Below are 144,179 nucleotides of genomic sequence, written 5' to 3'. Positions count from 1 at the left end.
ACTGAGCTAGCTCCAGAATTGAGTCACAAGATGGAGTCTTTGTGGTTCACTCAATTCCCACTACCATTTGCTGTCCTAATCCCCTCAATTCTTGAGCAGCCCTGACCTAGACAGTCCATTGCAGTTTGTTGGAAGGAAATACAGAATGGCAACCTGAAATTAATAGGGATTAAGCAGAATTTATTAACTTTAAGCTAGAGTCTTTGGAAAATGATGAAGCTCCAGCTAGCAGTAGGAAAGAAGTTCAAAGATAGCCTAAATGCTGATAGCTCTAATAGTGGCTTTTAGGGTACCAGAAGAGTTTTGCCCTCCAGACCTCAGGCTCCAGGGGCTGACTGACCTCCCTTTTCTTATGCAGAAAAAGACACTTACTCCTAATCCTATGCTTGGGTATGTGATGACTCTGTTTTTCTAAAAGAGCTGAAGCTTAGACTCTGGCCTCTAAACTAAAAAAAGATGGCATAGTCCACCATGGAGAAGAGCACATCAGCTGGGGATTCTAGCTGAAGCCCAGTAGGTAGCAGCAAAGAGAAAGGAGCAGTGGAAATTACCCATTTAGAAAGGACCCAGAGATAAGTAGAACAAGATCCAACAGAGAAGACATATCACATCCAGTGGAAAGACCAGTGAAAACAGCACAATAATGGACCTTAAAACAACTCTGAGGTACCAACTCATACCTATCAGATTGGCTAACATGAGAGGAAAGGATGATGACAAATGCTGGAGAGGATGTGGGAAAATGGGTACATTAATCACTGTTGGCACAGTTGTGAACTTGTCCAACCACTCTGGAGAACAATTTGAAACCCCAAAGGGCTATAAAACCATTCATACCCTTTGACCTAGCAATACCACTGCTAGGTCTGCACCCCAAAGAGATAAAGGAAAAGGAAAAGGACCAATATGAACAAAAATATTTAAAACAGATCTTTTTGTGGTGGCAAAGAATTGGAAATGGTAGAAATCCCCCTTAATTAGGGATTGGCTGAACAAGTTTCAATATATGATTGTGATGGGACTATTACTGTGCTGTAAGAAATTACAAAGGAGATGACTTCAGAAAAACCTGGGAAGACACATATGAACTCATACAAAGTGAAATGAGCAGAATCAAGAGAACATTATACACAGTAACAACACTATTTTAATGATAATCAACTGTGAAAGACTTAGCTACTAGAATCATTACAATGATCCATGACTCAAGATGAAAGGACTCATGATGAAAAATGCTATCCACCTCCAGAGAGAGAACTAATGAATTCTGAGCACAGATTGAGGCATATTTTTACCTTTCTTTATTTTTCTGGCTTGTTTTGCAATATAGGTAACATGGAAATATGTCTTGCATGACTTCACATGCAAAATGGGTATCCTATTGTTTGCCTTCTCCATGGACGAGGGAAGGGGCTAGAAATAGGGAGAGAATTCAGAACTGAAATTTTTTTTTAAATAATGTTAAAAAAAGAAAATTGCATAATAACAACACTAAAAAGTGTTACAGACTTGCAACATGAGAGACACGAGTCATATCCCAACATGGGTGCCCTAGTCACATGTGTTTGCTATATGTATGCCCTTGCCCATATATGTCCTAAGTGTATGCCCCTTATACATGATCCTTATGTATGTCCATTTGGATGGTAGAAGTATTTGTGAAAGAGCACGCCCCAGTCTTATCGGGGGTGTATCCTACTGCTCCTTTTCATATTGTGCTATTTCATTAAATTGTCTTTGTTTTGAACTAATTATATCCCTGGATGACTAATAAAAGTAAATACATCAGTAAGGGCTCATGAACAATGGTTTTGAGTAGATGCACAGCCGCAGAATAACTTGTACCTGCCATATCTTTTTCCAGTGGGCCACAACTGTAAGGGGGAGGGGGGAGTACCTGAGGTGCTATATACATATTTCTGCAAAGGCTGCAGGCCCCTTGATCCTTTTTCTACTGTCTCAGTATCCTGATTTGTCCAGCCTGCTTAGTGGAGACTGTGCAATCTTGATTTCATCATAAATTCATTCCCCAAAGACATTTCTTTGGGGACAGAGAATAGTACTAGAGCAGGAGTCAGGAGAGGAGGCTTGTGTTGCAAACCGGACTCTCTCACCGTGTGACCTTGGGCTAGATCTTTAACCTTCAGTCTAAGCCTTAGTTTTCTCACGTGTAAAATGAGGGGGTTGGACTAAATGATCTCTGAGGTCCTTTCCGCTCTAAATCATGCCCCTCCGATCCAAACGTCCTCGGTCTTGTTTGCTTCTAGCTCAGTTCTTTTGCTATTTTTGTCCACTCTTAGGTCTCCTGCCACAAGACTTAATGTGCTTTGTCACATCATCTGCTTGGTGCGTAGCTGGCTTTTCCCAGTGTGACTCTAAAATGCTGTATGTGAATATTATACCCTTGAGGGGCGAAGGGCTATAAAAAGAATGCAGGTTAACAGAAAATAATGAGTATAACCTCCATATTGCCTTTCTCTTTTGAATACTGAAGGAAAGAAAGAGGTCGTGGGGAGGAGAAGCAGGAAGGAGTGAAAGGCTTAGAATCCCCAGCAGCGCTCTTTACTCGTCTTCCTCCTTGCCTAGGCCGTTCCCGTAGCTATCTTCCTCTCTCAAAGGAGATTTTTCAAACAAGCCTTAGGGTTTTCGTTGTCTCCATCCTTCCCCCACCCTGGGCAAGTTGGCCGATTAAAAGAAATACTGGGATCTGGAGCTTGGCAATTGTCGCCTTTAAAGAAAAAAAAAGGAAAGGAAAAGAAAGGAGAGAAGAGGCGTGCCCCGCCCCCTGCTTTCACAGCACCCAGAGGATGGCAAAATAAACCCTGGCGATGCTAGGCGGAGAGAGCACTTGTGCAGAAGGCTGGCGTCGGTCCATTCTCTCCACCAACACCACCCCCAGCTGAATGCTGCTCTGGGGAGGAAGATAAAGCAGCGGGGGAGGAAGGAGGGGAGGAGGCGAGGAAAGGAGGAGGAGGAGAGGAGAGGAGGAAGGGAAAGTAGGGGGGAGAAGGAGGGGGCGGAGGAGAAAGAAGAGAAGGGACAGAAGGCGTGAGCTCGCACCAGCTAGGTCTGTGCTGCTGCAGCATTTGGGTGCCATTCAGCCGCAGCCGCGCTATGGTCACCTGGGTGCGGGCAGGTCTCCACTGCAGCCCGACGCCAGGCTCTGGCTGGCCTGGCTTATCACGTCCAGACTGCTGAAACGTGGCTACCCTTGCTAGCTACTACTGCAGGCCATGAAGCGTGGGGCATCTTCTGAATGGGTCGGAGGCAGGGGCGGGAGGCTGTTGTGGGGTCCAAGGAAAGTTATTTCCTCAGTTTAAAAGGACCCCGCAGTCACAGTAAGGCCACAACAGGGCTGTTCCCTTTTTGGGGGGATGGGGAGGAGGGAGTGGAGGGAGCTTCACTGATGGATCTTGTTGGATTGAGGAGTGATTCTGCATCACTGAGAGAAGGAACTCTTCCTCCCTACAGTGGGGAAAATCAGAGCACTCACTCAAGGCCCACTTTGAGCACTATTTTCCTTTACTCACCAGACTGGGGTGAGGGGGGAGGAGAGAAGAATGTGAAGGAGATGGCTGCCCTAACTTAAGGTTTTTTTAAAAAAAAGCAGAGGTTCATACAGACGTATGTTTTTACATGTATATGTGTTTGTCTATATGGATATTTGACTAGTAAATATTTACATCCCCCACCCGCAGGCAAAAGCCTCTCCTACTACACCTTGCCTTTTTCTGTCTTATTTTACACACATTTCAATTGGATTTTGCTTATATGAAAATGTTGGACTTGGGGGACACAGGGAAAAGTATCCAGAAGGGTTTGCCATTGGCTCTAGTAGAAACAAAGGTGTAGTCATCACCTGCAGAAGTTGTCAGTCAGTAACCCTGACATTGTAATAGGTTTTCCCTGGGCTGGTCTGGAATCCCACTTCTTTGATTCTACCATCCTTCTGACACTAGGGTTGATAATAAGCACCTCTCCTGCAGGCCCAAAGTGCTGCCTTAGCTTTGCTCAGTCTTACTGGTGGGCTCTTCCCATAGAAAGGAAGAGGCCACTGAGTGGGAGCCTTCTACTTCTTCCACTTGGAAAACCTCTAACCTACAAAAGGGAAATGATTGTTCTAAGTGTGCTGCGCAAGACATAACTATGTAAATAACTTAGAATAGCCTCTGGCCTGATGAAGTTCCCACAGCATTATGGGAACTCTGTACCAGGAAAAATTATTCCCAGCCACTTTTTTCTTTTCCAAGGAGAGATAACATCAGATAGGGTTGAAACTTTCTTTCTTTATCCTGGATAAATAATCCTGATGAATTATTTAGCTCTTTGGCTCAAATTTAGTCTCAAGATTCACAGAATCATAGAATTTCATAGATGGAAAGTGGCCAGGAAGAGGAATGAGCATTTATATAGTGCCTACTATGCACTGACACTTTACAAATATTATCTCGTTTGATCTTCACAACAACCCAGTGAAGTAGTTGCTATTATTATCCTCTTCTTACTGATGAGGAAATTGGTGCAAATAGAGGTTAAGTGACTTGCCCAAGATCACACATATCTGACCTGGATTTGAACTCAGGTCTTCCTGACTCCAGGCACAGTTCTCTATCCACTGAATGATATAGTTCCTTATGGCTTTGTATGTAGGCAGAATTAATGTCTACATCTATATTGTGATTTGTTGGGCAATTATAAGAGGCTTCCTCATCCTAATCTAAAAATATCTAAGATTCCTTAAAATTTCATTAGAGATTTGTTCTTTTGTCTTGCAATATGTTGGCTCAATGAGCCTTTGGAGTTGAACCATCATTATCTATTACCCTCTTTGCTGGAAAAGTATGACAATCACACAGTGAGGAAAAGGGATGACTCCAGCAGCCAGATCACATTCTCTATTGTTATCCGTGTAATATCAAAAGAGGAAGGCTCCAACATGCTAAATGGGCCTCTGTGGCAGAATTCTAGAAAGTTAGTAACAAGAGTCACATAGATGAATAGGCAGAAATGTGTTGAGAAAAAGCCCAATTAGGTAAGAACGTAGCTCCCCTGGAGTAGTAAACTAACTTCTTTAATCTTTCAAGTATTAATCATTTCATTGGTATGGGCCTTCACTCTACACACATAAATTGCAACCACTTTACAATTAGTAGCTGGTTCTCCTTAGTTGCTGTGCCTGAAAGTTTTTATTACTTTGCAGCCAAAATGGTGATCATGAGCCTCTTTGAACTTATCTAGGCTGGCCTTTAGATGACACACATAATTCCATCACTAAGCCCATACACAAAACCTCTCCAGCTTGATGGGATCTGTCAGAGTGCACCCTGCTGGTCGAGTCTTTGCCAATCCAGGGACACCTTCACTCTACAACAAAGCACTGAAGACATATGTTAACCTGAGCCGGTAGCAGATACTCATTTATTATAGAATGAGCTGTTACCTTGGGATACAGGAAAAGTCAATTTTGTTGTAGATAGGGGACAATCTGAAGCATGATCTCTGCTGAAAGGGCAGATTCAGTTAGTCATACGGGTTACAGTTTAGGGCACTGGGGTTCTGGGGCAAAAGTATGGCAAAAGGAATAAAAGGGGAAGTAGGAGGGTATCAATGATAAACCTGTACTACTTCACAATTATCCAAGGGTTGGCCTTGATGATGGCAACATATATATGAGAGTCTTAGCACCTTATTCCTAGTTAAAAACAATTTTTTTAAAAAAACACTTAAGGCAAAAATAAAGAGGGCCTATGCCAGGTCTGTGGACTAGATTTTAACCTTGTTTGACATGGCTTATTCATATTCAGCTTAGCAATAGTACCAGAGGCTATCAGGTCTACACAATCAAAGAAAATCAGAATTGATGGATTAAGGTTGCACAGACAATTCATCTGGGTCTTTTAGATGAGGCAACCTTACTTAACCTGGAGAGGCAGCCTCTGTCCTAGATTTGTAGAAAGGAAAGAATCATAGAATTTTAAAGCTTTCAAGGCACTTAAAGATAATCTAGTCTAGCTGTTTAATTTTACAGATGAAGAGACTGAAGCTAATGACTTTTGGCTGGATGATTCTACAGCTGGCTAGAGGCACAGCCAGGCCTAGAATTTAACTTTCCTGGCTTCTAGACCATTGCTTTTCCCTCTACAACACAGTACCTCCCAATGCACCATACTATATCTCCAATGGTGGTTCATATGACAAATTATAGGATTGGTTTGCTTTGGTCAGCTAGTTCCAATTGAAAGTATGCACAATATTTATATTATTACTGGAGAATAAATACCCACCTAAACTCAGCAGTGATACTATATATTATTTCTCAAGTAACCAATGGTACAAATAGTTATTGTTTATGAGCAAATTCAATGAAAATTGCTTTGTAAAAAAAAATGGTCATGCTCTCCAAACCAGAAATCCCATTGCTAGGCCTATATAATGAGGAAGTCAGTGTCAGAAGGGAAAGTCCCATATACACCAAAATATTCAGAGTAGCACATTTATAGTAGCAAAGAACAGGAAATAAAATGTATGTGTATCAATTAGGGGTTTACTAAATAAAATGTGTTACATGAATGCAATGGCATTTTACTATGCTTTATGGAATGATGAATATGAAGGGTTCAGAGAAGCATGAGAAGATGTATATGAATAGATGCAGAATAAGAACCACAAAAGCAATATAGACAATTATTACAAGAATTTAAACTGAAAGAGCAACAAGAAAACTGACCTCTGTGTGATGATGATGTCCAAATTTACTTCCAAGAAGAAACTGGAAAATGCATCTTCCTCCTTTTTCATTTTCTTTTAATTTTTTTACAGAGGTGGGGGACTATGAATTTGGAATATTAAATAAACTGTGAGCCTCAGTTGATATGTTAGCTAGTTTTGCTAAATAGTTTCTTTTTCCCTCCTCTTTCTTTTTTTTTTCATTCTTTGTTATAATTTAATGCTTCACTGAGTAGGAGATAGGATAGGGATACGTTCAGAAGTTATGATAATGTGGAAAATTTGAACAGCAAAAAAATTTTAAGCTAATTTATAGATCTTTACCGAGGTCTTTCCAAATCACCTTCAATATCTTTCAGGGCCTCAGGATTATCATTGTGAACATTAAGAATGTGCTGGATAGTGGAGAGAATTTGTGTTGACCCAAGTCACACCAGAAGACTGGGAGTTGGTTTGGAGTGAGTTGAGAGGCTTTTAAAATAAATCACTGATGTTTGCTTGCCACTTTTCTCTTTTTCCTAAAAGTAGAGTTCTTCCTTCCAATTAAACTAATTGGGGTTTCCAGTTTGGTGGATTTCACTGAATTAAGATTGCTCCATAGAATGTCAAAAAATCTAAACTTCAGGGGTAGCTAGGTGGCACAGGGGATAGAGCACCGGCCCTGGAGTCAGGAGGACTTGAATTCAATTATGGTCTCAGACCAGACATTTGACACTTACTAGCTGTGTGAACCTGGGCAAGTCACTTAACCCCAATTGCTTCACAAAGGGGGAAAAAATGTAAACTTAAGAATCAGTGCCCATTTTCTATGAGATTTCTTCCTTTAAGCAGTAGTCTCTCCCAGGAGAGAAAAATTAACTTGAATGACAAGAAAGGTGAATTTTAGTCTCATCCCTAACTCTTACTTCCTTGTGGCTGGTCACATCCCTACAAGGATAGGCAAGCTGGACTAGCTGAAACAGGAAGTCACCCTGCAGGAGAGGTAGGAGGCAGCAGCATGTACCAAGCAAGTCAAACCAACCACCACCACCACAAGCACCTTGACCCTCTTCTCTCCTCAGACCCTAACAAGGACAGACCTGGACCCTGAACCCAAGCCTTAGGGATGATGATGCTTCCAGCCCAGTGCCCTCAGGTATCATCATCATCCTGAGAAACCACCTTTGTGGAGGTACAGCCAGGCAATTGTTAATATAGGTGCAATAGCCTACCAATGACCCAGAAAAGTAAGTTCTTGCCATCAAAATCCTTGGCACTGTCAAATGGTTCACCATCAGAAAATCATATGATTTTATTAGTGCAAATGATGTTAAAGAACAGGCTTTATCATCTGCTTTGCTGTTGTACCCTAAGGAACATGGGATCTTTCCATATGACTTGCAACTGAAACCTTCTCTATGTGTTCTTCCCCCCATTAGAAGAGCTCCTTGAAAGCAGGGTCTGTCTCATTTTTCTACTTGTATACCCAATGCTTAGCATATTGGTTTGTACATAATAAGTATTTAATAAATATTTCATTCTTTCTTTCATTCTTAGCGCTCCCTGTTTCTTGATATGTTCTCTGGGAAAATGATAGTACTTCCAGGTTGGTAATAAAAAACAACTTTGAAGGTTTGGGGCTTGCCCAAACTGTACTCTTTTGGGTGCTAAATTAACTTAAAGATTTAAAATTAAATCCTTAATACTTGTTTGTACAACAGAACCAACAATTTGATTAATAACAATGAAGTGCTATAGCACAATGGATAGAGGTGCAGCCTTGGAGTTAGGGAACCAAAGGTTCAACCCCTGGCTCAAATAATTACTAGTTATGTGACCATAAGGAAATCACTTAACCTCTCAGTTATCCCAGGCAACTAACGTTATAAGTTTCAAACAATGATATGCTGCAAAACATCTAACAATGTTTAAACAAAGTTTAACAATGGCTATACAGAAAAATCCATGCATGGTATATTTTTTAAGTTTAATTTGCATGATTAATATTTTCTCCATTATTTATTTGTCTATCAATTAATCAAACAATCAACAAAACAATAAATCAGGCCTTTACTTGTGGTATTTGTAGATTTCTGAATGTAAATTCTCACATCGAAAATTCAACAATCAGCTTTCCCAGCCCATTAGAGCTGACTCCAGAACACCACTAGACTACTTGTATATTTGTAGGGTTGGATAGAGTTCCCATACTGGAAGTTCCTTAAATGGATAAAATCACAAGTCTGATGAGGACAAAAATGTTGAGGACTGCTGATAATAGCTTTGTCTGTTGAGTGCTTTACAAGCACTATGTCATTTGAGCCTTCTAATAACAGCCTTGTAAGATGGGTAGTGAAAGCATCATTCATTACCACCATTTTACAGATGAAGGAAGTGAGACTCATGGAAATTGTGGCTTGTTCATGATTCAACAGCTTCTTCAGAGGCAGAGCCAGGATTCAAAGCTACATCTGATTACCACTCCAGTGCTCTTTACTTTGCAGCAAATGAGACCTGACAGAAAAACAAAAAACACGCAATGTTTCTGTTGAACAACAAAGAAAGAATTAGGTGGACTGGAGATGGGGAACTTAAAGGCCAGATCTTGTCCTTTGTCTAATTGTCTCTAGCCTACAGCAAGAGTGTCTATAAACAGGCATGCATGACAGTAGCTTTTTTCAAAAGTATTTTTAGTACAAGCATCCTATCATCATTGTTATTTATTTAAATATGTTGATGGTAAAGTGGGTGGTAGGTAATGTTTGCATTGGCATAGCAACTAGAGGCTATTTTTTTTAGCTTTATCTTTAACTTTTATTGTCACTTTTTCCTTATGAGTGGCCCATGACTGTTTTCTAATGAGGAGGAGGAAAAGGAGGAGAGGAAGAGGAAGAGGAAGAGGAAGAGGAAGAGGAAGAGGAAGAAGAAGGAAGGAAAGAAAAAGAAAGAAAGAAAGAAAGAAAGAAAGAAAGAAAGAAAGAAAGAAAGAAAGAAAGAAAGAAAGAAAGAAAGGGAGGGAAGGGGAAGGGGAAGAAGGAGGAGAAGATGCAGTTGTTGTTACATGTTCATGTAACACGAGAGCCAGCAGGGGACCTTTAGAGATCCCCTATGAGCCTACTCATTTCACAGATGAAACAAGAGAGAGCCAGGGAGCGGAAATGACTAACATTGAATCATAGTAAATGGGATCAAACTAGATCTTCAGACTCCAGCTCCAGTGCATTCCACTATCCATGCTGCCTTTCTGATAAGGACAAAACTGCTAGTTTGCTGTTTTTGTTTCTGTTTTCTTCTTCAATGAGTGATATTTTAAAGTTGTAGGCCAAATGGCTTCTGTGGGGCTTTGTTTTCCTTTTGTCACATAATTTCATCAGTGTGTAGACCTCCTGGTATCTAAAAAGCCCTAGTTCTGACCCTCATCACTTCTTGCCTGGACTACTAAGAACCTTTCGAATCTATTTTCCATTCACTGCCAAGGTGATTTTTCTAAAGTCCGACCATATCACCCTCCCCCATTTCCCATTCCTCAAGATCCTCCTGTGGCTCACTATTACCCCAGGAACAAATATAAACACATTTGTTTGTCACTTAAAGCTTTTCATAATCTGGCCCCTTCCTACCTTTCTAGTCTTATACTTTCCTCTCCTCTACACATTCTACCTTCAGAAACATTGGGTGATTTGCAGTTCCAGAACCATCCTTCCTGTCTCTGTGTCTGATACTAGTTGTCATCTATCTCTGGAATGCCCTGCCCCCTCACTTCTGCCTCTCAGTTTCTCATCTTTCAACACTCAGCTCAAATCCCAGACTTTTCCTGGTCCTACTAAGACCTTTTCCTCTCAAGCATCCCTCTCATCAGTACTCTGTATATATCCTGTAGTTGTTTACATGCTATCTCTCCTATCAGGACTTAAGCTCCTTGAGGTCAGGCACTGTCTTTTTGTCTTTCTTTGTAGCCCCAGTGCTTAACACAGTGCCTAAAACATACTAAATGCTTAATAAATGCTTCTTGACTAACTTGTTGACTTAAACTCCTAATGCAGACTGGCAACTCCAAACTGTAACTTAGAGCCTTAGACAGTTGCCATGGGCACTGAAAGGCTAAGTGATTTAGTGACAGAATTAGGATTTAAACCCAGACCTCCAAGACAATGCTTCCATATACCACACTATCCTGCTGAGAGGCAGTAGGTAGCTGAGTGGACAGAGTGGTATAGTAGAATATCACCAGTCAGAACAGCAGTGGAAGAGTAATTGAATCAACAAGGGCTTCATTTGGCTCTATTTAGCTCCATGTGAACCAACAAGCAATGTAGACCATTGTTCACAAGGAAGAAAAAGAAAAGATGACTGTATTTAAAGAGATGAGCCCTATGATAAGCCAAGGGAGCACAGTACTCTGCTTGAACCAGCTATTCACTCTTAAACCTTGTAAAGAATCAAGAGGTCAATTTCCAAATGACATTCTGGTGCCAACCAGAGCCTTGTCTTTCTTCTACTGTCTTATTAGAAAGAAGATTCTCTTCTGTCATTTATCTATTATCATTAACATTATCAAGGAGTATACAATGAACCATTTGTTGCATGCCAACAATGTGCCCAAATCTAGACATCCTTTTCCTCTTTGATCTTTACTTCCTAGAATTTCCAAGAGCATCATTTCATTGAAAAAGAGCACAGCTGTCAGCCTGGAGTCTCATCTGATTTCCAGTCTGAATCTCAAGAGATTTGCTAGTTAAATTCATGACTGATCCACAAAGGGCCTCTATTATGGTAACCTTCTTACTTAGCAACCGTGAAACTCCAGAGGTGGGTCTTCATTTGAAAATCATCAGGAAGAATCAGAATAGATATCATATTTTCATGTATGTGAAAAACCCAGTGATCCATTTGGGAATAAAGTTGGTCTATTTCTGCATTTTTAACACCTGTATGAGTTGTCTACAGCTAGATCCAGGTCATTTATTTCCCACCAGCTGCTCTGCCCGGTTTTGACCCCAAGAACACCATGCTTCCCCCAGAAATCTCATCCTCATAAGGACTGCTTTAGCTTTGGTACTTAAAATATCCTCAGTACTCTCAGTTACCAATCCCTTCTAATTGAAGGAACAGGAAAAAAAAACTCCTATCATGGCTTCTCTTTATAGAGGACTCAGAATGTGCAATCAACTCTTCATGTCCTACCAGCTGCTCCACTTGGTTTAGATTCCTACACCTCCTTTTCAGCTTCTATTACATACTACCTTCCCTCATTAGATTGTAAACTTCTTGAGGGCAGGATTGTGTTGCTTTTTCTTACTTGTATCCCTGTCACTTAGTACAGTGCCTGGCACGTAGAAGGTACTTAACAAATGTTTATTGACTATTGTCTATTCATTCATTCTCTGGAGGAGATCTTGGGGTCTGGGATCGAGAGCCCCACAAGACCTCCAGAGCCACATTAATTTTACAGATGAGGAAATTGAGGTCCAGCTAAATTAAGTGACATGGCTAAGGTAACATAGGTAGTGAGGAGAGGAGAAGGAGTTTGAAGGTGAAATTAGAAGGGCTAACCTTCAAGACTAGTAAAGATATTCTTTTGTGACCAAAGGGAAAAAAGAAAGAGTGGATGATGAAGCTAAGAAATTCAAAGGAATGGAGGAGTAGGGCTAATGGAGTTCATGTCAGATGGCCTCTTATTTTTTCAAAGATGTAAAAGTGTGGGTTATGTGATAGGGAAGGGAGTAAAAGAGGGAGGAAAATTTTGGGAAAAGTGCCATGAGGGATGAGCTTGGGAGATGATGAGGGTAAAGAAGGAGGATTGTCAAGTATAGTACCAGCATGGGCCCAGCTGAGGTTAAATTCCATGAATTTGTAGAGGGTGAAATTAGTTTCATCAGTACTTTAGGGTCAGAGTAGAGAAATCAGTTGGTGGTCCAATGAAATCAGATGACTAGAGAGAATTTTCCTCTTCATCCCAGGTGATGGTGTTGAGTAAAAATCAGGTGACATAGCTATTTGATACCATAATTAACCAGGTTAGTATTTAGCTGATTTCATGTAATAAAAACTAGCCAATAATTAAGAAAATCATGGCACCTATCATTGTTACTTTGGGAAAGAATCACAATGGCCACAGGAAAAACTGAATATATGGATTTTCTTGCAATTAAATAGAAAGGTTTCAGGGCACTATTTACAGATAAGATGTGAGCTTGCCATTTAGGCCTCTATTCAACTTAATTCAGCAAGCACTGATTTTAAGCACCTATTAAGTGCCAGGTGATGGGGATATTAAGACAAAAATACAAAAAGTTGCTGCCTGCAGGAAGCTTACATTCTATATTCCGTAAATGTTCTACTCTTTCTTTCTGTCTCTTTTTTTTTTTTATTCATTCCTAACAGGACTTCTTAATGGGAGAGGCAAGGATGCTGCCTTTTAAACTGAGCTGTGCCAGAATTGTGTACGATGAGTTGGCACATTTAACACTGCCATGTCACCAAGAACTGCTTTGATGGAGGTAGGAGTAGAGATAGAGATATGGGATAAATCAAGATTCTCTAGAAATGTCCAGAACCAAAAGCACCAAAGGCTGCAGAGACTGCAAGTTATATAAGTCACAAGACAGAAGTGATTAAAATGAGTTTCTGTCTCCCTGGAACGTCCCCCGAGCCAGATTTAGTGTGAGGCCAGCAGGCAGTCATGATTTAGGATCATTTCATGTCTCTGCTCTCCTCCAAGCCCAGACTGAGGGTATCCCATACCTTGCAGGCTTGGCCAGCCATTCTGGTCAGGACTGGTCGGGGGTGAATATAGGCCTAGGAAAAAGCAAAGGAAGGAGGATGATTGACACAGGAGGATAGAGGTTCTGTAAGAAAAGCTTTGTGGCCTGTAACAACTAAAGCTCTAAGTTAGCTCTATTTAGCAGCTGCTTAACACCAGCCTATTTGCAGATCTCTTCCAACACTTACACAGTAGATGTTCTTAAATTAGAAGAACCCAAAAGGTTAGTTGATCTCTATCACCAAGGGCAAATCCCCACACCCCCAGGCCACTGTGCCAAGTTTCTAGGGGATCTGAATTTATTGTGGCTTCCTCCATTCCATCCTTTTTGAAAAGTGGAAACCTACATGAGTGTCCAGTTGCCATCTGGGATAAACCAAACCCGTGTTTTTCCCAAGTGCTATTCAGACTCCCCGGGGACTGCAATTTAGGCAACAGTGGATAGCTGCTTTGTAATTTTATTGTTGTTATTGACTCGTTTCAGTGGTGTCCAGCTCTTGGTGACCCCATTTGGGGTTTTCTTTGCAAAGATACTGGAGTGGTTTGCCATTTCCTTCTCTAGCTCATTTTACAGATGAGGAACTGAAGCAAACAGGGTGAAGTGACTTGCCCAGGGTCACACAGCTAGTACTTGTCTGAGGCTGGATTTGAACTCAGGAAAACAAGCCTTCCTGATTCTAAGCCCAGTGCTCTAGGCACTGGGCCACCTAGTTTGGTAACTTGCAGAGAGTTTAGTGTCAGTAGAATATTGAACAGCAAGGAATGGTAGAAAGCACATCGGTCCAGAAATAGGAAACATGGTTTCTAATTTTTGTTCTGCTATCAACTTGGTGCGTATCCTTGGGAAAACCATTTAAACTCTTTTGATTTGGTCCTTTATTACAAACTAGAATAATAATTAATACCTGCACATTTTCTAGGGTTGGAGTAAGTATTTAAATGAGATGGTGAAGATGAAATAACTTTGGAAAAGTATAAAGCAACATGCAAACATAATAAATATCTGAACCTCCACAGAACACATATTTGAAACTTTGATCCATACAAATATAGACATAAGAAAAGTAATCATTCACTGCCTGGTGAATGTCTCACTTTTACCTTTGTGTTCCCGGGACAAAGTGGCACATAATAATCCTTTAATAAGTGCTTGTCGGTTGACTGCCATCCCTTCTACTGTTAGTTATCATTTCATATGTTTTTGTCTTGTCTTCTCAACTAGATTGTCAGATCCATGGAGGTAAGGCCTATATATTAACCTTCTTTGTGGCCCTTCCTTTAGCAGTGTCTCACACATGGGATGTGATTAATATGTATTCGATTAGTCAATTCTAAACTGTAAACTAAGAAACTAAATGTATCAGACATAATAAGTATTGGTCTAAATTTGGAAATTTTATCTTACAACCCTAAAAATATGTTCTATCTAGGCCAAAAGGGTTGGGGGAAAAATATTGCCCAGCATCTTTCTTTTGATGTGTATAATTTGTAAGTGATAAACAAATGACACACCCAGAAAAAATTATTAAACATTAAACTTAAAGCATCATTCATTTTTAAAAATGGAAAAAGATTGCTTTTTTAAATTCTCTCTCTCCTCCTTCCTTTCTTTCTTTCTCTCCCTCTCTCCAGCATGTCTTTCCACTACTTTTTCATAATTCCTTGTGGATTTGTTCTTGCCTCTGTCTGCTCAGCAGGAAATGCTTACTGACACAGAATTCTTGATAGGTAGACATCTCAAGAAGTAACTAAGGGATGAGGCTTACATTCGTTGTTTCTCATGTCAAAGCACTGCTCTGATTTTCCCTATACTTTTTCTCGTACATACACACACGGACAGTGACTTTGTGAGCAATAGCTTTAAACTGCAATGACACTTTTGGGACACCCACCCTTGTCCTCTCCCAAGTTATCAAGGTGACAGTCAGCAGATCTCTGGCTAGCATTTTCCAAGTAGCTGGGGCAAACACAATCACGAGTAGAGGTTGGGATGGGGGGAGAGACCTCAGACTTTGAGACACAAGACACCATACAAGAAGAAACCGTGGGACTCTGTTACATAATGGGGAGACAGAGACCCTAAGAAAACCTGGGACACGTGAGACTACTGCTACTGCAGAAGAAGCTGCTGCTTGGGAAGGAGGTAAGGCAGGCCAGGACCTGGCTGGAGAGTGCATCTGGTAGCTTCCTGTTTTAAATAACTCTTCATTGCTAAGCTCAGTTGTTTCTACCTATTGAATGAATACAGATGTGGTCAGTGCTCTCAAACTTTTTGCCCTTCCTGGGACAAATTTCCAGCTGTTCTTGTCCTAGTTATAGCTCTGGCAGAGAGACACGGGTTAATAGTCAGAATCAGTAACTAGCCCTCAGGAGCAGCTGACCACCACACGGGAGAAAGAGCTGAGACTCAAAATCATGAGCAAAGAGGAGAATCAGTATAAAGTCATAGTAAAATCCAGAGGATTAGAGAGAATGAATAATCAACAAAGTGGAGACCAGCAGATGTGGACAATAAACAGGCAAAAAGGAATTGGGTCACAAGGAGCATGAAGATGTGACAACAAGCTGTAGTCAGAAAAAGGGACAAAGATGGCGGATCAAACCAGGGATTTTGAACTACCATCCAAATCACTTGTCCTGCTTGATCCCAAAGAACAGTTCGTCAAGCAACAAGTAGAAATTTCACAAAAGCAGATTACAGTTTGGTATCAGAAAAAATTTCCTGTCAATTAGATCTATCCAAGAGGGAGTGGGGGTGGGAGGGAGGGAGGGTTGGGGAGCTAGATGACTTGTTGGAAATGTTGCAAATGGAATTCCAATTCAAATATGGCTTAGACTGACTGGTTCTTTGAGAGTCAACTCACTAAAGGCCAGCTCTAGAATAATCCTTTAAAAGGGGGGGAGTGTGGTTTGATCACGCCATCTTTTGTTTCTTAAAGGTCTAGGCCCTACTAGAAACCATGATTCACAAATTTGTGCTTTGTTTGCTTTTTTTAAACTTCCTTGATGCCTCATTCTTTCATTACACTAAAACAATGACTTTTGTCTCGTACTCTCATGTGAGTCAACTCAGTCCTAAATGATTGCCAACTTCTTTCTATACATTCACATAGCCCAAGAGGCTGATAAAAAGTCAGAGGTTTGGGTTCAAATGAAAATGACTTCCTTACCTTCTTGATAGTGGTGACTAAGTCATGATGGACCAAAAATTGATCAAAGGTAGGGATTAAGTCTGTACCAGTGTTATCTAAGTTGTGACCTGGGTACTTTGAGTGACCCAGGAAAGAAGAATGAGTATGAATTCCCTTCCCAAGGCAAAGGGACTCTGGGAGAACTGGAAAAAATGGGGAAGAGCATCATATGGCATCATTGGAGCTCTGGGTCCATGAGAATGAGGCAATCTGAAACTCATAACTCTATTTAGTCTGTAATCAATTAAGAAACAAGCAATTATTAAATGCCTACGGTGTGCCAGGTACTGGATAATGATACTCATTTGTAGGCTGTGTGGCAGGTTCAAATTCCTCCTCTGATGCTAAGCACTTGTGTGACCAGAGCAAGTCACTAAATCCCTATGAGCCTCAATTTCCTAATTTATAAAATGGGGCTAATAATACCTGTACTGTTTACCTCACTGAGTTGTAATAAGGATCGAGTGAGTTAATATGTAAAACATTTTGCAAACTTTAAAGTACTATAGATAAACAGATAGGTAGATGGATAGACAAAGAGACGTATATAGACATGAAATATCACATTTTTGTAAAGATGGGAAATTTTCATTTTTTTCCTCTTCTTTTAGGCATGTAATCCATGGTCCAGGGCCCCAGTCTCTGTATTCACATGGACTGGAATCATCTTAGAAATTTCACCCAAACCATCAATACTCTTTGGTTTCAATATTTCAGATGGATTTCTGACCTTGGAATTAACTGGAGGGGTGGATACTGAAATGACGGAAATTATTGCTGGGACAATTGGTAGAATAGGGCCTAAATTATAAGATATAAAAAGAGAATGATGATGAAAAACACAGTGAAATAATCTCAAGAAGATATTTACAGACTTTTGGAAAGATGCACAGAAAGAGCCTGTTCTATACCACTGAGTTCAACAAAATCCATAAAACTGTCACAGGGCAATGAAAATCATGAATGGCACAATGGACCTAAATCTGTTTAATCTGGGAAAATTAGTCTTCAGATCTCTCAAGTGGATCTGACAAGTCCAGCAGATACTACCCTTACATGACTAGGTCATGAGAGACTGAAAGTTGCTCAAAAGTAGGGATTAAGCTGGCATCAGTGTTTTCTAAACTATGACCCAGGGACTTTAGGTGGCCCAAGAAAGAAGAATATTGACGTCTTCCCAAGACTCTATATCCTATCTTCAAATTCAGTCCCTAAAAGGATCAGGTTCCTACCTTAGCTTTGTTCCTGGGCCACAGACTCCTCACATGGGGACAAGGGAGGGAACGAGGAGGAGGTGTGTGGGATGGGACCCATTGGGTTGGTCACAACAGGAACTGGCTGAGAGCATATGGATGTCCCAGTGCAAATACCTCTCCACTACTGGGGAAATAATTCAGGCCACATGCCTAAATAGTTGGTCAGTAAGATCCTCTCTGCATGTTAAATATACAACACACACACACACACACACACACACACACACACACACACACATAGAGGACATTTTTTTCTAGTGTAGGGAATCTGAGCCAATAATAGTGGATGAGTGAGAACAAATAAAGAAGAGAAAAAGCAAGAAATTGTCATCTTAAGGGGAGCAATAAAAAACAAAAATTAAACCTGAAAACTATCTGAGGAAAGTCAACACAATCTTGAGCAATTTTTGAACCCTTAGAAAAATCTTAACAGAGGTCACTGGCCTAAGCTATGGCCCCTGTGATGACTCCTACAGTGCTTTAAACACATTGCCTACTCAATAAATGTCAGTGGTGGAGATCAGAGATATCTATGGTGATTGGCAGACACAGCAGCAGCTGCAAATGTCTTTCTCCAACTCCTATTGAATTTTAATTCAGTTTTCTAATCGTATTATTTGTACCCTTATTGTCACCAAATGACTTTCTTATTTTCCTAAATGTCTCCTACCTGAGCACTCAAAATCATCAAAATTCATTCTTTGGTCTGACTTATTTTGAGGACTAAGCAAATAAATGAGAGATATGCTTCAGCAGCTAGAATCTAATTTTATGTCCACCGTATTTTTTTCCAAAGTAAAACGAATGAAATTTTAAGTCACTCTGAAGTGGGAAAATCTGCTGAAGATTTTGAATTATTTAAACCCAGCATGGTGACTATGCCCCAACCTGACCTTCAAACTCCAGAAATGATAGATTCCTCTGTGGAAAGATGTACAATCACAGGCAATCATACCTACCTTTTCCTACAAGAAAGCTACTCTCCCTCCCACCCCCCACAACTGCTATTGCTCCCCCTCCTTAATCACATTTCATTTAACTATATTGTATTGATATTTATTTATTCTTTATATGCTTACCCATGTATGCGTTATCTCTCTCCTAATAGAGTGTAAGCTCCTAGAGAGTACAGATTGCCTCATTCTTTGCGTGTGTGCCTGCCTTTCTCATTGTGGGCACTTAATAAATGCATATTGATTACTTGATTCATCCGTTGGTTTCGGGGGGGGGTTTGTCTTTTGTAAAGCTGGATATAAGGAGAAAGGGCTCCTTTTCAGCCTCTCAATAAGAAATCTAACTGGACCTGGTTCTATAAGTAGTACTAAATAGGTGAGGGCCAGATCAGCCACGAGTTACAGAAAGACTTGGCTAGCCATCAGCATTGAATGCCAGGTACAGGTTATGCTGCTGGATGTTATAAGGAAGATTTAAGGAGCAACACAGAAAGGAAATATTATTGTGCTATAAGAAATGATGAACAGGATGCTTTCAGAAAAATCTGGAAAAACTTATATGAACTGATACAAGGTGAGGTGAGCAAAATCGAGAGAACATTGTACACAGTAACAGCAATATTATACAATGATCAACTGTGAATTACTTAGCTATTCTCAGCAATGCAAAGATCCAAGACAATTCTGAAGGACTCATGATGAAAAATGCCATCCATCTCCAGGGAAAGAACTGATGGAGTCTGAATATAGATTGAAGCATACTATTTTTCTTTTCTTTTTTTGTCTATATTTTCTTTCACAACATGACTAATATGGAAATATGTTTTGCATGACTTTACACCGTATAAAATTGCTTGCCTTCTTAATGATGGAGGAGGGAGGGACAGAGAATTTGGAACTCAAAATTTAAAGAAAAAATGTTAAACATTTTTGCGTGTAATTAAAAAATATAAAATATTGTAAATATCAAAAGAGAAGCATCACATGATGAAGATGGGATAGAAAATGGGAGTTCAATTTTTATACAAAAGTATTTATCACAGCTCTTTTTGTGGTAACTAAGAATTGGAGTTGAGGGGATGCGCATCAATTAGGGAATGGGTAAACAAGCTGTGATATATAATTGTAATGGAATGTTATTGTGCTATAAGAAATGACAAGCAGAACAATTTCAGAAATACCTAGAAAGATGTACATGAACTGATACAAAGCGAAGTAAGCAGAACCAGAAGACCACTGTACACAGTAACAGCAATATTGTACAATGAAGAATTGTGAATGACTTAGCTATTCTCAACAACAAGATGATCCAAGACAATCCCAAAGGGCTTATAATGAAAAATGCTATCTGCCTCCAGAGAAAGAACTGATGTTGTCTGAAGCATACTATTTTATCTCCTTCCTTCCTTTCTCTTTCTTCCTTCCTTCTTTTCTCTTTCCTTCTTCCTTTCTTTTTCTTTCTGTCTTCTTGTACAAAATGACTAATATGAAAATATTATATATGATTGCACATGTATGGCCTATATCAGATTATTTAACATCTTAGGGAAGGGGGAGAGGTGGGAGGAAGGGATAGAATTTGGAGCTAAAAAGCTTTTTTTTAAATGAATATTAAAAATTATTTTTACATGTAATTGGGAAGGAACAAAATATTATTTAAAAAAAAAAGAAAAAGAAAATGGGAGGTCAACTTTTATTTCTTTTCTCCCCACCATAAATACCTCCGGTTATAGGGTATCCTATGACAGATTTTGAGAATGTGATAAGTTCAGCTTAGCCTCTTTGGAAGTGAAAACATTCAATCACACATCTATATAGTCAAATCACTGTTTATTGACTGATTATTTTGACATCATATAGTAGGAATTTGAATTCTAGATTTGCTCTTGGACTTGTGTTTCAATTCAGTTCAATGCAATAATCAAGAGCCTATTAAGTTCCAGCCAGTATGCTAAGTGTGTGAGGGATACAAGTTCAAAATAAATATAGTCACTGCTCTCAAGGAGCTTACCATCTACTTTTATGTCAGTCCCATGCTTCTCCACACAGTTGTGTCATCTTTTTGCTTTTTAAGGGATGAACATTTTCCTTAGCCCAATGCTCTTAACAATGCTAAGCAGAAAGGATGCACTTTATTTTCTCATATGTAAGAATTAGTATTCAGTTTCTGGTGCCACAAGCACAGACAATATCAAAGCAGTCCATTGAATGCTAAGGGAAACTTTGGTGTCTGGGAGATCAAGGAAGGACTGTCTGCCACTGAATCAGCTCTATGTTGGTAATATTATGTGATCCAATGTAGCACAATGAATAGTAGCTGACATTTATGTGACACATTAAAGTTTTCAAGGTATTTTGCATACATTTTCTCATTTGAGGTTCACAAAACCTTGTGAGGTAGGTACTATGTGTACTAATAGTCTCATTTTGGAGATGGGGAAAATGAGGCATAGAGAAGTTAAAAAACTTGCTCATATGACACAGCTTGTAAGTGTATTAGGCAAGATTCAAACCTAAGTCTTCCTGGTTCCAGCTCTTAGTATCCTAGACACTATGCCTTGCTGTCATCATAAAAGAGGATATAATAAATACATTGAGGGATTTATTTCTAGATCAAATAACTTTCAGTGTTTATTGGCTATGTACCCTGAGAGAATATAAATCCTATTCATTTCATTGTTTTCTATTAGGTATCCTTTTACTGTTTCAAATGCTTGGAAATTGTTATCATGACCCCATTAAGTCACTGTTCATGGAAAACATACATATTTTGCTCCTTTAATCTTTCCTTATAAATCAATTCCACCATTTCTTTAGTCTACTGTTTTTCTCTATGCTGTCTACAATTAGATGACAGCTTTGGGAAATCAAAAAGCTGATTGCTTTTTGTTCATTGCTTTGTGTTTGTTTGTTGAGAGAGATGTCAATTGATTAATAAGTATTTTTTAAAATAATGTTTGATTTATTTCTATTATCTTAAGGGTAGTGCAGATCTGGAGCTACCCTCTCCCAACCCAGATTCAGACTAGCAGGTCAGATTCCCAGAGGTTAGCAACAAAAAATCAGGCAAAATCCATTGGCAGTGACTGAATTTGAGAGTTTGTGAAAATTCCAAATCCATAGTTCCTACTTTTCTAATGAAGGTAGGGAAATTAATTTTCTCATCTCTTTTTCAGGGTTAACATAACTCTGTACAATTTCCAAACCTTTGGTTTTCTTTAATTGTCCTTTTTGTTTATATTATAATTATTGTGTACAATCATTGTTTGGTTCTTTCAACAAATACTTGCAGGGTATCTGCTATATGCATAATACTAACATATGCACTATATTTAACACTAACAAAACATATAAGATACAGTTCCTGACCTCAAATAGTTTATAGAACAGGTGGGAATACAAGATATAAACTGTGTATATGTATGTATGTATGTACATATATATATATACACATACATACATACATGTGTGCTAAAGTACCATATGAATGCTGGAGAAAATTGATGCTATTATACATCATTCCCTTGTAGAAATGTGTTGTAATGCCACACTTTTTCTATAGAGGGGCAGTAATCTCCTCCATCATATGGTCTCTGGCTAAGCTGAGGTAATACTCATTATTAATAAATATGTTTATGACTTCACCTCACATGACCCAGGCAGACTTAAGTTACACCTCTTCCTAACTGGATTAACTGAGCTGGACTTCTCTCCTTCAGAATCTGGTTCAGCTTTTCAAATGGCTCTGCTCATACACCTGGTGGCTTCTCAATTTGTGTCTCTGTTCTTTCTCAAGCAAATGTGGGTTAATTTAGAGATAAAATATCACAGGCCCTGCCTAAGGAGAAACTTTAGATTTTCTGCTGGATTCTCTTCAATTCCTACTTTTGTCTGCCTGTGGGAAGGTCAAATACACACACACACACACACACACACACACACACACACACAATATTTCTGGTTAGATCTGGGGGTTGATTACTTCAATCCTTTGTACTGCCTGTGAGTTCTGACCTTTGTCTACAATTTATACTCCTGATATTTATTTCATTACTTGGAGAGAGAAGAAAAAACAAAGATCGGTTCTAACAAACCCATTTCCAAAATTTTTACTTTTCCTAGAACCATACTGAGGGGCTAGAGGAATTTTAGTCATCTGATATCTCTCTCCCTTGGCTCCCCTGGATTGTTTCAAGCCCATTTTAAATGTTATAATCAGTGCATTAGCCAATTCTCTTAAAGCTGCATTTCCTTTTTGACCTGCCAATTTGTCCTCATTCCAGTTTTCCAAATTCGTCCCTATCTGATTTGGCCTTTTCTATTCCTTCAAGGCCTTCTTTTCTTTCTAAATGCTCCAGTTTCTTTTCTTTAGTAGTCTTATTCAAAAGATGCCTTTCTACTCTTTGTTAGCTTTCATTTAGAACAAAATCCAATTTCCCCAGGGTCTGACTTTTCCTTTGTTGCATGCCAAAAAAATAATACACATCAATACAGGGAATAGAAACACTTGTACATTTAAGGGTTCATTCATATCAAGGAGGAAGGCAAAGGGAATACATTAACCAAACATGTAAAATCAATATTTTGCAAGCTAGCATATTTTGTTTATTTTAAAGGAGTAGCTATTTGTTATTACTCCCAAGTCTTGGATTCTCAACTACAGGCCTTGGATATATAAAAAGAAAATTTAATTAATAAATACTATACCATATATAACTAGCATATACATATATATATAATAACATATATAACTATTTAGTATATATATAAAACTAATTAGTAACTAATATATGATTACTATATTGCTAATATGTTTAATATAAAATACATATAACATATTTTTTAATGTGTAGGAATTTACCCAGTCTAAACCAAAACTGTCAAGTTTTCACATCTAGAGTGTTTTTCTAACTAATTCGCAACTAATATATGATTAATGTATAGCTAATATATTTAATACAATATATATAACTAATATATAACTAATTCATAACTAATATATGATTAATATATAGCTAATATATTTAATAAAAACATATATGACATATTTTTTTAATGTGTAGAAATTTGTCCAGTCTAAACCAAAACTGTCAAGTTTTCATGTCTAGGGTGTTTTTCCTCTTGAAAGGGATATCACTGGGGCAACCAGGTGGCAAGTTCAGAGGGGTGTTAGGAAATTCTTTACTTCAAAACAAAATACAATTGTAATTTACCAGAATTTTAAAAGTATCAAAATCAGACAAAAATTATAAAATTTAATAAATCCCAAACAGTATCACTGAACTACAGGATGTGTTCTCAGAAGATTCGAGTTCCAGTGCCATTGAAAAATGGTGACACTGGGAAAATAAGTTGATTCCTCAGTTGCTCATTGTGATTTGTGGCATCATCATTAATGGCAAATACTCTGCGGATCCTTCCTGGACTGAAACTTGCCATGGCTATAGTTTTACACCCCCTACCCTATTATAAAAGTGCTTTACTCAAAAGACAAGGTAGGTAGTTCTAGTATCATCATCCCCATCTTATAGATGAGGAAACTGATGCTTACAAAGGAGTAAATGACCTGTCCAAGATCCCAATAACAGATTGTGAATTTCAGAGTTGAAGAAAAGCTTAGTGCCATCTAATTCAAGCCATACACAAAAGGAATCCCCAGTATAAGATACCTGATAAATGTTGTCTAGACTCTTCTTGAAGACCTCCAAGAAGACACAAGGCAGCCCATTCCACTTTGGGGCAGTTCTAATTATTAGGGACTTTTCCTGATATTTGAACCTGAATTTCCCTTTGACATTTCCATCCATTGCTCCTACCTCTGCCTTAAGGGCCCAAATAGAGCAAGTCTCATTCCTTTTCCACATGACAATCCTTCAAATACTTGAAGATAACTATCCTATCCTCCTGAGCCTTCTCTTCTCCAGGCTCAATATGCTCAGTTCCTTCAATATAGCCTCATGTGACATGGACTCAAGGCTCTTCTCCATCTTGGTTGCCCTCCAGCTTACCAATTCTCTTCTTAACCAATGGTGTCCAGGAATGAAAACATCTTCACAAGTCACCTTCCAGATGAGATCTGATAGGGGCAGAGCAGAGTGAGACCACATCACCTCCCTATTCTTGAAAATCATGCCTCCCTTCATGCAGCCCAAGAATATGTTAGCTTCTTTGGTGGCCAAATCACTACAATGGCTCTTATTGAGCTTGTAGTCCAGTAACACCCTCTATTCTTTTCTATAATAACTGATGTCTAACCATGCTTCCCCCACCTTGTAACTGTGAAATTGAGTTTTAGTACTCAAGTATAAGAATTCGCATTTATCCCAATTGAACCTCATCTGATTCAATTCAGCTGAATGTTCAAGTCTTTCAAGATCAATTTTGTGTAACCCTGGCATCCAGAGCATTAGCTAACTCTCCCAACTTTGTGTCATCTGCAAATCTAATGAGCACACAATCTATCCCTTTACCCAAGTAATTGATAAAAAAAATGTTAAATACAGGAATAAGCACAGATCTCTGGGGTACCCCCTGGAGACCTCCTGCCATGTTGATATTATAATATAAAATATATTTAGATTATAGTCATTCAATAAATTCTGAATCCATCTGATATTATAGTCTAGTTGACATTTCAACTTTTTGAAAGGATTATTATTAGGTACTTTTTATTGAGAGCTTTGCTAAACTCTAGGTAAACTATATTCTCAGCATTCCCCTAGTTTAGGACGACTGTCAAAAAGGAAAAGGAGATTAATCTGGCATAATCTCTTCTTCAATCAACAAACAATCAAGAAGCATTTAATAATTACTTACTATGTGCCAGGCACTGTGCTAAGCCTCAGGGATATAGAGAAAGGCAAAACCAGTCCCCTTTTCTCAAGAAGCTTATATTCTAATGAAGGAGACACATAAATATATAAACACAAAGTAGATGGAACTGAAACCTAACTTACTGGCCTACGGTTTACAGACTGTTTTCTTTCCTTTTTGGAAAATCTGGACACTTGCCTTTTTTCAATTTATAGCACTTCTCCTCCTTTCTCCAAGATCACTGACAGTGATTCAGTAGTCACAGTTCCCAGCTCTTTTGGTACCCTGGGATGTAATTCATCTGGGCCAGGTAGAATTTATCAAGGACAACTTAGCTGCTCTGTTTTTTCCTTACTTATATTTGGTATCAACTCTTATTTAATCATTTTCATTCCGTCATTTCCAGTGAAAAAGTCATTCTCTTTGGCAGAGAAAAGAGAAGCAAAATCAGAAATGAGCAGGTCTACCTCATCTTTGACAGCAATTATCATCATCCCATCCACTCTAGGTCTTATCCCTAATTTGATCCTTTTTGTTCCACTTTAATTTTTTTTTAAATTGTCCTTAACTTCCCCTGCCATATTCAGCTTATTCTGAGCTTTAATATCCCTGACACTATTTTATTAGGGCTGTGTCAAGCTCCTATGTTCATCCTATTTTACCTGGTCTTGCTTCCATCTTTTGTACATTTCTTTTTTTTTTTTTTCATTTAAATTGGTTGATGCGCTCGTTAGGCATCCACATCAGTCTCTTCAGACAATTCCCATTTTCCCCCTCACATTGGAACAGTCCTTCTTTGTGTCTTTAGAATTTCATTCTTGAGCATCTCCTATCCCTCCTGAGCTTACTTTTTCTATAGCATTTTATTCCATGGGACTAGCTATCTTCCCTCTGAATCCTTTGAAATAATTTTACTCAAAAAGCAGTTCCTCCCATTAGTGAGAATTAGATCCTGAAGAAAAACTACCCTTGATTGCCCTTCCTTTTGAAGGATGAGATTATCACTAAAATAAGTCAAGAAGTTATAAGTTGCTTTATTTTTGGCAAAAAGAGAGAAGGAAAACTCCAGGAGATACCTAACTCTCATCCCAAAACTAAAGTTCTCCCTTGAAAAAAAAAGTGTAGTCAAGCAAAACAAATCCCCACTTTGGTAGTGACTGAAAATGTATGTCTCATTCCAGCAAATATATTCTTAACAGCCTTTGTTAGGTGTACTCTTGCTGTGACTGGGAATCTATCATCTCTGTGTTTCAAACTATGGTCCAGAAGTCTGAATCCCATTCTCCCATCTTCTTAGCCAACTATTTACTTCTCAAATTATTTTTCTCTTTTGCATCCCTTGCCATCAGGGATCAACAGAGAGTAAAACAACCTGTCCCCCAGTGGTCTTGAGTCTCTTGCCCAAGACTTCATAACCATTAGCAGTGCTTTTTAGCATGCTTCTTGCAGTATTTTTACCCATAGGAATCACCAGAAGTGGATGGTAGTTATCTGTTTTGATAAGTCTTAGGATATTCTCTCTTGTGTCTTAGATACAATCCCTGAGAAGATACAGACACTTCTATCATTGTCATCAGGCTGACAAATAGGTATCTTAGCTCCCTTGAGCAAGGAATCACCAATTACTACTTTCAGTACTACTCTCTTTCACTACTACTGTGACTTATTCTTTCCATTTTACAATATCACTTCTCTATATAATATTTAACAGCAGAAGACTTCCAAGAACTAATGTATCATCAAAGAGAAAAAAATCCTCAAATTCCTTGTTTGGTATCCTTTTCATTGTCAATCTTTTTACTGTAGTCTAACTATAAATGTGGAATTTAACCTACTTGAAGGCAAACTATCTCACTTTTGTATTTGAGCATAGCACCTTGGACATAAGTGCTTAATATATGTTCTTTGATCAGTTATGTAAAGATGGAGGTCTATTGAGTCAATCAATAAATCCATCCACCTCACATTAACTAATAAGGCTCTGTACCCTGGTACCTTTATCATGTGAGGACACATCTCAATAAAATCAGTCAACCAGAGATGTGAACTTGAACACCTATGTTGAATTTATCAGTCAAAGGCATTTCAAATAGATGTAGTAGGAAATCTGATTGGATTGGCTGAGGGACTTTGTTGTGCCTTCATATAAAATTAGTAAGCTAGTCTGAAATCAAGGATTTCAAGTATCTACCAGCAGAGTTGGCATCTTCCTAGCCAAGTCCCTGAGAAGAGATTGCTTAGGAGTAGGGAAAAGAAGAGCACTGACTTTGACCTCGGTATCAGCCTTGTCCTTGCCTCCCTTGGTCCTAAGGCAACCTTGTGAACTTTGAAGATTTAGAGGATTTTTGGACTTTCCATTGACATCTTAGTCCTAGCAATTTCCCCAGAACAGCTGAGTCAATGTATGCATGGTGAGCCAAAAACAAACTAGACTCACTCAGGAAAGGCAACTTCAAGGCTCTGCAAGGAGCACAGCGGAAAACTACACCTTTTCTAAGGAGAATATTTTGGGGATTGCTGCAAAAACACTTTCTGGAGTTGTGAGTTAAATCTTTTGCCACATATGTTCTCTATAATTGATCCCACTTTCCCCTAGACTCTGCATGTACTTGTAGAGGACATGTTACATACCTTGAGGGAAAAGTTTTATACTAACTGTTCTTACTATACCACTTTCGTAAAATATCCCTTCCTAAGCTACTTAATACTGGCTGATTGATATCAACTATAATCATGGGGGGAGGATAACGATGGGGGGTCATTCTCTATAGCTTTAGAAAATGCCCCCCAACCTCTCAAGGCTACCCCTAGACTCTGGGGTGATAAATAGTGGTAGTCCTTTGGAGACCTGACTTACCAGTGTGAGCAGGGACTAGAAGTGTAGCTCTGGGGTCACAGTTGCCACAATGGATTGAATAATGCAGCCTTGAATTTGTAATTAGGGGACTTCGATTAAAATCTTAGCTCTGCAGTTTGCTACCTTCTCCCCCAGACTTTCTCTTTTACCTCCTCAGGTATTGGGAATTCAGAATATTTATCTGTCAGAGCTTCATTAACATTGTACACAATTCTGCCACTCAGGAACAGCACCAGACCCAAAGCTATTGGTCATTCCAGTCGCTCAACAGGCAGAGCTCACCGACCTCCAAAAAGGCCTCGATCCACACTTGTCACATTCCTTGAGAGTCAGCTTACATGTTCAATTTGGGGAGGGGGCTCCCATATTTCTGAACTCTGCACCAGATACAGGCTCAAAAGTTTGTCCCTGTGTCCGTTCACATGCATAGCTTTATCACTAGGGCACCCAGAAGGTAAATGATCCCTCATGCTTACCCAGAGGCCTGCACCTGGGCACATTCATATAGTCAGGTACACTAGCCCACAGCTTATCCTGACAAGTACATTCAACCAGGTGGACTACATTGCAAATGTACCTATTCACAGATCATACCAAAAAGCCCATTCACAATAAGTAAGCTTCCAGTAATAACAACTGAGATATATAAATTATTTTAAGGCTTGCAAAGTTGACTCCATACATTATCCTATTTAATTTTTACAACAAGCCTATGAATCTGGCACTATGTCAACAATCAAGCAATAAGCATTTATAAAGTATCTACTACATGGTGGTTGTGCAGCTACATGGTGTGGTGAATAGACTGCAGGGCCTGAAGTCAGGAAGCCTCATCTTCCTGAGTTCAAATCTGGCCTCAAGATACTCACTAGCTGTGTGACCCTGAGCAAACCATTTAACCCTATTTGCCTTAGTTCCTCATCTGTAAAATGATCTCGAGAAGGAAATGGCAAACCACTCTAGTATCTTTGTCAAGAAAACCCCAACTGGCACCACAAAGAGTCAGGAACGACTAAAACAAATGAACAACTTTGTGGTGAGCACACAATACTTATTAACCACTGGTGATGAAAAGGTAAAAAAAACAAACAAACAAACAAACAAACAAACAAAAATCCAGCTCTCACGAAGCTTACATTCTATTGTAGAAAAAAGCAAGTCACTGCCCTTCTCTGGAGCCTCAGTTTCCTCTTCTGTAAAGTGAAAGAACTGGACCAAGTGATCTCTCATCTTTTGTGAAGGGAGGGGGCTGACTTTAATCACCCTCTCAAACTTCCTCCTCAAAAGTCTATCTTTTAGCTGTAAGGATTACTGTTCTACTCCCACCCATAGTAACCAACCCCTCTGATTCTGTCCCACTGTCCATAGAAATTGGTTGCTTCAAACCTTCTCTTTCCTCAAACCTCCTATACCATCCCTCCCTTCCCCTCTCAACTGAGGACCTCAACTAATACCTTAGTGAGAAAATAGGGACCATTTGTTCTTCTCTTCTCTTCTCAAAATCCTTGACATCATCTCCAGTCTCCCTTCCTTTATTCTAGCAATGCCAGAGAGGTGACCATCCACATGTATCTTTAATCCTTTTGTCTCCCATCTTCTTCAGCAGATTGCTCTATCAAATATTTTGCAAGGTTCTGGTAATAAAAGACTTCCCCCAAAATAGTCCTTGCTCTGAGAAGCTTTCACTATACAGGAGAAATGTTTGTACTTGTCTTCCCCATTAGAATGTAAGCTTCTAGGGGGGAAAATAGTTTCATTCATTATATTTGTACTTCCAGCACATAGCAGTTCTTAGCATATAGCAGACAGACACTTAATAGATGCCTGCTGATTGGTTGGATATTAGAGGTAAATGAGGGGGAGTAGTTGAATATAATGCCAAGGTTTCAAATTAAGACTTTATCAGATAATTAAAAGTTGACTAAATCCGGACTTCATTAAAGTATATATGTATTCCCCAAATTATTCTAGTCCATAATCCCTCAAGCTTCTTAGTAGTTCCCCCATAAGTCCCAGTAAATGTAATGTTTTTTTTTCTTTTACAAATCTAAATTTGGTAATTATTTGCATAGAAAAAGTATTACCTTACTATCAGAATGTTTAACTTCTATGGTCTAGGACTATTCAAGATGAGTTCCAAGCATACATCACCAACCGCCTATTAGACTGTCTTAAACTATATATCCCATAGGGTTTTCAAATGTAACATGTCTGTCTTAGTACAAACTCAAGAAGTTTCAGGAAATAACCAAAAACCAGTACAAAGAAACATGGAGCTTACAACAAGAAAATGAAACAAGTCATTTTTATTGATAAATACAGTCAAAAATGCAGGGCAGAGTGAATGATTAAAAACAGGGCTGCTGGGGCCCTGGAAGGAATGGGGCAACCTCTCCTTTTAAACCATTGAGTCTGGCAAGTTTTCATAGGATTTTTGTCTATGTTGGTCATCACAACTCTACTCAGCTATGACCTGGCTTAACTGCTCCCACAAACACCAACATTAGAATAAGGTCTTATTGCTTCTCTTGTACTTCCAAAAGATAGGGCAGAGGCTGGGTGTTGGCGGCAGAGGGGAATAACTCATGCCACAGGCAGTTGTAGGCCCACTTCAACTTGACTCAACATTTCTGATCCCCCAACTCCAGTTCTTCCTTAAGATTTATAAAAAATAAACAAAAGCCACAGTCAGCTGAGACTAAAATACATGTTGGTTCAACACAATAGAAGTGTAACTAGAATTCCCTGTAGAACATGTGATGATATAGGCCACCCCTTTCTCCTGGATATGGTGGAGCAGTAATGGCACTGAATCTAAAACTAAAGGATTTCGGCTCAAGTCCCATCTTTTCTGTAAGTAAGACAAATAACAACAACAATGATAAGTAACATATAGTGCTTACTATATGCCAGGCACTGTGCTAAGCACTTTAAAATTTTTATCTTACGTTATCCTCACAACAAGCCTGGGAGGTAGGTTTTATTATTATCCCCATTATACAGATGAGGAAACTGAGATAAATAGAGGTTAACTGATTTGCCCTGCATAATACAGCTAGAAAGTATCTGAGGTCAGACTTGAAGTCATGTTTTCCTGACCAGGCCTAGTACTTTTTCCACTGTACCATCCAGTTGCCTCTTTATACTAATGAGACCTGCATCTAAGCTCTCTCTCTCTCTCTCTCTCTCTCTCTCTCTCTCTCTCTCTCTCTCTCTCTCTCTCTCTCTCACACACACACACACACACACACACACACATACACACACACTCACATCCACACACACCCTCAGTTTCCTCATCTGTAAAATGATGAAGTTGGACTAGAGGACCTTCTAAAATACTTTCCAGTTCTAAAAGATACTCTGCTCCCTTGTGTGAAGATCCTATGATTCCCCCCGCCCTGCCCCCATCTTGGACTGTTCTTTCTATCTCCTTTGCTGACTTCCTCCTCCTCACCACCCCTCTTAAATGTGTCTTCCAAGTTTCAGGACTTAGTCTTCGTCTCTTCTCGTTTTATAGTCTCTCCCATGGTAATCTCATCTACTTGTTTAGCTTCAATTAACATCTTTATGCCAATGACTCCTAAACACTATCTCTACTGATAACCTCTCCTCAGAATTTTAGTCTCACATTTCCACCTGCCATTGGCTTTTTCCACCTGGTTGGCCTATCAGCCTTTCAAACTCATCAAATCAAATTATATCTAAATCTGAATTCATTATCATGTCTTTTCCTCCCAGAGCTTCCCAATTTTTGTGGATCTTCCCAGTCTCCCAGGCTCCTAAGTTTAGAGTTATCTTTGCCTCTTCCTTCTTCCTTGCTCCCATCAGTTGCTCAGTCCTATCCATTGAACTTTCATGGTATCTTTCACATATCCCCTCCTCTCCACTTCCACTGAGCAGTTAGGTGGCGCAGTGGATAGAGCACTGGACCTAGAGTCAGGAAGACCTGAGTTCAAATCTGGATTTGAACACTTACTAGCTGTGTGACCCTGGGCAAGCCACTTAACCCTGTTTGCCTCAGTTTGCTCATCTGGAAAATGAGCTGGAAAAGGAAATGGCAAACCACTACAGTATCTTTGCCAGGAAAGCTCCAATTGGGGTCAAGAAGGGTCATACGTGACTGAACAACAATTCCATTTCCATTATAATAATTCTTATTTTGGTCCTGATCTCTTTTGGACTAGACTATTGCAACAGCTTTTCAACTAATCTTCCTTACATCAATCTATCCCAACTCTAAGCTACTTTTGAATGTGGTACTTTTATTCATTTCCTTTGGATATGGATAACACCAATTCCCACACTAGTGGATACTTAATAGGGATACTTAATAAATGTCTTTTGAATTGAACTGAGTTGAGCATTTGTCCCCAATTAAATTGTAAATAGTCAGGGGTAATGAGGTTGTTTGACTTTGTAGTCACCTTGATATCTAGCAAAGTGCAAGTTACAAGGCATGATTTTGTTTTTGTTTTGGTTCAGATCTGCGCTTTCAGTGATATATGGGATTCCTCACATAGAACCTTCCCCAACCAAAGCAGATAGCCAACAGGCAGAGATGAGGAGGAAAGAAATTCCAGGCATGGGCTACAGCCAGTGAAAATACATGAGTCAGGAGATGAAGTCTTATGTGCACAGAATAGCAAAGAGAGCGGTGTCGCTGGATCACAGAGTATATGGAAAACAGAGAGGTGTAAGAAGACTGGAAAGTAGAAAAGGACAAGGTTATGAAAGGCTTTAAAACTCAAACAAAGGATTTTATATTTGATCCTGAATATAACAGGGAGCATTAGGATTTAATTGTGGTTGGGCTGGGGAGGGAAGGATATATATGACATGGTCAGACCTACACTTTAAGAAGATCAATTTGGCAGCTGAATAGAGGATCAACTGGGTGAGACTTAAGGCAGGGAGACCAACCAGAAAGCTATTAAAATATTACAGGCATGAGGCGATGAGGGCCTTCACTGGAATAGTGGCAGTATTAGAGAAGGCAGCATATGTAAGAGATACTGCAAAGGGAAAATCAATAGGATATGGTAACAGATTGGATGCAGGGTGGGAGGAAGGAGAGAGAGAAAGAGAGAGTAAGTAGTTAAGGATGACACCTATATTGGCTTTCTCTATCTGTTCTCAGGCTATTTAGCACATTAAGGTTCAACAAATATATTGAATATGAACTAGATGAGAGGCAGGCTTTGGCATCACTGCTGCAGCTCTCAGGCTAACTTTTGCAGCAGAAAACCAAGGGAAAGCAGTTCATTTAAGGTCTCCCAGTTTGTCAGTAGACAAATAGGGTTATTGATCCTAAATCCCAGGCCTTGCTGCTTTATAAGCCAATAACAATAACTATGTAATTTGGGAAGTTGTGAAAAGCTAAAGTCATCAACCAAGTCAAAAGAGTATTGGCTTTTTTACCCTCGGCTATGATTCTAACACTTTGCCCTTTCCAGGAAAGATGTAAGGAACTTCCTGTTGTTAGAGTGGCGTTGGGATTTAAAAAGAAGACCCTTAAATTCAGAAATCACCTTGAAGTGTCTGAGGCCCTGTTGGAGGGAAAAGCAGTGAAGCTCTTGGCTTAAGTGAGATCTACTTAAATGCTGGGGCAAGTCAAGTTCCCAATCTAATAGAGTAATGAGATGCTTTCTTGAGAATCAACTTGATAGACATTTAATTACCTCATTCTGTCAGTCACAAACACAGAATCCTTTGCTGGCCAATAAAGAGGTCAAGGAAACCTCAGCAAATATTCTTTAATCATTCAAATGTCCTACATCATTCTTGACGCTCTTCCAATCCCCACTCCAACTTTCTCCTAGAATATGTCACCAATGTAATAGGAGAGAAACTAAGAGTTCCAACATTGCTATTATTGAATCACTCAGTTGGGTCACATTCTGCTTTCCAGACATGTTGATAAATCATGTTCTCAGTGACAAAAGAATTTCAGCCTCTTCATTCTTGACAAAGCCTAGGGCCATAGCACACACCACAGTCCACTAAATCCTAGCTATCCAATAAAATTTCAATCTGAACATGTCCCAGTGTTAAAATAAGGAGGTTATATTAGATAATCTCAAAAGTCTCTTCCAGCTCTAAAATTCTAGGCTTTTATGTTTTAAGATCAGAACATTATCTGGACTACTTTCTAAACAATGTGAATTTGGCAAAATCAAAAGAGATTTTGGCTAAGTTCCTGTTTTCCCTTCCTTTGAAAGATGATTTGCATTTTCCATAAAATTCATTTTCGATGTGTTTCTGATTCTCTGACACTCATTTCAATGCTGCTGAAAGTTATTGGCTAAGGAACCACTTGGACTCCTTTCACAATGTTCTTTATCTAAACTCTGAAGTTACTTTTTGCTTGGAGGAAATTTAATTTCCTATTCAGAAAGCCCTTGTTGGGTTCAAACCACAGAATTTATGCAAATGGTTGTTATTATGGGTGTGTCTATACCTCATTTAGATGCAAAGAATTGCTCTGTGCCATATGGCTCTCCTTTCCTATTTTGAAGTCCTAGGCATCACTACAGTGAGTATATAATTCATTGTTTTGTGAGCAAAATACTCAAAATGATTAGTAATAAACAATAAAACAATAGCACTTTAAAGTTTACAAAGCACTTTACATATATTTTCTAATTCATACACATTTTGGATGGCAGTATTGGATGGAGCATTCTCGGGAATGTTTACGCACTTCCCTGCAGTAGAGGCAACTGACAAAGAAGCATGATTGCCCCAGGGATCCGGGTTTGGGTAACTTTTTACTGCTGACCTTAGGAAGTATTTAGATAGACAGTTTCTAGGGCATAAGAATGACTCTCCCAATTTATCCTAAGAAAGATCTGAGATGCATATGTATACAACTAGTGAACACATTTCCTAACATGACCAAAGCATATCATCAAATAGAACTGTCTCTCCCTAATTTTCTCCTTCCAGATGACCCTTGATGTTCACTTTTATTAGATTTCTTCCAAATTCATGTTTGAAGTATGAATTCCTTCCACAATATGCCTAACAAATAGTCACTCATCCTCCATTCGAAAATCTTTAGTGTCAAGGAGTGATGAATGAAACCAATTTTACCTTTGGTCAGCTCTAATTGTTAGAAAGCGTCCCTTACACAAGGCTAAAATTGGCCTCTCTATAAATTCCAAGCATTCACCCTAGTTTTACCATCTGGACCCAGAGAGAATAAATCTAATAACTCTTGAACATGACAGCCCTTCAGATTCTTGAATTCAGTTATCATATCACTCAAAGTCTTTTGTCTCCTGACTACTTCCTAGTTCTTTTGATGGTTCTTCTTAAGGCATGGCCTTAGACCAGTGGTGTCAGTCAAATAGAAATGGGGGCTACTATTCCATACATAAGGATTCCTACAGGCCATGTATTGATTTAGTTTTAAAATGCAATGTTATATTGTACTTTTATTCACTTTGTTTACTATTTCCCAATTACATTTTAATCTGATTCAAAAAATACTGGAGAATGATATGGCTGCTGATCTCAGACCATTTTATCCATGCCAGTCACTTTACCTTGCCAATGTCTACTTAAAAATGTGTCACCAAAACTGAATACATAGCTCCAGATATGATCTGACAGTGAGATCATCACTTTCCTTTAAAACTGTATTTCTTTTAATGCATTTGGGGTCTTCTGGGGATGAGGGGATGGGGGGAATAAAGTATCATACTGCTTATCAACATTTAGCTTGCTATCCACTACAAAGCCCTAGAATGTTTTCACAAAAAACCATTGTCTTACCATATTTCCCAAGATCTTTATACAATTGATTTTTTAACCCAAGTACTTGACTTTACATTTAGCCCTATTAAATTTCTTCTTGCCATTGTTTCAACCTATTGAGATCTTTTTGGACCTTGACTTGTCATCCAATGCATTATCTTAGTTTGTGGATTCAGAAAATTTGTTATGATTTCCATCTATGCTTTTATACTAGTCATTGATTAAAAAAAATGGTTTAACATAATTTCTGCTGAATAATAGAATGAAATTTAGATAGAGCATACAGTAGGCAAATACTATGTGCCATGTACTGTGCTAAGTCCTGGGAATACAAACATTAGCAACCAAGACAGTCCTTGTCCTCGAGAAGGTTATATTCTAATGAAGGAAGACAACATATAAAAGGGAGCTAGTTTGAGGGAGAAGAGAGGATTCACATATGGTGACATGGTGTGGTGGCAGCAGGACACTTGTGCCAGGCAGGATGAAATCAAAGCTATATCAGATCCTGGCACGCCAGAGGCAGAGTTCAAGATTTCAATCAATGGGAGGAAGATGAGAATGATGGCCAGGAGTACAGGCAGCACAATGTAAAATGGTTGGAAATATTTACCCTGAGTTCCTAAAATTAGCAGAATGGAGAATAGCAGAGTTATTATGAAATTCTACTCCTGATTCAACTCCCTTCACCCATTGGCTTTGCATATGGTATTGAAAGTCCCTAAGAGTTTCAGGTCCTAGAATCTTCACCCATGATGAGACTATGCTTGGGCTGCTGTGGTTAGAATCTCCTATCCAGCCTATAGCATGAGAGGTGCTCTATGATCATGGTAGGAAGAAGAGAACTAATAAATAAGTTTTGTTAATTTGAAACACCTCCACTCAGATTATTTAAATGTATTTTACATTTCTGATGGATCAGGCCTATTTAAAACTAAAAGTCACATACTTAATATTTTAAAAGGTCTTATGGCAGGAGCTTGAATATCGTTATGGATTAAAAATGAAATTAGCTAATGCTTCCTTACATCCCTATAAAAAAGTAAGAAGACAAGTATAAGATTAACTCCATTTCCTGTTGAAAAAGGAAGTGTGAAATAATTCAGGAAGAACTTTGCCTACTGCTAAGGTCTTTACTCACCCAGTTTGACTGTCTGTCTGTCTATCTACCTGTCTGTCTATCTTCTAGCTCTACCTATTTCTGTCACCTCTATCTACATATCTATCTATCCATCTGTCTATCTATCTACATATCTATATCTATCTCTACCCACCTACTGTCATGATATAAATCTGAGGGACAAAGGTTAAAGTTTCTGAGCAAATCAATTTATTAGCAAGGCTAGCACTTGCCAATAAATGGGTCCAAGTCCTTCTCAGCAGGTATGAGGCCATACATCATTGGCAGTTTACACAGTATTCTTACAGTCAATAAAAAGGAACAAATCAAATGATACAATATTGAGTTCCTTTATTCTAACTGGCTAGTGATTGATACAATTCTTTCAGTTAGAACAAAAAAGTAAAATAGACAAGTTAAACAGAGAAGATGAGCTTAGAAGATTTGGAGACAGGAATTTGTATTTGGAACAAGGAATATTATGGGTGGAACATCCTGGTTTGTATGGAACATTCTGCCCACAAGCCCCCTGTCTCAACCTTGTGATGGGCACATCTGGGGAATAAGGAGCTCTGTGATTTGTGCCTCCTAGTTTATCAGAGTACACATGATTTACAAGAAACTTAGCACAAAATGGAGGACAATAATTGATTTGGTTCACAACATGGAGTCCAATTATAATTACACCTTCACACTATATATACATATACATATGAATCTATCTATACCTACCTATATATGTATATATGCATCTATCTGTCTATCTATATTTCTCTACCTGTCTTCATCCATGTATCTTTCTATCTTGACGGTAATATTTTAATTTCATTTTCTAAGGGCTTAAGATCCTTATCCTTACTCCAGTGAACTAATTAGCCAATACTCATATCACGGTCTTACAAGGGAGGAAATTATAGCATTCAAAGGATAAGTGACTTGTGCAAGGCCATATATTCCTTCAATGGCTCAACACAGACTACTATCTTTTCATTCTCATTTGGCAATGTCTGGTAGCCAAAGAAATCTTCCAGATTCATGGAAATGATGGGTTTCTTGAGTGCCTTGTTTTTCAGATGACTAGTAGAGAATCTATAGATACTCAGATTAAGAATTAGATAGACATGAATAGAGAGGCAGACTTGTCAGTGTCATCAAATTACAAGAAGTCCATAGGAGCTCTTGTGGACCTGGTCTCCCACCTGATCTCCTTGGCACTAGCCAAGGTAGGAAAAGTCCATGGCGTAGGGATGTTCACAATAACAAGAGACAGAGAGCTGTTTTGGCTGTACTGAGAAAAAGATCTATTTAGACTAAGCTGTAAATTGTCTCCTTTTTCTGACAGGTTGGATCAAAAATACAGTAAAGAGCTATATCTATATAAGCTTCCTTTTCTATAGCAGCCTTTCCATTCTCCCTCAATATTTTATACTTTTGTTGCTAAAATAAATTAATTTTCTTGAGAAAAATGTACCAAAATCAGCATTCAGCTTGCTGAGTCACTAGTCTTCCACCTGCATTTTAACTGCAGGGATCAGAAATCAGCGCTTGCTAGTGAAGCTCAGAGATTTTGGAGAAAAAGAAAAATATCTTTGCAAGTCCCCAAACACTAGGGTAAGGGATAGCTTTTCTTTATTTATGTATTTCACTGCCACGGAAGCAATCAGTACTTTAGATGGAAATTGTGATATAATTTTGTTTCTCCAATTATTACCAATCCTCTTCCCCAATCCCCTATAGCTCCCATTCATAGTCTCTCTTTATCCTTAAAAGATTTGGAATGCTCATTCTGACTTAAAGGAAAGTATTAGAAAGAAAATTAAATATCATTATATCAAGAGAGAAGAGTTTGGGGAAAACAAAAGGTTCAGAGGATCTGGATCATAGAATCTGGCCAAGTCACCTCATTCTGTCAGGTGAGGAAACAGAAGCTGAGGGAAATTGATTGACTTACCCAAGGTCACACAGTTATCAGAGACAGGACTTGGCTCCAGGCCTTCTTAATCCCACTAATGTGTTTTCCCAGCATAAACATATGCCACTCCTCTCCCACTACCACGAAACAATAACTAATTCCTGTTTCCTCTGACCACAAGACAAGAAAGAGGGGACAGAGTACAGTATCTTTTTATGTAAACATTCACCTAAGCCAGCTCATTGAGCTTCCCCTGATAAACAGGCCAGGATTCCTCCCATACCAATGTTCAACATCTTTTAAGAAGTGAGACAAGTAGTACAAAAAGCCCATGTAGCTAGTTAAGGCTGGGTCCCTCACCATCTGGTCACTGACAGAGGCAGCTGAAACTCTGATCTTCTAGAAGCAGTTAGAGGGGACACTTCCCAACTGGAAAACAAATAAACAAATAAACAATACCTCCCCCCCAATCCTAAATGCCACCAAATGAAATTAAATAAGAGGAGGGCTTTTCTGCCTTAGTTAAATGCAATCAAGCTAGGGAATTCACTGCCACTGAAAATTATTGAGGTTGATACTTTAGCAAGATTCAAAAAGGAATCACACCACCAGAATAGCATCTGCATCTGCATTATTCACATTAGGTCAGAAAGCTAACCCTTCAAATCCCAGTGTCTGGCTCAGCCTCAAATATCCCTGAGAGCATGCTCATGGATGCTCTTCTAAACTCCTCTCTGCTACAAACGTCTGTAGTTCCTTCTACTTTCTCAAATGGCCCCAGGTCTCCCATGATGTCCTCAATCCACTGTCTCCCTGGGAAAGCAGCAAAGTTTCACCTACCCTCCTATAACACTTAGCTACTTACAGTAGATGGGGAATCAAGAACTGTTGGGGTCAAGTACTGCCCCCAAAAAAATCATTTTTAGCCACCCTGAGTTTCAACATTTATTGAGAGTTCCATAGACTAAATCAGAGACCCAAACAAAAATGAAAAAGAAGATACTAATAGCGCCAAGCTACAAGATTAATTGTGAGGACCAAATGGCTTGGTATATACAAAGTACTCTTAAAGTTCAGAAAGTTGAGGTTTACATCTTCCCTCAGATATCTACTGTGTGACCCATTTTCTGGGTCTCAGTTTTCTCATCTGTAAAATGAAGAGATTGGAGTGACTGATTTCTAATTCCCTTCCACCTCTAGCTCTATGATCTTATGAAATCATTTTGCCACCCTCTTTATCCCTTCATTGATATTAACCTTCCCACTTGTCCATGGACTCTATAATCATAGGACCATGGATTCAGATCTAGAAAGGACTTCAGAGGTTGGTCACTGAATCCAATCCTCTCATTTTACAGATGAGGAAAATGAGGCCCCATAGCACTGAAGGTGACTTGCCTAAGGTCACACAGTTCATAAGACATGGAATCAGGATCTTTGAATATCAACTTAATAAGGACTGGGCCTTGACAAAATTGTCAAATATTTGAATTGTCCTTGGTGTGTTTACAGAAACAGGTTCATTAGCTGATGAATAGATAGGACCTGAGTACAGAGAGAAACAATTCTTGACTTTAAAAAAAAAAGTTGATTTAAAACACATATACTTTTATTGAGCTAAAATACAAATTAGTTTCAAAAAAAACTTAGACTAACACAATGTTAGTGTCCAAAGAGACCACAGAAGTCACCTAATATAATCCCCTCATTTTACAGATGAGGAAATTGAGGCTGAGAGGTTAAGGGACTTTATCAAGGTCTTGTAATTACTGGAAGGGTAGGAATTTTTCTGAAAGTATCCAGCTCATCATTTCTTATAGCACAGTAGTATTCTATCACAATCACATACTACAACTTGCTCAGCCATTGGGAATTGATTTTTTTTTCAATTATGGGAACTATAGGGAAATTAATAACATGGGGTGATAGTTATTGCAAACAGTTATCATAAATGCATATTTAGACATGAAGCAGAGTCCAAGGGGAATTTGCGACCTCTTTTCCCATCAGTGTAAAAGTTGTCATAGAAGATTTAATGATTTCAGGAACTGATGAATAAAAAAACAATATAATAATTCACAAGTTGGATTTGGCACAGAGCCTGTATTAGGAAGTAGTATAGTAGGTGACTACACAATTGATATAAATTGAAGGGGTGGTAGGAAGACCCTTTCTCCCCAGTCCTATGTCACATAGCCTGGAGTTAATAAGTCATTCCACTAAGTTAAAAACTGCCCTTGTTATGCACTGTTACTTGAGAGGTAAAAAAATTAAATTAACACCTTAGTATAAATTATCTTATCTTTTCCCCCCTTTGACCCTAAAGGTTTGGGGAAAAAGATAAGTAAAACATTTAACAAAGTCTCACATAATATTTTTGTAAAAAATAAGGAAAGATATAGGTAAGATGAATTCAAATCCTGCCTCAAACACTTACTAGCTGTGTGACCCTGGGCAAATCACATACCCCTGTTTGCCTCAGTTTCCTCATTGGAAAATGAACTAGAGAAGGAAATGGCAACCCACTCCAGTATCTTTGCCAAGAAAACCCCAAATGGGGTCATGAAGAATGGGACATAAGTGAAAAAGAACAACTAGATAGCTTTGGAACTGATAATTCAATAACTGTATCTAAAGAGTAAGTCTAATTGTTCAGTGTTAACTTGCAAGGCGTTCTCTAATGGATTACCTAGGGATCTTTGTTTGGTTCATTTTTTAAAATATATTTTTAGCAATAACTTATATAAAGTCATATGTGGCATGCTTATAAACTGCATACACAACACCATCCTGGGTGGTGGGAGAAAGCTAACATAGTGCATAAAAATCAGTATCCAGAAAGTTCTCTGCAGATTAAACTATCAGGCTAAAACTAATCTGATGAGTTTCAGCAGGGATGGATATAAAGTCTTCCACTTGGGTTCAAATAATCAACTCTTCAATATAAGAGGCAAGTATGTCTGAGTGGCAATTTATTTGAAAAAAGGTATTGGACTTTTAGTGAGCTAGAAGCTCAATATGAGTCAGCAGTGTGATGCTGAAGTCCAAAAGGTTAATTTAAACTTAGAATGTGCTAAGAAAGTGCGTCCAGGGCTGCAGAGGTGACCGATCTACTGTAGTCTCTTCTGATCAGATAATGCCTGGAGCGTTGCATATTCTGGAGAATTTTTGACATCCCACTGAGGTATCAAAAGAAGAGGGGGAGGAAAGGGAAGAATTTGATGGCAGACTAAATGTGAGAAAAGAAAAAACAATGAAGAGTCAAAGATGACCTCCAAATTTTATGTTAAGATGACAGGGAAGGATAGATAAGTATTATTTTAAAAATGTAATATTGTGCAATAGTTATCTTATGATTAAAACTGGTTTTCACAGTCCTTACTTCCCAGATGTCAAATCTCACATCTCACCTTTCACTTTGAATTTCATTCTTTCTTACCTCTATCCCCCCCAAAAAAAATCTAAAAAATAAATTATAGAAAACTTTTTCCCCATCAAAGTTTGATGCAGTTTACCATTCCAGAAGACTAAATAAACAGAATTTCAGAAATGGCAAAATAGCTAGATTTAAAAAGTGGCAATCTACCCAAGCAAGCAGTTCCCATTGGTAACTACATGAAACTAGGCTAATTCTTCTCTTACTTTAAAAGGTTTGGGAATTACTGTAAACAGTCAATTGTACTACACGAGAAAATTCCATCATGTTATCAAGGTAGTTTTAGGTATTAATCAGACTATTTAAAAATAGCTGTCTCGAGACTCTTCACACTAAGTTAACAATTCCTACGAGACACTATGTATAGAATTTCATTTGTGACCAGCAAGATGATACAAATGGCCTTTTGTGGAAGGGAGGAGGGAAAGGGAGGGAGGAGAGAAAAGGGAAGGGAAAGGAAAATGGAAGTGAGAAAAGGAAGGGAAAGGGAAAGGAGAAAGAGAAGGGGAAGGAAAGGGGAAGGGAAAGATTGGACTTCAGAATGGAATTAAAGATAGAGGAAGTTAAGATTTAAAAGGTAGGGGTACCAAGTATAGGGAGGTGATATTACCATTATAATCTACCATGGTCAGACTGTATCTGAAATACTGTGTTCAATTCTTGGTTTTACATTTTAGGAGAAACTGCAGAGAACCCATAAGATGGCAAACAACATGGTGACATTCTCAACTTTATGCCATATGAGAAGTTAAAAGAACTAGCCATGTTCAGCCTATAAAAGAGATGGGGGCAGGGATGATAGCTGCCTTCAAGAATTTGAAAGGTTGTTGCAAGGAAGAAGGAATAAATTTGCTCTATTTTACCTTAGAGGTCAGAATTTAGAGGAATGGTAGAAAGTTACAAAGAGGCAAGTCTATATTTGATGTATAAGAAAATTCTTAAACATTAGAGTTATCCAACACTGGAATGGATAGCCTGGAGATCTGGAAGTTTCTATGATATTGACCATCTTACAACAAAAGATGAAACATCTTTTATCAAGAGAAGAGACTCTGGTTCAAGCACAGATTGGATTAGAGAGGTAGCATGATGTTCTAGGAGTGTGTAGGTAACAGATCACAGTGATTATCTCTCAATCTTTAAAAAAATCCTTTTTATTATTAATTTAACAATCAGCAAACACCAGCATTTCAATATACAAATAATAATAAGTCCCTTGGACTTGGTACTCAACTAGTCTACTACCTTTTTTAGGCATTCATTTCTTTGATGTCTTCTATTTTGCTTACCTGGTAGAATTCTTTGGATTATAGTATTTTGTATTTGGAAACCATATAAGATCCCTACAGGAATACTGATGTAAAAAATGTGAATGAGTGTAGTTATAGTTGTTGTCGTTCAGTCATTTCAGTTGCGTCCTACTCTTCTTGACCCCATTTGGGAGTTTTCTCAGCAAAGATACTGGAGTGGTCTGCCATTTCCTTCTCTAGCTCATTTTATAGATGTGAAACTGAGATAAACAGGGTTAAGTGATTTTCCTAGGGTCACACATCTAGTCAATGTCTGAGGCCAGATTTAAACTCACAAAGTTTTTCTGACTCCAGACCCAACACTCTATCCACTGCACTACCCTTAGGCCATCTGCAAAGGAAGAAAAGCCAACAAAGGAGAAGGGAGTGATGGTCAGAGATGAAGGAAGATCACCATGCGCTTATAGTCCAGTGGGGTTAATGTATGTTCCCATCTAGCTGAAGCTTTGCGCGTTCTTTTTTCAGATGTGCACTTAGCTGATAACAAAATGCATACCTAGGTGTCATGGAGAGTGAAGTTTTCTGGCACTATAAAATCATGTATACCACAAAAGTTAATAATGAAAAGTATCCCTCATGATCATCATCCACTAAAGGGACTATTCCTTTCTAGCAATTAGGATATTTGTGCCCTCCATATAAGGCATGCTACCTTGGTGTGTTAGGTACACATTGACAAATTATTTCTTATCGTTTCTGTTTTGCCCAAAACACTGGATGTGTTATTTGTTAATTTCCAGTTCTGTTAGTACCTATGTTATTTTTAATTAAAGGCAGTTCTTTCTTCTATTACCTTTATCTCATTCCTACAGTTGTGGATGCCTTTCTTAGGTTGGGCATGTAAAGGCTGTTGTCCATTTCCTAAAAGTGCCAGCTATAAAATAGAGAGGGAAAACCATATCATTATGGATTTTCCTCTTCAGTCTAGCTGTACAAATCAAAGTCTGGGCTAAAAGTCCCATCAGATCTATCCTCGTTGACATGGCTTATGGTTGAGACTTTAGCTGACAATTTCAGAAGAGTATAGATGAAAAAGATCTCATTTTATGTAGAAAGAATTTTGTCAACAATAAAGGGATATTTAATTTAAAGCTAATAAAAACAAGTGTCACAGAGCCTTGTTGTTGCTGCTCTTAATAATGAGTATTGGACTTGAAGTCCAACTAGGTTTTGATATCTTCTCAGATACTTACTAGTTTTATGACTACAGATAAGTCACATAACTCCTCCAAACCCCAGTTTCCTAATTTGTAAAATGGGGATAATAACACATGTAGTATCTGCCTCACAAACTTTTGTAAGAACTATATAAATGTGATCTATTATAGTTATTTCATTCTTTTCATCTTCTTTGATGAGGTTTAGATAGAATTAATCTGAAGACAAGCCATTAATCTATTATTCTCACTGATTTATTGATTGACTATACTCAATGTTCTATGCACTATCTGTAGGTAGACTAAACAACTGTTTTTTACAGTTGAATAAGGACATTGGGATGTAAGCTCATCTTCAGGCTCATTGAAAGCATTTTGGGGACAATAGTTCCAGCAGTAGACAGGTCAATAGGGATGGCATGTCCTTTATCCTGTTCCCATGTGGTTTAAATTTCTTCTTTTGTCTCTATATTTTGAAAGCTTTTTCTTCCACTTAATTTGTAAACTCTATTTGCTGTGGTAGCATCTATCATAACCACTGTTCAAAAATATTTGTAGTTCAATACTACATCCTGGAGGTTGTGGGAAACAGTTTGGTCTATAGTGATGAGTAAAGTAAGGATTTTTGGTTATCTGCATTTATAACATGAGGATTTGTTATCTCTTAGTTTATAAAAGACAGTAAGTTTCTGATGTGTAATCATAACCTCATAATTATGTCTTTGGAGATACCTAGTAGATGCTAAATTATTGGAACCTGAAGTTATACATTGCCTATTTTGCCACCACTTCATTAAGTATAACCTTTCTGTAATTTCTCATGATTGTGAACATACAGTCAGTCACTTGACCCATACTTAAAGCCTTCTCAGATTGGTAGGATTTTTCATCATGTTCTGTCATTTCAGTCATGTCTGACTCTTCATGGCCTCATTTGAGGTTTTCTTGGCAAAGTGGTTTGTCATGCTCCTGGTCATTTTACAGATGGGGGAATTTAAAGCAAACAGGCTTAAGTGACTTGCCTAGGGTCACACAGCTGGTAAGTGTCAGAGGCTGAATTTGAACTCAGGAAGATTCATCTTCTTGACTCTAGGTCCAATGTTCTAGTCACTATACCACCTAGTTGCCCTATTGGTAGAATCATTTAATAATGATAGGCAAAGTGGTTCAAGTACTAGATTTGGAATCAAGAAGGCTTGAGTTCAAATTCTGCCTCAGATACTTAAGAGCTGTATGATCCTAGGTAAATCACTTCACCTCTGTCTGCTTGAGTTACCTCATCTGCAAAATGAGGATGATAAAGGTACCTACTTCCCAGGATTGTTGTGAAGATAAAATGAGATAATATTTGTAAAGTGATAAAATTTATAAAATATTTGTAAATATTTGTAAAACATTTGCAACCCTTTAAGTGCTCTATACTGCTAGTTATTATTAACATTATTATAAAAATATAGATTTCTAAAGAGTCTAGAAAGATCCAAAGATTTTGACTGCCATAGAGTCTTAGAACTGAGAAACTGTATACATTATCAAGTCTAGCCCTTTCATTAAACAAAATGAAGAAACTGAGGCCAAAGCTTAAGGAAACCAGAGATTAAGAAACTTGCCTAAGTTCAAGCAATTGGTCATTACCAGAGCTGAGACCAGAACCTAGGTTTCTCAGCTCTCTGTACAATTCAGTTTTGCAGTGGACCATGCTGCTTCTGGTGAGTATACTGCTCAAGAGCCCGTATGTGCATACACACAAACACACATCATACACATAAACACACACACACACACTGATATCTCCATAAATCATATTTATTGTTAGTAAAAAAAATGCTCATTGTATCAAATTTTTTACCATTAGGAAACCATTCAGGGCTATGTAATTTATTCAATTGTTTTCTAATATCCCCCCATGCAGAATTTATTTCTTCTCATCAAGAGACATGGGGATCATGTCTCTTAGCTCCATGTTTAAGATGATGATGTCAGAGAAGAAATTAATGATGTTGTACCCATTATACAGATTATACAGAAACTGAGAAACAGGTTGTGTTTAAGTGCATGGCATCTAAATCTTTTTAGAACTATTTCTACTATACCTTTTAATTAAATAAACCAGCCAGAATCTCTTTAGAAGTAAGGTTGTTATAGACCTAGATGAATTGTCCATGCCACCATAAAGATGAGCTATAGCTGACTGATTTGACTGTCACAGCCAGACTTGCAATAACCCAGACACTGAATACTTAAATACAATCAGGCAATTTGTGTGATTTGCTCAAAACCATAGAATGATTCATTAGTCTAGTTCTCTGCTTGGTCACTACATCTCCCTCTAGCTTATTATGCTTCTCTGATACATTATGCTCTCACATCCATAGTGCCTTTTCCTCAACAAGTTTCTACACATCAGATAAGAAAGATCAGGGAAAGAAATTAGGTTTGTGACAACACAAATTGTTTCTAATGATGGCTTTGATGGCTGGCTGTCTATTGTCAAAGAATCACTTCAGAAAAACTTTCAGTTCACTGTCAAGTAACCAATTTGGTAAACTATTAGTCAGCCTAGCTAGCGGAAACAGCCTCCTTAAGCAGAAACAGCTAAAGACTGCGTTTAAACAAATACAAAGACCTGTCTCCTCCTCTATGCCTGTACCCTACTCTGGTTTCCTTTTATACCTACAAGTGCTGACACAGAATCCCATTGCTGCTCCCAAGGGAATGACTATTAAGTGGCAAAGTGAGATATGATATTCTAGTAGTAAGATCAAAATCACTCTAGTTTAATTTTTGAAATGCCTAACAGACAATTTTCTACAAAATAATGTTACTTATTGTATTATGATAGTTGAGCATACATGGATTGTATCCCTTCAGGGAACAAAATACAAGCTAAATTCATAGGTACCTCTGATTTGATGCTATTGATAACCAGAAAAGCTGCAGATGCTGAATTAGCATCAAGTAAATAACCACCCAGCAAAACAAGTAATTTTCTCACTATTCATAGTGGGCACTTAGGTGGCTCAGTTGATATAGTGCTGGGTCTGGAGTCAGGAAGACCTGAGTTCAAATCCAGCCTTAGACACTAGCTGTGTGATCCTGGGCAAGTCACTTAACCCTGTTTGCCTCAGTTTCCTCATCCACAAAATGATCTGGAGAAGAAAATGGCAAACTTTGCTGAGAAAACCCCAAATGGGGTCACAGCGTGTCGGACACCACTGAACAACAACATAGATGTCACTCAACTTGTTGGATCTTTGTAGAAATTGCTATGTAGCTAAATTGTTTTGAAGCACATTCTCTTTCATCCTCACTTTCTTGTTAGATTAGACCTACATCATTTCATTATATAACCAACCACCTTGGGCACAATGAATATGCCATTTTTTCCAGATGGCAAAGACCATGGTTATGTTTTAAACTCAGACTATAAGAAGATATTAGAGAGACCAGCCAACAAGGTAGAGTAAAAGGAAAACAGTACAGCTCAGTTCTCTACACAATTAGTCCAATAACAATCTAAGGAGGATTCTGGATGAAGAGGTAAATTGGAAATTGAAGGAGAAACTACGATGATCTTTCCAACCCAAGATCACAAATTCAACCTACAGGCAAGTGACCAGGGTGGGAACTATGGAACCAAGGTGGTCTGATATCACAGATTCAGAGTTCTCAATCTTCAGGCTACTGCAGTCCTGGCATACCCAAGAGCCGATCACACGCTCAGCCATCTCCCCTTTCCAGTAGTGCAATGGGACACCCAGAGCTTCTACCTAGGCCAGCCTAGAGCAATCTTAGACTTAGCCACTAGCCCAAGTCAGCAGCCACAAGCCAGAGCATGGACTCAATACCCAGAGCTCTGAGCAAAGCAAGTAGTGTGGGTATGCCCAGAGCTGATCATGGACTCAGTTCTGAGACCAAGCTAACAGTAAGTGGTCACTCAGAGGGGTCAAGAGCCTAAACTCTGAGCCAAGAGATATGAACTAGACATAAACTAGGCCTGGAGGACAGGGACACAGAGATGAATTTAGCCTCAGCCCAGGCCAGAATACTGGACTTGGGAACTGGAGTATGGCTGTGTAGCCCAGAGAAGATCACATGATGAACAACTAAAAAAAAAGATATACTATATTAAACAGGAACTTATTAGGTAACTATTATGTGCAAGGCATGGTGCTGTTTGGGGTAAAAGAACATTAAAAAAATATTCTCCACTTTCAAGGAGCACATAGTCTAATGGAGACTTCATAAATCTCTTAGATTGAGAGGAGGAAGTGAAAATACAAAGAATACATGGTCACTTCCTGAAAGAAACCCCCAAATTAAAATTCCTAGGAATGTCACTGCCAAAATCCTGAGCTTTCTGACCAAAGAAAAAATATTGCAAACTTCCAGAAAGAGTTTAAGGACCAAGGAGCCTTATGTGATGGTCAAGATCACATAAAACTTAGCACTTACTACTCAAAAGAAGCAGCTAGGTGGTACAGTGGATAGAGTACCTGACCTGAAGTCATAAAGACCCGAGTTCAAATCTGCCCTCAGACACTTACTAGCTGTGTGACCCTGGACAAGTCACTTAACCTCTATTTGCCTCAGTTCCTCATCTGTAAAATGGGGGCACACTGGAGAAAGAAATGGCAAACTGCTGTAATATTTTTGCCAAGAAAACCTCATGGACAAGTCCATGGGTTCATAGTCAGACACAACTGAATCACAACAACAACAACTCAAAAGAAACACTGGGCATGGAATATAATATTAGAAAAGGCAAATGATACAAGCTTATGACTAAAAATAATTTATGCAGAAAAGCTGAATAGAATTCTACACGGGATAAATAGATCTTTAATGAAAGAGGTCTTTCAAGCATTCCTAAAGAAAAGACTGGAGCTTAATAGAAACTTTTTAATACAAATACAGGATTAAAGAAAAACATTAAAAAGTAAACATAAGGGAGCAAATGGGGGGGGAGCTTTATAGGGATTAAGTGTTTGTATTGCAATGAGAGAGGGAAATAATATCTGCATTTCCTAAGAATTGTAATGTCATAAAAGGAGTCAAATAAGACAGAGGGCCTTGAAGTAATTTTTGTTGTTTTGATTACCATAAAAGGTGTAAGGAAAGGGAGGGGGAAAGGAAACACTAAAGAAAAAAAGAGGAGGAATGGAGGAGGGTTTATCTCACATAATCTGGGGCACAGGTAAAAATCCATACTAACACGGAAGAAATCAGGGGAATGGGTTTCACAAACACCTCACTTAAAATAGATACAGTGTTAAGTGAGCAGAATCACAAGAATTTATCCTATAGCAACAACACTGTAAAACTGAGCAATTTGAAAAGACTTAAGGACCCTGATTTATGCAATGATCATGATTCCTTAGAACTGATGGTTCTGCTCACCCCTGACAGAGATGTGATTGACTAGATATATGGAGACATATTTTTGACATGGCCAATGTGAGACTATAGTTTACTTGACTATGGTTACTTGTTGCCAAAGTATTGTTTTTATATGGGGGTGGCTGGGAGGGAGAAAGGACATCTGCTTGTTAATTGAAAATAATTGTAAAAGTAGATGCTATGCAACAAGCTTTCAATTGCACATTAAAACCTAAGAGAAGCAATCTTTGTCTAAAGACTAGACCTGTGATATACGTGGCAGACAATCAATATTTCTCAATTCAGGCTGTGCTATCTTTCTTGAGACAGGATGCAAAATCTCTCCTGTTGGCATCATGTTGGTCAAAAGTACTTGGTAAAATAATTAATAAAAGATGCTGTCACCACTATGAGGGCTGCTGGTGGTACCTGTGACTTAGTTAATCGATTTGAAATTTTGTTCTGGCTCATTTTTCCCCCAAAGATGTCATTGGGGTACAGCAGCATCTAAATATTAAGCTTTAGCAAGTCAGTTCTTTCAAGGCAAATCTTGCACAATTTTTGCTTGCAGAATGAGCCTCTATCATTGACGCATTACCTATTCTGCTTTTTCCACTCTGGAAAATCCCCCACCTCCTCTATTCCTTCACAAACCTTTCTGATTGAATTTCTCCCATTCAGATGGTCTCACTCAGAAAATTTTTTTCATCACTGCAGAGCTGCCTTCAAACCTTGTATGCTGCCTTTTTTTTTTCTTAGTGGCATTTTGGCAAAAGGAAGCCCAAGTCTCTGCATAAAGCATCTTGCAGTGTTTGTGTCTGTCACCCCTTAAAGATTCCAAACTGTTTTGTTATGAACAACCCAAAAAAAACCCCAGTATTTTGTTGGTAAGTAGGCCTTTATAGCTATTATAGCTTTTTATTATGACCTTTCAGGGATTTAAAATGTTTTATTTGGGCATGAGTATGCAAAAAAAAAAGTTATCTAAAGACAACAACCTGTCCAGCTTTGTGTATCCAACATTAAACATAACATTAATGATTACTGAGTATTGTGATATCACATTTTCCAAACCTACCATTTGGTCCAGTGATGTTAACTAACAAGGTTTAAGGAGTACAAATTCCAGATATTTCCAGTAGAAACAGCTTAGATTAAATTCTTATGGACCCGATCCCTTCTGAATTCATTTTCTTTACTTTATTGTCTTTCTTTCCAGGGTCTCTCTCCCTCTCTCTCCCTCCCTTTGGAGACTGTAATAAGGAATAAAAATATTGTTCTGATTTTACCCTTAGAGAGCAAGATGGGTGGAGAATTCTCCCAGGACCATAAACTCTGAACGGATTCTCCTGAGCTAGATGGGAATCTTTCCTTTTTCTCCTCTGGGGAGGGAGTCGTGAAGTTTTGATACTTCAAGGTACAATGCCAGATCACGTCCCTCCCCTAGGAGTACTCTGCAGGGCTGGATTTAAGACGTAGCTCTACCGCCCGGCCCTGCCCGGCCCCTCCCCACCTCCCACACCTACCACCTACTCACCATCCTCCTCGGAAAACCCGGACTAACTTTCCATAACAACTGCGAAACAGTCATAAGATGCTCCTACCCCAAGCCGATTTACATAACCTACAGCCAGCTGTGGGCTGCTTTGGCACAACTAGACAGTCATTTAGTGTTTGTTTTCTCACGAGTAAGAAAGTAGATAGATTAACACTTTCTTAGTCTAAAACAATATTTGAGCAAGGGAAGTGCCCTTTACCAGTCACAAATGATAACCAAAGTATTTTGTTTCAGAAATGAATGAACCACTAGGATTTTGTCACGGCCAATCCTCCTAAGCACCTCCCTCCTCCGGAAGTCTGGATTGTTCTATAAGCCATATACATACAGAAATGTAGAGTAAATCAAAAACTGGCTTACGAAAGCAACCAGCCAAAACATTCTCTCTTCTTCTCTGGGAATGGGGTCGCCGTATGGGGGGGAAGGAGCACAAGGGGGTGTGTATGGATGTGGAGCAGTAACAAGAAAGGAACAAAAGAACATTTAAATCCCAGACGAGGTATTTCTTTCTAGCTCCCATACTAAACTTTAAATACAACCATGCAACAAGATTCTATCATTCGCAATCAATAAAGACTAGCTTCAATTCTAAAAGCAACCATACCCACGTCTCCAACTTCCAAAATAAACTCATTTGCTTCCTTATTATGGTTGTTTCTCTGACGTATTGTAAAATAATTGTGTTTTCTGAACGTAATTAATGTAATTCCCATATCTAAGGGGCTGCTCTAATAAAGAGAAAGAAGAAATCACACATAAAAATAGCAGCCCACGTAGACTGGCCATATATGGAGCAAGAAAGACTTCAGAGGGATGCCCCTTCAGACCCTCCCCTTTGGCAAAAACAAATCGCTGCTGCATTATCCTCCCTCCTCGCACCCTCCCCCCTCCGTGACTCAACCAAAGCGTCAACTCGCGGGGGGGGGGGGGAGAGACAAAAGACAGAGAGACAGACAAAAATTGCCCCAACAGCCCCGTTATTTCCACGCCATCAGGATGGTATAATTGAATTACGAGAACCATCTTCGTTCAGTTATTTACTTATTTCTAAGAGATTAAAATTACAAAGGATTGCAGCAAGGTGCAGTAGCAGCTGAGTCAAGCTATCAGCATCTCTCAGCTCCTCCCCCTCCTTTTCTCCCTCCTCACTTCCTCCTTCTCTCCTCCCCTCGATGAGATGTCTATTAAAAGCTGCTGACGTCAAAAAGGACGGCCATCTTTGATGAGGGCAGAGCTCCCATTGCATTCAAGAAGAAACCTCGGGGAGGTCAGGAGCAAACCGTTCCGTCCTTCCCTCTCTGCAGCGGCAGCAGCAGCCTCTTCAGAGATCGCCTATAGACTCGAAACCTGCTTAGGTTCCGACAACACTGTCCCTTGAAGTTCTCTCTACAGAAGCCAAGGTAAGCTACCTTCTCCCTCAGCCATGTGTCTGTGTGCCTACACAAACAGAAGGGATACGGATGAATGTTGCTGTGTATACAAAATAGGTTTGTGCGAATACAAGTGTTTATTTATACAGGTTAAGGTATTATATAAGTATCTCTATATACTCGCTATATACACTTAAAGTAGCTTCTTGGTGAGCAGAATGATGGGGGGGGGAAGACAGAGAGAAAGAGAAAGAGAGAGAGAGAACGAGAACGAACTGCAGATAGACCCAGGTAAGAAAGAACAAGCAGAAGAGACTTATTCTTTTAAAATTGTTATTGGGACAGGCATTCTTTATTCCTTTTCTGTCATTTTGCGGTGCATACTTCGGGGCTCATGTTGCTCATTTTTCTTTACAGAAATAAGCATCATTGTAAGATTATTGTGATCACTATATTTGAAGAAGATACGTTCTTCTCCCATAGATTTTTAAGTAGGAGGTAGGGTGCATGGTGGGGACTGGGGAAAGAAGGGGAAAAGGAGGGTGAGGAGAGTTCCCACCCAGATGAAAAAGAAGCAGTTACTGCAGCAACAGCAACCTCCATGCCCGAGGAGTTTGATTTATGCTGTCTGTTCTACGTAAACTACAGGGTGGTGCGGATTTGAGGTCGTTCTGGCTAGATTTTTTGCTCCTGGGACGGCAGGAATGGTCTTTCTACTGGTTCTGCGGAGCACCGATGGCCCAGGACCATGGAGAGTGACGCTGAGAGACTGCGCCTGATGCAGTCGACCTTTCAGCACCAGGGACAGTAACCCAGACTGCTGGGTTGCTGCTGCATCTACCTGGTGCAGAATGAATGTGTCTCGTTTAAGACACAGACACACTTAAGTCCTTGACTGGAATACCAGTCCTAGAAAGAGCTGCAGATCTCTCAATAACCTTTAAAATATCCTTAAAAAGAACCATAATAGATAAAATCCTGCCAACTTCCTGCTACTTCTTATTTGACGGTTCTCCCCACTCACTAGAATTTCTATTCTTTTTTTGTTTTATTAAAAATTAATTTACTTGTGGAAATAATTTTCCTGACCCTTCCCTCCCCTTATGGAATTTTTTAAAATGTGTGTTGATATTTTACACCAAATAATAATCTCTTTTAAATAGGGACTTAACTAGAAGGTGTGAAGATCTATGGTATATTAGTGTATGGGGGGGGGGGGGTTGTCGTTTAGCAGCTCTGGAAAATATATGTTCCTAGGGATCTGCTGTTATTTAGCTCCTATTTTAAGAGATTTTGAGTCTGAACATACATATGTGTATATATGTATGTGTGTGCATGTATATATGTATATGTACATATATGTACACATATGGAGGGAAGGAGAAAAGAAGAGAGATTAACTAAAATGTATCATAGGTAAACAAAGTAAAATCAACTTTAAGATTGAATCCCCTGTTCCCTTTGATCCCCCCTTCTTCTCAGAGGTGAACCACTATCATATTTCTCTCTCTCTCTCTCTCTCTCTCTCTCTCTCTCTCTCTCTCTCTCTCTCTCTTTCTCTCTCTCTCTCTCTCTCTCTCTCTCACACACACACACACACACACACACACACATACCTACATACAAATATTTTAAAATTTATCCCTAAAGTTTTTCAGGTTACCAACATAGTGTATATGGAATTCATTACTTTAACTTTGTGTTCAGATCACAAAGCAAACATAAGCATTTCTGAAAGAATGTGCTAATTCCTACTTTAAGCTGATAGCTTACAAACAATGACCTTCTAGTTTTGACAGAATAGACTGTTGAATTCTCACAGGATCCTAATGGGGTCTTCATTACCACTTCAGTGGGAAAATTGTAGTGGTTCTACTGAAACTGGACACCCTCCTAAAAATCTGCTGCAGTTTGTTATAGCATTGCCGAATTCTGCTGAGGTTGTAATGAAGACCAAACATTTCACTGGACAAAATTATTTAACCATTTAGAATCATTCAAAAAAGTCATCATATACTTCTGATATAAAATGATTGAAAGTTAAAATTTACTGGTTTTTGACAAATAACAGTGAAAACACAGAAATGTGCACCCAAGCAGATATATGATGCATGAACAGAAATCCCACCATTAGTACCCCCTAATTTCTCAAAATAAAAGATGTTTATCAGACAACCATAACAGTGTGATAGTTTCTATATCATGTTTGTTAAAATGGGAGTGAATCCTTAGCCTTTTCCCTGGATCTTTTCCTTTTAGTCGTGTGTGTGTGTGTGTGTGTGTGTGTGTGTATAAAATTATTTGATTATTTTGTCCAAAAACAAGTAACAATTTAAAAAGTAACTTTATATCCTTTAGGCAAATAAACAACCATATTTGTGGTGGAGGGTGGTTAGAAGGAAAGATGGGCAAGAGTCTTTTAAGATATGCTTTGACTTCATAGGAATGCTGCCCTGCTGCACATCCAGACAGCCCTCTGCGTAGTTCGTCAAAAGAAAACCACCAGAGCTGCCAGATTTCTGTGCTTGGGCATTAGCAATTACTGCTGTTTTTGTTCCTTGCTAGTGGGGGGAGCGAGGAGGAGGGGAATCTGCAGTGAAGCTAGTGGGGGGGGAATAAAAGGCTAGAAAAAGTGTTTGATTTTAGGGAGAATTGCATAATATCCTCCTGGGCAATTTTTTTTAATGACTAGATTATGAATTTAACATTTACTTGTTCAGAGGCTTCTTCAAAAGCATTCCTAAAAATAACAAATTTTTGAAGCCTGGACAGTCAAGTCAGGAGAAACACATGCAGATATGTTCAAGGACAAACATACGAAAAATGTTATAGTTCTTCCTACGGGACCTGTTTATAGGCTCATTAAGACTGCCTACATTGATGTCTTAAGGTTTGGCTCATAAAACAATATACAAATTTGATTAAGTCCTCAAGTCCAAATTTCTCTAAGGAATACAAGTAATTGTTTTTATTTTATTTAAACAAAAAGTCCATAATGTTCTATAATAGGAATAGTAGCTTCATGGAAATTTGTGGTCCTGTTAAATGGCCTTGAATGTTTATTACCTTCAACCTAGAGTTGGAGGTCTCTTCTGGTTCAGTTTCTCCACAAAAAACATAGGGTTTTGTAATGTTAAAAAATGGGAGTCAGCCTTCAAATAAGTGTGATGATTTGGAAGCAACAGAATAATGAAGAAGGAAGAGTTAAACGTATTGTTCAGATTATACAGGTTGAAGAAACATCTTATTTTTCAAGTTATGGAAAATGATTTTCAATTCTCTAATGGCAATAAAGGTAAGAAAATGTTTTTCAGCTTCAATCATAGGTAAATTCATTTTATCACCCTTCCATACACTAGATCTGATTTTATTTAATCAATATTTATAGAACAACTATTTACAGAACACTCTGCTAGGCACTATGGGAAATATAAAGTGATATAAAATGTGATTCCTTCCCTCCAGGAATGCGTCATCTAAAATTAAATGATAAAGAAATGGGTTAAATGATAAGAAACTAATAGAAAAAAATGACAAAGATACTATATGATTAAATGTCAAATAAATGAGACTGACAATTCTACAAGTTCAGAGAATATAAGGCTTTGTAAATGGAGAAGGAATTTAATTGGCATTTGAACAATGGTTGTGATTTGAATAAATAGAAAAAAATGCCATGTTAGGGCAGGAGGCACAAAAGGAGAAGAACAAATTGAGGAGAGGTATGGAGGTAGAAAAGCCCCTGGCATATTAGGGGACAGTAAGTAGACCAGTTTAGCTGGACTTGAGGGCTTTTAATAGTTAACATAACTTATAGTACTTAAGGTTTTGCAAAGCACTTTGCATATATTAACTATTTTGGTCCTCACAAAAACAATTTGAAGCAAATACTAAAGTTATTAGTATCATCCACTTATAGATGAAGGATACTGAGGTTCGGAGAGGCTGCTTGACTTACCCACAGTCACACAACTAGTTGGTTTTTGAGTTAGTATTTGCCCATCTTTTCCTGACTTCTATGTCTAGTGCTCTTTCTTCTATACCACACTGCCTCTCAATAGAGGGAAACAGGAGAAGGTAAGACTGGAAAGGTTGAGTAAAAGGATTTTCGAGTTGGAAGAATCATTATACATAGGTGGTAGTGAAATTGTGGGAAGTTTTGAATGATAGGTCAAATAGTTTGGACTTTATCCTATAAGCAATGGGGAGCCAAAGATTTTTGAGCAAGGGAGGGATTCAATAAAAGTGACATAATTCATAAGTATATCTAGAAATTATTGATTAAGAACAAATTGAAGTTGCCCCTTTCTAGCAGTAGAAGGCAACAAATTAATTAAATTTAAATTTAAATTGATTACAACTTGAAGCATGTGTGTGATAAAAGAATGTATCTGAGGAGAGGAAGCAGAATTACTTTCCACCTAAGACAATATTCAAGGTCACACCAGAGAAGACACACACACACACACACACACACACACACACACACACACACACACACATACACATACATATACAGAAGCTCATCTCAGATATTTATTGTAAGTTTCAATTTTCCATTATCAAAGAGAGTGAATAGTCAAATTTAATACTTTTCAAAAAGGCAGAACTCTGATGGGAAATCACCAGATTTCCCATGAATTCTTACATAATCAGCACTATCCAGAATACTCACCCATGACCTTTTTGCATTCCCTGAGTACATGGTCAGATATCTAAGTATTCTGGACAGCTGAATTAAAGGGAAAAAAATTGTTCATTTACTACTCATTTTAGGGCAACATAAAAAAAAAAAACATTATAACCCAAATGGCAGAGGATAAAGATTCTATAGTATTTGAATTGTGGAAAGAAGAAAAGCTGGACAACATACCATTCTTTTTTCCCTACTTTTTACTTCTTTATCTTGTTCAATTCCTTGGCAGCCTTCCCAAATATCCAGCTGTTTTGTTTGGGGCATAATCATGTGACTATAACAATCTAGCTTAAAACAAATAACACCACAGTACTGCAGATATCAAATAGAGCCAGGATGGCATATAGGAAGAGGTGACAGTCACCAAGATAAATGTCATTGCTGTTTGGAGAAGGAGAAGCTAGAAGAATGGCATCTTCAGGGAGAGTTCTTGTTCATTCTAGAGAAAAACATCATGCAGGAAAGACTAACACGTAAGATCATGCTGTGAACTCTAAACTAGGGAATTGATGAGGAGCAATTTCTGACGCTTCATATATAGATGAACAAGATTATCAGTGTACTCTTGATTGTGGTACATGGAATCCAGTGGAGATCCTGAGTAGTAGATAAGGTGAAGGACAAGATTTGGCATCACCTTCTTCAAGAAATCAGGCCATAACGTCTAAAGGAAGTAAACTAAAGGACATACAAGAGAAATGACCCTTACTCTAGGGGGTTAAAGATTGTGATTTGCAGAACCATTTATAAATAACTGATGTTATTGCATAATACTTTTCCCTCCTAAAGGTTTCTCAAATAGCCACAACTGCCCACCCCAAAAAAACAGTAATATGATGTCAATGTGATATCATAGAAAGATCACTGGATTCAGAGCCATACAGAGTGGGTTCACATCTGGCTCCATTACTTATTGTCTATGAGGTCTGAAGCAAGTTAGTTTACCTCTATGGGCCCCTGATTTCCAAGGTCCCTAAAATATGTAATCCTTATATTTCTACATTACCTTTTATATAAGGCACTTGAAGCTCTTCACTCAATAAAGAAATTATACAAAGTACTACATGATTAACTACATGATTAATAAGCAAGCAGTACAGATAATCTGTTTTAAGAGTTCAAAGGAGTAACATCACAATATGTCTCTATGAGAGAAGTACATATGAAAATATTATTCCCTATTTTTAGAGCACATAGCTGGTACAGAGAGTGCAAAAGTGATTTGTGCAGTGTTATTCAGCAAGTTATGGAAATAGAGGCAGTATAGTATGATGGAAAGAGGGCAAGACTGAGATTCAGGAAAACTCAGATATAATCTTGATTCTGCCACAAATGATCAGTCTGACTTTGTTTGGATCATGTGCTTTATTTCTCTGGGCCTCAGTTTCCTCATCAGCAACATGAGAAAATTGGACTGAACAATAGCAAAGCTATTTTCCAGCTCTATCATTCTATGAAATAGAATGTCTCCAAATATGACTGTCTCCAAGTCCAGTGGTAGCAAGACTTCAGGTGTCACTTTTTCAATTACATTTTAGTAATTGAGCTGGCAATCATTCTTGAATGGAAGCCTAAGATTAGAAAACAAACTACATTCCTACCCTTAATGTATTCTAATTCATGTAGAAATTCCTTTTAAAGCCATTTTTTAGCATTTCTCTTTACAGCCTTTCAATTCAATGTAATTCAACAAATATTTATGAAGTTCTTACCATGTGCAGAACACTGTTTTGAGTATTCCTTACCCTTGACATTTTGTCAACTCATATTTATGAGTTTATAGTAGTTTTTATATTTTTTGCCCTCTTTCTAAAGCCAATCTTAATTTACTTTTGCAAGTCTCTGATTAATACAGACTCTTCACTATAGTATCACAGAATCGGAAGGCAGCTCAGAGGACATCTAGGCCAATCCCTATTTGAGCAAAAATCTCCTCCCCACCATATCTAACAAGCTGTCATGCAGCCAGCCTTGTTTTGAAGTCTATCAATAAGGAAATTTTCACAAACTCCTATTCTGTCATTCTTAGAAGCTGTTATCAAATTCTTTCTTTGACATCATTTTATTCCTTCTAATTATATTTTTTCTCTCCTCTTTTTCTTGTGCCATGTAGAAAATGGTAGCTAGAATATTCCCAGACATATAGAAGGTGATTATTAAATGCATGATAAATGAATGAATGAATCTCTACCTTCTCCACTTAAATATCAACATTTCCAGATTGCCTGACTGACATAATATTGGAAACTTTCTCAGGAACCTATGAAATCAAGGAGGATCAGAGATGAACTAATATTTCAAAAAAGGACCTTGGCCAAGGAGAAAGGGACAAAACTCTCTAGTTTTTCAGATTTCTATGTCTATAACCAGCTACACTTAAAATTCCTGATGATCCTTTCAGAGACAAACAAGGAAGCGAGGACAGCCGCAATTAGACAAAGTTACAGAGTGTATTGTTTATTAAGTCTGTAGTCCAAAGAAAACACGTTTTTTGTCCTGTTACAAAACTAAATATACCATAGATTTCAGCAGCAGCCAAGGCAAAGCCCAGGGTTTAATAGGGAAATATCTCATCACATTTTTTTGGATGACTTTGCCAATGACTTTGACAGAGCTTAAACTATTCCCTGCATGGAGGCACTGAAATTCCCTTTGAGGATTAATATTTGCATTTAAATTCCTGAAAACATTTCCTGCGGCCTTGGTGGATATGAAATGTGTCACCTGCTATGGTCTATAATGAAAGGCAGCTACACTGGATACTTCATTCTTAAGTTGGGGAACTAGCTATGGTTTCTCCTATTAGCCCATAGAAGAAGCTAAATCCAAAGCCAAATGAAAGAGAGGACCAACTAATTCATCCAATGCTTCACATTCAGCAATGAATTACTATTCTGTCTCAAGCAATCACATGATATTTACCAAATAACTACTTCTGATGTCATAGACAGCAATTGTTAGACTTTTCTGCTGACTCACTGAGTGCCTGCAGGCTCCGGTAGTTCACCCCTGTAATCTAAGGGTGCTGTTATTTTTCTGCTAAGCTGGTAGTTTCTATAAAACGATTTCTCTACCCCTCAATACTTCTCTCTCCCAACACTACCTGTATCCAAATGATAATATTCACAGACTTAGGAGATCAAATCCTACATGAAATTGTGGCTTGCTTCCCTTACTGCTCACAGCAAACAGAAAAAAAAAAGTCCTGTTTGCCATCCTTGGGTTGGCATGTTCATCTCCACCATTCTGTGGCATCCTTGTTTTGCAGAAATCTATCAGTGAAGCTTCCGTGAGAGTCTCAGGGCTGTCTTCCAAGGGAACACTGTACATCAGACAGCATTTGTTCCATTAATAGTCTCTAGCCAAATTGCAGCTCTCTCTTCTTCATGTTAATCTCTTACACTGGTGTGAGGTAATACCTTCAAAGTCTAATGACTGATAAATTGCAAATCTGTGAATTCCTTTACTGTCAGGAAAACAAACAGTGAGTCTAAGATTGGTCCATTTGTCTGGGCTATCATGTGACTTCTCTCTAGGTAAACAGAAGGCAAGGGAGAAAAAGAAAAATGAAAATTATAAAAATCTTGTAATGAAAAAAACACAGACTGACAATTTCAGTGCCCAGTAGTCTGTCGAAATGACTACAGAACTCCATCATATTCCATCATAATTCTGATAGCCAGAAAAGGCATTTTTAAATATACATGTAAATCAACATAATTGTTTAAATCTAATAAGATTAATAAGATGACATTTAACAGGGATGTTAATATAAATGTAAAGTCTTACACTTCAGTTTTTAAAAAAATATTGGCTTTATAAGTACAAGATAAAAGTGGAATGAAAGAGATGTAAAGCTGGAGCACAAGGGTAGGACCTGATTCTGCTAGGACAACCCTATTGGGAATTACAGTCTTAGGGTTAGGGACTTTCTTAACTCTAGCAATTCTGCCTGGGAGACCTTTTTTTTTTTCTGGATGTCCTTTGAAGTCAGATATGATCTCAAAGCTGACTTGGGCTTTTGGGAAAAGAAGCTTCTAAAAACCATGCATACTAACAAGATAATTGTACTGAAATGTAGCTTGAAAAATGCTTAATGAACTTAGTTTTTTTAACTCTAAAATAAAATTTTCTTTTATTACCCCTTCCAAAAATACATATATTGACTGACTACCTACTAATGAGGAAGTAAAGGATTACTTTATAAAATTCTGGTTTTCAGAAAAGCCTCTTAAAAGAGAAGGTATTGGCTGAAATCTCTGGAAATGGCTTGCCTATTTATCTAAGACATTCAGATTGGTGTACTAGAGATCATTCAGTCATCAATAACAATAGGAGCATCCGCCAACAAATTGCTGGCCTGTATTGTAGCCTTCGAGGAGCTATTCCAGTAGACCCTTTCCTGGAAGGCTTTTTTTTTTCACAAGTCACAAGGACTGGGAATCCATTAAGCTGGTATGACTTTGGGCAAGTCCTTTCCCCTCACTGAGCCTCAGTTTACTCATTTTGAAGATGAAGAAGTTGAGCTGGATGTTTTCTAAGATCCCTTCCAGCTCTACATTCCATGATTCTCTACATTACAGCTTTAAACAGAATCAGAGAATCCCAGAATTAGAAAAGACCTCATGAGCTCTCCAGTCCAATCCATACCTAGACAAGAAACCTCCCTACATCCTTCCCAACAAATGTCCATCTAATAATTGTCTGAAGTCCCCATGTAAGAGGGAACTACTACTTCCCAAGGTAACCCATTCTACTTTGGGATAGTTTTAATTGTTTATCTTTTTTCCCCTTATATGAATACAACATTTGCTTCTCTGAAGTTTCAACCTTTCAAGCAGAACAAGTCTAATCCATCTTCTAAATATCATCATTTGACTTTGTTGACCATCCCCTCCTTTCAGATGCTCTTGCCTCTCTAGGTTTTTTATAACACTATTCCTCTTGGCTCTTTTCTGTCCCTTTAGAGGTAATCGGGTGGCACAGAGAACAGCTAGGGTGGTACACTAGATAGAGTGCTGGGCCTGGAGTCAGGAAACCTGAGTTCAAATCTGGCCTCAGACAGTTACTAGCTATGTGACCGTAGGCAAATTACTTAGCCCCATTTGCCTCAGTTTCCTCATCTGTAAAATGAGCTGGAGAAGATAATGGCAGACCACTCCATTATCTTTGCCAAAAAAAAAAAAAGCCAAATGGGATAACGAAGAGTCAGACACGACTGGAAAAATGACTGAACAACAACAAGGGTGGTACAGTGTATAGGGTTCTGGGCCTGGAGTGAGAAAAGCCTAGTTTTTGTGTGACTCTGGGCAAGTCACTTAATTGTGTTTGCCTCAGCTTCCTCAACTGTAAGATGAAGATAATAATAGTACCTACCTTGAAGGGTTGTTGTGAGGGTCAAATGAGATAATATTTGTAAAATGTGCCTGGCACGTAGTAGTTGCCATGTTAATGTTTATTCCTTCCTTCCCTTTAGCTAGATCATCATCCCTATCACGTTCCCTAACTAGAATTGTACCTTAAGGCTCTATCATTAGCCCTCTTGTCTTCTCTTTCCAAACTCTCACTTGGTGATCTCATCAGTTCTCATGGGTTTAATTATCTTTATGAATATGACTTCCACATCTGGATATCCAGCATTACTAGTCTCTCTCCTGAGCTCTAACCCCACATAACCAACTACCTAGTTCAAACTGGATGCCTCATAGCTATCTAAAATTCAGCATGTCTAAAATAGAACTCATTTTCTTTCCCCCAAAACCCACTTTGTTTACCAGCCAGCTTATTTCTGTCAAGGGCGCTATCCTTTTAGTCATTAAAATTTAACCTCAGAGTTACCTTCATTTCCTCATTCTCACTGAGCCCGTATATCCAACCAGTAATCAAACCCTATTGTTTCTATCCCCACAATTAGCTTCCATTAGTTTCCTTACCACTCATACATGCAGCACTCTATTCCAGTTTATCTGGTCCAAGTGACCTGAATACATCTAAAGTATCTAGGAGCTCTCTTACTATCCGCCTTCTTATCTTGCATTTCAATTCCCTATCACCCATTTTTGTTCTGTGCTTTCTAGTCAAAAGATCATTTGCCTTGACAGGGATGAAAGAAGAAAGAATTGAGTAGCTCTACCTTATCTCCATCATATGCCTTCATCTACCCCAGAGTAACAGTCCTATCTTTTCTTTGATGACCCACTTTTCCTGGAGTGTGGCCTCTCAGACCAAAGAATCCATTATCAACCCTAGACAACATTTGGCAATCATGTAAGATGGTGAAGGGAAATAACAAAATACATAGTGTGTGGCCCTAGCTGCCTAAATCTTCCAACTCTCTAAATCATCTATTAAGCCTCTAATTTTTTTTTATCCTCAGATAGGATTAGTGATCAAATGAATCTTTGTACCTAACCTCTCCTAGAAGATACTAAGCATTTTCAATCTTATACAAAGTATCTACATCCTCAAATTTCAAGAGGAAAAAGTTCATTAATGGCATGCAATTCTACTTCTTCTTGAAACAATTTTTCAAAAGCCCCCAAATCAGGGACATGTAAAACAACTTCCACAGTTCAATGACCCTTTACGGTCACCTACTCTTCATCCATCTAATGATATTAGAATGAAAGGAAATTTCCATTCCATAAACCAATTGAAAATTTGATGGGAAAAATCCAAGAAGCCATAGGAGCCAGGAATTCCTAGAAGATGTTGCAACTGCTTGGTCAACATTTCCTTAAGGAATGTTGCTAGACAAAGAAAGACTTCAGGCAGAGCAATTCTTGGAAGAGATGATTTGCTTAAGTCTAAATCAACATTAATGGAAGACAAATGTTTTGCAGCAGTACCTGGATAATAATTCTGTATTAAATTTTTCCATAGATTCTGGCCTATCGAGTCCAATTAATATGGTAAATGAAAGTTTTTGTCCTTTGCCAATTAGGCTAATAGGTAGTAAGATCATCAAGTTATTTGTCTGAAAAGTTCTGGAACCATTTTGAGAAGTTGTGAGATTTCTGAGAAATTTTACTTATGCCTCATTGTTGGGCCTCATTACAAAAAGGCTTTGGCTCAGTGTAGAATGCAAGCTACTTAAAGGCAGGGACTATTTTGTTTCTGTCTTTGTATTCCCAATATATAGCACAGAGCCTTACACATAGTGGATGCTTACTATATATTTATTACACTGAATTTTTAAACATGGAAACCTTTGTTCTCATTGTAGTCTTAAAAATGAAAGTCAATATAAAAAATTTATTAGTAGCTTTGTTTCCTTAAAGACCATAAAAATTTTTATTTCACTCCATTTGCAAAATTTTCATCACAATTATAATCATTGAAAAATTGTCCAGGCTTTTATAAGTAACATCCTCTGTATGTCCAACCTAGTGGTAAATCTGATAGGGCTAGAGGAGAGTGGCTTTAGAGGACTCCTTTTCTGTGGCCTTCTTCCCTCCACCAAGTGTTTTCTATGGTCAGAGCTGGGCTGAGTAAGCAGGGAACTGGAGATAAAGAAGCTGAGATATCCTACAAGTCCTGAGTTCTTGCTGAAGCTAGCCAAGGAGGTAGGTTGGGCAGGATGTGGTAGGTTTTGTTTTAGGGAGTAGAAAGGCAAAAGGGAATTGTGTTTGCTGCTGAAAAGCCACCATTAGGGGCCTGCCTCTGAGAATGAGCTGATAGATAGGAAATGCTTCCTAAAATGGGCTTAGAGTCCAATGAAGTCTGAAGAAATTAGAGTCTATGAGAAAAGAATTTGTGTGTTCCAGGATCCACCTGAATGTTTCATCTTTTGGTACAGGAGTTTTGGTAGAAGACCACTCACCTCTGGAAATCCCCTCTGCAGCTGAGCTCAACAGGTTCTATAACAGACATGTAGGCAAGAAAGGCTGTGGTTGTGGTTTGTCCTTCTTGCTCGAAGAGTACTATGACATCAGGAAGATGATGCCATGACTTGCAATTGAATTGGATTTGAGTGAGGGAGGGCTGTGCAAAGTCACCAGCCTCACTCTCCTCCAGAGCCATCTGGGTCCAGTGGCCAGATATAGATCAGGACAACTGGAGGTGGCCCAGGATATAGTGGGAGACCTGACCTTTTTAAGCTAAGGTCTTTCCGAGTTCTCACTTTGCCTGAGGCAATGCCCATTCAGTGATTAAGCCTGTTTAAGAAGTGAGTCAAGGGATGGCCCCTTTAAAATAAAATTTAAAAAATCAAACAAGACATGTACATATATGAATGTTGGTTCAAAGATATGAAGACACACACCTTCAAGAAATGAGTGAGCAAGAGCTGGACTGAATCTTTACATAATTGAATGTCAATGAATAGAAGTTGTAATGAAAATAGGTTGTTGTGTGGTGAAGTACACAGTGCATTGGATATGGAGACAGAAGTCCCGGATTTAAATCCTGGTCCTGCCAATTAGACAAGTCACTTTGTTTCTCTGGACCTTATAATAAGGAAGTTTGATCAGACAATTGCTATGTACCCTTCTGACTCTGCGCAGCTCATTCTAGATTGTAGCTGTGGTCCAACAGCAACTTGTCTGCTCTGTGTTAAACCATTTATTTTACATATTATTCAGTCACCTAAGTTAAATTGAAAAATGCTAAAGAAGTAGAAAAGAGTATTTTTAAATTCCTGGAGCCTTTCAGAAAAAAAAAAGACTGTTAAAAAAATGTTAGTAATGTGAGCAGAAGTCTTTTTATGTGTCAACCCATTTATTTCACCATACCACTGGCTTTTTGACCACTCTCTCTATCCTTACCTTTACCTAAGAAAGTCTTCAGGTCACTAAGTATATTCCATGAGAACTCTTTATCATTCACTCACAGGGTAAGTAGCTATATTTGAAATTGTTATAAAGGATACAATGATCCTCTCAACCCATCCTCTGTAGCATGTGATGGATTTTCCAGATAAAAGAGCACTTAGTAGTTGACTAAAGCCAACTTTTGCTTTCAAACTAAGAATCTATTTGCTACATGACTAGAATTGGCAAGAGCCCACAGAACCAGATAAAAGGTCCTCTGAAAACGAACCTCAATCGGATTATTTTTTCCTTTAAGAAATAAGATGATTTGGTCACTAAGTCAAGAAGAGCCAAGCTGGTTAAGAAGTGATAATTATTGCTCAGGTAAATAAGACTATGAACATTCTTTTCCTTTTATTTTAAAATATCTGACAGGACAAACTTAAACATTGCAACTTTTTTATCTGAAAGTAGAAATATAAAAAATAAGCCTAAAATTGCTTTGATATCCTGAAATAGAAAGTACTATCTACCTATCAACATATGTGCACTATTTACAAAACATAGATGTGAGATTCCCCTGAAATAAAGCAGAAGAGTTCATGTTGCACGAATAATTAGGGGCAAAGGAGCACCTGAAGGTCCAGAGAAATCCGTTACAATATTCTAATATAGTTAGCCATTTATAATAGTGAATATTCATACTTTTTTCTTAGAATTCTTGTTATAGGTTATGCAGAGGCCATGTGTTCATTTGCAATGATAGGATTATTTAAAGGAATTATAGGTCTTGTAGTCTCATTATTTTCAACAGGGAACAACATGTGGTAATACGAAAATGTGTCAACCTCCTTTGTTTTTTCATCTGGTAGAGGAATTAAAAATACATTTAAATGGGGTTATAGTCTCTATTTTGGTTATATTCATATGATAATATATGCAAAGTCAAACATATTTAATACAAGTAGACTTTTGTTTGTGAGTTAAACAAACAAATGAAAAAATAAATACATAATCCACAAAATTGATTATTTACTATATGCCAGGCATTGTGCTAAATGATCAAGATATAGATATAGATATAGCCCCTGCCCTCAAAGAGGTTGCATTCTAATGGAGGAAACAGTATGTATGTATACACACAAATGTATATACACACATGTGTATATACATGTGTGTACTTATGTGTATACACATATAAGAAATTTAGGAACATAGGGGCAGCTAAGTGGCATAGTACATTGAGCTCTAAGCCTGAGATCATCAGTTTTCTCTCTGGGGGGGTGGGGTATGTCTATGTAAATATATGCACATTCTATTTTATAATACACTGTATTTTACACACTTTGTTTCATCTGAATCTCACAATAACCAAATGAGATATGTACAGCAGGTATGATCTCCATGTTATGGAGAAACTGAGTCATAAAGATATGAAATGACTTGCTTTAGTCAGAAGGCTTGTGTCAGGGGCAAATCCATGTGAATCAAGGTGCCTCTAACTCCAAATCCAATATATTAGGCATGATGAGTTATAATATCCTCTTGTTTGATGCATATTTTATGTTTTAAGGCTCTGGAAAAGTTAAATTTGTATAGAAAAGAAAGTTTGTTCAACAGTTCAGCAATTTGTAGCTCACTTTGTTTGCTGGTCCCCTCTTTTTTTTTTTTAAATGCTTATACCATGAGTTTCAAGATACAAAACCCGAGTGAGTCACATTGATGGGGGAAATGTAGCTCTAAAGCATCAGGCAACAATGGGCCATTGTGAGAGCAGTTCTTAATGGTGTGAGCAAAGACTAATGTGAAGGTGCTGTAGTAGTACCTCTGTGGCCTGGTAAGATTGAGAGGCTTAGAGGCAGCTAGCTTATACTAATGATTGAATTCTGGGCCTGGTGTCATCAGTTCTATTAACATTTCTTCTAAAAGCTAGCATTTATACAGCACTTTAAGGTTTGAAAGTGCTATCTGTATGCTATCTCATTTGATCTTCACAACCACCCTGTGAGGTAGGTATAGTTGCTTCGTTTTATAGATGAGGAAACAGGGTACTTCCTCTAAACCTAAGAATTTAATAAAATTTTACTGATTCAGACATTTGGAATGTTTCCTCTCAAAGGCTTTCTATCACGAAATCAACAATAGTACAGTGAAAAATGCTGGATTCTAATCCTGCCTCCATCTCCAACTGTACGGCCTTGAACAAGTCACTTAGCTCTTTGGGCATCTGTTTCCTTCACTACAAATAAAGGAGTTGGACTAAATGATCCTTAAGGATCTTCTCTCTCTAGAATTTTACATTTCTATGATTTTAATCGCTTTCTTCTATGAAGGACTGGCTGAATTCCTCAAAGCAGGAGCACAATGTTGTGCTACTGACCTGCCGGAGATTTTAGGAAGGGCAGGTCAGTTATATTGCCCTACTCTTTTGAAAAGCCCAAGTCACTCCCAAGCCAACAGACAATGCCCTATTTTCCTTTGAGAGAATTCAACTCTCCCTTCAAAAGCATTAGGATGAACATCATAGCAAAGAAGAATAGCATTGTCTTCGTGACTCTGATTCAAGACTCCATCCTATAAGGATATCACTATAAGTGACCCTTGTCAGAGTTCTTTTCCACTCACTCCCTACATGTTATGCCTCACTCTCTTATTCTGGCATTTTCTTGTGTAGTTCACTTTATAGATTTAGGTCATTGTTTATCAATAATCTAAACAAAACTTTGGATTTCTTCTAAAGATCTCAGAGTATTTTACCAGCCTTTGTCTCATTTATGGCCAATATATCCAGATAAGAAAACAAGGGCTTGTATTTGCAGTAAACAGAAAGGGCAAGTGTGCCCAAGGGCACAAAAAAAGTCAATGGCAGAGCTGAAGGTAGAAACCAATCTTGACTCTCCTATTGGACCACTAAGCTTTTTTAGACAGCCATTTTATATTCGTTACTTGGCATTCTCATGAAACAAGTTCAAGAATCTATTTCCTACCTAAAGAAATTAGGGCCTAGAGTTCACTGTCACACTATGGTCATGAGCTAGATACATAAGAAGTACATGTGGTATGGTGGAAAAACACTAGACTTTGAATCAGAAAACCTACATCAATTATTCCCTCTGTCAAATTGTTTGACCTTCGATAAGTCTCTTTACATCCCAGAGCTTCCCTCTTCTCATTTGTAAAATGAAAAAGTTGGATTAGACTCAACTTAATTCAACTCAACAAATAATTGAGTGCCTGTCATGTGGTAAGCACTGGAGATACAAGCCAAAAACAAACAAGAGAATAGAATGTAAACTCCTACTCTTGAATTTATGTTCTGTTTTGCATAGAAGTATGAACATAGAAGTATATCTATGGAGAGTAAACACAAAGTAACTTTAGTGAGGGAGGAGAGTACTAACAGGTGGAGAATCAGAAAAAGCCTCATGTAGGAGGGGAGCACCTGAACTATACTTTGAAATAGAATTGAGGAGGAAGAGCATTCCAGAAATGAAAGACAGACTATGCGAAGGCAAAATGCCCAGGGTGGGGGGGGGGGAATAGAATACTGTGTCGGGCAAGAAAGCCAGTTTGACAGAAACATAAGGTACATGAGGGGCCATCAGTAATGTGCCATCAATCTGGAAGGATTTGTTATAGCTAGATTGTGAAAGACTTTAAATGCCCCAAAGAAGAATTTGTATTATATTCTAGAGACAATAGGGAGCCACTGAAACTTCTTGAATCAGGGAGTGATATGCCTTGACCTGAACTGATAGAAGATGGTTTAGAGAAGGGAGATACTAGAAGCAGGGACATCAATTGAATCTTTAATGATTTGTAATGTCCCTTCTAGCTCCAAATTTATGACCATATGAGTCTAAGACATAGGAAGTTCCAATCCTTGGGGTCACATTCCTTCTTTTCATAACTGTATAGATTTTGGAAGCAGCAGGACAGGTGAGATTACAAAAGAATGCAGCCTCAGCCAGTTTTACCACCAGGTATTTCAGAAAGATGCAATGGCTGTCTACTAGGATAATGAGGAAAGTGAAGTCTTTACTATGTTTTGGCTTAATTGCCTCCATCACTCAGCTCAGAGTCTCTTTCTACCAGTCAGCAAAGAAGCTTATCATATGGCTGATTTATCTCTACTACATGCCTTATTTTTTTTCCTTTTAGCAGGAGAAACATTAGAGATTTTAGTCTGAGATAGATAGATAGATAGATAGATAGATAGATAGATAGACAGACAGACAGACAGATGGGACAAATAAGCCAGTCAGACTTTTCTAACTGGAAGGACTGGGTCCAATGTGACTTGACACTTGGTCAGCAGATTCAGGTTCAGGTTTGGATTCCTTTCCCGAAAATAATCCATTTTGCTTCAAAACAAATCTCAAGGTATTATGCCAGAAAGTAGTTGCTATTGCTGCTAAAACCATGTCCTCACTCTGTTTGATAGCCAGATGTTGACTAATGAGCCCTCCTGGGAGCACCTTCTCAGTCACCACCTCCCCATGGAGTCAGGACTCACATGATTCCATTTGGAATGCCACTGTTAACATTAAATAGAACATGGCAACAGCTGGCCCTAGCACGAAAGATTTTTAATGTGACCTCACATTCCACTTTTGAGACTAAGCCAGTTAGGAAAATACTCACTGGTGCCAGATGGCTCCCTGGGAGAGAACTAGGAAAGAATCAGAAAATGGGGGCATTGACTGAAAGTCAGGAAAACTGGGTTCAGGTCTCATCTTGGTTATTAAAGACATGTGTGACCCAAGCAACATGATGTGGTAGAAACAAGTGTCCTGGGTTCAGGTTTCAATCTGCTGCTAACTAGTTTTGTGACTTTGGGCAGATCATTCAAGTCCATGTTTTTCAGTTTCTCCCCCTTTCAAATGAGAAGGTAGGAACAAATGATCTCAGAGATGTTTCTCGCTTCATATTCCATGTTTCTAATAGCAATGGTCTCTCCTTGGTTTTCTCCACCATTCACTGGTACCCATAAAGTTTTGTTTTTCCCACCCAGTTTCCTGGATATGATGTACCATTCATTACAAAAGCAGAAATTCAGTTTTCTCTATAAAGACAATGAGGTTACCAGTGGACTTTTCTTTTCATTGTCAAAAATCTCTCTTTCCTCAATAATCATGCTCCAGAATAATGTCCCCAGTCATAGCTATGTGGTATGGCTTGTCCTACATGACAATAGACCTGGTCCTTTTAACCACCTCTCTTTGGAGGATGACCCTTTGGGAGTTTTGGGGGTGGGAAAACAGGTGCTTTGTAGATATGAAGTTTATTGAACTATCACTTTTTATGGAAGTTATAGAGAAACTTTCTGTTCAGATGTGGCTTCTAAATTACTTCTGAGGTCCCTTCCAACCCTAAGATTCTGGAGTTCTGTGAAGTTACATATCAAATGAGACTTGTTGGGAGATAACCTATGCACATTTTTTCTATTGATAAATTGCTATAAAATGGAATCCATTACTTTAATTCCAAAGGCTTTTCTAATGCATTATATAATTTGTATCTTCACAAGGAAGGTAGACTCAGAAATGACTGCCATTTTACGTATGAGAAACTAAAAAATGAAGAAGTTAAATGACTTGCCTAAGGTCACTCAGCTTGCTAATAGCAGAGGTATAACTGGAATCCAAATGACTTAATTTCCAATTAATTCTTCTTTTCACTAGAACAGCTGGTCACTAGGGTCAGAATATAGGTTCCTGGTGATATTGCAACATGGCAGAGGAGATTGTGGATGTATAAGTCCAGGAGAATCAGAAAGTTCTGGTTGGTCTAATTCAGTAGCTCTCTTTAAGTGATAATAAGGATATTTCTGAAAGGCTTTTAGATGATTAAGCAGGTAAACTAGAAAATATTGCCCCAACCAAATATTTTAGCCAAATCTGATCTCACCATACCGGAAGCACATAACTTCTCGGGGCTCAGAATCATTCTTTCTCTCCCCACCCATCATGTAGAGATGCTTATGATAATAACATCATGAGACATATTTAGCTCTTTAGAACAAAGGAATCATAGTAATGTTAACTATAATGATTAGACTATCTAGATCCATTTAATTAGGCTATCTAGATCACTAAATATGCCACTGTCATCATTTTTTGAGATAGCCAGATGTGTATGTGTCTCTTATAGGTTGTACCTATCTATATTCTAGCTATCCTCCCATTGACTCAGATTTTCTGCCTCTTGGATCAGGTCACATTGCAAGCCAATCAACCTTGGAGAAGTTGATTTTTTCTTTACTTCTTGTCAACTTACATGAAAGGTCACCCAGTTATAGAGTGGTAAACTGCTCCTCCTAGCTGCTAGGAATTTTTCAACATTAAAATCAGTAGTGTTTACAATTTAAATTATTTTTGTTTCTCCTTGTGAAAGAATAAAAGTATGTATGTTTCAGGTTAAACTGAGCCCTTTAGACATTGTCTAAAAGGTATAGATAAGAATGAGCTCAGAGTTCTGATGTTTTAGGATACCAGGCTCTTGGGTCTATAGTAGAATTTATCATATTTTGCTCACTATCAAAAAAAATTTTAAACTTCATTTTATTTACTTGGTACCTTGCTTCTTACTAGCTCTCAACTCATTATTATTGTTTATTAAATAACAGGGTCAGTGTGCATTTTCTCCAGACAGAATTGTTTAGTTATTTCAAAGATATTAGTGTGGTTTATTCCTAAAGAGACACAGTTAAATGAGTTAAAGAATAGGAATGAGTGGGCATGGAGGAGGAACCTGTCTAAATTAGTGAAAAGTCTGAGGTTCCAATTTGTAGAATGTAGTTAAAGGAAATATGTCTTTCAGTTAACCAGTCAATCTGTCTATCATTAAGCATTTATTCAGCACTTACTAGTTACCAGGCATTGTGCTAAGTTCTGAGAATACAAACACAAGCAAAAAAGAAAAACAATACCTGCTCTCAAGGAGCTTGCAGTCTAATGCAGGAAGACTACATACAATGTAAGATGAAAATGGGTAGGGGGAGGGATGTGTGGAGCAATGATGGAGAAGTTAGAATTGCTTCCTGGTGGCAAATGAAGAGATGGCTAGTCTGGGAATCTTCCTTAATTGAAGGTTCTGGAGGGAGCCATCCAAGTAGAAGGCGGGGTCACAGGTGCATCCAAGATGTGATTCCAGGGCAAAGTGATCTTCCAGGATGAAGAGGTTTCTGATATGCGGCGGAAAAGTCTGGAGTACAACTTGGTGAGAAATGAATATACATTGCAATTGATAGCTGTATGGGCAACGGTAAACCAAACTATTTCAGTTAGTGAAAAAATAATTCAATTTTCAATAAGCCCGAGTTACGTATCATAATCATAACATCAATGTATCACAGTATACGCCTCAAACCTGTTAATAAAAAGAAATCAGACATACACCACTTTCAAATTAATGGGATCCAAATTTTATGAAGTTGTACTTTGTTATGGCAGGACAAATTGATCTCTCAAGTGTTCTGATGTTGTCTCTTAAAGTTTCTATGCCTCAGTTTCCTCATTTGTAAGATGATAATACATGCACTATCTACTTTGAATGGTTGCTGTAAATAAAGGACTTTGTAAATTATAAAAAGCTATATAAACATCAGCTGCTATTATTGCTGTTGTTATTAATCTACTTACTGGTTAACAATTCTTTTTGCTCATTATGATTTTCTAATTGTTTGTAACTAAGGAAGCTAATTGAAAGGGATATGCTAAATATCCTAATTGACATCTTAAATATGCTAATTGATATCCACAATCCTTGTTCCTTTGGGGTCACTTATTAATAATATGGATCTTATTAATATTTTAGTGAAAATTTATATGTAAGAATTAACTTGATTTCCATGTGATAATTCATATTGCCAAAAGTTAAGTGGTTTTATTTTATACTTTTGATGTTATTCTTGATTTTATTTCTCTAAAACATACTTTTACCCCCATATTGGTTGTCTCCTTTACTATCTTAAATGCTTACAGAATGGTTATTTGGAAAGCACTTTCTAAAAATCTCTACATGGGTTCAAATGAGAGGCTTTGATTAACTTAAATTCTCCAATAATGAGGTATTCTTTTCGTTTGTTTAACTAATGCCTAACCTCAAAACCTCCTTTATTTCAACCTCTAAAAATGCTTCTAAAATGTGTTAATGCAATTTATCTGATTTTGTAAATATAAATTCTAAACAAAAAAGAAAGGCATTTTCTAAGCCTTAAAGCTTTATATAAATGTAAAATGTTAGCAATCAAGCATTTAATATGTGCTTACTGCGTGTTGGGCACTGTGCTAAATATCAGGGATATGACGAAAGGCAAAAAACAGACCCTCCCCCCAGGTATATACATTTTAGTGAGGGAAACAACATGTAAATAATTAGGTATATCCAAGAAATATGCAGAATAGATATAACCTCAGAGGGAAAGGCTTTAAATGTTTAACAGAAAAGTTTACACCTGGTCCTGAGGTATGAGGGAACCACTGGAGTTCACTAAACATGGTGGTGACATGATTATATCCTATACTTCAGAAAAATTACCTTGGCATCTGAGCAAAGGATGGATTCCAGGAAGGAGAAAATTGCAGCAACCAGGCTATTGTAGTAGCCCTGATGAGAGAAAATGAAGGCTTAAACAATAATTGCAATTGTATGAGTGTAGGGAAGGGTATGCATATGAGGTTATATATGAGATATTTACCCAGGTTTGGAAACTCAGTGTCATCCTACCTTCACAAGACTCCTCAAAGACATTTTCTTCTCTTAACTCACATAGCTGCTACCCTGAGAGCCCTCATCACCTCAATAGCCTGCTCATTGGTCTCCTGGCTCAAGGCTTATATTCATCCTCTTCTCAACTAAGAAAATTATTTTCCTAAAGAGCAAGTCTGACCATGTCACCTATCTACTCTTACTTTGAAGATAAATATAATATGCTCTGTTTGGAATTTAAAGCCTTTCACAAACTGGCCCCTTTATAACTTTCCAGTATTCTTACACTTTACTCATCTTAATGAGGTGTTGCACTGGATAGAGTGCCCCAGGTGCCTGCAGTCAGAAAGACTCATCTCCCTGAGTTCAAATCTGACTTTGGACATTTACTAGCTATGTGACCCTGGACAAGTTACTTAACGCTGTTTGCCTCAGTTCCTTGTCTGTAAAATAAGCAGAGAAGGAAATGGCAAACCACTCTGGTAACTTTGCCAAGAAAACCCCAAATAAGGTCATGAAGAGTTAGACATGACTACACAACAACACTCGCCTTAATATAGTCTATAATCTAGCTACAATGGGCTTTTACTGATCTCGCACCAACACTCCATCCCTCAACTCTTTGTCCTATACCTAAGATGCTCTTAATCCTCACCTCTGTCTCCTCTATACCTTTGTTTCCTTCAAGACTTTCTTCCTTCAAGAATGGTTTTCCTTCTTATCGCTCCCTCCTCAACTTCCCTTTGCTAGTGGCTTCCCTCTGACACTACTTTTCATTTAATATATAATTTTATATATGTATATATGTACATGTACATATATACATGCACATGTGTGTGCATGTTACATATTTTTAATGTACATCCGTATTTGCCTGTTCTCTGCCACATTAGAAAGTGAGATCTTCGAAGGCAAAAACTATTTTTGCCTTTCTTTGTATACCTAGCACTTAGCACAGCATTTGGCACAGAATAAACACCTGATAAATGCATATTGATCAACTGAACAAACAAAAGAGATTGAGAAGGAGCAGTTGGATGAATAAGAGTAGAAACAGGAGGAAATGACGTCAAGAAAACCTAGAGAAGAGAGAATATGGAGAAGGAGGTGATCAACAGTGACCTTTATTGCAGAGAGCTCAAGAAGGATGAGGATTGAGAAAAAGGGTATTAGGTTTGGCAATTAATAGATCATTGGTAATTATTTGGAGAGAGCACTTGACCTAATTCTCAAATATATAATGGATCTGAGCGACTGATTTTCTCATTTTAGGGAACTTTGTAAATGTGCTAACTCCCTCCACCAATGCAACTTTCAACCCATTTATGACTCAATAGATAAATCCTAGGGAGTAGCCTTAGGTAGAAAGAGATTAAGTGACTTGCCCAGGGTCATAGATCCAGTAAATAGCATAGGTGGGATTTGAATCATGGTTTTCTTGCTCAAGATTGTTATTCATTTTACATATTTCTTTTTAAATTATATGTATTTATTAATAAGCATTTATTTTCTCTCTCTCCCACTTTCCTTCAGCCCTCACTGAAAAAGGAAAGCAAAATCCTTATAATTAATATGCATCTGAGAGCTTAGGATGGTGCTTTGCACTTAACAAGTGATTAAGAAATGTTTGTTGCCATGAATTGGATCTGATTGTGAAATCAAATATGAAATGAATCTATAAAACTTTTGGGGTTTCACTTGGTAAAGGCATATTCAGTTTGTTTTTTAAAATTATTCTCACCTCACCTAAAAACCCAGCCAGATTGAGTAAACCTTGTATTCTGCTGAGTGTAGTTGTAATAGTGGGGAAATAATTCTCTACCCTCTGGATGCCTCTCATATGAAGGAGCTTTGCCCATAGAGTCTCTCAGCAGTGAGTGCTTTGGAAATTGGGACTCCCCGAAGACGGCAGTGGAAAACGCCCCCAAGGCTTTCAGCTCTGCTGCTGCCTAATGGAAAACACAATAGGGTAGCTCTTCCTCTGCTTCCTGGGGAGAACAACTCTAGGCCTTTTGTCTTAATTATTCCATAGATTAGCAGGGGATTCTGATGCATTCTGGGTTCTAGCCATATTTTTCTAAACACTCAAATTTTGAGTTCCCTTACATTGTTCCTCAGCTTCCTTCAGAGATCTGGGAGCCAACCTCAAAAGGAAGATCGTTTGCTGACTCGGATTCCTACTGCATTGCATGCCATCTGCAGATTATTAGATGAGAATGGAGAAGCTTTTATTGGGCTAGAGAATGGATGCCTACTATTCAGAGGCAACAGCGAACACCCAGGCTGGGAATAGCATCCTTTTACTTCAGCTACGAGTCAATAGCAGTGCCCACCGTGGCTGTCTCCACAGATCTCAGGAGGGTCAGGGTTAGATTGTTAAACTGAAAGGCTGAAGGGAACACTGAATTTGGTAGTTTCGAAGTTTAAGAGCTAACCTTCTTACCTGTTTTCATTGTCATTTCAAGGGGGCAGGAAATAAAAGCAAATTAGTCTCCACACTTTCCTCTTTTGTATCTACCTGGTCAATCATGGTGGAATGCCACCAGAGGACTTATCCCAGGGTAGCCACTTTCTTAAGCAACAAAACAACATTTAAGGCAATGATAAAAGTTATAAAATTGTTGTTTCAATTCTTTAAGAAATTCCAATTTTGCTAGTATGGATCTCATTCCTCCAACACAGACTGAAATCCCTTTACATCGTAACAGAAGGAAGGAAGGAAAGGAAAGAAGGGAGGGAAGGAGAGAGGGAGGAAGGAGGAAAGGAGGGAAGAGGAAGTGATGCAGAGAGGAAGAAAGGAAGGAAAGAAAGGAAGGAAGGAAGGAAGGAAGGAAGGAAGGAAGGAAGGAAGGAAGGAAGGAAGGAAGGAAGGAAGGAGGGAAGGAGGGAAGGGAGGAAGAAAGGAAGGGAGGGGGGAAGAAAGGAATGAAGGATGGATGAAAAGATGGATGGATAATTATTAGCCAATAGCCAACCTTCCAATAATTGACCTTTTTGAATTTAACTGGTCTTTAAAAATAAGACATCCAGTCCATCATAAGCAATCTTTCCATCTATGTTCTACTAGCATAACCTTTGAGACCCTAGGGTCACCTCCACACTACACTGAGATACCTTAAGTAGAACTTAAGTAGAGGAATAATATTATTAATAAGATAATATTGAGTTAGTTTAGGGAGAAAGTGACTGATTAGTTAGTTATATAGCATGCCAGCAGGGAAGTAGGAGGGAGACAGGTGGCTCTCACTGTCTCCAGAAATACTAAACATCCCTCAGTAGTGCAGTAGATTCCAGGTGGCAAGAAATGAAGGCCCAGGGAAGCTCTCCCTCCTCTCCCTATCAGCAAGACATATTTTTGTCTTCTTCCCTCAAGAAGCCAATTCTTTGGAGGAGGTGGCAAAAAAAAAAAATCAGTATTACTGATTAGATACTGTGTCCAAGTTATGTCTCTTGACCTTTGCCTAGTTCTGTATTTCCTGGTTTCCTCACCACCGTGTTGCTTCCATCAGAAAAAAAAAAGGGGGGACTTTTTTTCTTTCTGATACTCACCTTCTTTCCCAAACACTCCCTCATCTTCCTTCCCACTGCCCCCTTCTTTTTTTACTCCAATGTTTATCACTCATCCATTTGTCCTCAGGTGATTTCTTCCTATCTCCTAATTATTTTGTACTATGGAAATATTAGGGACTCTTTTAGCTCAGAATGATCCCCATGCAAAATATTTATTTTATTATTCTTTTTAATAGCTAGAGATAACAACATATACATGTTAAAATGGGTCTGTTAGACTCAAGTCTTCCTATCAGCAGGCTAGCTAATCAACAAATATTTATCAAGCCCAGCATTAGGTGTGGTGTGAAATATAGGAATATAAGACACAATCCTTGCCCATAGAAAGTTTACAGTTGAGTTACCTGGATCATATTTACCCCTGCTCTATTTAAAGTCTCATTTTTCAGGTTATTTTCAGAAGCCCAACTTTCTTCCTTGCCTTGGTCTGTGGGGCCAAGCCAATCTGGGTGATTGCACTGAAGCCCTCTTCAGCCAGCTCTGTTATCATTTTAAAACAACAGTTAAAGCACAGATAGTGTAGTGCAGTGACAAGAGTAATGGGGTGAGAATTGAGTGACCTAACTTCTAGGCCTGGCTCTGCCACCAACTCACCGTGAGATGTAGGGCAAGTCTTTGTACTTCTCTGAATCTCAGTTTTCTTATCTGGAAATAGACTACAGTGGATGGTCTCTCAGCCCTTTCAGACCTACCATTCTCTGACTCTACTTTGGGAAGAAAGCCAGAGAATTCTACCAGAAGTAAACATGGAGTTCAGATGCTTGTTATGATGCTATAAATGGGAGAAGTTTTTAAAAGTCCTCATGAAAATGTCCTTGAGTAATTTTTTTTTTCATTTGTATACCCTAGTGCCTGGCATGTAGAAGGTATTTAATAAACACTTATTGATTGATTGGTGAAAAAGCCCCTTTTAAAATGAAAATTAATGATCTACAGTGAAACTCCATCTTTAACCATTATTTTTCAGAAAGAATATTTCGAAACCCCTCTGGATAATCTCCAGTACTCAAATGAATATAGTATAGTCAAATATTTATGGTCTGCAGACAGGGAAGGTTCAGTTTGACAAAGGGAAGGCGATGCTGAAAGAGGAGTCATGAAACTCTAATTTCTCAATTTTAGATTTACTAAATGTTAGCTATATAGCCTTGGGCAAATTGCTTAACCTCTCTGAGCTTCATCTGTGTAGTGGATTAAACAAGCTGACCTCCACGGTCCCTTCCCGCTCTAACCTATGATTTCTGATGTCCCACATTCAACAAAGCACTGATTGGATTTGTCCTGTATGATTTGAATAGGAGAAATAACGGTCTCTCATTTCTCTCCCTTTCATCTTGTTATTTCTGCTCACCCCACTCCCCTTATTCCAAGTCTCCCTGGGCTTAGTGTTTAATATGTCTTCATTGGATTAAGTTGAAATGTAGGGTTCTTTACATGATTTCAGTCATTTCAGGACCACCACCACCACCTCTCCTATGGATCCTAGAACCAAACTGAGTATAAAAGAGCAAGGCATGTGTGGGGTAGGGCTGGGGAATGCAGAGAACTTCAGTGCAGTGGGAAGTTAGGATGATGAAACCTGGTCCACTTTTATGAGATCATGAGACCTGGAGCTAAAAGGGACCTCTAGTCCAGTGCTATCATTTTACAAAAGAGGAAACTGAGGCCCAAGCAGGTAACATTTGAATCCAGACCCTCTGATTCTAGAGCCATTGCATTTCTCGTTGTTCCATGCTGCTCTCCTTTCTTTTCTTTCCACTTTCACTACCTAATCATAATCTCTCACCAATCTCTTCACTGTTGCTTTCTGGTCCAGAGGCAAACAGTCTAGGCTGGACATCAAGGTCTGGTAACCTGGCTGAGGCTGAAAGAGGCAGTTCTAAGGATGCCTATGGTTAGAAAAATGTCACCCCACCTTTCCCGTAGTCCCCTGGGATTCATGGTTAGAGGGCTCCCTCGCGTCCTTTGTGGAACAACAGAAATTGTCATCTCTAACGATTCACAAATGCCTGTTTCTAAGGCTGTCATTTTTTTCTGCTGTAGTGGAGGAAGCAGCCCACTATGTTCCAGATTGCACAGTAAGGGGCCTCCCCGAATGCACACTTCACATCAGCTAGGAATTTTTTTTTAGATATTTATTTGCAAAGCCATCCCCTGAGCCCAGCATTTGTTGCAGTGGTTGCCTCGATACAAGTGCTCCACATCAATTACTGCAATCATCTTCTCAAGTTCTAGGGTTTCGCCCCAGAAAGGCTCCCTCGAGGTGGAGGACAGCACTAGCTTTCAATGCTTGCTCCCACTAGAGAGGGGAACACGCGCAGGAGTCTGACAGCTCCAGCAATCCCAGTGACCGCAGTCATCCTCTAGGTCAGCTCCTGAGGGATACAGGCAGAAGCCAAAAAGACTCATCTCTTCCTAAAGCCACTGACTCAGGAAGCAAAGACATGGCTGCCATCTCTCTGTCATCTTTCCTGAGCTGAAAACAGATGGGCAATGCTGCTTTTGCAGCTGGATCCCCCAGGCCTTACCATGCTGGGCTAGAGAGCAATTACTGTGAGTGTCCCTGCTAAAAATGGGGATTATTTGAGCTTCAAACAATGGCAGGTATCTTTAACTAGGAGAGAGTGAAGTCCAGAAGGGATAGTCTCTGTTCCAAAAGCACATCTATAAGAGAGACTCTAAACTTGGAGAATTCTCTACATTTTTTTAATGTCCTGCTGATCTGTAGCATTATGCATTATAAATACGGCTGCACTAAATTTCCCCTTCCTAAAATGGCCGCCTTAGTTTCTCACCTGGTATCCAAATGGCCTGGCTGACAACAGAAAGTTTGCTTTAAAGCAAACCTGGGGTCTGTAAACTTGGTTTGTTTCTTAATCATGCTTCAATATAATTGGTTTCCATGGTATTCCTATGTATTTTATTTTATGCATTTAAAAGCATTGTTCTGAGAAGGGATCAATTAGCTTCTCCAGACCGCCCAAAGGTTTACAGACCCCAGGTTTGCTTTAAAGCAAACTTTCTGTTTTCAGCTGGGCCATTTGGATACCAGGTGAGAAACTAAGGCGGCCATTTTAGGAAGGGGAAATTTAGTGCAGCCGTATTGATAATGCATAATGCTACAGTTCAGCAGACAGCACGTGACTGGTCTATTAAGGGCTTACTGCAGATTTGGGCTGAGCTCTGCGAAAGCAGAAGAAGCTGTGTCAAGATTTTGAGCCAGGAGAGGCTTTATCCCAACACACTTCTAAAGACCCCAGCCAACCCTTTCATTTTATAGGTTTCGTAGCCAGAGCCCAAAGTGGCTAAGTGATGTTCCCAAGAAAGTAGCGCAGCCAGGGTTAGACTCTGGGATATCTGACTCCCTGTCCAGTAATCATAATACAATACAATACAATATGTATTGTATATGTACATATGTAGCCTACTATGTATCTGGCTCGGTGCTAAGTGCTAAGTAAATCACAGGATCAGAGATTTAGATCAGAGATCATAGACTTAGAACTATAGGGCATCTTAGAGACTATCTAATTTAACCTCCTCATTTTACATATGAAGAAACTGAGGTTTAGAGAGTTTAATTTACTTTCCCAGGCAGGGTCACACATCTAAGGTAGGATTTTTAATCCGGTTCTTGATTCCACGACTAGTACTCTATGTATTATGTCATGCTGCCCTGAGCAAAGTAAGGAAATGACCATTATCACATAATGATGATGATGATGATGATGATGATGATGATGACAATAATAATAATGACAGCAACTAGCATTTATATCATGCCCACTATGTGCCATACACTGTGCTAATTGTTTTACAAATATTGTATCAGTTGATCCTCACAACAACCCTGGGAACTGGTACGATCATCATTCCCATTTTACAGATAAGGAAACTGAAGCAAAAGGAGGCTAAGTGAGTTGGCCAATTTCACATAGCTAGTATGTATCTAGGCTGGATTTGAATTCAGATACTGTAATCTTGGCTCTAGACACAGCATTCAATCTACGTGCCACCTAGCTGCCCCCTCATGTCCCACTTGCTACATTTTTTTGGGTGGGGAGGAAGTCTGGATCTTTGGTTTCATAACGTGGAGTACTCCCACTGTGGAAAGTCCCTACATTGATGCAGATCAACAGTTTCTCAATAATTTCTAGCCTTAGTGCTTGGGGCACTGAAGAATTAAGTGATTTGCATGTGTTCAAAAAGATTTTCTGTGTAACAGCCAAGACTGGAACCCAGATTTTCTGATGCTAACCTGACCCAGAAGCCATTACAACATTGCTGCTCCTCAATTGCAATAGTTACAGTCCCCTAAAACACTATACATGCCAGGTAGCATTGCAACTCTCTGCCTTTATTGGGAGGGAGACAAGACTAGAATGTACAGATGGAGCCCTTTATAAGAAATTGGTCATTTTACAAAGAATTTTTCTAAAGCTATACTCAGGTAGCTAAGCAATTGATTTAGTTCAATTCAGTCTAGACTTGTAGGGAACAATAAGCAGAGGGGTACAAATTATGAAAATTCAAGCAAATCTAAGGATACATCACAAAAGGAGTCTCCATATTACACTGGGGTTGCCCAAAAGGTTCCTTTACATACTTATTACAACTAGGCTAATAGGGTCAAAGATTTTGAGCTGGGAGAGACTTTAGATGCCATCTACTCCTTTAGCCTTATTAAAGATACAGAAATTAAGAACTAGAAAGTTCAAGTGACTTGCCCAGCATCGCACAGGTCCTAAAGTAGCCGAACTGGGATTTGAACCCAGGTTCCTTGATGCATACAATTTCTTAGGAACACGTCCATTGCCTAAAGTGAGGCAGATCTGTATATCTTTGACTGCCATAAGAGAGACTGGCACTCGGCATAAAAAATATATTTTTAAAAGTCAGTTTTCTCCAAAATCAACTTCTTTCCTGAGAACAGATGTGAATATGAGCCATCCCCTTAGAAGTGTTTGTTAATGAATCCCTCACATTCTGACAGAACTAACAGGAAGAATGAATAGATAGAAAGACACAGTGACTCAAGCACCCATGACTGCTGTCGTTGTTTCACTTAACCTGAAAGGAAATAGGAATTATCAGCCAATTGCATCCAGCTCTATGATCTATGCAACAGGAATCACTTTGGATGCTTTGCCCTCCCTGGTCTCTCTTCTCCCCTAATGCTTACCCACTCTTTGGCAGCAAGTCAAATAATTTGGGACATTCACTGACCTCTTGCAGTGTGGAAATGTTCATTCACTGTAGCAATAACACAATAAATAGTACCCAGTGGCCTGAAAGAGTTAATGACTCAACAAATAGTAATAAAGTATCTCGAAACCTAACATACTTTTAAGAGAAACTGCCCATGTTCCTAATCCATCATCATCCAAAAAAAGTTCCAATTGGCTCGATATTGAGCAATATTCTCATTTCACAGGTGAGAAAACTAAGGGTCAGCAAAGTCATGTGGCACCTACTCAGCAAAAGGACATTAAAAAGTTTAGAAATGGACATGTGGCCATGCCTAGGCCCAGGAAGTTACATTGCCTACCATGGCAGCATCACTGCCTAGGTCTAGTTCCAAAGAAAAATGATTGCCCTGTCCTAATTTACAAGCAAGCAAACAAAAAACAATCCATTAACATTATTTACCGAGCATGTGTTTTATGCCCAGCTCTAGATGCACAATCCTTAAAGTGTGATCTCTCTCTTCAACAGGATCCAGCTGGAGATAAGATGAATATACATAGAATAGAATTAGAAGGTCATGAGAAGTTCATAGACAGATCTGGAAAGAACTTTAGACACCATATAATCCAAGGGTTGCAAGCTACAGCCTGAGGACCAAATCCAACCTGTCCTTTGATTTTGTATGGTGAGCTAAGAATGATTTTTACATTTTAAAAATAAAATAAAACTTTTTAAAATGTTAAAAATCAATAACAACATTTATAACTTGGGGCTGTGCAAAAATAGAAGGCAGGCCAGATTTTTGGCCTCTGGGCCCTAGTTTACCAATCTCCCCCCTATCTTGTCCATTTTTCATATTAGGAAACAAACAGGTAGTACATGGAAGAGCCAGGATTTTTCATTCCTTTCCTTTGCTGCCAAATCCAGTGTTTATTTCTACTACAGCTAATCCTAGAACAATGTATGACAGTATATAATTAAGCACTAAACTGAGTGGTCCAGATTATAAATAATAGAGAAGTTCGGAGAGGGGGAGATGGGTGTGGCTAGAGTTATCAGGGAAATCTTCATAGGAAGAATGGACTTGATCAGATCTGATAATTAAAAATAATTGCCTTTAAATAGGGCCTACTGTGTTAAGTGCTTTTTACAAGTATTATCTCATTTGAGCTACATAACAACCCTGGGAAGTAGGTGCTATTATTATCCTCATTTTACAGTTAAGGAAATTGAGGCAAATAGAGATTAAGTGATTTATGCAAGATCACACAGCTAGTAAATGTTTGAGGTCAAATTTGACCTCGGGTCTTCCTGTCTCCAGGTCCAGTTCTTTATCCACTACACCACCTAACTGCTTCAAATCTTTAAAGGAATACCATATTCCTAGATTGAATTGAGCTGAGGTACCAAGTTTGACACATGACACTTGTTTTATGGGTGGGGAAGAGGGATATATAGTGAGTAATAATGCCCTAGTTATTGGTACCAAAGTTTTTCATCAACTCTATGTGACCTCCATCTACTGAATGGCAAAAATGCCTCTCATCCTAGCTTTGGGGTTCAGGCAAGAACCTCTACCCACCTCTAGTAGTAACCATAAAAAGCTACAGGTCTGTATAATGTGGAAGGCCCTAAGCCTGAACCCCAGAGGCTGCAATTGTTCTAGTCTCAGACATGAAGATGAACAGGAAGGAAGAAGACATAGTTCAGGAGGAAGAGAAGAGCTGCAGTTGATCTATTCCATCTGGTCCCAATCCCAGGCTCTGTGGACATGGTCATGGACACATTCAATTCTGCCTCACTATCCACTCTCTCATTCTACCAATGCTGTTTTCCGCATTCACCATCAATAGTCTCCCCCTACCATGGTTAATACTAGGAAGAAGGCAGGGAAATGTTGGTGATGGTTATGATTGGAGGAAGTATTGGATACAAGTCACTGCCTCCTCAGCCCTGGTCTTATCAATAGATTTGGCCGGGAGTGGGGAGGGGAGAAGGGAAGGAAGTAGTGATGGGAACAGCAGGAAGAAGAGAAGGAAGGTATTAATTGTATTTCCAAGAATGTAATAGCTCTCTGATACTTCCTCAGGTAGTTGCCTACCCATTGCTTGTTTTCAAAGGCAAAGACCAACCTAGATTATCTCCCACAGAGACTTGTTTCATTTTAAGAACTTCCATCCAAATATTGACCTGGAATCAGGAAGACCTGAGTTCCAATACAGCTTGTCAGACACTAGTTATTTTACCTTTGGCAAGTCATTTGACCTCTGTCTGATCCAATTTTCTCAACCACAAAATGGGGATTGTACCTACCTCCAAGGGTTGTTGTGATGATCCAATTAAACAATAACTGTAAAAGTACTTAGCACAGGGCCTGGTACATGGTAGGTGCTTAATAAAAGCTTATTCCTACCCTCCCTTCACAGATTTCAACTTTTAACACCCTTGAATAAGAAAAAAAAGGGGGGGGAGGGTTGGGGCATTCCTCTTTTTTTCATGTTCCCTTTGCCTCAATGCACTGGTTTTTCATATGGACAATGGATTTCATATGGACTGTCATCAGTGATAGAGAATGAAAATTTTAACATTGTCACTAGAATAATAGGAGGCCAGGGATTGTGTCAGATTTACATTTGTATCCCCAAGTAACACAGTGCCCTCTATGCCATAGGTACTTAATAAATGTTTGTTGAATTCAATTGAATTAAATATAAATTGAACTTTTTTCCTTTATCAGAAGGAAGGCTGCAGGAATTGTTTGAAAAATCCAGAGCTTGTGGTCTGGGAATTCAAGAATACGATTTTAAAATGGAAACTTCATTTAACCTTCACCTGCTCTAATGGAATAGTGATTCCCTGAATAGAAAATAGAATGGTGGGGGTGGGGGGAAGGGCTAGGAGAAAAGTCTGCAATTCACATGAAGTAATCTGAAAGGAAAAAGGCCAGGCCTTTGTCAGAACAAAGGACAAAGCCCTCTTACCAATTCCTGGCTTTCTCTAATTAAAAGTAAGAGTCATCTTTAGAAATCATAGTCTTATTTGCTAATATGGTGTCAGATTAATTTTATGCCTTTTTAGTTACACTTGAAGGTTAGAATTTAGGCTGCAATATAGATGTCAAAATCAGTTCCCATTTTAAATAATGAAGACTTTCAAGGGGAAAAAAATCCCTTTCATGAGAGTAGCATAAATGCTGTACTGCATCAGTCCTATGTGCCAGGCAACCAAGTGTTGAAGAGAAATAGCAAGTGACATTGTGTGGGGAAAGCATGATTCCCTCAAAAATTAGAGACAAACCCCAAACATCCTTACCTCCCTACTGAGGTGATCTAGTGAATAGAATGCCACTTACTATCTTATCTATGTGACCTTGGGTAATTCACTTAAACCCTTTGGGCCTCAGTTTACTTAAGCTATAAAATGAGGCCATTGGCTTCAATAATATTTAGGGTACCTTCTAACTCTGAATCCTGTACTTTGTTAGGACATTCTAAAAGGAAATAAGATTATTGATGTATTTGAAGGGTATATCTATCTTTCCAAGCTTCCAAGGCACCATGCTATCTTTTGGAGGGGGGGGGGTTGTTTGTTTGTTTTGTTTTTTTGCAATGGGTACTACCAGTAGCAATATGGTCTGGGCTAATTGAGCTGAGTTAACTGAGTTAGCTGTGCTAACTGGAGCTGAGTGGAGATTGGTTTGCGCCAAGTCACCCACACTTCCTTAATTGGTCCCCCTTCCTACAAATGGCATGTATTTTTAAGGTAGCTGCTCAAGATTTCAGTTGCAAATTGTGGCCTATGTGGGAAATGAATCCATGACCTTGGCCTCATTAACATTATGCCCTAATTTAGCTAACCTCAACCTACTTAAAAAAAAAAAGTAACAACTTCTACCTGGGATCATAATAGTGTCTTTTTTTCTAAAAAATAAATTTTTTAAAGGATTTTATCAAGTATCATTAACTCATTTCTCATTGCATCATATGTGGGACAGGTATTATCATTGTTTTATAGACGGATAAACTAAGTAATTTTAATTTGTGTGAGCTTAAATATAGTTGTTGGTACTGGAAATTCAATCATATTTTAGAGATAATTATTTTTAGGGATTGTTTTATGCACCTAGAAATCTGGCTGAAATATAAATTTTTTTGGAAGACTGGTCCAATATAAATAAAGAAGTGTTATTTGAATCTACCTCTGTCAAAAGGCAGCTGTCAGCAGCTGTCTCCATCTCCTGTCTTTTCTCTCCTTTTTCTCCTCTCTTCTCTCTTCTCTTCTCTTTCCTTTCTCTTTCTCTCTCTCACCCTCTGATAAGGTACTACCATTTATCTGTACCTATAGGCCTCCAGCTAGCCTACCCTGACTACTGTCCAATGTGCCTTTCTAACCTCTCTTAGCTAAAGCCTTTATGCCTTGGTTCCTACATTCTGATGCCCAGACCATCTTCTTGGATTCCAAGCCTAATTCTTGCTCTGGCCTTTGATAACCTTCCTTGTTTTGACCTTTAGGAGCCAGGCATACCCCTCCCTAGACTGTTCACCTGGTTCCAGACTCGTGTTTCCACCTTGACCACTGCCTTTTTTGCCCTTACAAAAGGCTGCTCCACCCCCATTCCTACCCTCAATCTGGTATATTCTCTTTGGCCCAGAACTTCCAATCTTAGTTATTCAATATGAATTTAAGTTGATATTTCAAGTCAGACCAAATCAACAAGCACTTATTAAGCACCTACTATATGTCAAGCATTGCGCTAAGTGTTGTGGATACAGTGAAAGGCAAAAAACAATCCCTGTTCTCAAGGAACTCAGTTTAATGAAGGAGCTCATATGTATACATGATAACACATTTTCCTCTTTGTACATTTCCTTTGGGAATAATTGTGGTCAGGGGACAGAGGTTCTTGATTTGAGAAGAATTTCCTTGCCAGGTATACTTTTTTTCTATCATGTATCAGGGAGCCCAATCAAATCAGTCAACTGATTTAAAGGAACTATAATATTTGGAGCTCTCACATCCTTTTCTACTGTTTCTTTAAAAAAAAATTGGAGAATTTGAACCTGCAGAAATGCACATAGTTTGGTTTTTTTTTCACATTAGTGAAATCAAAGATATGGGGATGTTTTCATTCTGTAAATGGAATTGATGGCCTGCATAAAATAGTAAAGGATATTTTCAAACATGTCCTCATGCTTTGTCTTCAACACTTATGAAAAATCAATCTGCATTACTTAATTTTTATGTCAGGAAATGATTTGGGTTAGGTAACACTGTGCCTTTTTGAAGCACATTACATGAAAGAAGTACACAAAGGGAATCAGAGTGCTTGTCAAATGATGTTTCCAAAGACTGAGTGCTAACCTGAATTATGGAATGTGTGGACCAAACACTTCCCCTGTTTCCAGACAGTGTTGCTTTCACAATATTGTATTTAGGCTTGACAGGCTGTATTCCTAACATTGGTACTGACTTTTAAATCACAGAAACCTAGAGTCTCAGATTGGAAAGGGACACCAGAGTGACTCTAGTTCAACCCATTCCTGAGTAAGAATTCCTCTAGAGCGTGCCCAGTAAGTGGTCACCCAGGGCCTTGAAGACCGCTCATAACAGAGAGTCCACCAGTTCCGAAGTCATACCATTTCACTTTGGGGTAGCTCTAATTGATATGGCCATGGAATCTGCTCCCCAATTAAAATGTAAACTCCTTGAGGATAGGGCCCCAATTTAAACCTCTTTGTACTATCCGATTGTTCTAGCACAGTGACTTCTACCTACAAAACAATTTTTTAAAAAAAATATTCATTTAACAAATGAATATGTACGTTGGCCATAACTCAGTCTGTAAAATGGATCTCCTTGGAGTTGAGTTGTGATTAACAAAGCATTTTACTACTGCTCTAAATTTTGTCTTTTGTTCTTTTCTAACTCCCTAAAGCATTGCGATTTGAAAACCCCAAAACAACTTTAATGCATAAATGTACATGCTTTTCTTGGCCCTCTCTAGTTCCCATATTAAGTCATCTCCATCAACTGGATATGATAAATTACTTTAATTCACATCATGATTGAAATTCTTGATATACAAACATCCAGATTTTCCAAGTCAAGGGCCCTAGAACTGGAGAAATTAAATGTCCCTGTGGGTACGCATTATTTAGTGAAACTCTCTTTTGGACTTCATTGTACTCTTGAAATATGTTTACTCTTCCTCTCTGCACCACCTGCTTCAACAACTCAGAATTCTTGTGCTTTGACTGGGAACATATTGATTCTGAGCCATTATGTTCCAGTCACAGTTTACAGCATTGAATTTTCTTAGAGGAAAGAAGATACACATAGGAGAAAAAAAGTATAACTTGAAAGTAAAATTGTATAGTCTTTCTAATATTTGGAGCTCCCAAATAATTTGACATGTTGCTTGAGATCTCTTAGAAGAGAGAAAGAATGTGGCCAGATTTCCTGGGTCTCCTCCATGGCCACCTTAAAATTGAGAAGAAATAGGAGGCAACATGGTGTAGAATATGGATGTATCATAATCCTTCCGGAATATTAAATTTGTAGTCAGAGATACATGTTTGAATCCTAGCTCAGCTCCTAGGAACGTTGTGTGACTTTGAAAACTAGATATTCTTTTCTGTAGTTTCTACCCATTGCCCCTAATTCTGATACTTCTTCCATGTGGTAGCCCTACCCAACAACTACTCCTCCCTATTCTAATTAGACAAGTGAATTTATTAGACTATGGAAAACTGAAGGGAGGAAGGAGGATAGGGACATAAAGTAGAGGTATGTCTATTCTTCACCTTAGCCCAGTCAGCATTTTATTTGCCTTTGTGAGTTACTTCCTACCCACAAGTTCACTAAGTATGTCTTCAGAGAGCTAACTATTCTTTTTCGGGATCATCCCACAGTAGGTACAAGGCCTTGAGGTAGATTGCATTGTATGACCTCCAGGAGTATGCTAGTGAATGTTTAGTAAGTGGCACTCAGGAGGGAAAATGTATGCATGAGGCACTTTCAAGTTTAATATGCGTTAGTAACATTTTCTCCATCACTTTCTTAAGCCTAGACAATCCACAAAACAATAAACGGAACCCTGATTTATAGTGTTTGCTGATTTCTGAGATGTAAATGTTTGCAGTGAAAATTTAACAACTAGCTCTCAGAGCCCTAAAGCTTACTCCAGCACTCCCTTGATGTCATCCCACAAACACCACTGCCAGCAACAAAAAAGAAAAAAAATACCTTCTATAGAGATGAAATAGAATTAAAATAAATATTAAGAGCATCATTAAAATTAAAAAGAAAGCATAAAGGGCATCTTGGAGGAGGGTTCATGTAGGCAGGAATAGATAGTTTCATTTTTTCTTTCTGATGATTCATTCATCCATCCTTCCATTCACTTATTCATTCATTTGATATATATTTGCAAACCATAATGAGAAAGTTATGGGGTAATCTGTATATAAGACTCTCAGGAAATTTGTAGGATCAATTATCAGAGACAACTCTTCCTCCCTTGAGGCTGTGGACTTTGCATTGTCCAGGATACCAATACTATGGAGTTCCCTAAAGCATAGACCTAGCATCTCAATTCACCCTACTCTAGGGATAACTTAATCTTTAACCTGTGACAATAAGTGGAGCTGAGGCAAGGAACCGGGATGATGGAAATCAATGAATCTTCCACGTGCAATCCCAAAACTTCTTAACAGTCAGTTTACCCTTCCTCTTATATTTCTCTTATTTGATGCTTTTAAAAATATGCTACTTTAAAACCTCCTAAATTTTTCCCTCATTTCTCAAAGGATAGGATTGGAGGGGAGAGAGATTTACAAGTCTCTGTTTGTAATACCCAATCTTTCACAATCTTGTAACTAGATGGAGTGGCTTTAGAAGCCATCAAACATTGTTTTGCAGCTTTCTGCATGCACGTACCAAATGAGAGCTGTCTCTGGGTTAATTATATCTCTTCCTCAAATAAGGTAATTGACCACCTAGGAGGCATTAGGTAGCCCTACCTAGAGGAAAGGGGAAACCATCTGCATAAAATTGTTGTGATCCCCTCAATCCCTAAGAGTCTGTAATTCCAGAGAAACTTTCATTTCTTTAGTTAATAAATTGGTTTCAGAGAAGCCTTTATTTTCAAATCCATTTTTAGACCAAGGTCACAAACTCCTTGTCATTAAGGGCCTGGCAAAACCACGATTTCGTTGTCAGCTACCTGAATGAAAGCAAAGGCTTCTGCCTCTTTTTAAACCAATGACAGCATCTGTATTTCAACTGCTTCTGTTGCTAAGCTAACGTTTTCTCATCTTGCCCAAGAACACACTTTAAAAAATTTACCCCCAAAGGTCATTTTCGATGCAAATTAATTCCATCCTTAACAGCATCCACACAGCTCTTCAGCAGCAAATGTTCTCTTGCTGGATTTATTAAGGGCATTACCCATGGTGTTAAAAGAAGGGAAAGAAAAGAAAAAAAAATATCACTAATGTTCAATTAACATGTTTCCTTTGAAATGGCACCTGCTCAGTGAATCTAAAGTGCTGCACAATACGAGCTTTCCCAAACTTACCAACCCTAAATTTCTGCTTTTCACCCATTATCCCTGTCACTGTTCTTTTCTCTTAGGTATCCAGAAGTTTCTTTTAAGGTCAGTTCATGTCCATTTTCTCCAGGAAGTCTTTCTTTGTCCCCTGGATTATTAGTGCTATCCTCTGCCTTCTCAAATTATCGTATATATATTTATCAGTTTCCATGGTACATGTTGTATCTCCCCAGCTCCTCCACCTCAAAAAGAGGTAAGCTACTTAAAGATAGGCACCATTTCATGTTCTTCTCTGTATCCCCAGAGCCTGCACAATGCTCAGAGTGAACGCTTAATAAATGTGTGTTGGATTGAGTTGGATTGGATTGGTTCAAGAGAAACTCAGAAATGAATCATTAATTTTTTTATTGCCCTGTGATGACAAAAAAAAAAAAGAGTGATCAGGGATTGACAAGGAGTCAATTGACAAGTCCTGGTAATCACAGTTTGTCCAGCATTTTGCTAGATGCCAAAAGGAATAAATATCAAAATATGTGAGATGTGGTCCCCACATTTAAGAAGTTTACAATATCATTAAAGAATTATTGCTGTTTGGGATCACAGTAATTCTTAAGAGATAGCCCTCTTAAGTTAGGGCAGTATCTAAGGCCAGATTTGAACTCACAAAGATGAATTTTCCTGACTTCAGACCTAAAACTCCATTTACTGCATCACCTAGTTGCCTGTCTGAATGCTAAGTTTCTTATTTACTACCTGTGTAAACTTGGGCAACTCACTTAATCAGTGGGTCTCAGTTTTCTCATCTGCAATGTAAGAAAAATGGGCTAGATGAACTTTAAGGCCTCTCCATTAAGTGTTCTTAGTCTGGTGTCCAGGAATGTTTAAAAAATATTTGGTAACTATATTTCAATAAAATTGTTTTTCTTTTGTAATTCTATGTATTTTATATTATACATTTAAAACCATAATTCTGAGAAAGGATTCATAGGCTCCACTAGCCTGCCAAAGGGGTATATTTAAGAACCCCTACTTATGACCTTACAATATCCTGCAGGGGTAACTAGGTTGTGCCATTTCTTTCCAGTTCCTGAAGAAAAGTAAAGATTGGCATGACCTGGACGAAGGCTGAGTCTATACTTACACCCAGCTGTGGCCCTTCCATCTTCCTGATTGAGCCAGGTACTAGGGTCATGAAGAGACTCAGCAGAACAAAGAATGATTAATAGACTTTATAGTTTGTTGAATCTTTAAAATGCAATTATTGCTTAGGGGTCATTGCTTAGAAAGTACCTCAGTGTTTTATTTTGTTTAATGAAGTACATGCATCTATGTTTAGAAAGGTGATATGGTACAGAAGAAAGAGTATTTTATTCAAAGTCTGAAGACGTGAGTTCAAGTTCCAACATGAGTACTCCCTAGCCTGCTCAAGTTACTTAGCCTCCCTTCCTGAACTTCAGTTTCCTTATCTGTAAAATGAAAATGAATAATGCTTGCAGTACAGAGCTTACGAGGTTGATGTAGGGAAAGCAGTAGGTAAATCTTAATGCCATAAATCAGGCAGTCATTCTTCAAGGTGAGGCAAGGCAGTATGTATTTAAATAACACTTATAATGTGCTAGGTGCCACAGTAAATAGAGCACCAGGCCTGGAGTCAGAAAGACTCATCTTCCTGAGTTCAAATCTGGCCTCAGACTCTTAGTACCTGTGTGAACCCAGGCAAGTCATTTAACTCTGTTTGCCTCAGTTCCTCATCTGTAAAAGCAAGCTGGAGAAGGAAATGGCAAACCACTCCAGTATCTTTGCCAAGATGACCCCAGATGGGATTACAAAGAGTCAAACACAACAGAAAAACAACTGAACAACAACAAGGAACATTGTGCGAGGTACTGGGGATACAAATACAAGAAAAAGAGATAGTCCATGCCTTCAAAGAGCTTCCTTAATGAGGAAAGACAAAACTCAAAAGGGAGCTTAAAAGGGAAGGGAGGGAGGAGCCAGCAGGAAATCTTCCAGGGCCAGAAGGCCATGGGGAAAGATAGATATTCCAGTGAAAGGAGGCACTTTCCAGGGTAAGCTGGCATCTGGAGCATGGTATCCGAGGCCAAAAAGATAGCATTAATTAAATGCTTACTATGTGACAAGAACTATAAGAAAGAAATATAGTCCCTGCTCTCCAGAGCATACATTGTAACAGAGGAGATAACATGGAAACATCTTGGTATATATAAGATCTATACAGAGCACCCAAAGGGCAAATAATTTGCAAGCTCGGTCAGTATGCTGCACACCATGGTAGGAAGGGCAGGAGGTTTGGAATCAGAAGACCCGCTTTTGAGTCTTGTCTCTGACTCTTACTGAGTGACCTTGTAGAAAATCATTTGTTCTCCATTAATCTCAATTTCCTCCTCTGTGAAATGGGGACACTAACAAGTTATTTTGAGTCAAATGAGATTTCTGTGAATGCACATTATAATCTGTAAAGCCTATGTACAAATGTAAGAGATTGTCACTAGTATTATTTGCTTTGTTGGTGTATGCACTCTAGTTGCTGGGAAACTGGAAAAACAACCAGGGTAAGAGGCTAATGGTCTGATTTTACAGTTTGCAGGATGGTTGGATCTGGGCCTTTAAGACTGGTGGCTGGCAGGTATCCTTTGGCAGAGATATGCCAGCACATTCCCTACTGAATCCACAGATGGGTCACCATCTGTTTGTGACAAAACCACCTCTACCCAGCTCTAAGAAAGAGGAAGGGGACAAGGATATATGTATCCCAAAACACTAAAAAGAGGAGTCAGTGAAAGGTTCTTCCCCTCTATATCTACTGGAGAAGGGTGGAAATCTTACAGATGAAAAGAATGAAGACTGTCTTAAATAGTAAATCTGAAAGGTCAGTGATTATGTCTTGTTCTACACAGCATCACATACTTAGGAAATAACTTCCAGATGATGAAGAGAAAAGGATATATGGGCTCTATCAGCTCCTGATCAAAGTTTGGTCTCATCTTCTGAATCAATGAGAAAAATGAAATATGTGGCCTAGGAACTCAGGTTCTGAGAAGGCTCCTCCCCAAAGCAGCCATCTCAGATTAGCCCTCATTGGGTTTGTCCCTGGTGCTCATGCACATACATATGGGTTTCTACCCTAGATGGAAGGCTTACTAGTATAGTGGATAGAGTGCTGCAAGGAAGTCTTGGGTTCAGATCCTGCCTCAGACCTTAGGCAAAGGTCTCAGCTCTTAAATGATTCCCAGACTTATAGTCTCTCAGCCTCCATTTCCTAATCTATAAAATGAGTGGGTTAGGTTCAGGGGCTTTTGAAATTCCTTCCGGCTTTAAATATATGATCATGTGATTCTAGTTTCTTATGCAAATTCCCAGCACCAGGCACTCCTAGAATCATAGGCATATCCCTTAATAGGATTGCAGTCACCAGGCCTGGCCATGACAATAGTGACCTTGAGGGATGTGTTTCCCTAATTTTTTCTGTCCCTTAACCTGTTTCCATCTCCCTTGATGAGTCATTTTCCCCATCCCTGCAGAGCCACCGGTAGGATTTCCAAGTGCCCAAGTACTATTTCCACCTTGAGACAGGCTGTTTCTGGAATCAAAACAAGGATGGGGCAGCACCATTTAGGTGCATCAACCTCATCGTTTGCTAAGGGCACAAGCAAACATTGCAGGTGGCTTCCTTCCCCTAGTGTGCTTAGGGGGAGCTGTGAGTTTTTTCAAGGCATGCCTTCATATTAGAGGGAGCCACATCAGCACACAGAGACAAAGCTCCCTAATCTCAGAGACCAAGCATTCTATTTAGGCCCTGCCAGAACCCCTGAAATGGTAGATTGCTTCCTGCAAACTCTTTAAGATAAGGGAACACATCAGGATAAGAGATCTGATCTCTCAAAAGACCCCTTATCTGAACACAGACACCACTTGCTTAGCCACAGGCAGCCACCTTGCAAATGGATCTGCAGACATACAAATGAACCCTAGGGTCCAAGGGGGACTGGGTAGGAAAGAGTGAATGAATGGATCAAATCAAACATCCCCACTACTCAAAGCAGCATCAGCAACTCCCATGACTCGTGTACTACTAAGCATCTCTGTTCAAAGAGAAAAATTCACAATCCATCATCGTGAAACAATGGCTGTGGTTATATCTTCCTTTCTGTCATTACAATGATAGGTAGGCAGGAGAGGTAAGGTGAGAATGGAATAGAATGGATCATGGAGACTCCATAGGCTGGCAGATGTTAATAGATTTGGAGATGTGGTCATTAAGTTTTTCTTACATTTCTCCACCCTGCCCCTCATAATAACATAAGTCCACCCCTCTTTTTTTTTTTAATGTTCTATTGATAATGATGATGATTATAGAACCAATCCTCATGATAATTGAAATACTTAAAAGCATTCAAATGTCATCTATTTGGACTCCAATAATTCACATACGTAGGGGCAGCTAAAGCACTGGCTTAGAATCAGAAAGACGCATCTTCCTAAGGTCAAATCTGGCATCAGACATTTATTAGCTGAGTAACTCTGGACAAGTCACTTAACCCTGTTTGCCTCAGTTCCTTCATCTGTTAAATGAGCCAGAGAAGGAAATGGCAAACCACTCCAGTATCTTTGCCAAGAAACCCCCATATGGGGTCACGAAGAGTCTGACATGACTGAAATGACTGAGTGACAACAACAACTTCACATACACAGAACCCAGGAAAAAAAATAACCAGTTGCCAATAAAAATCAGTCAACGGCTCTGTGATGGAGTCAACCATAGTAAAGTAGCACGTACGTGGAGATTAGTTCTTATAGCAGTGTGAATGTAGGATAGATCCAAAAAGATAGCCTTTGTATCCTTCTTCCTGATGTATTAATCATGACCTCAGTATAACATTCCCCCAGGAATAGTCTATCCCAAGGTTCTGCTGATACTCCCAGGGCCACTTCTCTGTAGCTTTGGTTCAGGCTTGAAAATCCAATATATTTCTGTGACAGGAAATGTCACAGAAGTACATTAAAACTAAGCCTGTAATCCTCTCAGAGAGTCAAATGGTTCCACAAACACTAGTTAAAAGATCTTTAGCTACTGGGAAACCATTTGACAGGTGTACCTCCATTTACATAATAGTGGTTCTGAAATTTACATGCAAATCAAACTTTAAGAATCAAATTCTTTCTTCCTCTGATTTATACAGATTTTCAATGATGCTTTCGTCTTCACTTCTGATTGATCTTAAATTGGAAGCGGTTCCAAGACTTTTGCTTTGAGTTCCTCTGTCCCTAATCTTCTAGTCAACTAGCTAATGATCGTTAAAATACTTAAATGTACTTTGGGAAATTAATATTTAAAAGAACACTACATTGAATTCTTTTCTACAGCAAAGGGTCCTTTTGCAATGAACAGTCACTCCCTAAATTATCAGTCTAGTTAGTAAGTTAAAATATTCCCATTTAAGGAGCAGCTAGATGGCCCAGTGGATAGAGTTCTGGCCTTGGAGGGCGAAGGACCTGAGTTCAAATCCAGTCTCAGACACTTGACACTTACTAGTTGTGTGACCCTGGGCAAATCACTTAACCCCGACTGCCTCACCAAAAAGCAAAAAAAAAAAAAAAAGTTTAAAAATTTCCGTTTATTAGGTTTGCTACAAGAAAGCATGATGCTGGTCAAGAAGGAGGTACCTTTGGTCATCTAGGTTTCTCTCAAAGATGATGATTATGATGCTATCAGCTAAAATCTATATAATTTTAATGTATCAAGATCAACTGTAGCTATAAGAAAAATAAATAATAAAGATAAATTTTTGCATTAATGCTATCTTACCTCTAAATCTTTAGAGGTGAAGGGTCAGATACTATAAGTAAGCCAACTACTACCAGGGGGTGAGTTTGATAAGTTAGAAAAGATATGAGTTATCTCTGGCAACCACAGAGTCATTTAATACAGTAGAAAACACTGCTCAAAACCTTTCTCTTGCAGAAAAAAAGTGCAGGCCCTGGTTCAGGCCAACATACATCTCAAAGTATCTATGATGTATTACAAGGGCAAATGTAGCTTTGACCAACTCCACTAGAGAAATAAGGAAAATTGAGCACCAGAAATTATTGGACTCTTTTCTCTGTGTATTTCAGGGAGTGGACAATGGATCCAGGAACAGAAAATGCACTCATACATGGGTTCTTATGTTAATGTTTGTTGAACACCATAGAACATTGTAAACGTACTCTGGATACATTAGCACTGTGCTCCATCACGTATTTGCAGACCTCACTAAAAAACTCTCTCCTGAGTCAGAACAATAGGATAGGCAGTGCAGCTGGGCTATAGGGGCAGGAAGGCAGCATCTACAACCATTGTCCCCAAAGAGTGAGGGATATGACTGGGTATGACTTCAGTTAATGAGTATAGTGCTCCCTTTCATAAAATAGACCCTCATTATTCTGTTAAAGTAGATTGTGTACAAGGTATGGTATAAAAGAAGAATGATAGTTAACTTTTATATAGCATTTACTATGTGCCTAGCACTGTAATAAGCCCTTTATAAATATTATCTCATTTGATACTCACAACAACCCTGGGAGCTAGGTGCTATTATTATCCCCATTTTACAGATGAGGAAACTGAGGCAAACAGAGGCTAAATTACTTGCCCCAGGTTACATAGGTAAGTGTATGAGATTGGATTCAAACTTAGGTCTTCCAGAATCCAGGCCCAGTGAACCACCTAGCAGCTCCTAGAAGGTAGATAGAAAGCAGATTACTTTCAGGCAATTCTACTACAAAGGTTTCAGGTCCTCAGGTGTCTGCATATTTTCCTTCATATTAGTGCTTGGCTGATGCCCTAGACCTTGGAAGGAGAGAACCAATACAGAGAACCAAAAATATACAACCATGCCTATTTTTCCGCAAGGATTTTGTCAGGTTGAGATGTTACTCCAGAGTATAAGCACAAATAGTAGTGCTCAGGAATGCCCTCTGATGATGTTATGTATTCAGGTTCAGAGGACGCTGAACATCTATTATTCCTTGTCATAGACTACTCCCAAATTTCGTGTGGCCAGCTAGGATCGAGTGTTGTGACACTATGAAATATGCTGCAGTGATAGTTCTGCTGATAAATCCCCAGGGTTATTTCCCTAAAAAGTTTGGTTCAGGCCATGGGGGAGTCTTTGCTAAATTCTGACTTGCCTTTCATAATATGGGGTTTTTTTGCTTCCTGTGCACATCCCACACTTAAAGCTTATTCCCTCTGGTATGCATCACACTGTTGCACCTCCTAGTATTCACAGTACCAAGTGGCCTATTGGTACTGGCACTGGCAGTGAGAAAATTTTCCACTGAGACAATGTGCTCATGTGAAACTGGAGACCTCAACCAGTTCTGTAATTGTTCTTATCCTAGTATGGATGACGTGACCATCTGTCTTAGAGTAAATGGACTGGACTCAGTCGATAAATGGGCAGCAAAAGTTATTTTCATATGTCCCCCTAAGAATGTCCTTAGAGTATATTTCACTAGAAAAACAACATTCTACAAGATTGTTCATGAACATAGTTTACTTGATAATAGTCAGTCATGAAATGGAATATGGCACTCTAGTCCAAGAGAAATTAGAGAATGAAGGGAAATAAAAAATCTCCCTCCATCATCAATGTTGGTAATCACGATCTCTGACAAATCCAGATCTGAGTCTCATTTACCCAGTATGCATGCTTCATTGTCAGGATGATACATGTCTACAAGCTAACAGAAGCAATTATGCCATAGAACTCACATTGAGAGAAATGACATTAAGATGGCTATTATCCTGAAAAGAGCAGTGAGTTTGAAATTCTAGGAGTGCAGAAATGGAAGGGACCTTGGAGATCATCTGTTCCAACACTTTAATTTTACGGATTATAAAACCAAGGCCCAAATAATTTCAAGGTCATCACATACATAGCAAGGGTAGTGAAATTGGAGAAGGGAATTGTACCTCACCTTTTCTCCCCTACATATTTTTACCTAATCATTAATGCTAACATGAGTATACAGTGATTCACTATCATCATCTAATTGTGCATGGCACTGATTGGAAGAATTTACATAATTATCACTCTTGACTTTTAAAAATTTAAAATTTTCTGCATTATAAATTGGCTATGTCTGGATTGCAACTAATTATTGGTCAGACCTTATGTGTAGTTTCTTTTAGGATCCTCAGCCCCATAATCAGAAGCAGCTAGTTCTGCCTACTTCCTTCTTTTCCCCACTCATGTCTCCCAAGGAGCTTTCAAAGCTCTGTAATATGGAAAGGAGAGACTTAAGTTCCCTGCATACCTTTTTTTTTTTTTGAAATTTGGCATTTGTTTATTAGTCCCAGAACAGTACATTAAGCATGACAAAGATTTTAGATAATCACAGTTTAGAAAACCAAAGGACCTGGAACAAAGTTCCCTGCCTTATATCTCATAATAACTATAATGATTTACATCTGATAGAAGAAAACCATAAGTGGTTATACATGAGGAGATTTATTATAAAACAACAGATAAAGTACGTATGCACATATATTTTTGTATATAATGTACACATGTATGTTATATAGAGAGAATTGAACACCTGGTAGGAGAAAGGATGAAATAGAACCATGCAGATCAAAACATTCTTATGTATGTAATTCAGTGCTAAGCCATATATGATAAGTGGGACAGCAATTGGAGGACTGATTTGCAACAACATTCATTTTGAACTCCTAGAGTCCACTGTGTAACTTAGCTCTAAGGAAAGCACATTCCCAACATGGCAATGAGTAACATTGTGAACTGTTTGATGGTAGGCAGCATGCATCCTTGACCGCAGGTCAGGTAAGCCTTGGTTTGGCGATTTCAGTTATGGAAGAACAGAGTCAACAGCCTGAGGTGGAGCTATTTGCTAGGGCATTGTATAGCTACATTCAAGTCAAAACCACACAAAAACAGCAGAACTATTTGATTGACTTTTAGTGGTAAATCTCGATTCTATAGTAACCTGCCAGGCATCTGTGAACCTTTTAGGTCTTCTCTAAACAAATGCAAAATTCAAACACATTCAAAGACGCTCTCCTGTATGTCTAATAGTGGTTTTGTTGTGTTTTTCTCTTTTTAAGTACTTACCAACATTTTAACTTCTGCTTATTGCTCAGGAAGAAAGAAGACATTTCTGCATGATTCATGTTAAGCTCATATCAGCCACACAGCCAGGACCCAGGATCCCAATTTATTTTTAAAATGTGTTATTAGTATTATTTCTGGGAGTAAATATAGTAATTTCACTCATGCAGGTGCTGGGTATATTTTAGATGACCCAAAGAGATTTCAGAAACTTTCTGAATACATAGAAGATAAAAACATCAAGAAGATTCCTTCAATATTTTCCACATTTAAGACTGAATGAAATTGATGGTTTTTTATTCCTAAATAGCTAAATAATTTCATCCAAGAATCACTTTAGAATAGATGCTAAAAGTATATCTTTAAATTTTTAAATATTTATTTATTTATTTTTAGTTTTCAACATTTTCAACATTCAACAAGATTCTGAGTTTAAAATTTTCTCCCCCTCCTTCCCTTATCCCCCTCCCCAAGACAGCATGGCATCTGATATAGGCCATACATGTACAATCATATTAAACATATTTTCACATTAGTCATGCTGTAAAGAAGAATTAGAACCAAAGGCAAAAACCACAAGAAAGAAAAAACAAGAAACAAACAAACAAAAAAGAAAACAGTATGCCTCAATCGACATTCAGACTCCATAGTTCTTTCTCTGGATGTGCATAGCATTTTCCATCATGAGTTAAAAGAGTTATTTTTAAAGGGCTTAGGGCACGGAGTTTTTGCTTAAAAAAGAATATAGGTGACTCCAGACCCCTTTATTATACAAATGTCATCAAGAAAGATCTACTCTAGAGCTCCTCAGTGGAGTCTGGTCCTAGAATCCAAGTGGGACCTTTTACCAGAACAGTAGGGTCTCCAGGTTCAGGAAATACCCTCTTGTACTTCTGCCCATTTGGAACTCCCCACTGCTATTTGCAGATGTCACCATTCAAAATATCCTGAATATGCTGTACAATCGGGTTGATGACACCATGTTGTCAAGCCCTCGAAGGATGATCACATCAGCTTACTTCTTAATCAGCAGCAGAATTCCTCAAAGGCAGGTTTGACAAAGATGGTATCTTGAGTTAGGATTTGCTCCAAGTCTTTCCTAAGATTCATATCTCCGAGAACTCTATGAGAAAGCCTCACAGTTGAGTCAGTGCCAACAAAGAATTGAAAATGAAACATGTCCTGGATCTCTTGACATAGTTGAGAGGCAAAATGCCCTCAGACAGAACCACAGTCCACAGTGTAAACCACAGTTGTCTCTAGTAACCTTCAAGGCAGAGATGAGGAAATGGGACACTGCAGGAGAGAGAGAGTTACAGGGCAGTCCGCACAACCAGCTTAAGTCCTGGGGGCACTGAGTGCTTAGAAGGGGCAGACCATGAAGAGTCCACAGAAACCAACTGAGGGGAGGGGCATTGACTGGGTCACAAAATCATAGGTTTTTCCACAATGTGTTTAAGGGTCATGTACATCAAGTAATTACCAAAAGCATCTGAGTGGTCAAAGTTGTACTTGACCTTCAGCGCTTTGGTCTTCTGCTCCATGGTCAGGACCTTATAGAACTTGTCCTGGCTCAGGACGACAAGCCTCATGCTAGCAGTGGTCCATTTCATGCTGGCCCAACAGTTTCATAAACTTCTACACACTGTAGACTTTCCACTGGCTATGCTGCCGCTCACCCTGATCAGGAAGGGCTACCTATGAGGGCGCTCTGCCTCTGTAGTGACTAACCCACAGCCACCACTTTCCAAAGGCATCTGCTGCATACCTTCTAACAGCTAATGATTATAAGATTAGGAGAGGGGATGACGATGAACTACGGTACATTTTCCTACTCTGTTTAGGAGATGTAGGAATACAACAGGTTTTGTATATGCTCTTGTTATCTACCAGGTTGGAAATACCCATGGTCTCCATATATTTCTGACTGACTCAGATACAGCATCCCAACGAGGAGGCTCTGAATGACTCTCCCTAGAGTTGCCATACACTAGCATTTCAGTGAGACCATAAGAATGGCACCATTATTGATTCAAATCAAGAAGCGTTTGTTAAGCACTTACTATGGGCAATGCATTGTTCTCCATGCTGGAGAGACAAAGACAAAAATGAAACTACTTACATTCTACTGCTGTAGTTACATAATTGACTATCTGACAAATAATGAATTAAGTCACTAGAACAAGACTGTACCTTGAAGCTTAGAAACATGTCAACTTAGGGAAAGTTTATCTTTAGTCCATGTGTGCTTATTCCTGATATCCTATTCTCTCTTCCTGTCCTGGATATCTCTAGTCAATGCACGAAGAAAAACTGCTTCATGCTAGGGTGTTGGTGACTAAAATGTTACCTCCCTCCAATAATAATTGCAATTGTAGTCGGGGCAGCTAGGTGGTGCAGCGGATAGAACACCGGCCTCAGACACATAACACTTACTAGCTGTGTGACCCTGGGCAAGTCACTTAACCCCATTGCCTAGCCCCCCCTGCAAAAAAAAAAAAAAGAGGTACAGAAAATTTAAAAAAATAGAAAAGAGAATAGTCATTGCTCATGGATTCAGTAATGCCTCTGATGAATATGAAAGAGGAGAGGTAAGATTGGAAGATGTTTCAATCAATCAATAAGTACTTACTAAGCACATACTATGTGCCAGTTTAGACTTCGTCTGTTCAAAATGAATCTTTAATGGTAGAATTACATAAAAGATAGCACCAGGGGGAGAGAGATGTATTTGGTTTTGAGACTTCCCACTGTTTCTGAAATTATGTCGTCTTAGCTTCTATCTACCAACTTCTCCATAAAGCCATCACTATGGCTTTATTATATTGACATGATTCTGGAAATTTGCCCTTGAATAGACATAGACATGATCAGATTTCATTTTGCCATCCTCTCATCTTAATAGAATATAGCCTCCAAGTAAACCCATCAGGAAATAATACTTAAATTAAAGGTTGTGCTAAATGCCCGTTTGGTCTCACTTGTCACACAGACAAAGGAAACACTGGCATTTTCAGAAACAAGAGATTCAAGTACAGTTCAGTGTTAGTCGTGGCGAGCTGCCACGTATTGCTATTAGTAGAGACCAAAGCTGTTTTCTCAGCCTGACAGGCAAAGAGGTTAAGCCCTAGCCCATGGCATCAAGGTGCCTGGAGAAAAAGCCACAAACCAAAGAGGATTGCCCAAACTAAAGCCCACCACGATCCTGGCTGCCAGTAATCCTTGAATGATGCAGGGCAGAGTCTCCATGGAGTATGCCTGCTTCCTTCTTTTCTCCAAAAGAACTGGAAAATGAGACAGCATTAGTTCAATGATAGAAGGTTTTTTTGCTTACTTACTTATTTATCTGTTTGTTTTGCCAATAGAGGGAAGAGGTAATGTGCAGGTTGACTAGAAGAGTACAAGGAATGCAAAAAAGCATCCGATTCAGCCTGATTAAAGCACAATGCACTATCAAATGATACCCATTAAGGGGACCTTGGGGTATGAAAAGCTTGCATAGTCCTCAATATTTTGCACACAGTAGACACTCAAAAGTTTGTTGAATGTTAAATTAATCTTTATAAAACCATATCCATATAGAATGTAGCATAAAGCCTTTTAGAAAGAGCCTTGACTTTAGAGGAGCTGGGTTATAATCCTATCTCTGACACTTAATTTATTAGGCTAGTCACTTTAATCTCCCTGGATCTCATTGTCCCCATCTGAAAAATTAGGAGATTGGACTAAATAACCTGAGGTCCCTTCCAGCTCTAAATGTCATCCTATGAGTGCATTCATGGATATTTATGGAGCATGCATTGCTTTACAGAGTCGGCCAAATCTAAGAAGACTTTGGGGAGGAGAGAGGACACCATCTTAATGCCAACATCAAGATGGAAAGAGTTATGATTTGTAATAGCCCAAACAGTGGAACCGAAAAATTAGCCAAGGGAGCAATAGAGAATAGAAGGGAGAAAATGCTGCAAGGCCTTCTTGACTCATTAAAGCTGAGCTCTGGAGAAGAGCTCTGACAACTGGAAGATATGAGCCTCCTTTGAACTGGGTAGTTTGTCCCTCATTTATTCTTCAGAGACTGACCATTACTAGGGTCAAAATATCAAATTTACTGAAGAAGGATTACCTTGTGGGAAATTTCACTGTAAACAAATTGTATGCTCCAATACAATATTCCATATAATTCCATATAATAAAGAATCAATCTATGGCTTCTTTTTGTGTCCCCACCACCACTACACACACAGCTGGAAAATTTACTATGGATGAATTGGGCCTCTCTGTTAAATTCTTTTACTATCGGTTATCCTCCTACATTCTTGGTCACACTGAGAACAAGCATTTAAATTGTTATTGTCATTGTTTATCCTTCGTTCTAGAAGAGGATGGGAACATCACGGAGGTGATGCCATCACATGCCAGTGAACTGGATTTAAATTAAGGAGGGCTGTGCAAAGTCACCAGCCTCCCTTTCTCCTCCAGAGCCATCTGGGTCCAGTGGCCAGATATAGATCAAGACAACTGGAGATGGCCCAGGATGCAGTAGGGGACCTTGGCCTTTTCAAGCTAAGGTCTTTAACAGGTCTCAGTTTGACCAAGGCAACGCCCATTCAGTGATTAAGGCTTAATATGAAATGAGGCAGAGAATGGCCTGTTTACCTCGAGCTACATGAGACCTTGAAGGCCAAATAGTACATACAACATGTGTGAAAATTGAGGCTAGAGAGGTTAACTGACTGTTCACAGTCACATAGATAGCAAGAATCAGGGCTAGCATTTGAACCCAGGTCTTCTAACCCCAAACTTAATGTTCTTTTTTCACTATATTGTGCTCATCTGGAGTCATCAGGCAAAGATTTCTCAATTTTATCCAACACAAGAAGATTCCACAACCGACTCATGAGAGAGATTTAGAAAATGGCTTCAGAGAAGTCAATGAGACTAGGTGCAAGAAGGATTTTATAATTTTTGTGTTATGTATATATACATATGTATGTATATGTATATTATATATTTATATACATAATTGATGGAAAAATAAAATAAATAATATAAAATAAAATACAACCTCCTTAGCCTTTAAAAAAAAGAAAGAAAATAGCTTCTTCACTTCCCCCCATCTTTCTCCAGCAAGAAAACAGAGGCATGAATCCTAGTTCATCAACTTTGCAGAGTTCTTTCAGTTTTTGGTAAAAAAAGAAAAGAAAAGAAAAAGAATATTATTTTAGTAGCTCCAGAGCTGCTCCAGAAACGTTAGCTCTTTGTTTAGATTTGATGGTTTCCAAAGTGCCTTTGTCTCCCTATCACTTCCAACCAATTTACGTTCAAGTCAAGACATCACTCTTGTGATAGCACTGGTCTTGGAAAACAAAGGACAAACGGTAACAGCAACAATAATAACACTTTCAAACTTACCTCAGTTCTGAAGAGGAGGCTCTATCATTCTCTTATTTTATAACATATGCCAATAATAATGCAGCTACTGGATGGTTAGGGACTTAGAAGTAATTAGAATTCAGATTAGGGGCTAACCTGGGAAGATGAATTGATACTTAGTACTAATTTGCATAATTAGGATTATTTAGAAATGTTGGGGAAACCATCTCTTTCCCCAGTTACTTGACATTGCTTCCAAATAGGCTAGAGAATGTTTTGGGGAAATTTGATAGAATTGTCTCTCAGCAGCTGCCCTGGGCATGCTTAATTATTCCCTTAGAATTAGCACTTCAAGGAGAGATTTCCCCCAGTGAAAATAATAGCACTGGGTGCATCCTTGATAGCATTCTCTTGCAGTTAACAGCAAAAAAAAAAAAAAAAGGAAGGAAAAAATCAAGATAATTAGCTCTGATCAAAGTACTTTCCAGACATTATCTTATTTTTCACAACCTCTCTCTTGAGGACAGACACTTTCCTTCTTGAAGATGAAGAATCAGACACAGAGATAGCAGGCAATTTGCCAAACACCAGTCTGAGATCACACCTCCTAGAGAAGGTCAATGACATTGTCCTGGGACACAAGCAGTAGTAACCACTTCATAAATATTTTATGATAAAGAATGAGGCAGAGGGGAGTTAGAATGAGAACATCAGATTCCTTAGTTCAATCACATAGGATCATAAATTTAAAACTGGAAGAGAACTTAAAAGGTGATCTGATCCAGCCTCCTTATTTTATCTCTAAAGAAACTGAGCTTCATAGAAGTCAAATGATTTGCCTAAGGTCACACATGGAGTTAGTAAAAGAACTGTAATTCCAACCCAGATGCTCTGACTCCCAATCACAGAGTGTTCTTTTCATTGTAACATACTAAAGTTCATTTGGCTGGACATCATTAGGTAACACTCTGTTATAACAATTAACTCATCTGAAGCCTAGGGAGCAATATAATGACCTCAAATGTCTACTTGGTTCTCCTCCTTTTTATCTTTAGGGAGTTTATTACAGAGAAAAAGCTCAGAGTTCAGTTTCAATTGTTCTAATCCCCCAGTTAGGAAAATTCTTAACACCTACGCAGAGGTCAGGTTCTCTGACTAACTTTACGATGATATTTCTAATTAACCCCCATTAACCCATGGCCTCCTTGTGGATGAGACAAAGTTCAGTTTACCAGAAAGGGTTGGGTAACAACACAGGAGGGAAACAAAAGCAGATCGTATTATACTGTCTGTGGATAGACAGGCATTGGGAGGGCAAGTGGAGAAACAGCTGACTTTTCTTGAGATTGTCGTCAGCCTGAGCCCCCACATTTTGCACCAAACACCTTCCACCGTGACAAACCCCTGACATTTACGAGGCTGATGTAAGCATCGGAGCCCTGCTGCTAATGCTAAGTACTGTTGTTTGACTCTAATCATCGGAAATGTTGAATCTCTGTGGAGGTGCACGGGGAACTCCATTACCTTTTGGTTGTTCAAGAAAGCCCCACAGGCTTGCTTGCAAACTAAGTTTTGTTTTTTATCTGTCATCTTTCCCATCCCTCAAACAACCTATGATATTATGATTCATAGGGAAGAGTAGAACCCTGGACTAGGTAACTCTGACTTTGACTTGCTGTATGATCTTGAATGCATCACTGACCCCTTCTGTGCTCAGCTAGATAAGATACTGAAGCTATTCATTGATTTCTATGAAGTTAACATCTGTGACCTCTTTGATCTTAGATAGAATTTCTTTAATGATAATAATTATAATTGGTTGCCAAAATCGAGAACACACAACTAAAATATTACAGGGTAAGAAACAAGTAATTTTAAAAAAAAAAGACCTATAAGAGGAAAACAAGGTTTGTTCTGTTTTCACTTTTCTCTGAGAAGGTGAATCAAACCCAATCCACAGCCAAGCTAGGAGGTAGTGAGCTCCCCTTCATTCAAGTGTTTAAGCAGAAACTGGATGGACATCTATGGCAGGGTTTGGGGCAGGGGGTAGTATTGTAGAAGATGTTTCTCACTGAGACATTAGTTTACTAAGTCCAATTGAACTAGGTCTAGCTCCCTCATAGTGGGGAGGTCCTTCCCAGATTGAAAAGTCCCTTTAACTTAAAAGCAATGTGATTCTAAGTATTTATTAAGTAACTTCTGTGTACACAATAAGTATCTGAACAATGGTGGCCATTCTTTCCAGAGCTTTCCTTTACCTGCTTATACTCTTTCCTGCCTAGGACCTATCTCTATAAAGGAAAGGAAAGTTCTATTCTACACTCCATCTCTCTTTTCTGCATTTCATAATGTTAGGTAAATTTCTCTAGTTCTCCCCAGCTCTCTGTGACACTAGAACCTTTCTTATATTAAAGGACTTTGTTATTATAATAAGTTGACAACCGTTCCCCCAGGGTGTGGGAAAAAACATAACATCTCCATTTGATCTGCAGTTAGCTAATAGCTAAGTGATGTGATCCCAAGGAGCACTCTCCTAGTGATCAACCTTTTTGTATTTTTAGATATATAGACAGATATTGAGTAAAATGCATGCCATTCCAAGATGATCTACCTAGAGATCTGACCCCCTAGCAATCTGCCTGGCTTTGTTCTTCAGAGGTTGCTTAACCCTGACTCTCATTCAACAAATGTTTGTGTCTACTATGTTCAGACCAATGTGCTGGGCACCAGTGACAAAAACCTAGCTAACCTTTTGCTATGGCTCATGCAGTAGCAACTTTTAAGACAACTGGATTCCAGGGACAAGCTATTTAAACACCATTATGGTTCCCTAGGCTCCCAGATTATAATGTGTTCTTTGGTTGGTAGGACTGATCCAGTTGGAGAGGTCATCTGCCTAGGGACAGCTAGATGCTGCCTAAAGAAAGCACCGCCTAGAGGTGAATACAGGATCTATTCCATTCCGAAGCCCTCTAGTTTGCCTGATAGAAATAACAAGGCATCTTCTTGTTTGGGGTGTGGATCTGCCTTATAGGGTTGAGTGGGGAAATGGGCCAAACCTTAATCATTTAAAACCCTGCAGGAAAAAAAAAAACCAAAGAAGTGAACAAAAGCAGTGAGCAGCCTGGTTTGCCACATGTTGTTTCATTTAAATGGTTTTAATGCAGTTTGCTAGATTCTTTTTAGGAACATTAGTTCTCTCTTCAAGATGGAAATGCAGTTGTTAGAATACAGGAGTGAGAGTCATTCCAAAATCTCCCAATAATTTGTGTTGTAAATTTTGGACAAAATTCTGCCCCTAGGTTTTTCACTATCAATGTTTCTTACTGGGCAATTTTACCATCTCTGGCTTCATGGAAGGATTTAGAGCAATGTTGGTTTGATGAACAAATATGAGTTAAATGCTTTGGGCTGCCCAGATATTAAGCACCATTTCAATACAAACCAACATCCTTTTAGCTATTGTAATTACTATTAATTACCATCATTATGTCTCTTCAGATGCTCTCTCTTAGAATACTAATGTATGTGTGTTGAGGCTAAAAAAATAAAAAAGGAAAATTGATCAAACACTGACAGTAAACATACTAAAAAGGGGTTTAACATCAAGTTGAAATGTCCATTTCCCCCACTCCCATTCCCTAAGCACCCAACAGCCACATGGACTTATTGGCACAGCTAAGTTTCATTCTTCTGAGGTGAAATGCTTTGAGTGTTATACTGTCCATAGGGGCTTGATGCATATGACTCCACAATGTGATATGGTAAGAAAGAAAGCTCATCTTAATCAGCATTATGGCCAAATAAATGTCCAGTGCTAGGGAGGTGAGAGCCCTACTGTACTCTGACCTAGTTAGATGGTCCTTAGAATGTTGTGTTCAGTAAAGGGTGTCACATTTTAGGAAGTATATTGATCAGCTGTAAGCAACCAGAAGAGGGATTCAGGATGGCAAAGGATCTCAAGATGATATCATGAGAGTGGGTTCAGTTGTTTAGCCTGGAGAAATGAAGATTCAGGGACCCTGAAGTCAGGAGGACCTGAGTTCAAATCTGACCTCAAACACTTGACACTTCCTAGCTGTGTGACCCTGGGCAAGTTACTTAACCCCAATCGCCTCACCCCCCCAAAAAAAAAAACTTATTAGGAAGGCTTAAAGGCATCCAAAAGTGAGGTAGTGAGGTAATGAGCTTCCATTCACTACAAGTCTTCAAATAGAGGCCAAATGACCAATTGCTGGGAATGCTGTAAAAGTACTTCTGATTGTTTATGGTGTCGCAGACCTCTGATTTCTCCTCAACTCCACTATTCTGTGATTCATCATCTCTTCTCAAAACTCAGCCTTCCTTCTGAGGCATATATCAACCATGGAGTGATCAAAACCCAGAAGATCCAGACAATACTTGAATGTCCCAAATGAGACACTTAGAGCAGTGGCTACAAATGGACCCATGCCCTTATTCACACTAGAGTCTCCCTAAAACAATTCTCTCTCTTTCCTTGAGCCTAACATATCAAAGTTAGCCAAGAGCCGGGAATCAGCCTTTGGTCTGAAGGCAAACAAGGTCAGACAGGTGTTGTTTTCATACTAATGACTCATAGAAGAAAATTGTTAAGGAAATAGCAGTAGCTGCTTTGCAGTCTCAGGTGCACTCATGCATATCTATCAGCAAATCAAATCGCTTCGGGACAAAGCTGTAATCCTACAGGTTCCAGGGGAGCATATACCTCAGCTCTCCAATAAATGATGTTATTCAGAGGAAACTACAATTGACTTTATGGTAATGTAGCCTTCCAACTTATAACAATGCAAAGTGGAGAACTTGGATAGAAGTATGTCATGAAAGAACTCCTACTTGTTTCTTTCTAACTCAAACCAGCAAAAGTCCTTAATGGGTAGCTAGCACTGCAGAACGGCACCTCCTGGTCTTCCTTGGTTTCATGCTCCCTCGTGGTTGGGGTTGTGCTTTCCAATTCAATTCAGTAGCTAATTTATTAAGAACCTATCCTGGGAAAGCCACTAGGAAAGATACAAAAATAAATAAGCCACAGTCCCTGCCCTGAGGAAGTGTATACTTGTCTGGAGGGAAGGCCATAAGCAAGTAAATATAAAATGAAGTAACATGATAAATGCCATCAGAGATGTCCAAGGGGCTATGGAAATTCAGAGGAGGGGCTGCAGTAGAGATTTCAGTGCACAATGGAGTAGATGTTAGACTTGGTTGCTTGGTCAGTGAATTATGCCTAACTGTGGGAGGGTGTGAATATAACAAGGAAAAGACTATGATGTGAAAAAATAATTTATAATTGGAAAAATGAAAAATAAAATAATGAGGTTGGACTAGATGATATCTGTTTTCTTCCAGATTTAACCAAAAAAATGAAATGAAAAGCAACTTAAAAGAGGGAGTAATCTCTTCCAGCCAGGAGGACTATAAAAGTACATGAAAGAGGTGGCATTTGGGTTGGGATCTGAGTAATGGACAGAACTCCCCAGATGGAAATAGGCATGGGCATGCAGATTACAGGCATAGAGACCAACATGAACAAAGGCACAGGATAAGAAAAGAAGAGAAAGTGCTCAGAAAATAGTTGTTCTGCCACTAGCAACATGCCTTGTGCTTGGTCTTAATTAAGGCAAAAATTAATTAACAAATATTGGATTGGTCCCATTTTAAATCATTGGTAATAACTTTATCCTGGAAGTGAGAACCACACACACACATACACACACCCTGCAAATCATATAAAAGGTTAGGATTTTTTTTTAACATTTTCATTTCCTTAAATCTGGTCTTTATTTGTTCTGGATTTCATAGAATGGCTGAAAATATTATTGTAACCATGACCATATTCACTCTGACTCCCATCTGGTAATTTAGAGTATTTGTTTGGTTGGATTTTAGCTCTCTCACAGTTTGTTTTTAGCTCTCTTTATGCAGCAAACCTTCCTTGCTTTGGCTTCTATTCTGTAAAATGGGGGAAAAAACAACTGTTATTTCCATCAAATAATATTGTGAGTTTCTGCTCATAATTACTTCCCAGTCAATAGTTAAAATACAAGATGCTCCTCGTCCTTATGTGCTTAGCCCTAAGTATGGCAGCAGATGAACACGATTATGGTATATGATGCTATATCCAGAGGTTTATTCCTTTAGGACAAATATAACACAGGTTGATTAGCTCTTCTTTTTATCTCTGACCATTTGCATCATTGTAATTATTTGTCTTTCTTACAACTTTATATACAGCTTATTTTTCAAGAACTGTATTGTGATTCATTGTGTTCAGAAACTGAGGAATTGGGTGTATCCAGGGCAAGTCATTGTCCATTCAAAGATGAATTTAGCTCGTGAATTGTTTGTACTTCACTTCTGGATTCTTTTTGAAAATGTTCATTCGGTTGATTTAAAGGAACAAATAATGTACAAGATTATCAAAATAAATCCCAAATTAATTCCCTTCCAGAGAAATGTAATCTTAGCTTTCAGGAAGGAGATATATTAGTAAGATAAAACTCCTGAGTTCACTTTTCCAGGAACCAATCTTGACCAGCTAACTTAACATCTCTGAGCTTTAGTTTCCTAATCTGCTGAATAGCTAGGAGGGGCAGGGGGAGGAAGAGAGGCAGACAGAGAGACAGAGAGAGAGTGAGGGAGGGGGAGGGAGAGAGAAAGAGAGAGAGAGAGAGAGAGAGAGAGAGAGAGAGAGAGAGAGAGAGAGAGAGAGAGAGAGAGAGAGAGAGAGAGAGTGTGTGTCCTAATACACAGGGATACTGAAGTAGAATTCCAAGCTTGAGTTCCTCTCGGGGTTTCTACCTGAAATTCAGCATCTTGCATGAATAGCTTTCCCTGATAAGAAGAAAACACACGTGATAATACATCATGCTCATGTGCACTTTTTCACTTGTGTGATCCTGGACAAGTCACTTAGCTTTTGAAAGCACTAAGCAATTCTGTAAAACTACAATTTGAAGAAAAGGTGCTGGCCTACATTGATAGTCAGTCAATAAACATATATTTAACTCTTACTCTATTCCAGGCACTTTGCTAATCACTGAAGATACAAAGAAAGGCAAAAACATAGGTCCTTGACATTCAGAGACCTCAAATTCTAATGGCAAGTTTCCTCATTTAGGAGTTCCATATATCAATGAAATGACAGGTCCAGTTCCTATCCTCTTTGTATTATGTTTCTACAGGGCAAGGACCATGGGATACCCTCATGGGAAATTGGTCATATGACCTCCAAATATAGCTTTCTTCTGGGAAATTTTTTTCCTCAATTCTACAGATTTCATGAAGATCTGGAATTTTCATATCAGCTTTTACCTAGATAGTACGCATACATATCTTGCAGAAAGGACTAGACCCCAATTTTTTTTTTCTAAGTGTAGTGTCAAGAGGTTGAACTCATCCCTCTTGCAGTCCACAAGCTATTTCAGTCCACAAACATGGCATGAGAACAGATACATCAGAAGTGTCATCTTTCCTTTGGGGTTCTAGAGATTCAAAACAGTAAGCTGCCTCATGCTAAGTGGTAGCTTTTTTAATGTGTTAAAAAGAATGGGGAGGATCAGAGAAGTTCCCTTTGGTAAGGGAAATGACAGTCTCTTCTCATCTTCTTTCTTTCCTCTTCCCATTCCTTCTATCTGGCACTTCCATCAATGGCTCATGTCCTGGTTGTTTTAAACACTCCTTTGTGAGTTAGTAATGGCACTGATCTTCTCCCCTTCTCCCAGAATCTGTTCCTCCCTTTGGAACAGTGAACATTCACTAGCACAAAACCCCTTGTCACTTTCTGTTAATAACTGAGGGCCTCTCTCCACTGAAAGCTTTTGTCTCCAAAAGTCAATCTGCAAATACGTTCACATGGCACATCAGCCCTACAGCATTTATTTTGTCTTTCTCAACCCTGGGTATGCTTAATCTTAATTGACGTTTGTACCTTCAAAAACAGAATTCAATATTGTCAAAGTAGTCAAAATATACCATATTCCTATTCAGGAGAGTGACTAAGAGCCTGTGAATAGAACATTTTTGGCCTTGAACAATATCTGAGCACAGTGCTCAGCGCAAGGAGCCCAGAACCAACAAGAGCTTGGCATGTGGTTATAGCCAGTGTTTTTTAGAGACACTGATGTCTAAGTATATAAACACAGAGAACAGCAAATCTGACTCAGAAAACTCCTAGAATTTTTTTCTTATTTGATTCATTGCAGAACCCTTGGTCAAAGACTTTGCATCCTTAAAGTCAAGTCCCCACCACCACCACCGTGACCATGGCAGAAGATGCTGATATGCGCAATGAGCTGGAAGAGATGCAGCGACGGGCTGACCAGCTGGCCGATGAGGTGACCATGAGCGGGGCTGTGGGAGGTGGGAGGCTATGGTAGTTTGCTGTCTGCATTCTGCAGGGACTCTCAGTTGAAGAGTGAAGGTTAAAAAGTCAATTTGGCTTTACATATTATAGGTCACAAGACTTCTAAGGACATGAATGAATTGCCTATAAAACATGGCCAGTAGTAGGGGAGGGCTTGGCCCAAATATCTATTATATAATATGCTGCAAGAGTTAATGAGGCTGAAGAAAGAGCACGACTGTTGATAAATTTCACTCTAATTCAATTAAGGCCTACTAGCAGGGGCCTCTCTCCACTTAATGCTATACAAATGCAGAGGCAGCTTTTCCCCTATGCCTTTATTTAGAACAAATTCATTTTGTTTTTATTCTAAGGCATCCACAAGATTTCAGCTGATAAGGACTTCCGGTGGAATTTCTAGAAGTCTTATAAAACCCTTAATAGCATTCATCCTAAGTCACGAGAGATGATGTTTAATTGTCCAGAATCCAGTATCCCCCAAACAAGGACACAAAATTATATCTCTACGTATCAGTGGGACTTTTCATCCATCATGTGCAATAATTATCTTTTTCAGATGATTTTTGCCTTTGATATCAGAATTGCTTTCATTTAGATTGTATGGAGACAAGCTATAATTTAATTGCCCTAGAGAACCTTATAATTTGGTAAGCCTGATAGCAAAGACAGATTGAAAGAAAAGAGACCGACTCAGTTTCAGTAGAAAGGGCAGTAATTTTGAAGGGTGTTGATTTTTTCATTAGGGAGGAAGAGAGGGGGAAGGGAATTTCCCAACCTTTTTCAGTAGGAGAAACCCAGTTTAACCTCAAAAATTTTCTTGGAACTCACCCCTCCTTAAAGTAGTTGAACTCTTAGTATCTATTGACTGAGAATAAACATGGTGATAGGCTACTATGAATTCAGTAATATTTTTCAATGATTTTGTATTTTGTTAATTGCCTCTATATATATTTGAAAAAATTAATATTTTATATTTAAATTTAATTTTACTATTGAATATTTGAGTATTAATTTGAGTACTAAGTACATACATTTGAAAAATGATTTTGTATATACATCTATACTTATATATGGGTGTATGGTATTTATTTGCTCTTCCAGAAGGTTGGCTTGCTTATTTGTTGACTCCCAATCCCCTGTAGTTTCCCATATCCCTTGCACCAACTTCAACTGGGGTCCACAGCCCACTGATTAGTAGCCACCATAATAGACCAAGGAGAAACTTTGGGGGCGACCAAATAGAAGGTACCAAGAAGAGATTGGTTTAGAGTATCTAAACCAACAAAGACAGAACAGATTCTCTCCTATTTTTTTAAAGTCCTCTAACCACAACCAGGACCAAAAAATATAGTGTAGGGAAGGAAGGCATGCTATTGGGGAACCTCAGATCCTGCCAGTTTCTACCTAGCCACAGTGGCATGGTTGGTAGGACGGAAAAAGATCATAAGTGAGAGCAGTTTTCATTTCTGTGATTCTCTGCATCCTATTTATTTTATATGGAAAATGATAGGGACAACTAAATTTCTTACATATATTCATGCATATGTGTATATTTATAAGTGTATATATAAAACATTATGTGTATATAATATGTGTCTATGTAGACATGTATTATGTTTATATAATGATATATTTGTGTGTGAACTTGAAGGACCCATTTCCCAAATTCTTTTTTTGTTTTGTTTTGGGGTTTTTTTTGTTGTGGTTGTTGTGGTTGTTATGTGTGTGTGTGTGTGTGTGTGTGTGTGTGTGTGTGTGTGTTTGTTATTTTTTTGAGGCAACCGAGGTAAGCCATTTTGCAAATTCTTCAACACCTACATGGCCACCTGCCGCTGGCCTCAGAGTCATCCTGGTTATAGAAAAGTCATGGAAAAAGATGGGGCTGGATGGCAGTCCATATATGGGTGCCCTCATGGACACCGAGGCAGGTCTATCTAAATGATGTGAGAAAAGGAAAGGGAAAAAAATGATAACATTTTATCATTTGGCAAAGTTTTTTTTTTATTTCCACGATTTGTATAAATTCTGACATCACCCTAGGCTAAATTATTGTCATCATTACTGAAATGTTTATATTTCTTTCTTCAGTCTCTGGAAAGCACCCGCCGCATGCTTCAGCTTGTTGAAGAGGTAAGGAGTGATTGTGAAAATGGAGACCTATTCTTTGTCATTTCCTTCATTCACTTTATCTCCTGACTTTATATCCTTTAGCCACTCACACCAGAGAAAACTTAGCTACCTTATAGACTGCACAAATTGAAGGGATATTGTATTTATGTCAATTTTCCACATCAGTATGCAGGCCTTTATAGTGAATGCATTTCTCTCAGAAGTAACACCCTCTAAGACAGAAAGCACAGAAGGGCATTATGGCAAACTGAAGTTTTCCTAATAATTCATAAAGGCAGAATGTCACTGGTCAAACTGAAATGAGTCTAAGAGCCAGCAAGTTACTAAAAAACTCATAGCACTTTGTATTAATGTCCAATCATATATATCTACTCTCGGATTTGCTACTCTCATTTTAGTCCTACTGGCATATTGCTGTATTTTATCATTTATCCAAATAATAATAACAATAACAGCCCTTCACTCTATTGGGGTCTACCTTTCTCTGAGATTTCAGAATTCTTAGCACCTGGTTTAAAATACTCCATCTTAGGCCTCTATCAATAGATGGCAAAGTGAGTCAGCAACAGAGAACTTACAGAAGGCTCAGCTTTTCACTTCTGAGCCAATTCTTAATTTGAAATAACACAGGAAGGGAAAGAAGGATAGCATCCATAAGGTTTGTATGAAGCCAGCCAAGTAGGGGAGGTGCTTAAAAAGTAATTTATTTTTAAAATGGCAGTTTTAGGCTACAGTTTAGGATGAAAGAAATCAATGAGCCCCTACAAGCCCAGCACTGCAGAAATCACAGGGAGGAGACAGAACAAAAAGAGAAAAACAGGAAATTAGCCTTTTGTACTCTCCACCAAGTATGCATGCTCTCAGATTAAAGCAGAGGTTCTTAACCTTTTTGGACCCTTTGGCAGTCTGCTAAAGACTATGGCTCCCTTCTCAAAGCAATGTTTTTAAATGCATAAAATAATATACATGGGATTACAAAGGAAACTAACTATATGTATAGCCGTTATCAAAATATTTTTTGAAATAATATCATGGAAACTGGGGTAGGTCTCTACATTAATATGGTATTATTTCAGAACCAGAAGCAAGAGACATGGACTTTAAGTATGTCAATGATGGCTAGACACTTAAATATAGATGTGCGATTCTGACACTCTCACCAAGCAGTTTCTCATAAAACCATCAATGACTGGACTAAATATCAGTAACAATGTCATTTTTTAAAACTTTTTACATAATGATCTGTAACATTAGTGCCCCGGAGCACTCAGAAACAAAGTGACTTAATTATCTTGACATATTTCCCTGACTGTAGGTCACAGACTCCAAACTCATTTTTGATTGTCCCTTCTGTTATAACCACCTGAAGTAAATTTTCACAATGCTCAAATGGAGTCATTGATTAACTCACCAGTGGACAATGAGTTCTGCAGCCTTTCAGGCCTAGAAAAGAGATTGAAGACAGAAAGCACATCATGGAAATGATTCTCCAATCTTGCCTTTCTTTGCCTTTGGGATTTTGACACTTCCCTTTAGTTTCTTCTCAAACTGCTGAAAGTGCCACCCTGTCTGGAATAAATAACTGTCTGAACTGAGTTTGTCTGGAAAAATATCCATAAGCTAGATTGAAATGAAATTCTTTAATTGAACATTTATTTCTCTTGGAGTGCTTTTGGATCAAGCATGAAGTTGTATTTTGATATGGAAGATGTCCCCATTCGATATGATCAGTAAGAAGAAGCGAATAAGCTTTTGTACATTTTTGAAATTATGGGCATGACTTTCTTGACAGCATACTTGTTTCCTGGATGATTAGTGTATGGTTTTGGTCAAATACCCTTCATTTCTGCAATCAATACCTATGAAAACATTGCTCTAATTTTCGTTTGAAAAGGAAATGATCATTTAAAAAAATCAGCCACATAGTCCAGTGGAAACAACACTGGCTCTGAAGCCAGAAGACCTTGGGTTCAAATCCTTCCTCTGATACTTCTTATAGGCGAGGCCTTGGGCAAGTCCCCAAACTTCCTTGAGCTTCAGTTTTCTCATCTATAACATGAAGGGTTTGAACTAGATGGTGTCTGGATTTCCTTCTACATCCAGATCTATAATGCCATGACATTTATCAATTTAATACAATTCAACCAACATGTATTAAGTGTCTGCTGTATCCAGAACTTTATGGTGGGGGCCCAGGGGAGCACAAAGACAAAAAGCTAATCAGTCTTTGGCTTTAAGAAGCTTAAGTTTTATTAGTCACATCTGAAATCATGATCATTGATAATTAGGAACCTCTGAGCATTGAAGCGTCACTGTTTTGCTCATGAAGCCAAAGAACCAATGTAATTTTATATAACTGAAATTGAGCTGATTTCTCATTTAGATGCAGTTTCAAAGACAGGAAAGGTTACTAAACTTGTGAAAACCTATGACTGTGAAGAATAGCCCTTTCAGTAGCGGTAAGACTATATGAATTTTGTGAGTAATATGCAGTTACCAATCTATTCCAGAGAATAATAGTCTATTTTGATGGAAGTAGATTTCAGTACTTCAAGGACTATGTAAGAATCCCATATGGACTAAAATCAAGATGGGCCAGACACATTTAATGTGTTTATGGAGGACACAAAGTTAAAAATGATATACTACTCCATTCCACCTCTATAATCAAAAAGGAAATCTTTTGGTAAGGTATTTTTAAGAGACCCATGAAATTGGGCACTGCTGATTGTCAAACTCAAATGTAGTTTTTACCTGCTGGTCCACTTGAAAGCCAGGCCACAATCAATGCTACATGGAATTCCGTAGGAGCTATTTTAACTAAACCCCACTATAGAGTACATGGGGCCAGTGATGGAGGGCTTCTTGGAATTTTATTGTGCTCCCAGTTTTTTTACCAGTGTGCTCAAAAAAGGGGATCCACCAACCTGAGGTTATATCTATTTGATGTCAAACATCAAAAATGGGAATATGTGGCCAAGGCCTCTCTATTCAATCCAAGATACTTTGGTAACCTGGAGGCAAAGCGGTCAGATGATTGCTTGGATCACGAGACTCTCCCTTCCAGCACACTAGACTCTAGGTAAAGTATTCTAGGTGGACAAAAGATGGACCAAAACTTCTGTAAGTCATCTTGTGAGTCATAAGAATATGTGGTCCCAGTTCACCACCCAAAGAGCAGTCTCCTGCCTCCAAACTCTCTGCTTTAAGGAAGATCCCTTCACTAGAAGGTGACAAAAGGAAGCCAAAGATTGAAAAGGCAAGAAACTAAAAATCACTCTCTTCCACTTTTAGCTATTACAGTATAGTATTCTTTAGGGGGTGGGGGGCAGCTAGGTGGTGCAGTGGATAGAGTGCTGGGCCTGGAGTCAAGAAGACTGGAGTTCAAATCTGGCCTCAGATACTTACTAGGTGTGTGACCCTGGGCCAGTCATTTAACCCTGTTGGCCTCAGTTTCCTCATCTGTAAAATGAGTTGGAGGAGAAAATGGCAAACCATTCCAGTGTCTTTGCCAAGAAAACCCCAAATAGCGTCATGAAGAGTCAGACACAACTGAACCACAAAATTCTTTTTTCAGACAGGAAGTGATGGATTTCCGTAACACTTGCCATGTCTGTCTTTCCCTCCCTGTATTACTTCCTCCTCTTTTTCTCCTCCTCACTGCCCACCCTCTCCCTCCTCAAAAAAAAAAAATTTAATTGAGAGAGATTACCATTGCATTATTTAGGGATATGGTAGGGAGAACAGAAGGGCAAAATATGCATTCTCTCAACTCATCAAATCAGTGCATTGAAGTAACTAAGATGCCCCCCTGATGCCTGCTTTTTAGGACGGTGCTTCCTGAACTCACATTTTTTAGTTTTTCAAAGTACTTTAATGTTCCTACTCTCATTTGATCCTTGTTTTATCCAAAACCCCCTGTGACCTAAGGTAGGGAAAGTATTACTAGGTCCATTTGACAAATGAGGAGAAGATGACCAGGACCAGTGTTTGGTGACTTGCCTAAGGTCACACAGATAGTGAATTGCAGGACCAAAACTAGAACCAAGGACTAATAACTCCTGGCTCTAGGCTCCTTACCATAAGATACAAGAACTGTAATAGAAATGTAGTAGGACCTTTCATAATATGTGATTATATGTTGTGTTTGGGAAATAATGCAGTTGTTCTGTTATGTCTAAGTTTGAGTTCATGGCATTTTGAAATTACTTGTTGAACCAGCTCAGTATAACATGGTCCTGGCTGTTAATACAGGCAATTGAAGATGGAGGGAAGCCGTAGAGGTTTCTTCCCTAATAAGGAAGACATTGCAAGATGGCCAGGATGGCTGGAGGGGACAGATTTTCAGGTATAAAGGAAACTGAAGGAGAGAAAATTATTAAATTCCCATCAAGAGGAGCTAAAAAGGGAAGGGACGGTATAATCACAGAAACAAGCAACAACATCTTGGAGCTAGTCAGGACTTTAGGGAGTCAGAGGTCAATGTGATGTCCAAGACCACAGCTAGAACCCAGGTTTCCTGACTCTTCTCCCATGTGCAGAAGTCCCAAAAGATAAGGAAGATAATAAGCATAGAACATAAAAACTCAGAGCAGAAGTTTTAAGTGAATATTGAAAACATCTCAATAACCAGGACATGTCATATTCTAGTTGCACATTAAGGTCTGCAAATACTTTTATCACAATAATCCTGTAGAGGTAGATAGTACAAGCATTGTATCCCTATTTTATGATAAGGAAATTAAAGCTTATGGAGTTTTGATTGGGCAAGGACCCAATACAAGGAGGAACCTAATATGCAAATGAGATATTAAACCCAGTATAGCCCAATCCTGAATTGTGTCAGCCCAAGTATAGTCACTATCTAATTATTTGACTGTTTCCTACTTACACACCAGTCAACACAAGCACCAACTGCGCAAAAAGTATGGCTTGGCTATGGCTAAGGGCATATTTTTTTCTCACTCACTGTTTCCATAAACCATTTCTTTCTAAGACATAAATGCTATGTTACTTAAGGCATAGGTTCTCTGAGAACTTCACAGTCATCTAGTTCAGGTGTCTCAATATGCCAATGGAGAAAATGAGGCCCAGAAAAGGGAAGTAATGCTGAGAGAAAGGGAGGAAACCAGCATTTATTAAGTGCCTTATATCTGCCGGACATTTTGCTAAGTGTTTTACAAATAGTGTATCATTTGATCCTTCTGAGTATTATATCATTTGATCCTCAAAAGAACATTGGGAGGTAGGCACTATTATTGTCCCCATTTTTCAGTTGAGGAAACTGAGTTCGACACAGGTTGAGTGACTTGGCCAGAGTCACACAGCTAGTAAGTGTCTGGGGCTGGATTTGATCTCAGGTCATCCTGACTCCAGGTCCAGTGCTCTGTACACTATGACACCACCTAGCTACATTTGAAAGGCAGTGGGTTATCATGTGCATAATGATAACATAGGGTTGGGGACTTGGACCTGAGACTTCACTGGCACAGGAAAATTCCTAAATTAGGAAACTCTCTTCTAATGCAAGTTTGTACTTTCTATGTAACTTCTCACCTTAAGAGAATTGCCTAGAGCACCAAGAAGTGAAGTGACTTACCCAGGGTTATACAGACAGTATATATCAGAGTCAGAACTTGAACTCAGGTCTTTCTAGCTCCAAGACCAGCTGTTTGCACATGCCGCTTCTTGTAAATAACAGCAATGACAACAATAATATTAGCAATAGATCACATTTAAGTCCAGAGTAGTTAAGTGACTCACAGGTGATCACATAGCTAGTTAACAGAAGAGTCAAGAATCCAACCTGGTGGTATCTGATTCTATAGCATAAGGTCAGGACAACCCAACAGACAACCCAACTTCATGTTGACTCCATGGATAACACGCCAAGCTTATCACAGTCAGATCCAAAATGAACAAATGTGAAGTAATAGCAATGGTGTTCAAAGCAAAATAAGCGCAGGAGAGGAATGGCCAGGAAATGAAGATACGTTGAAGCATGGCTATCCAAGCTGATATCATTAAGCCAATTCCACACAAGCCATTCCAAATATAGTGACCTGGAACGGTGATCAGTTTCATTAGAATTGAATAGGGCCCTAGGAGAGAAGATGCATTGTGAGATACATCTAAAAATATCCCATTTACTGGCCAAAACTCTGTTCCATCCATATGCTAAAAAGCCATCTGATTTTCCTTATCTTCCCCCATTCATAAAGTATAGCTGGAACTGTGCCAAAATTAATATAGGCAAGATGGGGGTTTTTTGTCATTGTTTTGTTTTTTGCTATTTTTTTTTTAGTTTAAAATGTAGGCTAGTGTAGATAATAGTCAATTTACCATGTGTTCAAGCAAACATGGCTGCCTGATTGAAATAAGTAGCTACTTTGGCAGTAGTGGTATAAGCACTCCCAAACACAATCAGAAAGCAGATTCCTATCCCAGAATTGCTGCCAACTGCTGACAGGGGAGTCTGATGTCATTAATAACCTTTAAAGATCAGCTAATCATCATATATCTTGATTTATTAAAGCTGAAAACATTTATCAAATAAATATGCTTGTTCAAATTAAAATGTGTTTACAGATAGAACACAGTTAGCCTCACTGATTCCCCAATGAATTTGACTTTGTTGGTAACTCTCAGAAATTATTTTCTGACCCTTCAGAATTGAACAGCACTGAACAGGGACTATTCCTTCATTCCTAAAAGCTACTGAAGTTTGATATTTTTTTAATTGCTGAGAAAAAAAATCATCTGCCATTAACCTCTACAAATCTCTTTTTCTATTAAAAGTAAATTCTTGAAAGACAGATTCAAAATACGATTATGAAGGGTCTATAACTTTTAGAAATTATCCTGATATCTTCCTTGATCCATCCATCCAAAAAAAGATTCCTTAATGTCATGCCTTTTTTCACTGTTCATCACCTAGTAGAATAAAGGATTCATATAGAAACTAGCTAGCATTTTGAGTTTTGACAATCGAAAAAGAAAGGTGACTGGCATCCTTGCTTATTTCTCCTCTTTCCGAGAAATTCTATTATTTTGTTTCTTTGAATGAAAGATAGTCACACAGGGAAATCTTTTTAAAAGCCTGCTCCCATATAAAGGAGGGATTTTCCTGAACTAAAGGTGATTTACAAATTCTTTTCTCCTACCAGTTCACTACTCAGGACTTTAATTGCATTTAAAAAGAGTCTGCATTTCTCATTTAGCAAGAGCTTTTTCTCTTCCTCATTACCAAGGGAAATTTGACAGTGAATTTTCTTTATGGAATCCATATGGTATCTATTGATCTGAGACCTTCCCCTAGTCCCTTAATGTTCTTGCCACATTTTCTCCTTGTTTTTCTTTTGCCCTATGCTATTTCCATGTCTAGGGCTAATTGTTCCCTTATTGATTTCTCTTTTCTCTCTAACTCTTTTTCAACCTACCTCCCATTACTGGAATACAGAGTAAAGATGCTGGTATCAGGACTTTGGTTATGTTGGATGAACAAGGAGGTAAGTTCATTTTTCTTCACTAAGAGTGATTTATTCCTTCAATGAAATATATGATTATTATTTATATATAAAGATACAGTCAGTTTAACTATTAAAGTTTATGTGTATATATTTGAGTGCCTCAGAGGACTCCAGATCCTTCACTGTCTTTCCTTCATTATTCTGTCGAATAGCCTGGTTAAAAGAAATACATATTGTCATCTTCATATTTCATTGATTAATGTGTCACTGGGAAATATTCAGCATGGCTACAACATCTTTTGATGATACCTTTTAGCTAAAATTGTCAATAGTATTTTAATACAACATGAAAGCCCCTACCATCTTACCCTGACCATAATCTTTGTAGCAGAGTATATCATGTTATAAAAATAATGTCCATATCCTTCTATCCTACCAATTCAGTTTTGGAAAAATCTGATTAAAAATTGACTGTGGGTGCCTCTCAAAAAACAGGAAACTATTTATGGATGCCATATACTTAACCTTCCAGGGCCCTTACTAGGATATAGACAAAAATAGAACTAGATACAGCATTTTAAAACGAGTCTTGCAAAATATTCTGCCATATTTTTATCAGAGTAATCTTTATTGAAATCATTTTAACTTAATCGAGTCAAGTCACAAAAATCATCATTGTCACCCTTTGAATATGGTGGTGCCATAATTACAAAATGGGAAGGAGAACACTGAAATCCTAGAATTTCTGTCTTCTTCCCATTAATTTTCAGATTCAACTCACCTACTCATACAATAATGTTTTAAAGAGCTATAGCCATGAGGCTTTAGATATTACAGAAAACACCACCAAAGAAACAGAACTATAGGCTTCATTTTCTCCTAGTTTCATATGCTGGATTTGGATCTATATTAAATGGACTAATGAAGCATCCTAATATTATTTTAAATTCAAGCATTAGGAAATTATTCAGGCTTCTATATGATTTCTGAAAACTGGGCCAAAAATTCTTTATTAGATTTCACTTAGTCCCACAAGGCAGTCTGTTGAGTTTTCTTGGTGTTATATGAAGTGCCTCTCAAAGGCTCCTTCTCATCTCAAATACTCCTGGGAACAGTTTCCCAATCTTTGGGGGGGGGGGGAAGAACATAAATCTATGAAAAAAAATCAAGATATATGTAATAAAAATGGAACAGAGCAGCATGTTCAATAAGAACGGAAGTGGAGGAGGATGGACTTTAACCATATTCTTCCCATGAAGATCTAAAAATATGATACTAAAATTCTATCCAAATACAAAGAAACACATAGTCCATGAATGATTTCCTGAAGCATGTTATATTCTATAAAATATTTCCATACTTCAAGTATCACTAATTTTATCAAGGCTGGTACTCTTTTTACCAATGCTGGTTGTGATCTCTTTATTTTACTTAGGTTTTAGATGCTGGAGCTAATTTAGTAACACACTTCTCACTTACCTAGATTAATATTGGGAAAAGAGGCATGAAGTCTGTCATCTGGTCATAGCACAGTGACTGGTATATAGTCGGTGCTTAATAAATTCATGTTAAATTGTCGCTGAATTATCACATGCTCAAAATCTTTCCAAAGTGGCAAAACCTAAAAAAAGCACTATTGCCTTTCAAGAACCTAGGATCAGTTTCGTGCCATCACAGCAGAGCAAAAAATATACCTTTATGTATATACAAACATATATATGTATATACTTATAAGTATATACAACATAATTCAATAGGCATGTTCAAGACATTAATGTTTCCTATTTCTCACCATTAACCTAAGAAATTTCCATTTTGGCTCACAACAGTAAGTATAAGATTCTGACATTAGGCCCCTCATTTAAACTGATATATAATTAGCAGATCTATGCAGACAAGGAGTAAACATCACAAAAACTTCCTAGAAGTCATACTGGCCAGGCTGTGAGTTGATTCATTTCTATTATAATGATGGGTTAGGCTTACTTTTAAAATGATAAACCAGTAGAAGTGACAATTGTATGGGATGATTTTGTAATTCCTGTGACATGTTAAATGTATTTTAATTATGCTTTTCCCATCTTCAGAGCTTTTAGTTTAGATGTGTAACTGCCTCAAAATGTTTCTATAATTTTTATTTAATAATTTCAGCATCTATGCCTGGGAAATATATTTGAATACATGGCATTATTAACTATTTCTACATAGAGGCAGGAGCAGACTGGTTTCAGGAAGCACTACAACCATCATTCTGGGTCAGACTGATCAAAGTAGTCCAGCTACAGGGCAACACAAGCCTAAGGCCTTGCCATGGAATTTCAGTTTCTCCAACCAACTTGTCTTTAGGGGCAGAGCCCATAAAATTGATCTTGGGAAATTGCTAATAATGCAATGGTTATTTAACCTCTACAGTCTCAGAGTTCCTTTGGCATTTTTTTTTTGCTGTTTCATTAATTTATTTGCTTTGATGTCAGAGATAATAGTTGCCAGAAACAATTCTTGCAACAAATACCAAGCTAAGCAATGAAAAGTGGTACTGTTTTGTTTCATCAAGCTGAAGGTTTTGCGATCACCCCTGTCAGGTGAAGTACAGGGTACTAGCTGAGTGACTTAAAAGAGCTTTGGTAATAGTATAGGGGCACGGGGGAAGAGAAAGGGACTTTCCTTTAGCTGAAGACCATTTAACACAATTAGAGCCTCTTTACTGACCTTTGTGTATGATATGCTTCATCCAAGGAGAAATGGAGTAGTCCAAGTTTCAGTTCTAGGCTCCTTAGCAAAAGGTTGGACCTGTTCTAGTCTTCCCCCAATGAAAGCTTTCATTATACATCCTGGAGATCGCCAAGCATTTCAGGGTATTCAGAGGCCTAGAGCCCTGTTAACTTTATTAAATCTCCCAGAAGAGGAAGAATATTAGAAAAACTAGGACATTAATATATCATTCCATGTGCCTTATCCAAAGGGAATAAGCAGCAAAAACAGCACATGACCTCTTTAGCCATTAAAAAAATGCACTGCATAGCTACAGATGGCCATTAGTAGGATTCCTGGTTCATACTTCACAAAACATTATTGTTGTTTATTAAAGGGAACATCTAAAAGCACAATTCTCATTGATTTTGACCTAATTAAAAGCAACCATTTCTGTTTAGTTACCCTCTTTGGATGGATACAGATGTTTTCATCTCAGAAACCCAGTTGATTTGGGGGCATGAAAAATATTAAATGTGAGCAAGGTCTTATAGAGGAAGCTGAAGGAGAGGGATATTTTGAAAAATAAGGAAAATGAGGACATGTTGCAAGATTTGTTTGATTATCCAAGACACTGAATTCCTTGCCTAAGGTTGTTATAAAAGAATGTATGCTATACCTACCATAATCACTCTCAATTGAACAACAGAATTTTTTAGAATACAGTGGCAATGTATTCTTGCCGCTGTGTGGCAAATGTTGCACATGCCATTTGCATTTGGATATTTCATTGGTTTTGCAAACAGTTCAGAAAGTAGGTAGATACACAATTAAAGTCAAATGGGCTTGAAGAATCTCATTCAATCAATCAACAAACATCTATTAAGCACTTACCATGTGCCTATTGCTGTGCCATGCACTGAGGATGCAAATACCAAGAATGGAACCCGCTTTAGCCTTAAGCAGCTTACATTAGAAAGAGAACTCTCATTCTTCTATTCCTTTTTTTAAAAGAAAGACACTATCTCTCGGGGAAACAAACTACTGAAAGGACTTTTTTCTTCTGTAAGCTGGAATATTCCACTGAAAAACCAAGAGTGGGGAAATGTATAGTCCAAAGTATGACACTAGCTCAAATGTCTCATTGAATAATGAGGGAGATTTCTCCCAGAGCTTGGCCTTTTTTTTGGGGGGGGGGGAAGGGGCCTAGACAATGGGGTTAAGTGACTTTCCCAGGGTCACACAGCTAGTAAATGTCAAGTATCTGAGGCTGGATTTGAACTCAGGTCCTCCTGACTCCAGGGCCAGTGCTGTATCCACTGCACCACCTAGTTGCTCCTACCCCATTAGCTTGGCTTTCTAATGGGATATTCTGTCATGTACAAAAGAAGAACCATTCATGAGTTTCCTTGAAAATATTTCACACGTATTAGCATTTATGAACATTATGTGGTTTGAATCTCAAAAAAAAAACACTATGAAATAGATATACAGGTCTTATTAGCCCCATTTTGCAGATGAGAAAACAAAGCTAAAAATAATAAAAAGTAGACAAAAATGGAACTGTCCCTGGTCTCAGAGAGCTTACCTTCTGTTATAGAACTAACATTGCATCATTAGCTACTTCTATCAGCATTCCTCCTGGGATGATGATAGAAAACCCAGAAAACATGCTTTTGTTAAAATGAATAAAAAATTTGACAAAGAGGCCTGAGAAGGAGAATTCTATTATTCATTTTAGAATCCATCTGTTAATTATGTATTAATCTTCTTAAATTATACAAAACCAGGAGCAATAGAATTTACCTTTCCAAGGCCCCAATCTCTACTTTGGTTTCAGGGGTCATTCCAGCTTAATTATTAAGTTAGTGGCTGCCATCTTATAATTTCACTTGAAATGTTTTAAAATTATTATTTATGGCCTTAGGCTTTCAATGTGTTTGTTTATTCATTTTATTCTAATCATGCCTATTACTCAAAGTCCTATGCACGCATGCATGAAAATGTAAATGAAAGGAAGCCACAGAAAGTAATTAGGTTTTGCAATTAGACAACTAGAAGATTACATGCTATTCTCTTTTAATCATCTTAAAAGTGATCTTAAAATCCTTCCTATGTACCTGCTGTTGCCTTATCTGAGTAGTATAGTTTTAATTTATGTTGCCTTGGTGATTTTTTTTCATCTTAAAAAATGAGAACTGGGGTTCTTCTTATAGCAGTCCATCCCTAACATAGAGACAATATGTTAGCTTTGCCTGCGGTAAACAAAGTATGTAATGATGCACAACTCTTCCCAAAAAGATTAGTGTTTTCATTCATTCTCGCCACATTTCCTGGGGTAGGTATCCAGTTGCCTCCATTTTAGAGATGGGGAAACCAAAAGGCTGAGGAGTTAAATGGCCTCCACAGATCTCACATCAAGTAAGTAATGAAATTAGATTGGAATCCAAATGTTTTGGCCACTAAAACTCCATTAATATTGCTCTCTGAACTGCTTCTGTAAATTAAGCTAAGTGTTCTCACCCAAAGATTGTGCCACAGAGACACAGCTGTTAGGTCAGGCAGAAAATCGGGGGATAGATATGTACCAAAATAGAGAGAGCTAAGAATCAGTTACCATTGTAGTCTTATCCCCACAAGCAAGCTGGTTCTATTATTTTGCCATTGCCTGGCTGAAGGTAATCATCATCATCATAATTTAAAAAAAAAAAGATATTTCAAGTTAAAGGATAAATTTTCTCTATAACTGTTCAATTGAAATGCATGAAGAATACTGCCTTATTTCTCTTTCTCTTGGGTGTCACTAATATTTGAGTTAAGTGAATGTACTGCCCTATTTTTTTAGGCATTCTGAATTAAACAGGCCTACCTAATGCCATCCCATTGTGTTTGAATTAAGAGCTATTATAAACATCATTTTTGGTTTTTTTCCTTCACTCCACATCAGCACAGGGCATCTTCAGCACTCAACCTGCATACTTCCTGCCAGCAATGCATCCACTCAAACAATGCATTGTCAATTTCTTTCTCTCTCTTTCTCTCTCTCTCAAATTCCATTCTACATAGTCATTTCTCATATTCTGTTGGAGATCCAAAAAAAAAAAATTCATTCCACCCTGTCATCCCTTTGTCCTGACCAGAACAACTCGATCGTGTTGAAGAAGGCATGAACCATATCAACCAAGACATGAAGGAGGCCGAGAAAAATTTAAAAGATTTAGGGAAATGCTGTGGCCTTTTCATATGTCCTTGTAACAAGTAGGTACTGGGTACCGGCTCTGCTCTGTGGTGTCCAGTTTTCTTTTTCTTTTTTCTGTCAAAGTGAATGTCTGAAGTTTTGTCTTTTTTTTCTTTGTCCTTTTTCATCCGCTTCATTCTGTGGGGATAAAATACTTGTGTTTAATCAGAACAACTGGAACGCATCGAGGAGGGAATGGACCAAATCAATAAGGACATGAAAGAAGCAGAAAAGAATTTGACGGACCTAGGAAAATTCTGTGGGCTTTGTGTGTGTCCCTGTAACAAGTAGGTGCTGCCTGCCTGCCTGAAGCTTTGAGCCCCAAGGCCAATCTCTGAGCCTTGTCAAGCTCATCCCTGCTGGGCACTTGGGCAGGATGAGCATGTAGCATGCAGAAGAGATCAGTACGGGTTCCAATGCATTCATCTCATAGTGTAGACAATTCCATGGGAGTTATTGTAGATGCATCCAAAAAAAAAAATCAGGCATACTGCAGTGAAAGCTTCACTGTCCACACCTCTTCCTGATAAACGTTTCAACATTTTCCAAAAAGTGTACCCCAGTACAGAGCCCTTTCCAAAGAGGCTGTTAGGTAACAGGATATGTATTTCCCACATCACTTCCCCCAACCCTAGAAATTGAAATTTTATGTCCAGAAAAAAAGCTAGGAGGAAGTTTGAGAGATAAAATACATGGAAGCTAGGGATCAGTTCTCAAAAGTAAATGGCAGGTAATTTGGCCCCACTATTTTATAATACAAGGTTGAGAGTGTACTATTAGCTCTCTTTTTTGCGTTTCTGGACAGATTTCAATACCTTTGAAAGACATGACTCAGATTGAGGTTACAGAGATCCAGTGTAGGAGCACTTATCAATCCTTTAAGTAGTGACCAGGCTTTACCCAAATTGACTGTGTCCCTCTTAAAATTCTTCCTCATTAGATACCCAGTACACTGGCTGAAATGTTGAAATGTGTAGATTTTGCATGCACGGCATCACAAAACATGAAATGGTTCTCAAGATTCTTCAAAGCTTGTTTTGAGTACAGCAGAAAATGTGACATGTGGTTGTAACAATTTGCAACGGAGGAAATACAGTGGGTAGTGTAGGTTTCTCAAAGACAATTTCATTTGATAGGGAGATCAAATGCATGAAATGATTGTCAAACATGCATTTGGAAATTAAGCCAGCTCTAAGGTATCCCCTCACCCCTCCCAACTCCCTATTTTTTAAAATCCTTTTTATCCTAAAGCTTCATAATCTCCTCCTTTTAAAAATGATAGTTGATTTGCTTTCTATCCAATCGTATAATCATCACATCCTTTAAAGTTAAAACTTTTAGCCTGATTGAAAATGCCTCATTTCTGTTTGGGAGGGGAAGAGGATCACATATTGATATATTCAAATGAAACCTCCTGCTTTTAGATCATGATCTACGATAAAATCTGATTAACTGGAACTTATCTAACTGCAGCCCTCAAAATCAAACACAAATTTTCCTGTCTTCCAATTTTAAGAGAAAAGTAGGGACCAATTTTTTCATGATCCCTACCTCGAAAATAAATCTTTCAGGCTAAGGTCCTAGAGTTAGTATAATTCTCTTGTACTTCCTACATCCACAATAACTCTACAATATTAATTTCGCTTGACATTGAAGATGCAGAGAAATGGACAGCAAGCTCCTCAACCCCCAACAAAAGACTTTGTCTTCTTTAGTCAGAACTCATTCACCTAGGCAGGCAACCTAACAAATTTAGCATATATTTTTAACTGGAAAAGAAACAAACAAAAGAATTTCTCCTTCCACTTAACTAACTAGGAAATTTGGTTATCCAGACCACCTTATGCCTTCAATATTCCAGTTAATCAGGGTCTTATTGTAGATCATTTTCAGTAGCAATTTCCCCTAAAGACTCCAACAGTTGGCTTCATAAAGAATTTCCACAAATGGCTTTCTTCCTCCTCAAAAGTATCCCTAGGGAGGTTTGAGGAAATCCCTACTGAAAAGAGCACCCACTTGTTGTTAAAATACCCCTTACTGATTTCATTTATTAGTAAGCAATAATTAGATCATCCACAAAAGGCCCAAATTAAACTGCAAAGCTCCATGGACTTAAATGTCGCCCCCCCCCATTTGTAGATGAAGCTTTGAAAACCATGTGTCACAATTCAGTGTATGGTAGTGCACCTGGAATTCAGAGGGCATCTTCCTGTCATAGCATGTTTTTGAGGACTCGAGTCAATGCCTATCAGTAAGTGTGAATGTATGTGCAGCATTTTGGGTAGCAGTAGTTTGCCTTCTTTTAGAAACGCATTCTTCCCCACCCCACCCCACCTCCAATTGCCAAAGATGGTGTACAAAACATCTTACATAGCAGAAAACATTGCAAAGTCCTTGTGATTTCACACAATCTGACACAGGCAGGGGGTTCAGAATACAACAGACCCCAAGACAAGTTGCTAAGTTCTCTTAAACACATTTTTCTTTTCCTTTTTTTTTTTGACACTGTCATATTGCGTGAAAGCAATTAACCTTTGCCTGCAGTAAATTCAGACAGCCATGAGAACTATGGAATTGCACATGCCTAACTAAACATGGGTGAAGGGAGTCACTGATGTGTTATTGGAGCAGTTTTCCCATTTGCGTCTCAATGTATTCTGTCCCCAAGCTGGGAATATCAGAGCCAATTCTACACAAAATTGCAGCCCTGTGATAAAGGGAAAAGGCGGACAATTCCGGTGTTCTCATTGAAAACAATCCTGTCCAATTCCACAAGCATTGGTTAAGCACTTATTATGTGTAAGACAATGTAGCCTACTATGTCTGAGTGTGATTCCTGTATTCTGGAATCAACCAAAGGAAGTTCTACTGCTCTTATTCCAAAAAGCTCATGGTTTCTTCTATGCAAAGAACTTTAAAACATCTTTGATTGCTTTAGTTACAAGACCCTCCGCCCAAAATATGCTGCACATGTGTCTATGATCCCTGCAGATATGCCTGGATTTAAAATTTCTCTCCAAGGCAGCTCAGTGAAAAATGGCTCCTTCAGGCCAGTCACTACCCACAGAATAGTTGGAAGTACCAGGGCTTAAGCACTCTCCAACCTAGCCCCCAGTCCAAAGAAGAGGACATTTGGCCTGCGTTTCGCTCTTTGGGAAGGCTATTACTACTGGTGCATTTCGGGAATGGTCAACTACGGGAGCAGTTCATGCTTAGTGAGAATGCTTCACTTTCTATTCATGCCTGTAGCTGGTGCATGAAGAAGATGTAGAGGACTTTCCCTTTCTGATGCTAGATTGCTTGTATTTTTTCTTTTTCTCCTGCGCTCATTTCACTATGCCTCTTTTACTTTTTGTCTCTGTGGACAAAGGTTTGTACATCAACTCCCGATGTATGGTTACTGTATTGAAGTACCGATATATTATCTTAGAAAACCATTGAAATTGCCCTAGGTAGAATTCTAAAGGCCATCGCCCCAGCCAGCCTCCAATGCAGTGTCTCTTATGCCTCATTGGAAATGTCAGTGGCTTATGTGTCCCTGATGCCACATGTACATGTGGAAAACAGGGAATCTCTGTATGATGCTGTGTTTAAACTTAGCCAAATCTGTTTTGCTCAATGATAGTGTGTTGCTGTGATGTGATGTACACACTACACTTGGCAGTCTTGTTTCATGTTTGTCTGCCAGTATGTTTTTGTGTGTGTTTTGTGTCTCAAAACATAACTGTGTCACTGAAATAAAAGTGAATGTCCTCCAGCTACCTTTATGCTTCTGTCGAATCCAAACAGCTAATCCAAAAACTTCCCTTTTGGGCAATGTTACAGACTTGACAACTACAATTGAATCCATTGGAATTGACTCATTGAGTAGTCTGGTCATGGTGGCAGCCAAACATTTGAGTCAGGTTTATGATATATCGGTATACTCTTAATGCCCCTACTGGAAACTCATTTGCTTGGTTCAGTTCTTAGCTTGGAGAAATAGATTGTAGCTCAACAGCTCCTCCCCAGTGCACTGTTACTCACCCTCTTTTTTGCATAGGCTTAAGTCAAGTGATGCTTACAAAAAAGCCTGGGGCAATAATCAAGATGGAGTTGTTGCCAGCCAACCTGCTCGTGTGGTGGATGAAAGAGAGCAGATGGCCATCAGTGGTGGTTTTATCCGCAGGTGAGCTTTGTTGGGTTTAGAGTGGTTAGAAAGAGGTGCCATGTTGCCAGGAGATGCCATGCCCTCACCCTCTGTTCCAAATGTATTTTCATGAGTTTTATGTGATGTTTTAGTGGAATCCAGCAAATGCCAAAAAGATTGTGGCTCGGCTTCCTATCAACTAACCTTCTCTTTTAGTTCAGGCAAGCAAACACTGACTACAGTGTCTATAAACAGCAACAGGTATAGATACGTGGCGATGCTGAGACACTGAGTTTACAAAGGCAGTCACCAACAGCTGGCCCTAAGACAAGCCTATACAGAACTCGGCTGTTTGGAGACTGAAGGACCTGGACTAATAATAAGTAAATATGCTTCAGGTAATGAACTCATCCCTTTTTACATGATGTTACCCAAGGATATTTGACAGGTATTTAGGTTTGCTACTCTACAAATATCAATAGCCAGGCCACTGTTAGCTCTTACAAACCAACTCAGCTTAGCATTTGTGCAAAATGTGTAAAAGTGTGCAAAGTGTGCAAAAAATATATTGTATTTCTTCATCTGTAAAGGACATCTTTCCAGTTGCTCCTTGTGAAAACCAGAGGTAATAGTCACCATGGTTAATGACTGGCTGATTTTCCTCCAGCAACATAAGATAATTTCATGCTGCAGTTTTAGGATTTGGTTTTGGGAGAGGTTGTGAGCACTTTCTACCCTCAAATAATCCATTTGGAGTGGTAATTAGCACTGCACAGCAAGATGTTAGGGTGGCCACCTCCAACAGGAATCTCCCTGTTTTATTTGTGGGAGATGCCTATGTACAAACACGTGCTCTAAGTAATTGCAAATGTTAAATCATTGAAATGTCCTGGCTGTGCTGTGAAGACTTCTACTAGTCAGGGAATTCAGAAGCAGATATATTCATTTTATTCCACAAATTGGACTATTAATCTTTCTAACCCACTAAAAAAGTGAAAAGATAAGCAAGATCTGCATGTTAACCTTTTTCTCTCCACTCTTTTCTGTCCACTCCCTATCCACCCAACACACACACACACACACACACACACACACACACACACACACACACACACACACATTGAGTGGTTTTTCCTTCCATAATAAATCATACTCAGACCATCTAAAGAGACCATGGCATTTAAATACAAGCAAATGTAACTTGCTTTAAGCAAGCAATTACTCCCACCAATGTTCCTTGTGAGGACAGGCCTATAATTATTATTGCTTCTCCCATTCCTTTCCATCCCAAGTGAAAAAGAAGGCCAGTGATGTGATTCTTTAACTTAACTCAATGGGTTTAGTTTCCAGAGTGTGGCTATTAGCTAACAAACACACAGAAAAAGAAATATAGAGTTATTACCCAATATTATCCTCCTTTCCTTCAATAGGGTCTTTCCAACTGCAGCTGAATTTTCTTACTAATATGATAACTCTGAGAGTAAAAAAGACCATTATCCTATGCAAGAAAAAGCATGGGATAGCAGATGGTGCTCAGATAAAAAAGATTAATCCACTTTAAAATGCCGTCAATAAAAAGAAAAATATTTAAGGGTTCAGAGATGAGACTAACACAGTACAATGCTTTGATTATTTTCTAATAAATTAGGGATAAATTTCCCCCCCTGCATTGAATAGAGGTCTTCCAAAGCAGAGATGTCCAGTGGCCTACACGTATTTTTCAGACTAGCTCTGGGTCCTAGGTATCCAGAGTACTTTCATTCAGTTTTCCTCAAAAGAATTGTTTCTTTGGTCCCAGGGTAACAAATGATGCCCGAGAAAATGAAATGGATGAAAACCTGGAACAGGTGAGCGGCATCATTGGAAATCTCCGTCATATGGCCCTGGACATGGGTAATGAGATTGACACACAAAATCGCCAGATTGACAGGATCATGGAGAAGGTAAGGAAAACAGGGACATATGTGGCTTCTAATAAGTATCGCCATTTTTCCACTCTAGGACTGACTGTTAGAAATGGGGGGGCTCAGTGCCAGAAATGGGGAAAAAAGTATCTTTAGGAATTTTGCATCAGAGAAGACTAGTTGTCTGCTTCCTAGTTAATGGTGCATTTCTCTAGGACTACAGTCACATTTTTACAAGCACTCATGACTGTAGCAATTTTTTCCTTTGTAGTTCCCTCTAAAATTGAATATAATCTTTTGAAATTTCCAAGGTGATGACCAGTTTACAGGCTTAATTCCAATTAAATTATAATCTCGTCTGTTAGAATCTTGTGACATGTCTCTATTATGAAATCCCTGGAAGATACTGAAGTCCTTATTTCCCTTTGATTTTTTAAATGATTATTCAGCTTAGATACACAGAGAAATCTGCTTTTTAAATCTTTTGACTCATAGGACTAAAATTTCATTTTCTTAGTACCCAGGAAACTGCTACTGATATCAAACAGGAACTATTAGAGAAAAAAATAAAAAAAGTTTTACTTTGGTCTATTCTGTGCTGTATGCTCTATATATATATAAAAATCTTACATGGAAAGGTGTTCGATAAATGCTATGCAAATAAAATTAGATCTTAATTGATAAAAAAACAAAACAAAACAAAAAGCTGGCTATTCAAGGAATGATGCCAAATTGCTAAGGTGTAGTGCCTATATAATCTGAGGGATTTTAAAATGCTGAGGTAGACATTTTATAAATAAGAATGTCAGATCCATTCTAGTGCTTTGAACTCAGCATAGAAAAGTAACCCTGAAAAGTCAACTTGTATCATAATTATGCCTCCATGCATTTCTATTTTCCTGTGTCACCAATCATTCATTTAAATGACAGCATAGTATGGTGGTTAGAATACTAGATTTGTCATCAAGAAGACACAGGTTCAAATCCCACCTCTGACACTTTTTAATGTGAATATAGCAAAGTCACATAAATTCTGAGTCTCAGTTTCCTAGTCTATAATATAAAGATAATGATACCTATAATATCTACCATTACAGGGTTGTTATGAGGCTCAAATGAAATGATGCGTGTCTTTGTACCCTTCAGTACTCCAATGGCTCTGTGATTTCGCCAACAAGGGTATTTCATCCAATGATGTAGATGACCACCCATCCTTATTTGCCCATTTCATGTTACTCTTATCCATGTCTTCTCATAAATCCATGAAAGGAAGTTCCCCCAAATTATTGGAGACATTTTTCATGTTCTTCTGACTTCTTGAGGACATTAATAGAGCACTTCAGCTCTCTATTTATCCATTATTCTTTCTATATCACCAGCCTATCATCTTCTTGGCCAAAGTGCTATATGAATATGTATTAACAACAATACTGTGGTGTGGATTGGACAGATATTATTATCCCTATATTACGGATGAGGAAACTACAGTAAGTTAAGTGAAAGTAAAATAACTTGCTCATAGGGCAGCTAGGTGGTACAGTGGATGGAGTGCTGGGCCTGCAATCAGAAAGACTCATCTTCCTAAGTTCAAATCCAGCCTCAGACACTTATCAGCTGTATGACCCTGGGCAAGTCACTTAACCCTATTGGTTTCAGTTTCCTCATCTATAGAATGAGCTGGAGAAGGAAATGGCAAACTACTCCAGTATCTTTGGCAAAAAAAAACCCAAATGGGGTCATGAAGAATCAGACACAACTGAAACAACCAAATAACAACAAAACAAAAAGTAACTTGCTCAAGGTCACACAGCTAGTAAAAGGCAGAGCTAGCATTTGAATTCCAGGCTTCTGGCTTCCAGATTATTGCTATATTGTACTGCCTCATGAATAGAGGGAAAATATCTGTGTAGCATTACAGCTTTGATCTTTTTGTATCTCACTGTTCATGTAGTTTTCTACTTTCGTTTGAAAAATTTTAATAAGTTTATTATTATTGTTATTATTTATTTTTAAAATTTAATAACAAAATCACAAAAGCAACTAATTCCAAACTGACTTCATATTTCTACCAAGTTCTAGAAACACAAATGCTTCCAATGAGGTTTCATAAAATCAGGCAGGTTTTATTTCATAATCAGCACTGAACTCTTGATGGATTATTCAAAAACGGGAATATGGATTGAGACTGGACCTGTGGTTTTGCTATTACAGTGAATTGATGAGTGAGAAAACTCCTACCAATGCAGACTACCACCTTCCTAGCAATCTATAGTCTTAGAGAGCTACCTAAAAAAACTCAGTGCTTAAATGACTTATCTATGGTTACACAACTAGTATATGCCAGGGGATAGGACTTGAATCTATGTTTTCTTCCTAGCTTCAAAACCAGCTCTCTATCCATTGTGCCATGCTGCCTCTTCTATTCAGGAATAATGTATTTAAATTCATATTTCATTCAATAGAGTCTCTTAGGCAGGAAGCCACATTTCTCTCCTTCTCCAATACTTTTCTACTTCTAATGTAGATAATGGGCATGGATGGACACCCAACATGCTTTTAGAAGGAAGGGAAGAAGCTCTTAATGTTGGGGTTTTTTTTTCATATTTCCACCCCCAGGTCATGTTCCTACTCTCAACACTAATCCTGGTCACATCCAGTCTTTCATAATATATTTCCCTGACTGCAGTTTTGTGCAATCATTCAATATGGCAGATTGTGGAATATCTTTGTGGACTGTCATAAAATTACCTTATCTCTCAGTTCTAAAACCTTGCTTTCTCTTTAAATGTTTTTAAAATTAATATTTTATGGGAGATGAGCCCTTTCTGAAAGCTCACTTATCACAGGCAAGTTTTCATCTGTGTTAGAATCAGTGCAGGGCATTTTTTTTTTATCATAGACTTATCTAAGGAGGTAAGGTTCTTGTTCTATAATTTGCCCTTTTCTTTTGACTCTCTATGCCCACTACCATGACAATCTTATCCAGTCCCATGGCCACTTGTGTCTTCAGAGATAAATCTCATAATAGTTATCTGAGGTGCCCAGAGGTTAAGCAACTTTCCCAGAGTCCCAGAGCTAGAAAGAGGTAGAAGCAAGATTTGAACCCAGGTCTTTGTGACTCCAAGCCCAGCAAGCCATCCACTACTCCCTCCTCCCACATTGCCTATATGAATGATTTATACACTCATAGAATGTTAAAGTTGGAGGACAATTATGGTGGTTAGCTTGCATCATTTTAGAATCAGTAGAGGAGAAGTGATTTCTCCAAGGTCACATGATGAATTACTGGCAAAGCTATGACTAGAGCTCTCTTAATCTAATACTGATTTTACTCCACCATAGTATCTGTATCTGTAACCATGACCCTTCTCCCAATTTCTGGACCTACATTTCAAAGTATCTGTTGTATGTCAACCTGCATGTCCTATTGGCACTTGGAAGGAAATGTGATTAAAACTAACACTAACAGCTTCCTCAAAAACCAGTTCTTCTTCCTGACATCCCTACTTCTGTTAATGACAGTACGATTCTGCCACTTCCCAAGAACAGATATCCTGGAGTCATTTTTCACTTCTTCCTTTACCTCACATCTAAATCACAAAGTCCTATTGATTCAACCTCTAAAAATGTTTCTCTCCTCCTTTAATTTCCCTGCCACTACTCTACATCAGCCTATATATTTGTATATGCCTCTTAACTTAACTCCAGGACTCTAGTATCTCCTTCCTTTAATTGATTCTACACATTTCTATCAGATTAATATACTGAAATACAGATTTTTGTGATGTCACTATCTTGTTGAAAAATACTTAGCAAAACAAGTAAAAAATGCTTAGTCTTTCATTTCATGTTCTTTGATTCTCTCCCAAACTACTTTCTGCAGTCTTATCACATACTATTCTCAATGCATCTAGCATTTGAAGCAAGGTAGACTACCTACCATTCTCTCAAAACATTATTCAGTCTGCCTAATAATTTCACACTGACCTGGGCTTGCGGTCTTCTTCTTTCTATCAAAAGTCCCGTCCCATTTCCTCCATTGAGATCTGTCTCTCAAGAAGGAAGTCTTTAGGATTAAAGAGAATCATCAAGTGGCAATTAACCGATATCATCATTTTACAGATGAGGAAACTGAAGCCCTGAATAGAAAAACTACAGGAAAATTTTCAAATAAAATAATGGTCTCTGTCTGGTGGTTAAAATATATATAGATAGAGTCAAGTAAGTTCAGAAAAATGCAACTAATCAATAAATCATTTATATTTTACTTTAGAATAAATATTATAATTTTTAATACGTACATATATAAGCATGTTTATATATCTATATCTATATATGTGTATATAACTATATCTACATACACGTATGTGTATTCACATATATATATATATATATATATATAAAGTGTAAAAGTTCTAGGAATTAATAACCCTTCAAATTAATTAAGTGATACTGAGAATGGAACCCCATAGGGGGCACTTCACATTTAATATTGTTGATTAGAAAGTGATCTTTTCCCACCTTACCTGATCAATTGCTTCCTTTCCATTGAATACTGGGAATGAATAGAGTCAACCAAATGGATTCTAGATAGAATTCTCTTCTGGAATAGGTTGGAATAAATTGCCTCTTAGGTCCCTTCCAACTATGAAATTCTCTGTGTGTAGAGTTAGCAGAGCAAATAAAAACATCAACTAGGAGTTAAAAGTAAGATTTGCCACATTTAAACTTTATTCAACTTTGTTGAGCAGCTGGGTGGCTCAGTGGATAGAGCACTGGGCCTGGAATCAGGAAGACCCCTCTTCCTGAGTTCAAATCCAGCCTCAGACACTTACTAGCTGTGTGACCCTGGGCAAGCTGCCTAACCCTATTTACCTCAGTCTCCTCATCGATAATATGAGCTGGAGAAGGAAATGGCACACCACTCCAGGACCTCTGCCAAAAACAAAAACAAAAAAAACAATCGAATCACGAAGAGTCAGACACACCTGAACAAATTCTATTTCAGATATCAAGTCAATAGAACTATAGCCTTGAAGGCAATGCCTGAAAAGATCCTTAAAGCAACTCAAAGAACTGAAGTGCTGACTTGCTAACTGTGTTCAAGTCAAAAAGAGAAAAAGTCTGAATAACTTGTGATTCCTCAAAAAAAAAAAAAAAGAAAAGAAAAGAAAAGAAAAGAAAAGAAAAGAAAAGAAAAGAAAAGAAAAAGCAATCCAGAGTGGTTATCCCTGATTACTACATTGGTGTTAATGACACCCCTCCCCTCTTTTCTTCCTTCCAGGCCGATTCCAACAAAACCAGGATTGATGAAGCTAACCAACGCGCAACAAAGATGCTGGGCAGTGGTTAAATGCCCACAAACGTGTTTTCTTCTCCATGCTGTCAAGAAAGATGGCATCGTCATGCTTTTCTCATGGTATTTCTCTACTAGGTTTGCACACATGCACACATCAGTCCCCCTTGTAATTGTTGTCCCGTGTAGTCTGTCCTTTTCTTTTCTGGTTACCTTTCTTTCCTAAGGTTCTATATAGTGATAACTTGATGGCTCTGGCTCACTATGATGTGTTCTGTTTTACTTTTCTTCTTCTCCTCAATGATGTTTGCTGAATGACAACAATGTAGGAATGCTTCATGTGCTGTTGAACCTTTAAATATGCAGTATTGTTCTCGTAAAACTGTGACCTTCCACAGAGCTACTGCCACTCGCCTTCTTTCAGGTGTCATGCTCTTAAGCACTTAAAATTTGCTGTCCTTGGTTCTTCATGGCCGTCATCTGTCGTTATGATTTCATGATTAGACAAATGTGGAATTATATTAACAGGCATTGCACTAAAAGTGATGTGATTTATGCATTTATGCATGAGAAATAAATAGATTCTTAGGCTTCTACTTAAACAAGACCTTTCCACGGCAGTAGCACATTGACAACGAGAAACACACACACACGATAACACAAAAGCATGCTCAGTATTGAGACACTGTTGGGACTATGTTATACCAGCAAGACTGCAATAGTGGCACTTTCTTCTGTCAATAGAGTTGTTAGCCATAATCATTCTTTTTTAATTAAAAAAAAAGATGGATTTGACACTCGCCATTTAATCATTGCCAGCAAAATAAGTGTTTGGCTGAAAATATGTCAAATGGGTGTAATATAGGGGTTATCTGCTGCTTTTGAAGACTCTCTTTTGGAGGAAACGACTACACTATGAAACAGTGCAGAGGTGTAATTTTTATAAGGCTGTATCTTATTAGTCGCTATTCCCCATGTGGTTTGTTATTGGTACAGTTCTCTGTTGCTTATCTAGAGCTATGCACACCAAATCTCTGAAATGTTTAGTAGCTAATAAAGAAAAATTTAAAAATAATATAAATGAATGAAATATAGATAAACTGTGAGATGAATAGCATTACAGCATGTAATATTAAATTCCTCTTGTCTCCTGTCAGTTTGTGACGTGATTGACATTTTGTAGCTAGTTGAAAATTATTAAAAATTATAGACCCCAAATTCTCTGTTTTGTCTTTCTTGGTTGACCTGTGCACAAAAGACATCTTACTTTCCATTCACAAGAGAAGAGGGAGAAGAACAGTCCAATACCCTGGCTTCTGATGAGTGTAGGAGACATAAGTGGTCTGTAGGGAAAAGGCAAATTTCCCTATTGGATGGGATTCAAGAGACAATTGATGAGTCAAACTGATGAGGGAAGGAGGGAGGGAA

General features: G+C 38.5%; 1 protein-coding gene and 1 pseudogene across 2 annotated transcripts; one reads left to right on the top strand and one right to left on the bottom strand.

The window, feature by feature from the left end:
- Nucleotides 1–53,361: 53,361 nt before the first annotated feature.
- On the top strand, nt 53,362–143,969 carry SNAP25 (synaptosome associated protein 25). 2 transcript variants are annotated; one of them, XM_020985937.2, is made up of 8 exons: nt 53,362–53,571; nt 115,734–115,865; nt 117,983–118,024; nt 125,484–125,532; nt 131,325–131,442; nt 135,465–135,590; nt 137,350–137,494; nt 142,740–143,969. In XM_020985937.2, exons 2-8 carry the CDS (start codon nt 115,794–115,796, stop codon nt 142,806–142,808), a joined length of 621 nt encoding a protein of 206 aa, XP_020841596.1. In that variant the 5' UTR covers nt 53,362–53,571; nt 115,734–115,793; the 3' UTR covers nt 142,809–143,969. The 2 variants fall into 2 exon arrangements, with proteins under 2 accessions (XP_020841596.1, XP_020841587.1); XM_020985928.2 differs by lacking the exon at nt 131,325–131,442 and adding an exon at nt 131,592–131,709 and having other exon boundaries at nt 53,378–53,571.
- LOC110210325 (uridine-cytidine kinase 1-like) lies at nt 102,949–103,853 on the bottom strand (annotated as a pseudogene).
- Nucleotides 143,970–144,179: the final 210 nt, after the last annotated feature.

Source organism: Phascolarctos cinereus, unplaced genomic scaffold (genome assembly GCF_003287225.1).
Source record: "Phascolarctos cinereus isolate Bilbo 61053 unplaced genomic scaffold, phaCin_HiC Scaffold_2;HRSCAF=192, whole genome shotgun sequence".
NCBI classification, from domain to species: Eukaryota; Metazoa; Chordata; class Mammalia; order Diprotodontia; family Phascolarctidae; genus Phascolarctos; species Phascolarctos cinereus.
Note: the sequence above shows the minus strand (reverse complement) of the source record. Positions and strands in the feature narration are given on the sequence as shown.

Excerpts from the sequence above, each read along its gene's own strand:
- SNAP25 (XM_020985937.2), top strand. The coding sequence starts at position 115,794 with ATGGCAGAAGATGCTGATATGCGCAATGAGCTGGAAGAGATGCAGCGA. Across the intron at positions 118,025-125,483 it reads TGCTTCAGCTTGTTGAAGAG|AGTAAAGATGCTGGTATCAG; the intron begins GTAAGGAGTGAT and ends ACTGGAATACAG. Across the intron at positions 125,533-131,324 it reads TATGTTGGATGAACAAGGAG|AACAACTCGATCGTGTTGAA; the intron begins GTAAGTTCATTT and ends TGTCCTGACCAG.